Here is a 104,946-nt window from a genome sequence, read left to right as displayed (position 1 = left end):
GCTCATGTGTGAGACAATGCAAGAAAGGTGAAATGATTGGGTTATGAGAGCCTTATCCTAATCACTGTGTTAATCGGATAGGGATTAACTGAGTGGTAACTATAGGCACGTAGGGTGTGGTTGGAGGAGGTGGGTTCTTGGGAGTATGCCTTTGGGGTCTATATTTTGTCTTCGTTGAGCAGAGCTCTCTGCTTCCCCATCATCGTGTTCTGAGCTGCTTTCCTCTGCCACACACATACGCCATGATGTTCTGCCTCATCAGGCCCTGAGGAATGCAGTTGGCCATCTATGGACTGAGTCCTCTGAAACTGTGAGCCTCAGACTTTTCCTCTTCTAATTGTTCTTGTCGGGTCTTTTGGTCACAGTGCTAAAAACCTGACTCAGACAGAAGTCTATGAGGGTGGTGCTTGGATGTCACTGTTCACAGTAGGGAATACCTAAGTGTCAGATTGTACTGGGAAAAGGATTTTCCTACACTGTCTTGGTTGAGACTGGAGTTAAGTTCATCCTGGGAAGTTGAGTATCCTAGGAACCTTGGGGTGGGCTGGGGTTGCTCCCTAACTCAAGTTCACCTTTTCTAGAAATGACCACCCCATGCCCAGGCCTCAGTTGGAGCTTTAGTTATAAGACATAATCCCATATCCCTTACCACACTGGAGTGGACCAAGGGTGCCTGAGACCACTAGGGACTTTTGAGGATGATTCAGCAGACAGGAGTGTGAACTGAGGTGTCTCCGGGACAAGATGGGTATCGCAAGATAGTATACCCTCCTGTTCTCTACAGGCCTCCTGGCTCCAGTCCCTCCTGGGACCTACTGCATCTTCTATTTGGATCATTATTCTATCCAGGTTCACATTTCCCTTTTTGTTTTAGCTACTGAGTTGATGACTGTTAACAGTGACCAAAAGGGTCCTAGTTATTGGAATTGACATGTGGGTCCTTTTGGGTACAAAGTCGACTCCTGGTTTGGGGAACCAAGTGCAGGCTGGGATTGGTTTTCCATCTGGTTTTCCTCTCCTGTGATGGGGTCAGTGGTCAAGGAAGTGTCTGCAGTGAGGTCAGGGGTGGCAAGAGCCTCCAGGCTCAGTGCAAAAACATGGGGACCCAGGAGCTGAGCCACCTCCATCCTCCACTCTCAGCTGAGGACAGGGTGCTGTGTTCTGTGGTACTGCCCAGAGTCTCCTAGAGGCAGGAGGAGTGACTGGACTCCTGGAGGTTGGTGTGTACTTTGTGCTGAGGCAGCAGCAGCTTGGTGGCTGGGACTGGCCTCCAGAGCTCCCTGAGGGGGAGGGGAAGTGGGGACCCTGCAACAGAGTAGAATAAGGGTAGTAGTGTCTGGAGTGACCTTGAGCTATTGAGATGCCTGGAATGGTGGGTAGTCATAAAAAAAAAAAAAAAATGCTGTCACCAGAGTGATGTCACTTTGTAGCTAGGTAGATTGGAATGCCAGTCTTCATTGCCACTTACTAGTACAGTCATTTAACCTCCAGTAACCCCATTTAACCTCTCTGAACCCCACTGTCATCAAGAAAACACTTATCACAAGCCACATGTGATGGAACTTTCACGGGTGTAGTGCTCAGCACGGGGGCCCACCTCCTCTGTGCTGCGTGCTTGGTTAATGGTGGTGAGTATCATGACCAGGAAGGCCCCAGAAAACTGAGTGGGGCTGTCCCTGTAGCCCGAGGGAAATGCAGACCCTCAACCTTACTAAGAGATGCACATTGGACAAACTTCCCTGGAGCTGCCCAGGTATAAAGGGAGAGCCTAGGTGATGGTACTTAGAGACGCTGACTGGTGTCTAATGACCAGAGACTGTTCTAAGGGTGCTGCATGCATTAACTTCTTCACTACTCCCCACTCTGTAGTGGTAGATACTATTTCTAGCTCCATTTTACAGATGTGGAAACTGAGGCATAAAGTTACTTGACCCAGGGCACAGTCAACAAGGCACAGAACTAGACAAGTCTGTCCTGAGTCAAGGCAGGTAATAAACTGCAAAAGAACTTGTGTTTGGCTGTGACCAGTAGCAGCATGCGGGGCAGGTGTTGACATGTATTGCATACTGACGTGACAATGTGCTTCCAAAGCCATCAAGTCAGGGCTGACGAGAAGATCTTTTCTGTGCCCAGCCACATACTGTCAGTCCCCAAAGCTTGCTTTCTTCTTTTTTTTTTTTTTTTTCTGACCAAGGAATTGTTACAGGTCCCAAATTCAAACCAACTCTCAAAAGACATAATAAACAGATCTGGGGACTTCCCTGAAGCTCTTGAGGATTCCCCCTACCAAGACATTCAGTGGATGATATTTAAGGCCTGGGAGAATTTGGTGACTGCCCTAAAAATAGAACCGAGATCTCTCCTTTATACTTATATATATGAGCAACCTCTTGGCGGTCTCCTTGAAGATTTCCAAATCAAATATGGTCAGCAAATTCAGGATCCTATTCATTTTTCCCAGAAGGATCTGGACCTTCTGAGCTGTTGTGCCAGGATCCACCTCCAGGATTATTTTCTCCTTCATGTTACACAGTACCTCCGAGTTTATGAACTGTGGGATTCACAGAAGGCCAGGTATCAGTGCTGCCCCTGTGTTGTTCCCTGGGGTCTTGCCACCCACCTGGAACCTTCACCCTCGGGACTGATCTGTCCCCCCCAACCCTGCCACCTGCCTTTCTATTGCGTCACCAAACATACCCACTTGGCCTGTGCCCACGACCACATGGACCATGGTGATGTGGGCTGAAGCCACTTGTCAGCCCGACCCCAAACCAGAGAGGATCCAGCTCTTGTGCCCTGCGGGCCTTTCAGAGGCTGTGCTCCCCTGGGGCAGTGACTTCCGCCGCAGGCTCACTGGGGCTGTATCTGGTGCCCCAGCGAGGCACCTTCAATGTCAGTGTCTGCCTTGGTTTGTGGCTTGTAGAAGGCTGATGAAGAGACCGCCGGAGGGAGAAGAATAAAGGATGACACCCAATACGTTCTGTTTCTACGAGGTTTCTGGCTTATGAAATGTTTTCATGCGAAGTGTCTTACTTAAGCCATACAACAACCTGTCTCTGTAGAAGACAGTGGGCTCAGACAAGAAGCTAATGTCACCCAGGAAGTAGAGGTGGGTATAGAAGGGCGAGTTCTTTTTAGGGCCTCCTGGCTGCCCAACCTGGGCCCGGGCTCCGTCTCCTTCCTTCGCTCTAACGAGTTACATTTGTGCTGACGTGCTTTCTCTGCACTCCTCTGCTGGTGCAGCTCCCGAAGGGTACCCCGGCTCCCTGGGCCTGTTAGGCCTCCCAGTCTCCCCACCCATGCCAGACCTTTCTTGTTAGGCTGCCTTTCATGGCCCGCTTCCCTCAGGGAAACCCACCACCATTCCCTCTCCACGAATGCTCTCTCCAGTCCCAGGTGACCCCTCTTCAGTGGGTTGCTGCTGCGGCCCGCAGTGCTGGCCTCCTTTTTCTGGGGAAGGCTGCTCAAGGAAATCCAGGCTAGGCGAGGCTGTTGCGACATCATTACTTAGCCTGCAAAATGGTGGGCTCTGCCAGGAAGGGGACCCAAGGTGACCAGCTGGCCAGGCCTGCTTGGAACTCTCCCAGTTTTAGCACTCAAAGTCAAATGTCCTGGGAAACAACTTGGTCCTGGCAAATGGGTGACTGGTCACGCTAAACCACCACATTCCCTCCTCTCCGCTCAAATATTTGTGCAGCTTCACTGTGCCAGAGTCTGCTGTCGAGCTGCTTTTTCCATCTGCTTCACCTCCCAGGAGACATGTCTGTCTGTCTCTCCCTGGTGAAGGGACTTCTGTGAGCCTCCCCAGGGGATCTGTGACTAGAGCCTTCCATGTGGAATGGGGAAGGGGAGCTGGAGCAAGAACAGGATCTTGTCGAGGTCTCGCTGGGGCACTAAGGACCCCAAAGGGTCTCAAGAGCCCATCTTCTACAGTGGGAAGTCCAGGGGTCTGGAATCATCATTTGTGGAGGGTTTAATTATGTCCTCCCAAAAGATATGCCCAAGTCCTAATCCCCCACACCCACACCTGTGACTGTAACCTTATTTGGAAATAGGGTGGTTTCCTATTGTATCCTGAGTAATTAAGGATCTTGGGATGGGATTATCCTGGATTTAGGGAGGCCCCAATTTCAATGACTGGTATCACACAGGCACACAGAGGAAATGGAGGGTGAGGATGGAGTCAGAGGATGCAGCGCAGCAGTCACAGACGAACACCTGGAGCCACCAGCAGCTGGGGGAGCCACAAAAGGATCCTCCATCAAAGCCTTTGGATGGTGGTGACCCCACTGACATCCTGTCGGACTTTAGCCCCCAGAAGGGAGACACTAAACTTTGCGGTTTCAAGCCTCCCGATGGTTCCATTCCTTCAGCAGCTCTCGGAGATGAATATGCCATTGCTGCTCTCCTGGCCGGCCTGAGAGGGCGCTGCAGACTTCCAGGTGGCCGTTTGTTCTGGGACGAGTGTGTTGGGGGAGGAGAGAAGAGGACAGATCCCCCTTGTCTCTGGCCCTGCCATCTGACTGGGCTGCTGGGAGCATTGATGCCCACTGACATCTTGGTTTTTTGTCTGGCTCACAGTGAGTTCTTTGGGAAGTCACTTTCCTCCCTTCTCACCCATGGGGTGCTGGGAAATTACCAGAGATGCGTGCGTACACAGGTAAGCATCAGGTGAGTGAGGTGGCTGAGATTTTCTGCAGGTTGGTGTGATGCAGAGGTGACCCTGTGACCCAGGGCACAGCCAGGCCAAGCCAGCTGCAGCCGGTGTGCAGGTGGAGAAACCACCAAGCCCAGGGTGGGGGTGGTGGAGACCTTACCTTGAACCTGGTGCCCAGGTTTAAACGAAACTGCTTCTGTTCGTGGACGAAGCTGAAGACGATCTTGTCCTGGCTTCTTATTTGTACCTGGATGTAGCTGTTGATGTTCAAGGAGATGGACTGGAACGGGGGCATGTGGACGTGGACCTGCAGATTCCACCAGTTCCAGGCCTTCTGGCCTTTGCCCTTGGGGAAGTAGTAGCCCAGGTTGCTGCTCAGGCTTGACCTGGAGGGGAAGGTGCATCAGGAGCTGCAGCTGAGCCCTGCAGACTGGGGAAGGCCCCGCTGTGCGACAGCAGGGCCCTGCCCCTCTGCTCCCCTTTCTCCTGCCCCTTCCCTTTCTTCCTGGGCCACAGAAAGGCCCACGGGGTCTTGGCAGGTGGGAGAGGTTCCGACAGAGAAGGACCCGAGAACAGAAGCTGCCTTCAGCCCCTGCGTTCCCTCGCTCAGCCTTGCTTGGCGGCCCTTGCTCCCTGCCTTTGGACGATGGTGACCCCACTGACATATCTCCCACACCCCATGCACCCTTCACCTCCTTCCACGCCCTTCTCTCTGGAAAGCTCTCCCACCTTCCATGGCCCAGCTGGCACTGCCCATCCTTTAAGTCTCAGCTTCAGTGTCACCTTCTCAGAGGGACTGGCCCCTCCAGTTCTCTGCAGGACTCTCTGGGCCCAGCCCTTGTCATTTTGCTACGTAGAATTTACTTACCGTCGATTCTCATTGTTCATGGTAGTATGTTCTGTAAAGCCACTGACCTAGAACACACTGACCCCAAAGCCCCTAAGGAAGACTGCGCTGTACGCACAGTGCCCTGACTTATCCACGGGGGACACACGCTGAGACCCTGGTGGATGCCTGGAAATGCAGGTGCTCCAGAGCCCTGAGCACATGGTTTGTTTTCCTATACATATTTGCCTAGGATAAATTTTAATTTATAAATGAGGCATCGTAAGAGGTTAACGACAAAAACTAATAATAAAATAGCACAGGTATAACAACTTACTCTAGTAAGTTATGTGAATGTGCTCGCTCAGTCTCTGAAAATATCTTATTATACAATACCCACCCTTCCTCTCACCCATGGTTGACCGCAGATGACTGAAACTGCAGAAAGGAAAACTGCAGAGAAGGGGGGACATTCACAAAGAATGTAATGAAAATCCTAAAAACAACCCATCCTGCAGAGTTCTGTTTTCTTTATGTTACGAAGAGAAGAAACAAGGCCTGGAAGTGTCAAGTGACTTGTCTGAGGCCACTCTACTAACTGGTGCCAGAGTTGAGCCAAACCCAGGCCCTGGAGCTGGAGGTCCCTGGACTCTGCTGCCCTGCGCCCCACTGTGTCCTCTGGTCATCTCTGGGTGAGAGCTGAGACAAGGCGACAGAGTGCGCGCTGGCCCCCTCCCACCTCAGCTGAGAACGTGAATGTTTAGCAACTCGAATTTTCTGCAGCTCTGCACGTCCTTGACCATATGATATGTAGGCACATATCATCTTGAGGAACGAGGGGTCTATTGGCTAATTCAGTAATTCATGACTTTAGAGACCAAAACTGCCACGAATAGTAAATGTGACCTCCTGGAGGGTGGAGACGCTGCTGAATTCCCACTGCCAGCACCGTGCAAGCACACACATGGACAGGTGTCACATGAGTGGAGAGGGGGTGGTTCCCCTCGCCCATCCTTACTCTCTAGGGGCTCGCCTGCCTACCTTTCAAGCCATCCTTTCTTGACCTTTCAGCCTATCTCTCCCCCAATATTCCTCTGGTCCTGCCTTTTGCTTTTCAAACCCCACCAGGGCTGTCCCTGGAATCAGTGCCATTGGGGCTGCCATCTGTCTGAGGAGTGGAAGGAAGTGGAGAAGTGATGCTCCAGGTTAGAAGATAGGTTTTATGTAGAGACAGGGTCTCACTCAGTTGCATAGGGCCTTGCTAAGTTTTGAGGCTGCTTGAACTCGGGATCCTCCTGCCTCAGCCTCCTTAGTAGCCAGAATTACAGGCATGCCCCACTGCGCCCAGCAGAAGGTAGGGTTTGTGGAAACTGGATGATTCAGACAACCTACCAGGTCACATCTGGACTCTCCAGGGGCCATATGAGTTTGGCTCAGAGGAAGAGGCTGACTCAGAGGTCCACTTCAGGCTGCCTTAGTCACAACCAATAGGGAAGGTTTCTTGTCACTTCATCCCAGATCCTCCTGCTGCTTCCTACTGCCCATTGAACAGAGTGCAGACCCCTAAGTGCCTTCACGTTCGCACCCCAGCCAATCCCACCCCAGCCTATCCCACCCCAGCCTATCCCACTTCGTTCCTCTAAAAGGGCTGTACATACAGTGATGAAGTAAAACCGGGGCTCTGGAGCCAGACTTCATCAGTTCAATACCCAGCTCTGCCTTAGCAAGCAGCATGACCTTGGGGCACTACATAACCTCTCTGTGCCTCAACTGTAAAATGCAGATGATAATAGTTCTTTACTCATAGGGTCCTGTGAGGATTAAATACCTGTGCATAGCAATAACTCAGAGAATATTAGAATTCCCTTAGTATCAGGGATGGAGGGGAGGCAACAAGAACAATCTTATTTCAGATTGCAAGGATTGCAAGGAGCAGATTCCAGCTAGCCCTTTTTTTTTTTTTTTCCTTTCCTTTTTTTCTTTTTCTTTTCTTTTCTTCTTTTTTTTTTTTTTTTTTTGTACCAGGGATTGAACCCAGGGGCACTTAACCACTGAGCCACACCCTCAGCCCTTTTTTGTATTTTATTTAGAGACAGGGTCTTGCTGAGTTGCTTAGGGCCTTGCTAAGTTGCTGAGGCTGGCTTTGAACTTGGCAATACACCTGCCTCAGCCTCCTGAGCTGCTGGGATTACTGGTGTGCACTACCTACCATGCCCAGTGCCCTTCAATCTTTTAAGTGGCTCTCCAAAGCACCAGGGTTAGAGATCTCTCTTTCTGGAGCACCTGGCTTTGGGTTAAGACTTCCACATAGACAGATCTAGAACACCCAGGGACGGTCAGACTTTGGAGGCTCCTGGAGTGAAGGTCTTGCACTGTGGAGTAGGTAGACTGTCCACCAGGACCCTGAGTTTAGGCGGGTCCATCCCTCTGCTGTGTGGGACCCCTGAGGCCTGGTGGAAGCCTAGTAGAAGCCTCAAGGGGGCTGCATGGGATGGGGCTGGGTTTTAGTTTCCACACAACTGGCAAATGACAGCCATTTCTTCTACCCTCCTGAGGAAATGGAAATGATTCAAGAAGTACTCAGTCCTCAAAACAGTTCAGCTGTCAATCCTCCCCTTTGTCCAAGGTACCCCAAGAAGTTCCCTTCCAGTGTTAAGACTGTGGAGAGGGGCAGAAGTTCCTGGAGGAGAGGGTTGGGGTCCTGGGCCTGCAGCTTTGGGTTCCCAAATGAGTCAGAAGGTCTTGCTCAAAATCTCCTTGTGACCATGGGACACAGTCCTGCTGAGGAATTCCCCCAGGGACTAAACCTCCGGCTATGGGCCACATTTTTCTCTGGTGCAGATGTCCCTAGGAAAGAAACCAGCAGAGGATGGAGGGACCCATCTGGGAAGAGGGTATGACCCTGTGGTTTGGCCGTTTGGGGTGATGAGTGTGGTGGGGATACACAGTCTGCCTCAGGTCTGGAGGCCTGCCGAGGAGTTAGGCCTGCCAAGGGGCTTAGTGATCTGTCCACCACTAAGAAGAAGGGCAAGAACAATACCAGGAACACCACAGAGGGGCTTCTCCTCCACGAGAAAGAAAGGAGAGTCAGGAGCTGCAGGTGAGCAGGCAGAGGAACCAGGTGAGAGCCACAGCGCTGCGGAGTATCCTGGGCCCTGGATGGTGGTCCCTTGGACAGGACACTGCAAGTGCCATTTGCCAGCATGTGTGAAGCCGAGGCCTACTCAGACCAGTCAGCTTTGAATGCCAGGAAGCCTCCCAGGTCTTAGCTGCGCTATTTTCTCCTTTGAGGAGGAGCTGCTGGGATTTCTGTTCTTGACAGCGCTTGAGTGCTGGTTGGTCTGTTTTCAGAAGAATCTTCCAAGGGCAAACAGGAGCAGGTTCCAAGGAGGGAGACAGAAGATGAGACCTTAGGGATCACTGGGTGGTGGACTGTCCATGAGGCCAGGGCCTGAGACTTCGGGGCTGTTCTGGAGGAGTGACTTTAAGCCCCTGGCTACTGCTGTCCTCTCATGAAGTTGAGGCCTTGGCACCCACACCCGGCTAAGCCCCAGAATCACCTGGAAGCACTTAGTGCAGACTTCAAGGCCCCACTCTAGACCCACAGAACCAGAATCTTGGGAAGGGGACCCCTCCTCACCACAGCTCTCAGCGTCATCTATTGCCCTTGGGTTTTGGTGAAATTTGAGGTTCAGAGACAGAGACATGGTATCTCTTTTGTACCTTATTTGATGACTTTAAAATTTTCTTTCCTTGATGTATCTTTTCCTGGTTTGGGTATGAGGGTGATATTAGCTTCATAGAATGAGTTTGGTAGGGTACCCTCCTTTTCTATTTCCTGGAATTCTTTGAGAAGTATTGGAACGAGTTCTTCTTTGAAGGTCTTGTAGAACTGGGCTGAGAATCCGTCTGGTCCTGGGCTTTTCTTGGATGGTAGGTTTTTAATGGCTTCTTCTATTTCATTGCTTGATATTGATATGTTTAAATTGTGTATGTCCTCCTGGTTCAGTTTGGGTGGAGCACATGTCTCTAGAAATTTGTCAATGTCTTCAGTAGTTTCTATTTTGTTGGAATACAGATTTTCAAAGTAACTTCTCATTATGTTATGTATCTCAGTAGTGTCTGTCGTGATATTTCCTTTTTCATCACGAATTTTAGTAATTTGAGTTTTCTCTCTCCTCTTGGTTAGTATTGCTAAGGGTTTGTCTATTTTCTTTACTTTCTCAAAGAACCCAACTTTTTGTTTTGTCAATTTTTTGAATTGTTTCTTTTGTTTCAATTTCATTGATTTCAGCTCTGATTTTAATTATTTCCTGTCTTCTACTACTTTTGCTGTTATTCTGTTCTTCTTTTTCTAGGGCTTTGAGCTGTAATGTTAGTCCATTTAGTTGTTGACTTTTCATTCTTTTCTGGAATGCGTGCTATGCAATGAATTTTCCTCTTAGTACCACTTTCATAGTGTCCCAGAGATTTTGATATGTTGTATCATCATTCTCATTGACCTCTAAGAATTTTTTTATCTCCTCTCCTCCCTGATGTTTTCTGTTATCCATGTTTCATTCAATAGCATATTATTTTGTCTCCAGGTGTTGGAGTAATTTCTGTTTTTTATTTTGTCATTGATTTCTACTCTCAGTCCATTATGATCTGATAGAACACAAGGCAGTATCTCTATTTTTTTGCATTTCCTAAGGACTGCCTTGGGGCATAACATATTGTCTATTTTCGAGAAGGTTCCATGTGCTGCTGAGAAGAAAGTGAATCTGCTCGTTGATGGATGGAATATTCTATATATGTCTATTAAGTCTAGTTTATTGATTGTGTTATTGAGTTCTCTGGTTTCTTTGGTTGGTTTTTGTTTGGAAGATCTATCTAGTGGTGACAGCGGTGCGTTAAAGTCACCCAGAATTATTGTGTTGTGGTCTATGTGATTCCTAAAATTGAGAAGGATTTGTTTGATGTACAGGGATGCACCATTGTTCGGGGCATAAATATTTATTATTGTTATGTCTTCCTGATTTATGGTTCCCTTAAGCAGTATGAAATGTCCATCTTTATCCCTTCTGACTAACTTTGGCTTGAAGTCCACTTTATCTGATATAAAGATGGACACCCCCGCTTTTTTACTGAGTCCATGTGCGTGGTAGGTTTTTTCCCATCCTTTCACCTTTAGTCTGTGGATGTCTTTTTCTATGAGGTGAGTCTCTTGCAGGCAGCATATTGTTGGGTCTTTCTTTTTAATCCATTCTGCCGGTCTATATCTTTTGTTTTTTTTTTATGGAGAATACAAATACAAGCACTTTATTTTTAAAAGCATACACAAAAGATTGGTGTAAATCCAAAAGTGTTTAAATGCTTCCATTTTGAATAATTAAGAACCTATACAAGTTTGTTCCCAGAAGCTAATTTATTTTTGGTTTTTGACTTGGCTTGATTTCTCCTTTGGTTTTTCTCTAAGGTAGTTCCTGCCTTTGCTGACCTCCATTGTTGTTTTTCATTTCCTCCTCATGGAATATTTTGTTGAGAACATTCTGTAGCATAGGCTTTCTGTTTGTAAATTCTTGCTGGAGACTTGAAGCTCAATGTCAGGTACCTCTCATGCATCAGGCTACTAAACACTGGGAGATTTCATTACTATATGACTGTTATACTGTAGATTTTCTTTTTTATCATTGAAAAAATTTAAGTTTTTATTTCTTTACTTTTCTTGCTCTCTTTTCCTTTTGTTTACCTGTTCCCTCAGAGTCTCTTTCTCCCTTTTTTGCATGCTAACATCCAATTTCTTTTGATTATACTATCAACCTTTCTATTTTCTAGAACTTCTATATATTCTTTTCTTATCCCATTAACAGCCACATTCTACAGCCCTCTGCATCCTCTTTGTCCTCCATCAGAAACTGCAGACCTTATTGCAAATCTGTTTGCTTTACTGAAGATAATATTTGAACTCATTCTATTTATTATGACAATTTTGTTATAGTCCTCATAGGGGCTATTTGGTCTAGGATTGCATAGTGTCTGAATTGGGCACTGCTAATATTGATCTCCCCTTAAAGAAAAGGTTTTGGAAACCTATAGGGCCACTATAAACCTATGGGGAGAAATCTGCAATACCCCAGATCTGCACTGCTAGAGGGGAAGATACATGAACAACATGAAAAAACAAGGGAAGAAAATGATCCAAACAAATCTAGATTCTATATTAATAGAATCCAATGACAATGATTAATAGAATCCAATTAGGTATGATTTGGGATAAGTGACAGTATGTTAGAAGAAATGTCAGAAAAGGACTTCAGATTATACACGATTAAGATGATTCACGAAGCAAAGGATGAGATAAGAGAGAAAATGCAGGCAATGAATGATAATACCAATAAGCAGTTGAAAGAGCAACTCAGGAAGCAAAAGATCATTTCAACAGAGATAGAGATTCTCAAAAAAAAACTAAACAGAAATCCTTGAAATGAAGGAAACCAATTAAAAAACTCAATGGAAGCATCACCAAAAGACTAGACTACTTGAAAGACAGAACCTCAGACAATGAAGACAAAATATTTAATCTTGAAAATAAAGTTGCCCAAACACAGAAGATGGTAAGAAATCATGAACAGAATCTCCAAGAACTATGAGACATCATGAAAAGACCAAATTTAAGAATTATTGGGATTGAGGAAGGCACAGAGAGATACAAACCAAAGGGATGAACAACCTATTCAATGAAATAATATCAGAAAATTTCCCAAACCTGAAGAATGAAATGGAAAATCAAATACAAGAGGCTTACAGAACACCAAATGCACAAAATCACAACAGATGCACACCAAGGCACATTATAATGAAAATGCCTAACATTCAAAATAAAGATAGGATTTTGAAGGCCACGAGAGAAAAGCATCAGATTACATATAGGGGGAGATGAATACAGATAGCAGCCGACTTCTCAACCCAGATTCTAAAAGCTAGAAGGGCCTGGAACAACATATTTCAAGCTCTGAAAGAACATGGTTGCCAACCAAGAATCCTATACCCAGCAAAACTAACCTTCAGATTTGAAGATGAAATAAAATCCTTCCATGATGACTTTAAAAAATGCTTTTTTTTTTTTAGGCTGAGTCAAAATGCCATAAAATTTCTTGCCTATAGTTTTAGGTATGATTTGGGACAAGTGACTTACCATTTTCTGAACCTAAGTTTCTTCATTAATATAATGAGAGTAATTACAAGATTTCTCCAAGTGCTCTACTGGCCCTAAAAATGCATGCTCTTGGGGAGAAGAGGCCCTGCTGCACCTCACCAGCTATGACTAAAGATAATTCACCAAGTTCCTTGCCCCCGTCCCCTGTGCTTCTTGTACCTGGCATCTTTCAGGCAGCATTTTGTATATAAACAGCCCTCAGGGGAGATCAGATACCTCCTAGAACAAAGAAATCAAACAGGAAATGGTGTTTAAAAGACCCATATTGGAGAAAATAGTCTTAAAAACCAGACTTGGAGAATAAAAATATTTGTAGAATGAGAAAAAGAGAAATTTGGCTTTGACTATTGAGGACAAAGGGTAAGTTGATCCAAAATAATATATGAGTCCCATGCCATGACCACTTCATGATGAAAGGAGGCGACTTTCTGAGTGGAGATGCTCTGCTGGCCTCAGGGAGATGGAGAAACAGTGTGAAATGACCCAGTGACCTCAACTTGCAAAGAGGCAGTTTTCCACCATCACCAGTACTGGGCACTTAAGAACTATGTTGGATTCTAAGGAAATGTTTAGAAGTTGCCTTTTCACTGTGGATTCTGAATCCAACACAGTGTCTCCAAAGCTCTCACCGGCCTCCCACCCCTAGGCACCCCAGGTCATCAGAAGTGATTCACAGAAGGTTGGACTCTTAAGAGTTGTTTAGGAGAGGAAACCGAGTCTGTGATTGCTTTTACCCCACAGAGGCCATGATGCCACGAGGACCTTGCTCCTTCTCTGAGGGCAAGTCCTATTGTATTTGTCCCTCATAGTACCCTCCATCCTGTTCCCAATACTTGTGAGTTTAGGGACAGGGAGGTAGGAGGGCAGTGCAGACCTGGGATCAAACTTCTACCGCACTGTTTCCCGGTGGGCAGGGTGACATGTGACTCAAGCTTACCATATAAATCCTTTCTTATCGTAGAAGGTGGCATGACCAGAGTTATTGACGAGGGCCCGGACCCTAGCCTCTTCACTGTCTTCCAGAATGATGTATGTGAAGTTTTCACCACCTGTGCAGGAGATGAGCAGAGCGAGCCTTCCTGATGGGTAGCTGGGAGCTGGTTAAGGCACAAGCAGTCCCTTGCGACCCTCTGGCAAAGGCAGGGTCCTGCAGAGGACACAGTCCTCAAACCCTACCCCCAATCCCCCAATCAGACATTTTAGATGTCAGTATAGGTCAATATGAGCATGCCTCTGCTCCAGTGGATACCGTATCTGTCCTGTCCCATCAGGAAAAAGAACTTGGAAGACGTTCTCATTGGGGTAGAGAATTAATTTCCCGTCACCTCTGCGTACCTGGGGAAGAGAAGATGCCTGTGAAAAGCATGCAGATGTTGACTGTCCTGCTTCAGAGCTCCGCGAAGTCACTAGAGCACTCAGACCCTGCATCTGCTTGCTCTCTGCGTGACCACGCTGCCCCGACTGCATGCACACACACACGTGCACACCCACACAGGCTGAAACTCTTACCTCAATCACCCCAATACTTATTGGTCCTTTTAATTTCCTAGCAGTGTGGAACAAAGTACAGCCAAGTGGGCAGCTTGATACTAGAGAAATATATTCTCTCACCACTGTGGAGGCCAGAAGGGTGACATCACAGTGTCTACAGAGTTGCTTCCTCCTGGAGGCTGGGAGGAAGACCCTCTTTCCTGCCTCCCTTTGACTCTTGGGAATAGACGGCGACTTGACATTGTGTGGCTTGTCTGTACATCACCCCATCTCTGCCTCCATCTTCACTGCGTCTTCTCATGACATCTTCTAGAGAGGGCGCCAGTGGTATTGAAGTCGGGGTACACCCTACTCCAGCATGACCTCATTTAATGTAATTAATTACACCTGAAGAGATTCTGTTTCCTGATACAGTCACATTCTGAGGTGCTGGAGGTTAGGATTTCAACATGTCTTTTAGGGGTGGGGAAATGGGACAATTCAACCCATGACATTGGTCCATTAAGGTTTTTACAATGTTCTTCTTAGTCTTGGTAAATTATATATTTTAGGAAATCATTCATTTTATGCTAATTTTCAAGGTTTCGTCTCATAAAATTTTTGTCATATACTGTCATTAAAAAAATCCCCACTGCCTCTGTCATATCCCTTTCTTTATTCTTTATATTATTTATACTTTCTCTTTATTTTTTTCTGAATCAACCTTGTTGAGGACTTGACCTATTTTACAACTAATCTTTACAAAGAACTAGTTTCCTCTTCTTTCTTTTGCTTCCTGGATGCCATGAGGTGAGAAGATTTGCTCCACCATACACTCCCCACCATGATGTTTCACCTCTCCACAGGCCCAAAGTCAAGACCAAGTGACCATAGACTGTGAACCAAAATAAATCTTTCTTCTTTTTTAAGTTAGTGGTCTCAGGTATTTTGTCACATCAATGGAAAGCTGACTAATACTTATGGGTACCCAGAGTAATTCCCTATCCCTCTGTCACTTGCTCACAGTTGTTTTTGAGGTGAAGGTTTCAGGGTCTTTGCTGCTCTGTCTGGGACGCTCTTCCCCTCGGTATCTTCATGGCTCGTTCCCTCTTTTCATACATGCTTAGGTTCAAGTGGCACTTGGCTCAGTAGGTCTTCCCCAATTGCCCTCTAGGTATGGGAGCAACTCCTCTCTCAGCCCAACAACCAGAGAGTCCTCATGCTGCTTTCTCCTTGTAGCACCCAATAAAAGCTGCCACAGCATTGAATAGTATTTTTGCATACGGACTCTCTCTTTGACTGGAACATAAGCTCCAGAGCAAAGGCACAGTTTTGTCTGCCCCTGTGTCTCCAGGACCTGGTACATTATATGTTCTCAGGATATATTTACTGAAGGTACCAAGTCTATCACATCTTCAAATCCCTACTCTAATACTCTTTGGTCTTGATTATTAGCTCATGATCAATGATTCTAACATTTTGAGACTAGTTTCCACTTATGACTTCATAGCATCACTCTTTATACCACATGATTAGTTTTTAAAAACAAACTTCATGTTTTAGAGCAGGTAAGAGCAAAATTAAGTAAAAATACAGAGATTTCCATACACCCCCAATGTCCACCCCTTATCAACATCATCCACCCCTTATCAACATCATCCACCCGAGCGGCACATTTATAACCGATGGATGTAGTGACACACCATGATCACCCCAAGGCTGTAGTTTACATCAGGCTTCACTCTTGGTGTTGTACATTCTGTAGGTTTGGACAGATGTGTAATGACATGCATCTGCCATTGTAGTTTCCTGCAGAATAGTTTCACTGTCCTAAAAATCCTTTCTGCTCTGCCTGTTCCTCTCTTCATCCTGCCTAACACATAGCAGCAACTGATATTTGTTGTACTGTCCCCAGTTATTCACTTTTCACAGAATGTCATAGAGTTGGGATCATAGAATATGCAGCCTTTGTATATTAGCTTCTTTAACTTAGTAATATGCATTTAATTTTTTTCAGTGTCTTTTCACAACTTGATAGCTCATTTCTTTTTAGTGTTGAATAATGTTCCATTGTATGGATGTATCCATTCACCATGTAATTGATTTTTGATATAGATTCTAATTTATTAAGAGAGGGACCTATACTGTATATTTTCTTTATTCTTCTCCTTTACATCCAATTGCCTATTACAGGCCCAGCAGGCAGACAAATCTCAATAAATCCTAATAAAAACCCTGTCCAAGCTGCCAATAACCCACCCCGTCTGATGTACCTCCACATAGTGGACACATCTTTTGTTTGTGTTCATGTCGTGTGTTGCTCCTGCTGGTTGATGGTTAGTATGACTCACTTGAGCCAAAAAAACCAAAAACCAAAACCCAACCCCCCGAAAATCCCCAACAACAACAACTAAGCAAAGTGAGAGCATCAACACAGCACCATCGTTACCGTCATCTCCTGTATCCATTCTGTATCTAGTTCTACTTTCTTCTTATCAGGAACCTTTTTTTTGCCTGCTGGCTCAGACTCCTTCATCCTTGACAGAGTCGATAGATGAAATGTGAAAGTGGACGTCTCTCTCGCCCTTAGACCTGCCATTCAGGGAGTGAATGATGTTTGCATTCAGTCCAGTGACTGGATTAAGATTTTTTAGGAAAGAGAAAGGAAAGGGACATGCCCCTCTCAAGGTTCCAGGGAAGGTTGAGGAGTTTGGGGACTCATCCATTTTCCAAGTAAAGAAGGTGGCCAGGTCGTAGGAAGAGCAAGATTTTTGAAGCTAGGGAGGCTGGGGCTGAAATTGCAGCTCTTTTTTGTTTTTCAATCCTTCACTTAACACATATTTGTAAGGACTTAATGTGTGCCAGTCAAGGGCAGGATGGTGAACATGATGGTGAAGACCACCCAGTCCAGAAGTGGGGACTAGACAGGGAGACAGCCACATGCAAACTATGGAGCAATGAGTGACATCTGCTCCGACAAAAGTTGTGGCTGCTAAATGAAAAAAATAGGCTAAAGTGAGGGTCAGCAGGAAAGGGAAGCATTCCTTAAACATGTTATTTTAACTTAAAGCCTAAATGTATATGAACAGGTCATTTAAAATGTAGAGCAAAGTCTTTGCTTTGAGATCTGATCACTGGGGTTCTGTGATCATTTGTGTTCAAAACACACCCATCAGTTATTATTTATCATCTTCAGGTTTGGCAGTTTCTAAATAGGCTGAGTGCAGAATGGTAGAATCTTAAAAAAATAATTTCTACACATTCCCCAATTTTTTGTGTATGTTTGGTTCACAGTTAACCCAAAGCAGTTTTTCTTAAAGTATTTTCTTAAACTCTACTATAGAGCAATAGTAACAAAAACGGCATGATATTGGCACCAAAATAGACAGGTAGACCAATGGTACAGAATAGAAGACACAGAGACAAATCCATATAAGTACAATCACCTCATACTAGACAAGGGAGCCAAAAACATACAATGGAGAAAAGATAGCCTCTTCAACAAATGGTGCTGGGAAAACTGGAAATCCATATGCAGCAAAATGAAACTAAACCCCTATCTCACCCTGCACAAAACTCAACTCAAAATGGATCAAGGATTTAGGAATTAGACCTGAGACCCTTCACCAAACAGAAGAAAAAGTGGGCCCGAATTTCCATCATGTTGGCTTAGTACCAGACTTCCTTAACAAGACCCCCATAGCACAAGAAATAAAAGTAAAAATCAATAAATGGGATGGATTCAAACTAAAAAGCTTTTTCTCATCAAAGGAAACCATCATAATGTGAAAAGAGAGCCTATAGAGTGGGAGAAAATCTTTTCCACACACACTTCAGACAGAGCACTAATCTCCAAAATTTATAAAGAACTTCACAAAGTTTACACCAAAAATATAAAGAACCCAATCAATAAATGGGCTAAGGAACTGGGCAGGCACTTCACAGAAAAAAATATACATGTGATCAATAAATATATGAAAAAGTGCTCATCATCTCTAGTAATTAGAGAAATGCAAATTAAAACCAATCTTAAGATTTCAGCTAACTCCAATTAGAATGGCTATTATCAAAAACACAAGTAATAATAAGTGTTGGTGTGAATGTGGAGAAAAAGGCACACTCATACATTGCTGGCAGAGTTGCAAATTGGTGTAGCCACTCTGAAAAGCAGTGTGGAGATTCCTCAGAAAACTTGGAATGGTGCCACCATTTGACCAACTATCCCATTCCTTGGTTTATACCCAAAAGACTTAAAATCTTATTGAGCTTTTTAAAAAGCATCAACTAGTTTTCATAGCAACAAGTTTCTTTTTATGTTTATTTTTGTCCATTTTTATAACAATTGAATTTTGGAACTGAACTAGTCAGGACCAGTGAAGGACAAACCCTACTCCAAGCGCCTTCTGGAGGGTGTTGAACGAAAACCCAGAAGCTGCAGTGAGTGAAGGCCAGGAGAAGAGCTTCTCTCTGAGGTCTGGGCTGGGATGCTCTTGGAGTGAGGAGCATGGCTGTCTTGGCAACTGGGTTGGAAGAGCCGGTTAAGAGCCCTGGGGGTCCCACTATTGGGGCCAAAACAGGGTGCCATGAGACCTCACAGGAGGGAACCTAACCAGGCTATGAAGCTGAGGCAAATTTTGGTGGAGGGTAAGTCTCTGGCACGCAAGAGGGTGTCCTAGCATAGTACTGTGTGGTTAAAGGCTCCAGGGGAATGAACTAGGGGTTTATTCTGGAGAGGCAGACAGCGCTAGATCATTGGTTCATTGACTCACTTAATAAATGTTTATTGTGTACCTGTGTGACCAGAGCTGCCCTGGCTATCAGGGATGCTACAGTCCCTGGTAAATAAATGAACAGATAATAATGTAATGTGTCAGGTGCTATAAAGAAATATTAAATATGGCAGTCAGGATGGAAAGTGATGGTGTATGTGTGTGTGTGTGTGTGTGTGTGAGAGAGAGAGAGAGAGAGAGAGAGAGAGAGAGAGAGAGAGAGAGAGAGAGAGGAGGAGAGAGAGAGAGAGAGAGAGAGAGAGAGAGAGAGAGAGAGAGAGACACTGGTTTATCATTTTTTTTTTTTTTTTTTTTTTTTTAGATGTGATGTTGACCAGGCTGACCTCAAACTCCTGGACTCAAGTGATCCTTCTTGAGTAGCTGGGACCTTGGCACATGCCACCATGTGAGTACTGATTTGTAAAAGGTACCTGAGAAAAGTATTTCTGAGAAGGTAACATTTAAGCAGAGGCCTGACTGAAGTGAGGGAAAGAGTCATTCGGAACCAGGAGCATTCTATGCAGAAAGAGCAGTGAGAACAAAGTCCCTATGGCAAGGGACACTGGACCCATTTGATAAATGAGAAAAACAAAACAGTATGTTTTGTTCAGTATGTCTGAAGAGGAAAAGTCGAAAGCCTTGCAGGTCACATGAGGAATGTGGGCATTTTCTGGAGGCCATCAAGGACTAATGAAGAGTCTTCAAGATTATGCTGAAAGTACTGTGAAGAAAGTACAGACAAGAAAACAAGAAACAGGAGACTAGAATTCCAGGGGAGAGATGAAGCTATCTGAGCCCCTCATTCCTTAAAATGGGGTAATATCGCTACAACCTTAACTACCTGTGGGATCATTGTGAAGTAATGCACACACACAGTCTGCCATCTCCTAGGAGGTCACTTTGCCTGTGTCTTCTCAGAAAAGGGCTTTGCATTTTGATGGTTTATGGTACAAGCAATGTTCTGCTTCTTTTCACCAGACTGGATGGTTCTGAACAGGAAAGACTATATCAACTGAGGATCCCAGAGGGAAATGTTCTAAAGTTATTAAGAATTTCAGGGGAGTAACAGGAGAGATTTCACCAAACCACAGAGTCCCTCTCTGTGCAGAGCCCCGCATGACTGCATAGGAAGTTGGCCCTGCTTTGGCAACTGGAGTGTTCAGAGTCGTGGGCTGTGTACTGAGAATAAAGAAGAGCCAGGAACGGTGGCACGTGCCTGGAATCCCAGCAGCTCTGGAGGCTGAGGCAGGAGGATGCAAGTTCAAAGCCAGTCCCAGCAGCAAGGCCCTAAGAGAACCAGTGAGACCCTGTCTCTAAATAAAATATAAAAATATAAAATATAAAAATACAAAAAAGGACTGGAGAAGTGGCTCAGTGGTTAAGTGCCCCTGGGTTCAAGCCCTGGTCTCAAAATATAAAATCAAAAAAAAAAGTAAAGAATAACAGGCTGAACACTGGAAGTAAATGAGTTCGCCTCTCAAAGGCAGCTCTCTAGCTTCTGTGGGAGAATGAAGTGGGTGTCTTTTGTCAACTAGTGTTATGGTTTGGATATAAGGTGTCCCATGAAAGCTCAGGTGTGAAACAAGGCAGGAATTTTCAAAGGTGAACATTAGGATGAGATTGTAAGGGCTGTAACCTAATCAGTGGATTAATTCATCTGATGGATTAATAATTTGAAAGGCCTACTGTACTGGATGGTAACTGTGGGCGGGTATGGTGTGCATGGAGCAAGAAGGTCACAGAGAGCCTTTAGGGTTTGTATTTTGTCCCTAGCACCTCACTCTCTCTCTGCTTCTTTGCTGTTATGAGTTGAAGAGCTTTCCTCTACCAAGCCTTTCCACCATGATGTTCTGCCTCACCTCAGGCCCAGAGTAATGGAATTAGCCAACCACGGTTTCAGAGGACTGAACCTCTGAAATTGTGAGCCAAAATAAACTTTTTCTCCTCTAAGTTCTTCCTGTTGAGTCTTTTGGTCACAGTGATGAAAAACTGACTAACAATCACAAATACTACATTGGTGTATAAAAAGCTCACATCTTTTAGGTTTCAGTTATCTGAACAAGCAGGGAGTTGATGTCAGGAGGAATCTAATCATTTGCACTATATCAAACTCCATCCTCCAGTCAGAAGCCCTTCTCTAGACATAGGACAGTAGAGTCCCATGACTCTACTGAAAGGCTTTTATTCCCTCAAAGGAGAAAAAATTCATACACGCATTCAAGAAACATTTATTGAGTGCCTACTGTGTACTTGCTAAGGTACCAAGGAATTAAAGACATAAGTGCCTACAGCACAGTGTAAAAGAAACATAAGCAGCAGACAAATGTGAAACAGTAAGTGTAATAGATGCTTTCTCTGTTCCTGGCTACTGAGAAGCTGAACTCCTGTCCTTATTTTTGGGGTACTCCATTGTGTGACCCTTGGTGGGAGGCAGGTTTTCTCACTTCAGTAACGAAAGGTGACCATTTCCCTACCCTCTAACTCCAATGAGGACGTGAGACCTAGGCTTAGACAGTTCTTATCCCATTTTCTTCTCTAGATACACTGGCCTGAATTTGTCCAGGACATGAGTCCTGGGTTGGCCTGAGAGATCTTGAAAAAAATCAGTGTAGCTTTTCCATTCAATGACTGGTGCTCTTGGAAAAAATCACTCAATCCCTCTGAGTCTCAGTTTCTTAATCCTACTTCACGTGGTTACGAAGATAACTTCGAATCAGACATAGTACATGCAAGTACTTAGTGAATAGGGGTCATTCCTTAGGAATTGGGACACATGCTACTATTAGGGGATGGAGCACTCTCTTGAGAGGGAACGTGAGGCTGTGACCTGACCCAGGGGGAAAGAGGACCATGGCTAATTGGCTCCCATGGGTACTACCACCCTGTCTGTGTTACCTTCCTCTGGTTTTCTGAAAGATACTCCATATGGTGGTTTGGAGTTTCTCAATTAAGCAGTATGACCCAAACTTTGCATGATTAAATCCACAAAATTTGTAATCTCCATGATCAGCCAAATCTTAACAACTGGGCCCCACATGGAGCCCTTTCCCCCACATCTGGGTTAGACGCCCCTCCCTGTGCTCCACAGCATCACCTACCCTGTTCTCTGCCCCACTAGCTTGTCTGTCCCACCCCTCAATGAAGGGATCAGTCCATGGAGGTCCTAGACTGTGTCTGTCTTGCTTGATATTTTGTCCCTGGCAGCTAGGACTTTGCAAGCCCGGTAGGTACTTGAGTAAACAAGCATTTCTGCCTTCCTTACAAGGCAGATTGATGGACAGGAGACCAGACAGGGTGGAGACAGCTAGGGTGGTGCTTACCTTCATGTCTTTTCATAAGCCATAGGATTGGGTCTTCGAATGTTTCAAAATTTTCCTTCAACCTAAAAGGAACATGAAGCCTTTTAAAAACTGGGACTGAATTCATGCTTACACATCATGACACACATAGCCAGCAGAGCTAAAACCTGCGGAATCTTTTATATTAGGGTGGTTGGGGGCGGGGTAAATTGAGCCACTGACTCTGCTGTCTGGCCCAGCTTGCCGTCCGATCAATGCTCAGGACTAAAAGATGGCTCGTGGCATCCATTCTGTTCCTCCTGCCTGGCCACTTCCTGATTTTCAACCTGGGCGTATGGACTAACTCCCAAACCCTTGAGAAAGAATTCAACAAGGATCATCTTAAAGCCAAGCATGGTAGGGCACACCTATGATCTCAGCAGCATGGGAGGCTGAGGCAGGAGGATCATAAGTTCAAAGCCAGCCTCAGCAGCTTAGGGGGCCCTAAGCAACTTAGCAAGACTTTGTCTCTGAATAAAATATAAAAAAGGGTGGGGGATGTGGCTCAGTGGTTAAGCATTCCTGAGTTCAATCTCTGTACTCCCCCCCCAAAAAAAAAAAAAAGATCATCTTGAGGTCAGGGCTGGTCAGGGAGGCCCAGATGCAAGCGTGACTCTTTGACTTGAGCCAATGCAGCCTGGCTCTCTGTGGCTTGTCTGGATTCCAATGAGGGGTATGTCTGTTAGTGGCTTGGAAAAGTAGCCTTGTGGCTGAACTGGACAGAGCCATTTGAAACCCTTTTGTATTTAGCAGGAAACTTCCATGTAGGCTTGCTCAAAACGACTTACCTTGAAAGCACCCATAGGCACAGCCTTTCAAAGTGACCCAGCCCTTTACCAGCTCTCACAGTACACAAAGTGAGTCATCCTGGCATTGCAATGGCTTGGCTTGTTTTACTTCCAAATAAGGGTGGTCTCCAAGGTATATGGGTTTCCTGGGTTCTCAGATCTGAGTTTCTTTGAAAGGGAAGGGGGTCAGAAAGCGTGAGGTTCCCAGACTTAAACAGAGCTAAGAAGGAGGCCATGGACCTGACAGGTTTTAAGTTTTTAGTTCAGAGTCCCTGAAGAGAACACAACAATTTAGCCCAAAGCAACCTCAGGGAGTGAACATCCTTTGGTGGAAAGAGTCACACTATCTCACCTAGCAGAGAGCAGTGGATTGCTACTTGTACACAAGAAGCAATAGGGGAACAGAGAATGACATCTCTGTGGCCTGTTTGTACAGAATGCTATTGGTTGACCTGTAAGCTCTCTAATTGGAATCAAAGCAGTTACTGCCTACTGGCACCTGTGAACAAAATAAGGCCCACAGAGAGTGGGGTGGAGTGGAAAACCTGTGAGCAAGATGCCAAATGCAGACAAGAGTTGAACTCGTGAAGGGATCCAGCCAGAGGCACCATGACCCTTTCTGGAATGGCTGGATTTTCCTCCCTTGGCATTTTGCAAGTAAGTGGAATCCCCAGACATTTGAGGCTGTGGGATACACATTACTGTATTCCTAGAGCCTAGCTTAGCACACAGCAGGTGCTCAGAAATCTGTTGAGTACAATCAGGTTGAAATGAGCTTCTGTTATAGACTGAAATGGGAAGAAAGGAGAGGAGACGGAACCTAGATGGCAGGATGATTTACCCAGATGCTATCTGGTATTTGTTTTTGCTGATCTGAGAGCTTGGAAGAGCTTTATGTTTTGCTCTTGGGAGATCTTTGTGTTTTGCTCTGTCCTTTTGCTTTCCTCTTTCCTGGGGAAGCCTTGGGGATCTGTTGCCCATGACTACTGAGCCTGCAACAGAAGTTGCTGACAGTCAAAATCTTCCTGATTGGTCAATGCTGAAACTTGCTACAGTGATTATGGAGGGGACCTGTTTCCACAGCCTGTGCTTGGTACCACTGCTGGAGAGTCAGTCACAGATCCATGGGTCCTCCATCCCACATCCCCACCACACCTTTCTCTTCCAGATATTTGACAGTGGATGAGAGTAAACCCAGGTGTCCATGCTAAGAACACAGACTAGGTGTACTCATGAGGTTCTGGAATACTCATGAGCTGGGCCTTGTCAGCAAGAAAGACCTGGTACCAGTAACATGTTTGCAATAGCCAAATCATTCCCCATTTTATCGTCGGAGGCTCTGGCTGGGACCCCCAGTTCATGATGCTCATAGCTCTCCCTCCTTGAGGAAGCATGGAGAAGCACTGACCATCCTAGGATGAAGCCAGGGAATTTCTTGGGGAGACATTCAGGACCTTGACACTCTTGTCCCCTCTTTTGAAAGGAATCTGAGCCTCATTCCCTAGACTCTTGTACAAATCCATTTTCCTTCCAAGACCCTTCTAGCTCTGGATTTCCAACCTCTGCCACTGGCTTTCCTCCTACCCCGTGCCCCCGTGTTGGTGATTTCCTTGCTCTTGAGTTTTGACTTTGGTCTGGCAGCTGGATCATTGTGTCTCTCTGACCCCTGGGTCTCACCCTTGCTCTTGTACTTGGTCTGGGCCTGCTCCTATGCTCTCTCTCCTGGTGGTTCCACTTAGACTTTGCCTGCTGTCACCTCTGGTCTCCCTAAACCCATAGACCTCGAATCCCACCTCTCCAGTTACTCACAGCAGTCCCAGTTTCTTTCTGTTTTCAGTTTGCAGCAGCATATTCAGGGGGATGTTAAGATCTTCTTCCAGTTCATTGGCAGCAGACATTTCTCTGACAATTCTCTTAAATACTGCCTGATAGGATCTTCTAAAAAACTACAAGAGGATCACAAAATCAAATACTCACAAAATGAAAATTAATGATTAATTAGTTAATAATCCCTTTTTCTGACTCTCCATGGTGCCAGGTGAAATTTCAACATGTGATTCAAAAGACAAAAAAAGTGGGAGCAGTAGGGTGGCTAGCAAGAATTCTTTTACAGAATTCATTATACTCTGCTCTGTGCCTCCCCTACCTGATTCCCTTAAGAATTGTTTTTAATATCAGTATGCTAAGAACTCTTTTGAGAATATAATATCATCTTTTTCCAATTCTGGAAATGGCTATAAAATGTAACAGTGATTCCACGTTTTTTAAGAACGTAGCAGGTTCTCTGCATCCCCAAATAGTCGAGCCCCTAGGGTTGACTCGTTCATTCAATGGCAAGGCCGAGTCTTTGGGAGAAGCTGTGGAGCAGTGGAGCATCATTTTACTGGACAGCCTGGCACTGGGGGATTCTTCCCAAGTAAAGACTTTACAAAGTACGTGCCTTCGTACTGTGTAAATTTGATCCTCTGTCCCAGATCTCTGCTTCTTATCACAACTGATCCATAGATGGGTTCTTGCAATTTGAACTTGTGTGAACTTGTAGGTTCCCCAAAACAAGACTTTTCTGGTACCATGCAGCATTCATTCCATTCTTCCTTTCTTGCTCTGGTTCCACTTGTCTACAACTGTTGCCTACTAAGTTGTTTGGAGAAGAACTGCATTGCTAAGCCATATTATTGACTGCTATGGTTCAGATATTGAATGTCTTTCAAAGGCCCACCTGTTAAGGGCTTTGTTTCTGGGTGGCACTATTGGGAAATGACAGAACCTGTAAGAGGTGGGGCTAAGTGGGAGGTCCTTAGGTCACCCGAGGAGCACCCTCCCAGGGATTGTGTATATCTGATTTCCTCCTCTCCCTCTTCCTGTTTCCTGGCTCAAGATGTGACTGCTTGTTTTGATACATGCTCCTGCCAAGATGTGCTGCCCTTGCCAGAGGTCCAAACCCATGAGGGTTGCCTGATCTTGGACATGAAACTCTAGAACCATGAGCCAAACTCTTTACTTCACAAGTAACGGTATCAGGTATTGTGTTACAGTGATGTGGAGCTGACTAATACACTGTCTCTGGTGAGAAGGCTGGTGTCCATGCCCCCATCCTTGAGTGGTACAGACATCGGAGAGGAGTAGAGGGAAATGAGGGGAGGGAAGGGGGCAGGGGAATGAGACAGACATCATTACCCCAGGTACATGTAAGATTACATGAATGGTGTGACTCTACATGATGTACAACCAGAGAAATGAAAAGTTGTACCCCATTTGTGTACAATGAGTCAAAAGGCATTTTGCTGTCATGTATAACTAAATAGAACAAACAATAATAAAAAATATGAAATCAGAGAGGAAGTACTACACAAATTTGGTGCCATGTTTTGTCACTTGGACCCTAGAGCAGCATGGCTCATGTCGAGTTTTTCAGTGTCCTTCATGACTGGTTTCCACCTCTGACTGATCTTATACTCTTAACCATAGGGGCTTAGTCACAGTCTAAGGCATTTAGATAAGAAACAAGAGGTTGGACCACCCCCTCTCACTTTTTTTTTTTTTTTTCTGGATGCACCTCACTCATTAAAAACCCTTCTAACTGCAGACCAAAAGCTCATGTGGGAAAACAAAGTAACACTGACCTATTTTTATATGTTTTGGGGAGAGGAGGTACTGCCTATCTGTGACAGTAAAAATATAATGCCCTATAATCACCTCCATTTCCCAGGCTGCAAATATATGCTAAGAATTGTGTTATGGGTTGAATTGTTCCTCACCCCCGACCCATTCATATAGTGAAGTTCTATTCCTAGTAACTTGGACAGTGACCTTGTTTGGAGACAGGGTCTTCACAGAGGTTATCAAATTAAAATGGGGTCACTGGGGTGGGCCCTAACCCACTGTGACCTGTGTCCTTATAAAAAGGGGAAATTTGGACACCGAGACATACATAGAGGTAAGGCAACATGAAGTGATATGTGGGGGAAGATGTCATCTACAATCCAAGGAGAAAGACCTGGACCAGATTTTTCCCTCACAGTCCTCAGGGGGAACCAAGCCTACCAGCATCATGATTTTGGACTACTAGCCTCCAGAACTGGAAGTCAATACACTTCTATTGTTTAAGCCACTTTGACGGTGATACTTTGTTATAGTGGTCTTAGCAAACTAATACAGATTCCAAATCAAAACCTTTAGTCAGGAATAGTCTCCTAGAACTTAGGTTGACTACTTCTCGCTTTCAATTTGGATGTATTACAGGTACTTAAAACTCTGTGGCCAAATGGAGCTTTCTACCTCCCCCTACAGATATGCCTGCCCTTTTACTCCTCTTCAGCTTCCCAGTCCACAGAGTGTATGTTCAATGTCATGGCAGGTGATTGGACATGGCCCTACACAACAAGATTTTATCATTTGTTCATCCGTACTGATATTGTAGAATTACACTTCTTCCTGTCTTCAGTCTCCCCACTCCAATCCACAAAGCCACAGACTGGTCTTTAAAAATGCAAAAGTGATCCTGTCAGTCATGACAGAACTCAATCACTATTGTTGGAACTTTGGCCAGATCCCCTATGCCATACTGTTTTCCCCAAATACATTCTAGATTATATTTTTAAAATAATTCTTTAGAAAGTTAAAAAAATCATATTTTTTGAGAGCCAGAAGACCTTTCTAAACCTAAAACAATACTCAGTGGTCATAAGAGAAAAAAAAAAACTGATCAATGAACTTACCTATACATAAAAATTGACCATGTCATGGAAAATACCATGAAGAAACCTGGAATATGAAAAACTGAAAAAAACATTTACAACCTTGATGTCAGAAAAAGGATTGAGCTCTTTAATATATAAAGAGTTCTTACAAATCAGAAGTAACACAAGAGAAGAGTAGACCAGACACACAAGGGTCAGTTCACAGAAAGGGACTCACATGACCCACAAATGTGAAATATGCCCTACATCTCTCATATTGAAAGATAGGCTCAGGCAACAAGGAGACATTATTTTCTCCTTGTCAGATGGACCAAATGATGCCCCCTGGTGGGTGAGGGTGTGATGAAGAAGGGTGGCACCACTGACTTCTTAGGGCTTTTTGGGTTTTTGGTGGGGGTACCAGGAATTGAACTCAGGGGCACTCAACCATTGAGCCCCATCTCCAGCCCTATTTTGTATTTTTTATTTAGAGACAGGGTCTCACTGAGTTGCTTAGCACCTTGCTTTTTGCTGAGGCTGGCTTTGAACTAGCCATCCTCCTGCCTCAGCCCTCTGAGCCGCTGGGGTTGCAGGCCTGTGTCACCATGTCTGGCCTTAGGAAAAGGAAAGTAGCACGATATATGTGGACAGAAATTAGTCAGTGCTGTTGGAGTCAAGGATGCAGGAAACGCTGGATTTGGCATTCAACTGCAAGAGATTAATTCTTTAGATATTCTTGCATAGGTGATAACATATGGATATTTGTTACCACCTGCAGCAACAATTTTGTGGGTGTTTATCGGAGGTGGACTGGAAATAAACTGCTTCTCCTATATTCACTAAATTATAGAGGAAGAGAGACTTTGCTTAAAGGAAGAGAGACTGCTTTTAGAGGAAGTTTTTAGAGAAAGAGAGGCTTACTATGCTTATCAGAGATCTATTTCTTCTTAGAGTTCTGCTGCTTCTTCTTAGAGGTGTGTCCTGCATCCTGTGAACTAGGTGCTATCTATCTGTGATCTATGACCTAGAGGTGTGTTCTCAGTTCTCCGCTCTATGATCTGCCTTCTGCCGCTGCCTGCTGCTTACTGCTTGCTGCTTCTTTTCTCTGCTAGCTGTTGCTTCTTGCCTTCTGCCTACTGCCCACTTATATTCCCTCCAGGAGGCGAAGGGCGGGGCCACACCAGCTGAGATCAGGCGAGGAGCCAGCTGCCCTATCACGGCAAAGGTCAAAACGAGCAGGCACGAGCAGGAGCACTCGGGAACACCTGTGCACGCGTTGTGTGCATGGACTTAATTGAATACGGCCAATGATAAATCACCTGGGTATGTTTATATCAATCAACCTCCTCACTGCCGATGTGATCAAAATAACCTCCGGCTGGCCGCCAGGCGCCATCCTGGCACAGTCCACATGGCACAGCCCCCAACAATATTTAATTTTTTTCTTCTCTATATATGTACATATTACTGGAAATAAACATCTATTGGTAGGGTGCTAGTTAAATTATGGTATTAGATATAATGGAATATCACAGATATTCCCCTATGAAGGAGGAAGCAAGCTATAGGATAGAATGTATATCATTATCCAATTTATGGATATGTATGATTTATATTTTTATGTGCATTAAAATTTTCAGAGGGTTACATAAAGAGCAATACACAGTAGCTATATCTTGGAGGTAGGGACTTGAAACACTTACTTTATAGCTTCTTTACGATTTCAGTATTTAAAAATCATGCACACATGATTCGCGATTCAAAAGCTAGGTTGAATTAAAATACCTAAGCAAAAAAATAAAAAATAAAAAAACAAATCTGGTAGTGCAACATCCCTGCCCAATGTCCTGTAGCATCAAAGTCCTGAGATGTCAAGGTGCTTGCAAGTGGAGTTAGCTTGCTCAGTCCCCTTGCCTCATGGAACATTGTGGAAGGCTGCCAAATGTGCCCTGCTCTTCCAGAGAGAGGCTGGTGCAGCCATGCAGAGGATGTACCCAGTCTGTGAGTGTCAGCAGTTCTGATAGTTGGAGGAAGGTGGGTCTCAAATCGTCAACCAACTTACATTGTCACTGAAGTTCTGAACTTCCTTGTCCATAGCTTCATCTACTATGCTGTTCCATGATTCCAAGGCTTTCAATTTGGAAGGCACATCGAAAGGAAGGGCAATGGAAGGGAAACCAAAAAAAGAAAGAAATGGATTTACGACATTTACTCTTGTCCTTTGAAAATATGCATAAGTCATCAATGAGACTAAATCAATCCATCGATTTACCTAAAATCCAACTTGGGAGTACTCATAAAATAGGAATAAAAAGGTCAGTTTTGGTGGCCGACTTAAGGAAGCAAGTGTGTGTTTCCTGTCTTGTGAATGTCACTCAGATAAAGCCAGGTTTCAGGGAGTCCTGGATGAAGTCAGGCCGGGAGCAGGCAGATTGTCACAAGGGGCACAGTCTACCTGGAGCAGAGCATGAAGGAGGGCAGCAGGTGAGGTTGGCGAGCAGACAGAGGGGCAGGGCCAGCCCTCAGAAGGCTTTGAAGGCTGTGGGAGGAACTAAAGGGAGATGTATTCTGAGCGTGACTTCTTTTTTCTCAGAAATCCCACAGAATGTATCTGTCTCCCATCAGTTTAGTCTTCCATTGCCTATTTCTGGAATGGCCTGTGATTCACAATTGCTGGTCAAAGCAGAAGAGAGGAATCTCCAGGCTAGTGAGTTAAAGACATTCTACCAGAAATAGTCAATGTCCTTGATCCTCAAGGTCAGCTGTGGCTTGTGGCTTCCTGGGCCAGGATTGCTGCTCCAGCCTCCAGGCCAGCGGGGTGCAAATTGAATTGTACAATTGATAATTACAACTTGAATCTCCCTCCCCTACTCCCAGGAAGGTGTGGCTTCTGAGGCGAGGGCCTGGGGAAAGTGGCTCTCACAAGATAATTGGGCCCCCAGGGAATTGACAGTGGACTACTGCCTCAGCTTCAGGATGACACCTTCAAGGTGGGCCACCCAAAGAGCCTTGAGAACCCACCAGGTTGGCACAGGGCTGACTTACTTCATTTGAAATTGCATCCTCATTATGCCTTTGTGGGCAGAGAGGGGACATTCTCTGTGACCCCCACTCTCATTAATTTTTCCCTGCTTCCCTGTTTGGTTCCGTAATAGAAGCCCTGACTCCTTTGGGTCTCTAATGGGATGGGATGAAGAGCTCAGCTGAGTGTGACCCACGCAGGGCCCAGGGGCCACTGTCTGCAGACCTCCCACTGAAACCTTGGTTTGCACTGGACAGAAATTTGCCACGTCTGAGAATTCCCCGTGGCCATACTCTTCTGTCATTTTCCACAGGGCACACACGCCTCCACCAGGAGGGGACTCAATGTGACAGTGGCAAGGGGTTCTTTCAGCTCAAATCCCAAAACACTGTGTATTCGCAGACTCTCTGCCTTGGAGATGAGCTTGGGAAGTTTTGGAAAGCCATTTAGGAAAACCGCACAGGAATTCAAGCAAGCACTGGGGAAGTTCCTTGTGGGTGGCACCAGAGCAGTGACATGAAGGAACAGAAAGAACAGGGGTCTAAGAGACCCAGGTGCAAGCCACAGGTGTGAGACGCTCTGAGCAGCAAGGGCAGCTGCCTTCCGTAGGACGCCCCAGAGTGACCCTGGCCTTCACCGCTCAGCAGAGCCCCGTCATTTGCGAGTGCTGTGTTTTAATAGGCTTTATTGAATAATGCATAGTTAATTTGAGGCAGGAAAAGTAGGTGTTTATCCAGGAAGAAGGCCAAATTGGCATTTCTGAATACTGAACACTGGTGCTCAGAAGCGTTCGATTCAGTGTAATAATTAAGCTTATTAACATCAATGGGCTTTGTCAACATGTCAAGGTAAGCATGGTAAATAAACAGTAGCATAGCTATACCTGGGACTGAATGAGAAGAAAAGCTTTACTTCTAATTAACTGTCCCTTTGGGGATCCCCTCCACTCCCCACCACCAACCTCTACTTTTGCTCTGGTGAGATCATTATCTTCCTGGAGCATGGGGAGGCCAGGCGGAAATGTCTGACCAGGTTCCTGTGGTAGCCCTGTCTTACGAGACCTGAGCCACCTCTGACATACCACACATCCTTCTTGCACGCTAGCTCCTCATCTGTGCAATGGGCACAGTAAGACTCGGTCTTTAAGGTATCCCAGAGTACCAGTGCTAACGTAGGTCCCTGAATGAAGAGTGTCTTTCCTGGTTTGATTGTGAACAAATCTTAATTTTTCCTCACTCCAAGAGCCTCTTTACTAAGATTTTACTTAACACAATGGCACTTTTAGAATTTGGAATAAATGTTTGAGCCATCTGTATTTGCCTTGCAAAAATGATAACAATAGTCCCCACGTTACAGTGACAAAATTTCTTTGCTTGACTAAAGACTCCTGAGTCTTCTCCTAGGCCCATCTGTGTACTTCCTTGTAAAATCCAGTTTTAGAAAGAACCCTGTTAAATCACTTTAGAAGGAATCCCCTACCCTCAAGATCTGATTATTCTAGGTCTCTGATTATGATCCTCAGCCTTTTCCAGCTTCCAAGTGATGTCTGATTACTTTGGCCTGTCTTAAGCAAGAATCCTGTGAGGTCTGCTTAGCTAGAATGCCCCTGACCGCTGATGTTTCCTCTTACTCATTGACATCTACTGGTCTCTGCCCTGCTCTTTGTGGTCAATCCCACTTGCACTTGCCCATGCTGTGTTTGCAGCAGTCTCTCTTGCCTACTGCAAAAATCACTGCCATGATCCCTATACTTACTGTGATGGTCCTGAACAAAGTCAGCCTTGCCATGCTTTAACAAGTGCCATTAAATGCTTTTCTCTTTGACAACAGATGAAGGAAAAGAGGAGAGAAGTACAGTGACTATCCCAGGGACCAGCTCTGAGAAATGAGCAATCTATACAGCAGGTGCACAGATTAGCAAGCACCCAGATAAAACTCAGTCCTGTTTTCACCCCGTCCATCCTTCGTGTGGTCTTGTTGACCTAGGCAGGTGGGACACTGGTGGGCTGCCTGTTGCTACATGCACAAATCTTTAAGTTGTTCTAAAGTCTGGCTACCCCAAACGTGATTGGTGAATCAGCAACAGCTTCTGGGAGCTGCTTAGAAAGGCAGAATCTCAGACCTACGACTCAGAATCTGCATTCAAACAAGATCCCCAGGGTACGGCACTGTGCATTAACAATTTAGCAGCACCACTTGACAACACCCTTGGAAATGGAATAAGAAGGTGAAAACTGTATCTAGCAGTACCTTTCTGGGGTTGCAGAGATGTGGGTAGCATGCATAGTCCAGAATTGAGTCTATTTGATAAGCCCCAGGGGCAGGGGTAAAAGATGGGGGTAGAAGGGTGTGTGTGTGTGTGTGTGTGTGTGTGTGTGTGTGTAAGAATACCGTAACCCTCATGCTCCAGTACAAAAGACCACTGTTCTTGTTTCCTTATGAGGCTGGGTCTGGTTCATTGTGAGCTTTTGTTTTGTGAAGAGGTTCTGTGCAAGGTGGAATTCTGCACCACAAGGATTCTCCCCTGTCTTTCCCTCTCATAGACGTCAACTAATCCCTCTGTAATAATATTTAATGATTTTTTTTTTTTTTTTTGCGGTGCTAGGGATTGAACTCAGGACCTTGTAGTTGCACGGCAAGCACTCTACCAACTGAGCTATCTCCCCAACCCACATTTAATGATTTTTAATAAAGTTTTAGGATCTTTAAGTTATTTGCTACCAAAGTGCCACTGGATGAGTCTATCTGAGGGTGCACATACCCCAGTCAAGTCCTGCTTGCCCTCAGGGTTCCCAACAATAGCCTGGACCCTCTTTAAAGGTAGAGGTTCTTATACCAGAGCTTTCAGGTAGGAAGATGAGCTTCTAGGCCCATCCCAGGTCATTCTGTCTCTGCTATTTCTTGTTTTATCCTCCTTCTCAGGAGGTTCTGAGGCTGTGTGCTCAGAAGGTCCCCAGGTCCCCTCCAGGACCTAGTACAAGCAGGACAGCAGGACAGCAAGGGACCCATTCACCTGGGACACTTTCCGTCCCCCCTCCCCACCAGGATGCTCTGCAGGAAGCAGAGAGCTTTGAATAGATTTGGATGGACACCTACCAGTTGTATCCTCTTGCTGCAATTCAGCGGCAACATTCACTGAAAAAGAATAGGAAAAATTATTAATAGGATGTATGATTAATAGGATGTATGTAGGTGAACTAATCTGGATCTTTAATTCCCAAGAGCATCAATTTTAAAATCACCTCCTGAATAGCTGGGGGGACAGAGTGGAGATCACATGTTTTGGGATAAGAGACTTGATCTTGAGCAGTTCGAGGCCTGTGGCCTATGCTCACTGAATAGTGATGTCTCTCCCTTTGTCCCTATTTCATCTTGACCACTAGAGTTTAAATTCTGACAGTGTGAGATGATTTTTTTCCATCTTTATATCCTGCCCATTATGGAGTAGGTGTACAGTTAATGTCATTGGATGAACTGCATGTGGGTAATTCATTATTTTTCCTCCTAACTCCAGTCATAAATATTGTTTCCTTCCTTTTCAAAAGGCCATAGCACTTGCCTCTTTGGTTCAATGTCTTATCTGAGCCTTGACCTTGACACTAAGTTCCAATGACAGTGCCTTGGCCATTGGCCTTGATTAAGGCTGCCTCAGTCTGACATGCTCAGGCAGGTTCTGTCTGGCTGGGAGCATGCTAACTCTGTGCTTCTTACCTTCTTGCAGATGGACAGGTAACTTCTACAGGTCATTTAAAACCATTATAAATTATACCTTCTGAATGAGAGCTCCTGGATTGCTCTGGGGTTTCTTCATCTGGTTTTAATTCTGTCATCCAGGGTAAAACTGATTAAAAAAAAAAAACAGAAGAAGGTGGGCATTACACTTTTAATCATACTTTCCTATGGGATTCATGTTGGACATTCATGATCTAAAGTTCTCTCCAGGCTCATCAAGGAAGGGGAAGAACCAAGGCTAAAGGGTTCTGTGGGCGTGGGTTGGGCCCTCCCTCTGCTCCTCTTTGGCTCTGGTAACAAGGACTGCAATCAATCAGTGATCCTCCTCTCTGGCTTTCCCTCTGGTCACTAAGGGGCTAGTCTGGGTCCCCAGGGTATATAGGATGGCTGGGATTGAGGGAAACCTTAAAAATATCCCTCCTGCTATAGAGTCAGGTGGCACCAAGGCTATGGGGACACAGTAGTGTATGACCTATCATCCTATCATTGTAGCAAGTGGGCATCTCTGGTATTGTTTTCCAAGAGCTCCCTCAGAGGTGCATAATGGGGGCTGGCCGGGAAAGGTGGCGGTGGGGGCTGACTGATATCAATCTGTTGAGTTAGCCATGGGAGGCTACTGTATTTTTTGTTTTGTTTTGTTTTGTTTTAGAGTTTTTATAAGTTCTTGGTTACCCTTGTTCTGTGTCCTCTGTAATTCTGTGATGCTAACTCCTTTTGTCCTCCTCTCCATCCCATCTTCTTCCCACTTCTAAACACATGTGGTTACATGGGTATACACACACACACACACACACACACACACACACCCTACATTTCATTCTTAGGAGCAGTAGAGAAGCAGTCCTCAACAAAAAACTGAAAACAATCTGCTGCACTTGTGAATGGGAGTGTCCATGTTTGCATCTGGCCTGCAGTGCTGGGCGAGAGTCCCCTGGACATTTGCTCTATTGGTGCATTGTGGTTCTTCAGGGGGAGACTGAGCACCTCTGCAGTCAAGGAACACTCCAATTTCAAGAAAGCTCATTCCACCGTGGCATGGTTGCAACTGTTAAGAATAATCTTCTTTGTCTTAAAATGCTTCCCCAAGGTTCCTTAAGTGGGCCTGTTCTAGCCCTTCCCTTCCGGGCACCAGAAAAAGAGGCAGGTCTGTTCTGGGTCACACATCATCATCAACATTTATAGACAGCTAGCATATCTTCCAGAGTTAATATCTGCTTCGCTTCAACAGTACTTTGCGTAACATAGCCATTGGTTCCGCCTCACCCCTGGCTTTTCTTCAAGCTCCAGCCAACCTACTTCCTGCCCTGTAAAGCATGGTATCCCCTGACTGTTCATGTCCTCCGGAGCAGGAGAGCAGTTCTAGTCTCCCTTCTGCATAACCCCTTGGGGCTATGTGCTGTTTCTGTTGTATTGTTGACTTATTGGGCTTGTGGTTCAGAGAGGAACCTTACAACAAACAGGACTTCCCCACTTTGAACTTCTCCATCTTGCTTTGGGAGACCCAATAGAACAGGATCTAATGCAAATTACCAATACATTTTATCTAGCTGACTCTGGTCCCGTGTTGAAATCTTTTAGGATCTGATTATATTAATTCCTTCGTCCAACGGCATCAGATTACCCACAAATGTAAATATTCCTTCTACATCTGCATAGAAGTCTATATAAAACTTTGTATTGTGTGGTTCTCCACTGGAAACCAGGTTGACTCTGATCTATTAGACAGCGTCTCCGGGTGGTGTCCAATTAATCATTGTTCCATCATCTTCCATTAGTGTCCACCTCAGTTTGCTCTGTCTTATCCAGAACGTCAGGAGGTCTTCGGAAATGAAATACCTTGTGGAATTTGGCTCTATGGGGTTACCACAGTTGCCTGATCTAATAACCTTTTCAAAAAGTGACCTAAAGGCCAGTAGCATATGATTTGTCCTTGTTCATATTCTGGTTTCTTGTGGTTATTTTGCTGTCAACATTTACTACAGATTGGTCACAGACTCATTTGCCTAATTTCTTCTAATTCCTCAAAATCCAGAAATATGATTTAATTATTCTCACTCTATAATCTGCAGTATATTTTATCTAGGTCAGAAGACAGCAGTTACTATTTTCTTCTGATTTTCCCAGCAATCCTTGGTTTCTGTTACTTCCTACCTAATTTTGTTGCACTCTTTCCAATCTGATGATAATTTACTTTCACAGTGAAGTCAAAATTAAACAGCAATTGAACAACTTGACTTTCTCTGTATCACTCATCAACGCTGTGTTAATGGCAGTTCTGTCTGCCTCAACCTTTTTGTCCCACTCGTGTTTTCAAAGGGCCTTTCATTGCCACCTGTATTATTCATTAGTATTATGATCATTATTTTTGGTAAGAATGTTTATCCTGGGATTCAGTTTTCCTGACACTAAAAGTTCAGAATCATTTTTCTACATTCATTGTGGGGAACATCCTATTCATTGTTAACTTCTGCACTTGATCTTTCAAAATCCAAGTTCACTAAAGGAAAAAATCTGTGCTAAAACCACTGTTTGCACTTTGGGGAGCTGTCCAATCCTCTTCTCTCTCTTACCAGGTGGCTTGAAGGATCACTTGCCACCCCCTTTCATTTAGGCTCACCCACTTTTCTATACATATAGTGTCTCTGTCTACAGCCCCTTTCCTACCAAGACCATTTCTATGGAGTAGGATATACCGTTTTATCACCATTATCTAATCTTGAATCAGGAAGAGTTCAACAACAATTTCAAAAGTATTTAACAAATATTTATAGGTGCTTCCTATGAGCTAGGCACTGGCTTGAGGATTTCTGCAAGCATGGATATAATGCTGGGTGTTAGAATTTCTGGTCTCCTTTGTTTATGATCCTGCTTTGTGTCTAGATAGATGGACACACAGGACCATAAATAGTCCTTCTGGTCCTCCCAAATGCCTCCTCATATGGATCACAAGGTATTTCCTGTACCTTTTAGCATTCTTTCCCTGTCAGACCTGCCACCCTCTGAAGTAATAGCCTTCAAGGATTTATCTGGGTAGATTTGCTCCATATTGAGTTCAGAGTTCTGTTGTGCCATGTAAAATACTGTTTTTGACCCACTGGGGTTGAGCCATCCCATAATGAAAAATGTTGACACCCATAAAATTCTTCCCTAAGCTAGAGGTTCTCGGTTCTCCATTATTTAGGTTCCCCGGAATTCTCTGGAGATCTTGTTAAGAGTAAAGATTTCAAGCCATTGCAGGCAGGGATTCTGATAAAGGCTGGAACTGGCATTTTTGCAAGCATCCAGGGGTGGGATTGAGCACGCCCAGGCCTCCTGGAGCAGCTGTCTCAAGCCTAGTCTCTGCTCGTTCCTGCTACTGTGGCCCTGCACTACCAGATCCTTGGGTTGCTGTGTTTTTCCAACAAGTGCATGGGTGGCTTCTGTCCTGGGCTTAATTCCTTTTTGCTTCTGCCACTCTTAGGAATCCTTAGCATGCTGATTACAGGCATGTCTTTCCACACAGTGTTTTCCTGTGTCCTTTCGCTCTCCCTCCTCTTGACTTTGAGCCCCTCTACCTTCCTGGGACCCTGAGCTTCCTGGCTGCATCCCACACCCTTCCTATACCACCTTGTGTAGAAGTCTCATGCTTCTTCATCTCTTCTCCAGCCTCCAGTGTACCACTTGCTGGAAGGTGGATGCTCCTCCTTAGTGCTCCTTGGATATGTACTCTGATGGAGGTGAGACCTGGAACCACCTTGAAATTGGAATGCAGGACATCTTGGCAGGAAGCACAGCTGGCTGACTTGCCTGCTGCCTTCTCTGTCTCTCAGCCTGGATCACAGGGTCTGGGTTCCCTGACCCAGGAGGCTGGAGATGGTCTTCTCCTTCCCATGGCTTTCTTCAACTGGCTTGGCTTGCTAGCCTATAAACTCCTGCCATTGAGGCTCTGAGAGCTGCTAAATATACCCGTGCCTTGTCACTCTGTCATCCTGGTTCCATTCCACAGACTAGACACAATCATGATCCTATTACCACCAAAACTCCCCAGAAAGATAAATTATAAGCCACAGGCAGGAAGGGAAAGAAACTTCCATGAGTTTTAGGAACTTGCTTTTCCTTGTGCTTTGATTTCTGTTGTAAATCACAGGGGCAAAAGGAAAGGCTTTCCCTCACCCTCTGAAGGTTCACATTAATGAAGCGACTACAGACAGACTTAAATAGAAGAGACCCAAACTTTTCATGCAGAGTTGATCACAACATATAACCACCAGCCCATGATTCAGAAGCTTGTGTACTGCTTTCCCTTAGAAGGGTAAATGGGGAATGTAGACAGCTTGGAAGGGAATAGTAAATTATTTCTAGGGGTACCCAGTGGGCTTGGAGCAGCACAGTGGCCTGAGATAAAGTCCTTGGGGTCTGTGGAATAGACAATGGATTCTAAATGGTTCTCTTTGAAATGTCGAATGGGACCAAAATTGAAGACAATGGTGTATGACAAAAGTCTGCCCAGGTGGGTTGACAGACTTCTGCCTCTCTTCTGCAGAGTTTAGCTAATGAAAGCTCAGGGAAGGGACCAGAGGGAATTGTTCTCTTCTTTGGAGGGTCTGAACTCAAGGCTAATATGGAGGTATCAGAGACAAGCCTCTACCGGTACCTGCTGCTCTCTAAGCTCATGTAGCTTAAAAGAATCAGTATACCAAGGAGCTACATGTTAGGGTGACCTTCCCTGCACTCCTTCATGACCATCCCCACAAGCAACTGCAGGAACTTGGGTGTGTTGTTGAACCCAGTTCGAAGGTTCCAACACTGTCCACACCTTTGCTTCAGGCTGTCGATGTCCTGGTATCAGTAGACATTGATGTTGGCAGGCCTGAATTTACTAGACACTCAACATGGGTTGGCTTTAAGGGACTCAGTTTTGGAAGGACAGATAACTGTGAACAGACCTATCCAGAACAAATATGTGTGGTACTTAGAATCTAAATGAAATACAGACACAATAAGCTATACAAATTAGGCTTAAATACAAAAGGATCACAGCACATAAAGCAAGGGTCTCAGCAGGGTCTCTCTGGGGTGGGTCCACAGTGGCAGGTACAGACCCGAGTCTTTCCTTCCCACATCCAGTCTCTTCCTATCTCCTCTCTCCTCTCTCACATCCTTTCAAGCTTAGCATTGGCACTTTATAGGCAATTACTCAGGAAATGACTTTCAGAGTCCTGCTTATGAATTTCTAGATGAATGCTCAGACTTCCCCCAGCTGTCATGCTTCCTGATTTTGAAGTGGTTCCAGTTCTTGGGCTCCATGGGGACACACATGCTGACACAAGTTCCAACTGAACCCATTTAGCCTGTGAAATGCTCCTGGTCATGCACCGGTTCATTTGGGCCTGTCCTCTGCCTCTCTCTTCTTCCTTACAGGGCTTCTGGCTCCTAATTTCATTTACCCATATTTGAGCTACAAAATTTAGCAGGCACAGTTGGGGGCAGGGAGGTGAGGTGACCAGGGAATCTAATTTATTGCTGCCATGACTACAGATGTGAAATAAATCTGTGAATCAGTGATGGATCGATCCCACTAAGGCCAGACTTAAATGATTAATAATGGTGAGAAATGCTGTTTGGTCTTCCATCCCCAGGACCCTAGAGTGGAAGGCCTTTGGGCTTAATTGGGTAGAGAATTAAGACCCTCAGTGCAATCTTGCTGAACCCTCTCCTGTGTGTCTCCCAGTTATAGCCATGGAAGTTCACGGAAGTATAGATGGTTTTGCCTGTTCAGAGGCAGGGCTGGCCTTGACTGCATGCTGAGAGAGAGTCTGAGGTGGCTTCAGTCGCTTTTGGTGTTCTCATTATTATCTGGATATGGCCTATCGCCCCAGGGAACCTGTCTCTAATCTGGGAAGGAAATGGCCTGTGTCCCAGAGGGAAAGATTTCCTGTGTTCATGTAGAACATGGACAGGAAGACTGATGAGCAACAAGGGAGGAGGCTGAGGGAGGCATCTGTTTCAGCACTTGGCTGTTCTGCCATCCCTGAGGAGGTCTGGAACAGGAGGAAGGGGTGGCAGTGCTCATGGAGAAGTTAACACAGATGACAAGAGATGATCAGGGAGTCGGTATTGAACTACTAGAATGGGAGGTAGTCCTCCAGGCACAGGAGACACTGTGAGCCCGTTCCTCCCCCAGTCTCAGGGAGCCTGGCCACGGGACCCCCGCAGGCTGCAGCCCTCCTTACCCGACTTGCTCTCGTAGGCCCATTTCGTCTGACTGGCCTGGTGTTTTATGGAATACGAGTCGGTGCTCCGATCAGTGATGCTACGTGGGGCGCCAAATAAAGTGGTCCCCTGAGAGGTGCTGGCAATTGGGCTCCTGTCAGAGGGGAGCACAGAGGTGGTCAGTTTCCAGACAGAAGCCAGATTAGGAACCAGGTCTGTGGCATGCTGGGAGACTGGGGAAGAGATGGCTGCTTTCCAGGTCCTGCAGACTTCTGCCAGTCACAGATGACGGAGGCCATGGGATTAGACAGGACTGGTTTGCGGATCATGGATTATGGACCTACGTGCCACAGGGCCAACTTCTGCTTTACTACAAAATGAAAGGCTCTCTGGATACCTTCAAATGCCACTAGGCTGGGCTGCCATCACTGACAGCAGAATATTCTAGAACATTCCCCCTCCTTCCTGGCTTACAACCCTGCTCGTTCCACTTGCCCTTTCGGTTTCCCTATTGCTTTAGGCAGAGTGGAAAACCACGAAGATGTTGCAGCAGTTTAAATCAAGAACCGAGGCCTGTCCTTGCAGTGGGCCCACCATGGACACCATCACCATCAGGAGAATTTCTGAAGGGCCTGAGGGTGGGGTATTGCTCTCTGGAAGCTTAGGATCAAGACAGACAACCCTAACACACTGATCCACACTCTGTCCTTTCGCAGGAATCTCTGGCTTTTAACTGGGACCAAGAACTATAATTCTAAGAAATTGAGAGGAGTCTTTGGGAGTAGTTTGATGCTGAAATCATTTCATGTGTTACTGGCCCAGGTGGCAGAAACAGGCCCATGGCAAAACGTCCTGACTATGAATGGTGGAGAAAACAGAGGTGGTGTCAGATGACCTGAGTTTACATGTTGGCTTTTGCACGCTAGTGGAGTAACTCGTAAGTCACGTATCCACTGTTGTTCTTATAGAGGAAGTCAGGTGGGACCATTCCCGATCTGGGTCAGATTTCCAGGTTCAGAGAGGTGGGTGAGGGCTGGACTTTGAGGCTTGGGGTGAGAGGAGGAGGCTGCTTGTCCTAGTGGTGGGCACTGGGGATGGTGGTTTTCCCTCCTATGTGTGTAGCAGGTACAGGTAAGTCATTCAGGCTCCTGCTCAGGAACCAGTAGGAGGGCCTTGACCTGTGGCAACAGAACCATTAAGTTTGCAGGGCAAGCTATTGGAAAGGCTCCCTGGGTTTAGGGACAAGATGCTTGGATCCTATGTCAAGTGGCCACAGAGGTCAAGAACAAGCAGACACAGGTGAGGTCCTTAGGCAAGTGTCACCTGTTGCCTGGCTCCAAGCCTCAAGGCCAGGTCAGGTCACTCCTCCAGGTCTCCAGAGCTTTTTCTTAACATTTGTAGCAAGATAATGCCTGTCCTGCCTCACTCGCCATTGGGACCCAAAGAGGTAATGCAATTCCTCAAGAAAGGACTTTGAAAAGCTGTTGAACAAACAGAGTGGGTTATGCTTGCAGTGAGGTAGGCAACTCTGGTCATTTCCATCTTGGTGGACATTTCCTCAACACACTCTCTGCACAATTGCCTGGGCTGGTACGTGGTAGGGCTTCTGAGGTACCTGCCAGGGCTCTGCTGCAGCCTCAGTTCTCAGGAAGCAGAATCATGATCCCAGCCTACTTGGACTGAACAGAGCTCCATGAACAGAGCTCCTCTCTAGAAGGGAGAGTTCAAGGAGTAGTCCTCATATTCTAGATCCTGGGGAGCTTAGACTGTTCAAGGCCTGCTTCCTTAGCTGCTATAGAGCAGGAAATGGGTCTGCATGTGCCTGGGGGAGATTGAGCAATTGTGGGGAATTGAGATGGGGAGCTCCTTCAGGCCTGGGCTGGCAGGGGGCCTTCCTGTGTGTAAGGAATGCTTTCTCTGCAGCTGCTCCCCTTCCCAATGCCTGCCTTAACACACATGTGCACACACAGCACTTCTTGCCTGCATGGGTTTGGGGAGTATTCAGTCTCTCAGCTGTCTTGTGTGAGGAAAGTCCAGGACACCACTCCCAGAGACTCAAACCAAAGAGCATGTGGACACCAGGAAGGTCTCTCAGGGCTTCTCTGATCCTCAGAGCTCTTGGGAACAGAAAATGATCCCCCCTGAGATATGAATAAAGGACTGGATAGGTGCGTGTGCTAGGGATACAACTGAATTGGAACCATGTTCATGTTCTAGGCGTACTAAGTTTCTACCTGGTGGCTTGAGGCAAGTGCAGGAGCAGAACGGAGGATAACAATGGCCCCTAGCACTGGCTGAGGCTGTCCTGTGTGCTGGCCACTCTTCCGAGTGCTTCACAAGTTACAGCTCCTCCTCCTCCATTATACAGGTGGAGAAACAGGTAGAAGGAGATGAAATGGCCACCCTGTAGTGCACGGCTGACTGTACAGAGGAGCCAAGACTCACACCCAGGCAGTGTGGCTCCAGAGTCCCTGTTCTCAGACACCGTGCAGCAATCACTTTACTGTTAGGCCCTTCCACCCCTAATCACTGAACTTGCTTTGTGCACCAGTAAGTGAGGTGAAGGGGTCTCCAAAAGCCATTCCCTTACATGTGGAAGGCCTTTGGTGGGTGTGGGGGGATCGTTAGCATCAATCAGATCCGCACTCTGCAGTGTGGACCAGAGGGGTGGTGCAGAGCAGGCGGGCAGTGGTGCCACCTTGCCAGGCCAACAGGAGGCCCAGTGCTCTCAAGCTGTCCTTGTGGCGTTCCTACTATGATGCTCAGCCTTGTTTTATCTGTCACTTTTATCATGTGTTACTTGGCAACACAAATAAAAGATCCCATTAAATTATATTAAAGGTGATTTTTTTAAGATTGAAAAAAAGTTGGGACTTTATTCCTACTTCTCACCCAAACCAAACTGGCCTTATGCACTTTTAGATCTTACATCAACCCAGTTCATCAGTGGAGCCTGGTGACCGCCTACCTCTGCCACCACGAAGGTCCTTTGGGGAGCTATTGTAGGGAATCAGACACAAGGACCAGGACTGTGGATCAGAAGGCTTGGGGACCCTTCTACACTGGTTTCTCCAGAGCTGGGCACATAGAAAGGATTTATTCACTTCTTCCATAATGACTGTCTAGGGTGTGCCAAGTCCTGTCACAGGATTTTAATCATTATTCACTGAATGATAGTTGACTTGGAAACAATTCCAGCCATTTCCTTTCCCTGGACAGACCGCACCCTCTCTTTGGCTGTCTGTCTGCTCACCAACGACACTGCCCATGCGCCCGCTGCTGTCTACCTCTTCCTCGGGGCACCTGCTCCCAAACCCCACCACATCCCTCCCCATCTTTGGTCCTCCAAAGGCCCAAACAATTCCTGAGTGTGAGTTTTCACCTGACTTATCCCCCACAAAGACTATTACCTTGCATCAAGATGAGATGAGATCAATGATGAATAAGCTGCTTGGAATTCTATTGGAAAAAAAAGAACAGAAAAACGATATTGGCAGGAGTTGAAAAAAAGCAAAAACATTTTTCTTTGTATTTAAAAATGTTTTTTCTTAACGTTCCTAATACTGAAATTGAGGCTTGATTAGCAGTTTTCTAGTTTTACTTTACCTCTGTCTTGTACATGATGAGATTAAACTTTATATAACTAGAGAGAATTCAAGAAGATAATTTTCAAGAAACTGTGGATTTTGGAAATTGCAGTTTCTTTTGCTAATCTCTTAGGTGTTCACAAATTGCTCCCTCTGTCAGGGATAAAAGATATCTGGCCATCAGAGGTGACCGAGATGCAGAGGATATGAATATTTTAAGAATTATTTTTAATTTTAAAGAAATTGCTTGTCTCATTTAACCAGTTGATTGATTGCCTTAATGATATGACATCATGTACATTGGGATAAAATATATTATCAATTCAAGTAATAGAGAATGGTAAAGTGGAAGCGGTCAGGGAATGAGAATAAAAACAGTTCAACTTGAAACTTGAATGTTTAACACACTTATCCAGAGTTTACCCATGGGACAGAATGTGATTTAGGAAATGACTTGCCTATTAAAGTGATCACTACAAAAAATAAGCAACATGGGCAAATGGTGAGAGGACAATACTCAGTTATAAAAGTAGAGTACAAACTGTGTATATAGCATGTTTAAGACGATATAAATAAGACACCACCACAAAAGGAGAACCATCGCTGTCACATAAGCAGATGATAAGGGTAGGGGACAGAGCACAAGCCACTAAAATGTGAATTTGCTTTACCTGTGTTTGGGTGTTAGTAGGTAGGGTGAGGTAGTTCTACATTTTTCAAATTTCCCATTTTTAAAAGGGATGAGCAAGAATAGATTATGTCTTTGAAAATTAAGGTATGCATGTAACTTATGAAATAGAAGCAAAGGATGAAAGGAGGGTGGAAGGGAGAAGAGAAAGAGAAGCGATTAGGAGAGAAGAGAGCTTGGGAACCTGTCTTGGCTCTTGTTTTTTCCTGTGATCTTGGACTAGTCACATGCCATCTGACTCCAGGTCCTCTTTTGCAAAGTGGGGGAGAACTAAAGGAGGTGGAATCTGTAAAACGTACCATACACACCCTGTGCCATTGGATTGTGCTCCCTGCCCTTCCTTGGGATGGGACACGTGCTGAATACACAGCAGGATGCTGTTTGTAGAAAGCATGGTGGAGGCTGGACCTGCCCAGCCCTGGGCCACAGCATCCCCCTCACTAGTCACCTACTCCAAGCTACAAATGGGAAGCCTTTCTGCATAAGAACTCACCTGGCCCTCCCCCTCCGGCTTTATGATTATTTCTTGCACCTTTCTTACATAGTTAGATTCCCTCTTGGGAATAGTAGTCTGGACACTAATGCTCAACTGGATTGGCAATCCTGTCATAGCATTTAGGTCAAATAGCAGTTGGAGTCTCCAAGGAGGAGCTAGCAAAGGTAAAGAAAATCAAATCCAGCATATTTTGTGTTTCAAAATATTATTAGGCAAAATCTTCATGATCAAACTCAATATACTGTGAGGTGTCTATAGCATTATTTGCCAGGGAACAGATTCATCATTAGAAAGTTCTCGGGTTAAAAAAAATGTGGGGGGTCCTCATCATGGAGTCCTTCCTCTCTACAGCATGTTCTCTGGTAGCATCTAGGTTGTACTCCTTCCTTCTGGCATCTTCCTTCTTGTAAGATCAGAAGAGTATTCTTACATCTTACAATTTATGGGGTGTGGGAGAGATTCAGATATATTTTTCAGATATATTCAGATATTTTCAGATATATTATTTTATTTAGTCATGCTGATTACCCTGTGAAGAAAGGCGGTTTTTTTTTTTTTTTTTTTTTTTTTTTTTTTTTTTTTTTTGCATAGGGAAACTGAACCCTGGGAAAGGAAGGGACATGCCCAGGTCATGGACCCCACCATGTGCTGGGTCTTCTGATGCTGGTTCCACAGGGCTTACACTCATGTGCCATGTTCAGTATTTGCAACCTCTCTGGGATGTCAGATAGATGTGACTATCGATGATTCAGTGGCAATTGATGCTGCATTTATATTCAAGTTGCACATCTAATTTTATTGAATTAGAAATCATGCATTTAGGGAGGAAACAGGTGGGGGTTGTTAGTTTGACAACTTGATTTGTTCAGGGTAATGGAATGACTGAAGTTGACCTGCCAGAGAGGAGGGGGCAGAGGGTGCAGATCCCTCTCATACCCCTCCACACTGTTTCTTGTCGTCTTTTGGATATGTCCATTTCACCGATTAGGGAAATGTTGCCAGAGAGTGTGGCCATTCACAAGTCAATGGCAGGGCAATAGGACTAATAATAGCTAACATTTACATAGGCTTAAAATGCTAAGTACCTGGCATAGCTCAAATTGCTTTAGATAACTTGACCCTGTTATCTAAACTCACCTGCATCCAATAAGGTAGGTCTATTGCTGTTCCTAATTTCAGTGAAAAAAACCAAGATACAGAGAGAATAAGTGACTTGTCCAAGTTCATGCAACTAGAAGGTGGGAGAAAGCAGGCATTCAAACCTAGGCAGTTGAACTCCAGAGAGAGAAAGAAAAATGTGTTCACATGGCAGACTCCCAACTGCCACTAAGTAAAGAAGTAAATGCAATGATGCTCCCCCTTCACTGACTGATCTGGTGGCAGACATTGCTAGTCAAGCACAGCACTCTATCCTGCTGAGCCCAGATGGAGTCTCACAATCCTTTTCAACATAGTGATCCACCACTAATATCTGGAAATTAACCCATCAGAATAAGGGATAGGAGTGTAGGGAACATACTGTAAATGTCAATTAATTTATGCAGGATTTTTTTTTCTTTTTTGCAGTATGGGGCAATGAATCCAGGACCTTGTACATCTGCATAAGTATCTACCATTGAGCTACATCCCCAGCCTTTTTATTTTGAGACAGGGTCTTGCTAAATTGCCTGTGTTAGCCTTGAACTTGCAATCATTCTACTTCAGCCACAGAGTAACTGGGATTATGGGCATGCACCATTGTGCCCAACCATAAAGTTTTTTTAAATAAATATCTCTGTGTGTACACATATGCCTTTATAAAATGAATTTGATCGTTTGATTCAATTTACATGTACTGAGCATCTGCTAAGGGTCAGAAAGATGTTCTTGTTGGGCACTAAGATGCAAAACAAGGGGAAAACAAAGTTATGTCTTAAGGATATTAGGAGAATATTCTACATAAAGAAAACTATATAAATTCTTTCAAAGAGTGAATTCTCTTGTAAGTCCCTTCTTAACCTGTTTTGTATAATCTGGCTTGGTGCTTTGGGTTTGTATAGACCAAGGCATTCTTCCATGTGACTTTAAATTCATTTTAGCATTCCCCTACAGTTTTTTCAGTGCCTTTCCAATTTTTGCTAGCAGGTCATTTATTTTCAAAGCTTTTGCTTTATACACAGTTCCATTCACTTGACAGCATTGTATTTGTCCTACTCTAGTGGGTAATATATTTACAAAGATTCAGCACATAGAGAGGACATGTTAAGAATGCTTGATTCATACGGTGCAAGAGAAAAACCCTGGATGCTATTTTTCAGTTTTAGAATTGCACTTGGTACTTGAACAGCAGGGATATTAGGATCCCAAGAGGGATCTTAGTGGTAGAGGCACACAGAAAAGAATTTCCCAGCAATAGACCAATTACCTATCCAATGCAACGACTAAACTTTCATGAAGATTGTAGGAAAGGAGAATGATACATATGATTAGATGAAAAAGGATAAAAGTAAAATACCTAGGTTACTGCTGAGAACACACAGCTTTTTTGTGTGTGGAATCAGATTTTTAGGACTTTAACTATTCAAGCTGCCTGGGTTGTTTGCAGTGGGTAGCAGAACTGATGCAGAAGAATAGTTTAGTTTTACTTCTAGTTCGACTTAAGATGATGCCAATGATCTGGAACCTAAAGTTTCTGTACCTTGTTGGATATGGCCATGTAGTCACATCAAGGTGAGACACCACGTGGACTTATATAAATTACGTTAACCACTGCTGGTGAACAGCCCTAGGAGGAGGTTGCCAAATGATGAGATCCCACTCAAGGAAATATTACCAATTGCAGAGACAGTATTGAGAAAGTGTCAGCCCTGGGATGAGAAGCATCACTCCAAAGTCAAATATTCAGCTGCACAGACAGACTATTCCTTTTGGGGTTTGAAAGGGCATACTGGGAAGCTTGTAGGAATTCTATGATCAGATTGCAGGAATGTAATCTAGGAAATAATTAGAGACCATTGTAAAAACTTAGCTATATGTTTGTTCACCAGAATGCTGTTTTAAAAGAGTAATAATAAGATCAGAAACAATGAATGATCAATAATAGGGTATCAATTGGAAATACTGTGACTTAACCTGGAAAGGAAGTGGGGGAGAAGAGGTGGAGATAGGAAGGTTAATGGGCACAGGGGTGCCTTTGGATAGGAGGAATAAATTTTAATGTTCCATACCACAGTAGGGTAACTATGTTTGACAACAATTCATTGAATATTTAAAAGTAATTAATAGAAAGGATTCTGAATGCTTTCAACACAAAGATAGTATAAGTTCAGAGTTGATAGATTTACCAATCACCTTGAACTGATCACTACACATTGAATATATGCATTGAAATGTCTCACTGTACTCCATAAATATGGACAATTATTGAGTAAATTAAAAATGAAAATTAACAAAAGAAAAGTAAGTTAAATAACACTAAAATTTTAAAATATGTTATATTCATATAAGTACATAATATTTATATATGACCACAGTGTATTGATATATGAACAAGTGAATCTTTAGGTTAAAACAGTATAATAAAGTCTGATCCAGATGGGCTTGGTGGAGCATACCTGCAATCCTAGCAGCTCAGGAGGCTGAGGCAGGACAACATTGAGTTCATAGCCAGCCTTAGCAACTTAGCAAAGCCCTGTCTCAAAATAATACAATAAAAGGACTGAGAATGTGACTCAGTAGTTGAGTGCCCCTGGGTTTAATACCTGGTACAAAAAAAAATCTTATCCATATATATACATATGCATATGTATATATATCTCCACCTTTATCAACCTGGAAACCAAGAAAGGAATAAAATCTTACTATTCAGTAAATTATACTGGGGACATATAACCAAAGTGTGAAAAGTGATTATCATCTCTAAGAGGTGGTAATTTTTTTCTTTCTTTCTTTCCTTTCTTTTAAAATTTATACTGTACATAGTTTCTAAAACACCCACAATGAATGGGTCCAATAAGGAAAAGATAGAAATTATGTGTTTTTTATGTTCATGAAGTCTCTCTGTCTGCTCTTTGGGCACAGTGCTTTGGGGTGTTGTTGTTGAAGTTCTGAGAACTTTGCCAATCAAGGGTCTCCCTACCTGTCAGCAGCATGGATAGAGTTAATCATTTGGGCTTGGTTGACTCTGGGGCTTGTTCTTTCTTCCAGGGGTGAACTAGAGCTACCACGCTTTGGGAAGTCTTCCTCCAGATACTTACCCTCTTCCAGATGCTCTTCTTTTTTCTTTTTTTTCCATTTTTCTAAAAACGGGGTACAACTTTCATTTCTCTGGTTGTACATGAAATAGTCACACCCTTTGTGTAATCATACATGTATTTAGGGTAATGATGTTTGACTCATTCTACTATCTTTCCTTCCCCCCGCCCCCTCCCCACCCCTCATTTTCCTCTCAGATGCTCTTCTTTATAAAGATACTGTTAGATACTGTTTCCCTTCTAGACATTTTTCCTCCTCTAGATATTCTTTCCTGAATGGATACTCACCCTTTTCCAGATAATTTTCAAGCTGATGTGCTTTACCTCTTGGATACGTTTCCCTCTCCAGATACTTTCCTTTAAATATGTACTCTCTCATTTTCAGATACTTTTCCTCCTGTAGATACTCATCCTCTTCCAGATACCCTGCCTCCCCTGGATACTGATCCTCCTCCTCCAGATTTTCATTCTCCAGATTGTCTTCCTCATCCGGATACTCTTCCCTTCCTGCATAATAATATTCCCCTTTCAGAGACTCTTCCAGTTTAGTAAATTTATCCCACAGACTCTCCCTTTCTAGCTGTACTTGGGTATCTTCTCTCTCTGAAGGTAAGTTCTGTGTGGGAAATTCAGAAGTTGTGATAGGGGGAGGAGGTAAGTCGCTTGATGATGAATTATTTTCAGCAGACATGTTGGAGAAGCAGCAGATGAAGTTACTCTACCATCCTGGTAACCAAGAAAGGAATAGAATCTCATTAGTTAGTAATAACTAACTATTTAATTTAATCCACTTGTTCTCTCATTTCATTTGGGAGTCTTTAAGTATTGTGACCTGTGAGAAGGCACAAAAATAGAGAGAACAGAGGCTTTACCCTCAAGGAACTGACGGGGAGACCACACTCAAAGGCAAAGACTTTGCAATTACTGCACCATAAGTAAACAAGGAAGGCGGGAAAGTGAAGAAATAATCGGCACTTCAGTGTTTAGCAGTGTGATCATTAGAGAACATGTGTACTTATTAGCCATGAAATATTTATTGTCCCCATGAATAAGACAGGCTCTCAGGAACTCGACTCTTGAGAGGAAAGAGTCATGCAAACAGGTGTCTAAACACAAAGTGACAGGCACAGTGGAAAAGGTACATCACACAGGCTGGCGTAGACACCGTGGGGGGTGGAGGGGCCCTGGTCACTTAGGTCTCTGTGGTTGGAGTTCAGCGAGGTTCATTTACATAGCTCCCACATGTGCTGCTGAAAGCAGCCTCTCCTGTCTCTCTGGGTAAACACTTGACTCCTCCAGGGAGCCTTCTGGGCTCCACCCTATGCCCATCCACCTGGGCCTTCTTTATTGAAGTAATCATTTTGTTATATTTAATTATTTGCATGTTCTGGTTTTTCAACAGTGAGAACTCCTCAAAAGCAGGAAGGGTTGATTCTTTTTCAAAAAAGTGTTTTGAATTCCTCCCTACCTCCCCATTTCCACTGTGACTCTCCACGGTGAACATGGCATGTCTAGTCCGAACTTCCTGAGACCACCTGCCACCGCCTTGTTAGTTGTTCTCCACAGAAAGTGTTGTAAAAATATAAATCACCCCAAGCCTTCCTTTGCTTAGCCCTCCAGCCACACCCTCCCCGCAGGGGCTCTCTGTTGTGCTTAGGATATAATGTAAACCCATTCCACATCTCTCAGGGCCTCCTGTCTCTCTGACCTCATGTCTGCCATATCTTCCTCCCTTCCCTGTCCTGGATTCTCTCCTCAGCACTTACCACTATGTCTGATTATGTATCTTTTCTGTATTGACTTGTTCAATCTCTCTTTTGCTAGGCATGCATCTCAGTGATAGTGAACTTGTATAACTTGTTCTCATTCTACTTCCACTGGTTAACCTGGAGCCTGGGGTCTAATATGAAGCCTAGTAACTCTATGGCCCGTGACTGAAGGAGAGGCCATCATGTGGATCCAGAGCAGTGCCCCACACAGTTTTAAAAATAACATTTATTTTTTCACAGTGGGATAAGCTGAAAAGTCTGTTCATTGTGGAAGCAACCAGCCCAGAGTCCTTCAGTTTGTTCTGGAGACTGAAGAGACAGGTATCTTGGCCTACCTTTTCTGGCCAGTTGGGAAGTTCTATTCTAGGGAATCGTTCATGGATCACCAGGATCACTTCGAGCATAAGCAGTGTGATGTTCAAGATGAGGATGTGATGGGCAAGGGCACTTATAGGGCCAATGGGCACGTGTGTCCACCCACAGTGCTGTTAGAGCCCTTGGACATCGGATTCCAATAGGACCCGCTGGCGTGGTGAACATGAAGGTGCTCCACTCAGACTTCTTTTCAAAGAAGGATTTGCTGCCCAGCTGTGGGGAGCAGGGTCAATTGACATCTCCTGCAGAGTTTGTCTTGGCTGCAGAGTCTCCTGCCAGTAGACCTGTCCCTCTTGGGATGGCCCGTCTTGCCTCATGACTGAGGAGGGCGGATATAAAAGCCCAGTCAGCCCAGGTGGGATGCCTGAGAGGTGGTACTCACTTAGCGCTGGCATAAGCCTGTCAAGTCTGCACCACAAGTACCATCCCTCGGCCCAGTCCTGCTTCTGCTTCCTTTCTCAGGGGGTTGAGCCCGAGAAATATTTTGCATCTCAACAGGTTACATCTCCCCAGTTTGCACCTTCCAGTCTATATCCAAAGAACTTGCCCTGTGTCAAGCACCTCTAGAACCTTTTCCACTTTAAGGGAAGGTTCTCTAACCTTATTTTCACTTAGAACTTAAACACACCATCTATCATTGCCATTCATGTCTAACTTACCCTTGCTTTCCAAACCTTCCCCCTACGCCAGCGCTGGGGTGATGAGAGCAGTTGGAAAGGGTGACAAGGACTCTTTTCTTTCCCTTTTTTTGCAGCCTGAGTGTTTTTAAAAATTTATTTATTTTGATTCATTGTACACAAATGGGATACAACTGTTGTTTCTCTGGTTGTACACGAAGTAGAGTCACACCATTTGTGTAATCATACATGTACATAGGGTAATGATGTTTGTCTCATTCTGTTATTTTTCCTTCCCCTCATCCCCTCCCCACCTTTCTCCTTCCTCTTTACAATCCGTCCTTCCTCCATTCTTGCCTTCCTCCCACCCCACTTTATGTACTGCCATCCGCTTATCAGAGAGATCATTCGGCCTTTCATTTTTTGGATTGGCTTATCTCACTTAGCATGATATTCTCCAACTGCATCCATTTACCTGCAAATGCCATAATTTTCTTCTTCCTTATGACTGAGTAATATTCCATTGTGTATATATACCACAGTTTCTTTGTCCATTCATCAATTGAAGGGCATCTAGGTTGGTTCCACAATCTAGTTATTGTGAATTGAGCAGCTATGAATATTGAAGTGGCTGCATCACTGTAGTATGCTGATTTTAAGTCCTTTGGGTATAGGCTGAGGAGTGGGATAGCTGGGTCAAATGGTGTTTCCATTCCTATTTTTCTAAGGAATCTCCACACTGCTTTCAAGAGTGGCTGCACCAATTTGCAACCTCACCAGCAATGTATGAGTATACCTTTTTCCCTATCCTCACCAACACTTATTGTTGCTTGTATTCTTGATAATAGACATTCTAATTGGGGGAAGATGGAATCTTAGGATAGTTTTGATTTGCATTTCTCTTATTACTAGAGATGTTGAACATTTTTTCATATATCTGTTGATGGCTTATAGATCTTCTGTGAAGTGTCCACTCATTCTGCATAAATACAGTTTTCTCATACTAGACAAAGGTGCTAAAAACATACAATGGAGAAAAGACAGCCTCTTCAACAAATGGTGCTGGGAAAACTGGAAATCCATAGGCAGCAAAATGAAACTAAACCCCTATCTCTCACCCTGCACAAAACTCAACTCAAAATGGATCAAGGACCTTGGAATCAGACCAGAGACCCTGCACCAAATAAAAGAAAAAGTAGGTCCAAATCTTCATCATGTCGGCTTTGGATCAGACTTCCTTAACATGACTCCCAAAGCACAAGAAATAAAAACGGGAATCAATAATTGGGATAGATTCAAACTAAAAAGTTTTTTTCTCAGCAAAGGAAACCAATGAACAATGTGAAGAGAGAGCCTACAGAGTGGGAGAAAATCTTTGTCACACACACATTTCAGATAAAATACTAATCTCTAGACTCTATAAAGAACTCAAAAAACTTTACACAAAGAATACAAATAACCCAATCAATAAATGGGCTAAGCACTCTTTTCTTGACAAACTTTTATCAGATTCCTGAACCTTCTCTCAGGCCCATCTGGGTACTTCCTTATAAAATCCACTTGTAGCAAGAACTCCACCCCTCCTCATCCATATTCAATCACCCTCGATGATAATCTGAGCAGGTTCCTCATTTCCCACCATCCCCCAGGCGATGTCTGATCTCCCTGGCTTGTCTTCAACAAGAATGCTGTTAGAACTGGGTGCAGTGGCACACAGTAGTAATCCAAGCTACTTGGGAGGCTGAGGCAGGAGGATGGCAAATTCGAGGTCAGCCTGGGTAATTTAGGGAGACGCTCAAAATAAAAATCTAAAAAGGGTTGGGATATAGCTCTGTGGTAAAACAGTCATGGGTTCAATCCCTGGTATCATTTAAAAAAAAAAAAAGAAGGAAAGAAAGAAAAATGCTGTCAGGTTAAGTTTAACTAGAATTCCCTCTCTTGATGTTCTTTGTTCATTTTCCATCCATTCTCGTGGCATTTTGACATTAATTTTCTATTCAGGGATCCTACTCTGCTCCTTGGCTATACATTCCCACTCACCCTTACCGCATTTAGAACTGAGTCCAGTTCTACACTGAGGTCGCCTTTCTTCTACCTCAAAGGTCCTGAATGAACTTTCACGGCTTTATTGGCTGTTCAGTTTGGTTTTCTTTGATGGCCACACCCTGGGACGGGAGAGGATCACACACAGGCAGCTCCATTCCATCAAAGGCTTACACTTCAGGGCTTCCCACGTGTCAGAGAGTTTAGTCGACTGAGAGTTCAACATCAGCTGTTCTACCAGATAGCCCAGACTGCACTATCAGCAGCATACCGTCATTTCTTTCCATATTCTCTTACGCCTTGTAACAGAGTCAGCTTCATTCTCATTTCAAATATCAGAAAACAAACTACCTTCCTGTAGGGAACATTCCTTAAGCTTATCTGACAGCAGTCGCTGACACCATGGTCTAAGTAAGCCAAACAGTCTGGACAGGGAAACTGAGGTAATGGTAAAGACTTGCCAGGGAATGAAGGTCTTTGCAGTTGCTGAGGCTGAGTTAGGAGCTGAGGGGAGGCCTCGTTGTCATGCATCCCAGCAAGCCATGATGTGAGCTCGCCCGCGCTGCCTTGCCTCATTCTGTGTGCTGAAGCTTGCTGTCCCCCTAGTCCTTTGTCTCACACCTGTTGCTGGGCAGAATTGCTTAGGCATGCTTGGTTTGTTTGTACTACCTGAACCCTCGAGTTATAGTTCACCTATAGGCTGACTCTTATACTTTAACAAGTGCGTTAACCTGTTTGGATAATGTGCCTATATATGTCCTGTGCAACCCTAAATAAAATTAGATCCGTGCCTTCAGAGCTCGATCTCTGATGCCTCAGAAAGCACACTGGGTAAGGCTAAGAAGGGTAGGCATCGTTCATCCTCACCCTCAGCAAACCCATCTTCTGAACATCTACACCTTTCCTTTAACTCTCCTAGAAATTTCTACCAAAAGCTGGTGTCTGAAGCAAACCTCATGCTCTGACTTGTGATTCAGATCTTGATCCATTTTGTTCATAGTTTCTGACAGATTGCAGATTAATTTCTATGGTTGCAACAGGAAAAGCAACTTTACGTTGGATAATTGCAGCTCACTTATTTTTTGACTAGTTTCCCAAGATGGCTGCCTCCATCCAGTCAGGCTGGCAGACATTTTTATTCGGTCTAAATAGTGTTTTTCTGAAAATTGGAACAAATATTTACAATTGGAAGCATTTGCAAAGTACTGAGGGTTGTGGCTTCTCTTGGAGATAGGTGTCAACCCTGGGCTAAGTTTCTCATAGGGACACACAGAAGCTGAAGGAAGGCTGAGTTCTTTGAATGGGATTCTCTCTTTCCCTTCTGCCTCTGTCCCTGCCGTGGCCTTGGTTGGTCAGTTAGCAGGCAGGCTTATTATCCTGTTGTGTTTCTTATGGTAGAGTAATAGTTCTCTGTTCCCAAGTCTCTATCAAAAGTGAGGAAACAGAAGACAGATGAAGAGCTTGGATTCTTTTTTCCCTTTACTTGCTCATGCATTGGCTTCTTTTCCTGGCCCCTGTAGGGAGGTGGGATTTTGCTCTAGGCTGTTCGTTTGGTAGTGGCAAGTGTCATGTTCATATAGCTTACCACCTAATCCTAACCATGGTGGCAGTGAGACACGAGGATCTGTAGGTTCTTGTGAATTTAAAGAATGAGATCCATGGACACGAAGGGCAAGAACAAAGTAACAGGATTTATTAAAGTGACAGATAGAAAGCAGGTTGCCCACGGTGGGAGGGGTCCCAAAACAGGGTTGTGACTGGGTGTCTATTGTCTAGGGGTTTATGTGACAATGTTGGGCAGGGACTTAGGTGGCCTTGAAGACCACAGGCCTAGAGACTTTAAAGAAGTGGGTCTTTGAGTCCAGTCACACCAGGGTACCTATTTATGCACTCCCTGTCCAATTAGGATGTCGATTTCATGCAGCTTCCTCAGGGTTTTAGTGCATACATTCAGGCTCCAATGGAATCACTGGACATGAGCTGTCTACTCCATTTGTGGTCAACGGCAGAAAGCAAAATACAGCCTAAGGAGGGGCCCTTAACCCTGTCTACCTAACACATTCCTGTCTCCTGCTCTCAGTAGTATAGTGCTGGGTATGAAGCAGGTACTCACTAAAATCTGCCAAGAGAATAAATGAACAAATAAAGAAAACATTAGTCATGTGCTTTGGGCTTTGCCAAGCTTATTTACAGAGTATGTGTATACACTGATTAAGTGAAGTGGGTAAAGCTTTCTGTCAAGGTCAACATACTTGCAGAAACCTTCCACATTGCACAGTAAATGAGAGGCTGACAGATTTCCGCAAGGTGAGGTTTATTTCTAGATCTCATTTTTTATTCTAAGGTGAACATTCTTAGTTCAAATAAATGAGGAAGTAACTGATAAGCAAACAAACAAAACAGAATACTCCCTCTGCAAATGAAAAGAGGAAGAATAATGGGTTCCAGCTGAATGACCTAAAGAAGGACTCCATGTTCTGTCTGTGGTTTTTAAGGCAAAGGAGTTACCAGGGTCTGTCTCTCCTCTGGTTCCTGTGAATGCCCCCAGTGCTGTCCTGAGTTCTTTGTATCTCCCAGGAGCTATGGCCCTACTGAAAGGCCTCCGTGCTTCAGAAACCAATTGAGGCTGGGTGAGAACAAAGTCCTTGGGGTGAAGGAAAGAGGCAAGAAAGCAGACTATACCCTAAGGACAAGAAGGTTTCCTTAGAGCAACTCATGTGCTCCCCAGGTGCTGGTCCTGGGATGTGGCTCGCTGGCCTGGTCAACATAGCTGTCCTGCTCTCCTGCCTCCCCTGGGGTCTCTTCTACCTTCCTGACCACCAGAACTGATGTTCTTCTGGGGAAGCAGCCCAAGGGCTTCATTTGACCTCTGGTGTCCTGGAACAAAAAGGCAGCTCCTTGTCACTACCATGCTCTGTCTTTGCTCTGCCTCTCCCCTGGGCCGTTACCCCAGATCTCTGCCTGACTCACTTCCTCACTTCCTTCATGCTACCATCTCAAGGAAAGGACATCTTGGTGTCCTGTTCCCTGTCACCTGCTCTACTGAGCACATCCGATCCTCCTTAGCCTGTCTCCTCATTAAAAGCTAAGCTCCCTGAGGGCAGGGATCTTTGTTTCAGTCACTGATGTGACCCAAGGGCCTGGAACCCTTCCCAGCAGGGGGCGGGTAATAATATTTATTGAGTGAATGTGTGGGTTGTGGTTTGTCCCTTTCACAGTTCCTCTACTATTCAGTAGATGGTGGGCTTTCTAAGGCCTTCCCCTATTTTGGCTGCCCTCTGGGGGCACCATGTTGGACCAAGGGTTTCCTAACATATGTGGCCTGGACCAGAACAAAAGCCCGTACCCAGGCCACTGTGCAGAGACGAGGGCGCTGTGCTGTGTTCCACACCCTGTGGTCTCCGGGAAGAGTGGACCCTGCCAACTTAGTTACTGAGCTCACAGTGCCCACTCCAAAAGGGCAGTTGGGTTCCTTTCCCCCCCGATTGATGAATTTCATTTTCTCCAACTTGTCCAAATAACTTCTTTGGACTGCCAGTCATTTTCTGCCCTTCAGTCTTCAGCTCATCTGTGTCCTCATCCAAATATTTCATCAACATCAGACCCTGGCTCTAGACCCCCAAGTTGCTGACTGTCCTCAGTCAGGAGAGACTGTGGGAAAGGTCTGAACTTTCCCTGGCGGTGGGTCACAGTGTGGGCCCTTTAACCTTCACAACAAGTCCTGATGTGGGCTATTTATTCCTACTTCACAGATGGGAAATGGAGATTGGGAAGGCGACAGGATAATTACAACCTTTATTTACAGGTGTCAAAAAAGTCGTTTGAAGAAAAATATTGATTTCTTTCTGAGACTCAAAAATGAACCAAAGTGGGTAGGAAGAGGATTTTACGACAAATACTTTGTGCTTAAAAAGAGCAACAACAACAACAAAAGGTCTTGACCAACACAGGTCTAAGATCAACTGGCTGAACCAAGTTTTTTGCCCCCCTCCCCTGACCCCTTTACCCTCTGAGGCCCCACCCTCTGGACCCCTGAGGTTCCTCCCCTGGAATCTCTTAGACTCCTCCCTCTGCAACCTCCAAGGCTCCCCTGATTGTTTAGGCTCTTCCCAGAATCTCAACCCTTTGAACCCTTCCTCTTGGATCCCAGAGGCCTCTCCCATTCTGCTCCTGAAGACTCCTGCCCTTCAAGTTTTCCCTTTTCTTTAAGAGGTGGTGAGAGAGATCCAGTCCCAATTGACCTACTGTCCAGAAATCCCTGCCGTTACCTTTCTCAATTCCTCCCAGGCCACACACTAAAATGTCCTGGAATTCTGTCCAGCATCACTATCTAACTGACTGGGCTCTGATGTTTCTGGATTCCGGCTCTGCTGCTGTGCTCACCGAGCTGCAAGCATTTGTATGGTGTTCCCAGTGGCTGGGCTTTCACAGGCCCTCTCTTCATCATGGTGGCCTTGTGGAGGAAACACTGTCATCTCTATTTTACAGTGACAGAGCAATAAGATTCAGAAAAGTCAAATGAGCCCTCCAAGGACAGACAAGTCACAAGTGGCCCCACTAGGATGAGGACTCAGGTCTGCTCTCATGGAGGCCGAGAGAGGTGGAGGAGAACATCTAGGAATCGTCTTTAGGGTTCATCCTGGTTGCTGGCTTTTGTTGTACATACTCTAGCTAAACAATAATTCTCCTTGATGACGAAAGTACAGGGGATAAGAAGAGAAGAGGAGGGAGCAGTTGAGGTTTTGTCCTTTACTAAGCACTTTCTATGTACCTAGAACAGAATAAAGTATTTTGATCTTTTGTGTTCCTTTTTATTTAGATAAATGATTATCCTATTAAAATGATTATCCTGATAAAATGATTATCCTATTAGCCAACTAAGAAAACCAGGGCTCACTGAAGTTAGGTAACTGGCCTTAGGCCATAGCTACTAAGCACCATAGTTGGGATTTCAAACTACAGTATATCTGATTAGTCTAAATCAACCACTTTGCAAGAGGAGATAAGCAAACTATATCTTCTTTCTAATCTTTACAATTCAACTTCTTAGAGACTTTTTCAAATATTTAGAGGCTTTAGTGGCAATTATTTAAAAGAACATAGAAATAATAGAGTTCCTACTTGCTAAAAGGAAATTCATTTAGATGAAAGACGTCTTCAGTTAGAAGTTTGCAGCACTAATTTTCAAGGTTCTATAGAGAGCTTTTTAATTAACCTCCTTCAAATATTCAAATTTATTATCAACAAGGCAGGGTATTGATAATTATTAAAACAGCATATTCAGTTTTAGACAGCTTGATTTCCAATCTCAGTTAGAAGGGATTTCGGGAGTGTACCCCATCCACAACACCAGTGGGCTAAATGTTGGTGTTGAAATCCGTGCAAGTAGATGTATAGGCCACCTCATGGGAATGGGGGGTCAGCCATGGCAGAGGAAATCACCCTGTCTTGGCTGAGCTCCAGACCAAGTACATGGTTTTGATCACATTTCCTGCTTTTCCATAGAAATCTATAGGTTTCTTTTCTCATTTATAATATAATAGATTGACTTAGAAGATCTCCAGGTTCCTTCTCGCCCTAGGTTTCTAAGACTAACTTTACTCAAAACCCTTGGGGCTAGTTGTGCTGTGAAATTCTGATACGTCAGATGTATGGTTGATATAGAACAACCCTAGAAAGATCCAGAAAAACATCCCATGGTGAATATTCGTAGTATTTATGCAGCAAACTTGTAAAATATCAGAATAAATGGAATAAAGAAAAACTTCCAATAGTCCCTTGTGGGTTTAGGTTGGTTGAAATCCTGTGATGGCTTCCACTTCATTTTGAAAATCCTCTAGGGATCACCCACACTGGCTCTCTTCCCTCTACGACCCTTCCAGTTGAGGTCTGGGTCAGGTTTTAGGGTCGAGTAAGTTTGCCACCAATTTATCAGAGACTTTCAGCCTTCAGACCCTTTTGGATTTCAGGACTTGCAGAGCAGGGCTTAGAATCCTGTATGAACATTCCCTGGCTGCCTGTTGGGGGTAGCATGCGGGAGTTACCCAGTGGCGCATACTCGAAGGGAAACATGATGCCTTTAAAATGCTTTTTCTGCAGGAAAATAAAATCTACTTCACGGAGATGCATTCTGACACTGCTGCCTCTGGGATCATAGTGTGACTCTCAGGAAGGACAATTTAAGAATTATTTGAGATCATTACACCTTGTTATTTGGTTTCAGTACTTACAATGTCAGGGAGTGAACTGAGTCCAAGTCAAGAGATTTCTCAAGAACAACAGCTGAAAGAAAAATTTTTTTCTGGTTAGTTGTCCAAAAAATTAGACAGAGAACACTGTACTTTGTAATAATATTGGATAATAGATACTTTTTCTATACTATCATTGGATACGATTTATTTTTGTAATTCCTATGCTTCCTTAACCCCTTAGTCAGTAGCTCTCCTTGAATGTCCAACAAGCAAATCAAATCTAAGCAGCCCTCTTAGATTTGCAGTATCTCCCTTGCCAATCCCCCTTCCCAGCACTAAACAGTGTGACCAATCTGTGCACCAAGTTTCCCTATGGAGAACTCATAAGGGTGCCATGATATATTTTAAATCTTTGAGGGAAATGAAACATATGCAACATTTGTTGCACTAACTTGAAGTTATGCTATATTCTTTTTGATGATGGCATATTTTGCAAAGCTGAGTCTTTGGAAGTTGTTGAGATCAAAAGCCAAGTATGTGCAAAAATTGGTGAGGAAGAGGAAACAAGGCTGGTCATGACCCATGTGATTCCAAGGTCCTAGAAACCGCACATTGCTCAGAGGGCACAAGTGCTCCATTATAAGTCGTTATGGCTGTTTAAGATTGAAATAAAACCATTAATTCTTCCTTCATTTTCTCTGTATTATGTTGGGTTATAAATATGTGACACACGGCAAGGTATGGTGGCTCAGGGCAATAATCCCAGTGACTTGGGAGACTGAGGCAGGAGGATTGCAAGTTCAAGGCCAAGCCTGGGTGACTTAGTGAGACCTTGCCTCAAAATAAAAAAATAAAAAGGGCTGGAGATGTAGCTCAGTGGTAGGGCACTCCCTGGTACTGCAAAAAAAAAAAAAAAAAAAAAAAGTGACATAGGATGAGACACAAATATTTATTAAGTTTTTTGAGTATAACTATTTAGGAAATGGAATGGTTAGGGATTTCCTTTGGCCTTCCAGCACCTTGGAAAAAAATCAGACACTGAGGATACCAAGAACTGAGAAAGTTTGGGATCATATAATTCTCCCAGGGCTTAAATGAAGAAACCTGGAGCCATCTTATACTCTTCTCTTTCATCCTCTTGAAACACTCATCCAAACACTCTTGAGTAAGTAAGTCCTCTTGTCCATCTCCTCCAAAGTGCCCTGAATTCATTTTTCTTTCCACCACCACGTGATCACCCTTGTCTAAGAACCACCATTTTCTATGATGGTCTCCCTCCTTCCGCTCTTGTGCTCCAACAATCCATTCTTCAGAGTGAGCTTGTGAAAACATCAAACAGATCATGTTGCTCTCTTGCTTAAACTCCCCTCCTCACTCCACCTTGAAAGACCTCCAAGGTCACCCACCCTGGCCCTGCATCCTCCCCTTGCTATGGCCTCTCTGCACCTGAGGGCTCTTCTATTAGCCTTTCCCATTGTCTGGAAAGGTCTCCATCTGCTTGAATATCTTCAAACACTTGACTCCTGCTCCTGAAGTCCCAGCTCGAATGTCACCTGCCCCTCGAGGCCTCCCCTGAGCAGTTGATCTGAAATTGCCCCCTCTCCAGTTGGCCACCATATATCTTGTCGGGGTGCCCGGGACCCCTGGTCCTAGGTAAGGCTAAGATGGCGCCTGGCAGTGAGCCAGAGCAGTTAACTTTTGCACAAACAACTGACATTATTTTGAGGAAGTTCCAGGGATTGGTTGAGTTCCCTCGTGGACAGTGCATGATCACTGCATGTCTGCATTTACTGCCTGTATCTGTTCATGCTCTCCCCTCGTGCTCAAAAGCTGATTGGTTAGAGTAATATATATATTGGAGTGTAAGTTCCTCTAAGAGGAAGAAGGAGAACAAAGGGAGAACAAAGAAAGAGGAGAACAAAGAAAGAACTGAGAGGATGGGGGTGCGCGCAATAAAAAGGCTGAAAAGAACCAGGTGTCATGTCTCTCTGCGGGCAGGGAGCGCGATAGGTGGTGCCGAAAGACCCGGGAGCCTTACAGGTAAAGTAAGAGTAAGTTTTTTTTTCTTTCATTCAAGACGTAAATAGTCCGAGAGTAAGTTTTCATTCAAGACATAAATAGTCCGAGAGTAAGTTTTCATTCAAGACGTAAATAGTCCGAGAGTAAGTTTTTCAATTCAAGACATAAATAGTCCGAGGATAAGATAGTGAGACAGTCTCGACGTTCGCAGCATTGCGACAAGCTGAAGTAATTAAAAGGTAAATCTAAGCAGTGATATTCATTTTAAGACCTTGAGTCCGAGCGGTGATATTCATTTTAAGACCTTGAGTCCATCAGTGCAGGGATCCAGTATAAAGTAAAAGGGAAGTTCCAGGCAAGGGAACAGTTCATAATGTTCATATTAAGACCTTGAGTCCGAGCAGTGATCAGAGCTGTGTGTGTGGTGTGTTATTTTTGTGTTTGTTGTGTGGCTTGTTTGTGTGCTTGGAGCTCTTAGTGCTGTAAGATTTAATCATAGGAACAGAACTGTCTAAAATTAGATAATTGTTTCATGATTTTCTGCATTCAAACCTAACCTAATTTCTCAACCAGGAAAAAAAGGGTTAAAAAGTCCTGGGTGATCCTCCCTCCCCCCTGCCTGGCCTTGTCAAAGCCTGCAATGGAATGTAAATTACAGCAGTCTCAGCGGGAAGGAGGAGGGGTAACCTGAAGAAAAGAAAAAAAAAAAAAAAAAAAAGGTGTCCGTTTTAAACTTAACTAACTTATTTTCTAGGATTCTTCGTTTGTTTTGTTTTTCTTTAATGTTGTATTTTTGAGCTCATAATTTTGATCCTACATACCTAGGTTAATGATTTTTTTCTTTTTGATCAGTTCTATTTTTTATTCAACTGAAGTTTTTAAACATCTGTTTCATTGCAATGAACATTTACCTATAAAGTTACAAGGCCTTTGATTTTGTGTTATGTGTTATGTCGTGCTGTCTAATGTCATGTTTTGTCAAAACTGAGCGCTCTTAAAATAAAAATTTAAATATGGATCCAAATACTTTTATTCACGTGATTTAAAAAGGTTCAATTTAAATTGGGTAAACTAATAAAAGTAAAATATCTTTAAAAATAACTTGCAAGTCTCCAGGTGGTCAAACTAATGAAATGTTAATGTTAAACAATGTCTAATATCAATTGCTTCTAGGACTTTTCTTCAGCAGGAAAGAGGCAACAGATCCTGTTCAGGACACTTGTCTGATATCTTGGTTTTTATAAAATAAATAAATTGGAGTTAACATGTATGGGATTACTCAAATGTGTTTGTAGAGACGTCTGGTTAATTTACAAAGTTAAAATGCTAATTGTTAAATAACATCAAGTACTTTTAACTTCTTAAATTACATGGGGTAACATACTTAAACATTATTGGTGTTTTCATAGGTTGGTAAATAAAAAGGGTTTAAACTTGCTTTGTGTCATCACTAAACTAAAAACAAGGTTATTAGAAGTTATGTCCTAACAAGTGGAATTCTATATATAAAGGGTCCCAAAAGTTTCAACTGTGTTTCAATTAAGAGTACTATAAACAACAAAATATTTAATCTTATTAAAATAGAGTGATTTATCTAAATTCAAAAATTTCATAAGAGTTGTTTCAGAATGTGAACAAAAAGGGGTCAACAAATAGGAAAGAGAAAATAAAAGGTTTTGGGTATGGAAATATATTTAGTAAAAGGAAAAAGGAAATGTTTCTGGGTAAGAAAGTCTGTGTGTAAATAAAGGGCAAGTTTCAACAAGTCTGTGTGTAACTAAGTTGGTTGTATGTATGTAAAACAGCTAAAGCTATTTAAGGTTTTTCCTAAGGTGAAATACTAATGTTCTAATATAAGCCAAAGTTTAATCTATATGGTAAAGTGACATGGTAAAATGGCAAGGATTTCTTAGAAACACTAATTTACTCTTAACTTTGTGTCTCTTAAGTTTTATTCTTTAGAACAATTAGTCTTAAAAATTGGGGTGTATACAATTATGGTTAAACAACTGTTAAAGTATTGTACTGTGTTACAGAGTCTAAATTTTTCTTTAAAAACTAAATTTGGTAAGAAAAAAGGTGTCAAGGTAATTGTGAAATGGTTTCTAGTTGTATATTAAATGTGTTCATATTTTCCAGGTATACAAGTTTTTAAAGCAGGAAATTTATCAAGCTGCTATTCTCCAGATTAAACTTGTCTGTAATGGTAATCTTAAACTTATAAAGAGTAAATTTTAATTGGGAATTTATTTCTATCATTTAATGTTCTATTATGGGACATATTATCAGTAAGGTATATGTAAAATGGGTTACTTATTTCACTGAGATAAAAACTTAAATGTAAATATATATCTAAGAGTTAGTGACAGCCTGATTTGTTTAAAGGTTCATATTGTAAAAGGTGAAAACATTTTGCTACACAAAAGAAAAGTTAAAAGCTCTCTCAGCCTTTCTTTGATTGATTACTGTTTTGGATATAATGTTAGACTGTGTTAACTAATGTTCATATGGACTCAGAAATCAATATATATAAACTTCTTAATTGACATTTAAGAAAGAGTATAATGCATTATAGCAAAAATGGGACAACAATGACTGAGATTGGGGTCCCTGACTTCATGACTGTAGCATGCCTGGTGCCTGGAAGTGTTCCTGTGTAGGAGCACAAGATGCCTAACTGCTGTGGCAGTAACCTCCCTGGGGAGGCTCTGTACAGGAGTCCTATCAGCTCTTACATTGATATCAGGCACACAGCTCTTGGGCAGAAAGAAATTGTTTTGCTAGGTAACCAGTGTTTCATCAGTTCCCTTCTCTAGTTCCTGCCCACCTTACAGTAACTTTGGAGAGTGGACTTCTTTGAGAGCTACACAGAGTTCCTAACATTGTACTTTGCAGTTGTGGGAAAAAGTTGCATAGATGGTCTAGTCTCTATAACTCTCCTAAAAACAAAGAATAATGCTTACATAGTCTCTAAAATAATAAGACATGTATAAAGATTGCTAACATAACTCTTTAGGTCTGCATTTCCATCAGAGAATAGAGCTCCATCTGATCTCAGCTTAATCTTCAAAATCTGTGTTTATAAACCTTTATTTTCTAATACTCCTTTGACCCTCACTGAACTTGAAAATTTGGTCATGCTGGTCATGGCAAAAGGGGCAAAAATTAGTTGTAGGATTAGAACACTTAAGATCTATAAAGAGTCACGCCTTACCTGAGATAAGGCTCTGCCTCCCACCTTACTGCATGTTAGAGTGACTCCAAAATAAGTCAGACTTCAGCTTATTTAAAGTTATAATCAAAAGATTGGTTTTTTGTTGTAAAATTACTATGATCTCAAATAGGAAATATAATGTGGTTCTCAGTCAAAATTCAAGATAGCTATTATACAAGCAGGATATATTTTTACTCTTGCTAATTTCATTTTGTAAAACTGTTACCTGTTAATGTTTTGCAGAAGTAGCTGCTTCAAGAACACGCAACCTAGGTAACTTATGATAATAAGCCATCACCTATAGAACAGATAGTGGTAACTTCCAGAACTAATGCAGACTCCAGTTAGATAAAAGGGTAAATAACTGTAAAGTTATGGACATTAAAGTTAAAGCCCAGTACTCTTACTTTATGACTGGTGAAACTGGCTTGCTGGATGATTAAGATCAAACTTAGAGATTGGAATTAAATACAGAAGGCAATATAGGCCAGTATTTGGATCTTTTGTCCTCAGTCAGCCTGAACCCACGAACAAGAGAACTTCTCTAAGGAGCTTTGCAACTCTGTGTCACACAACCTCCTGATCAAGGAGATTGTTGAGACTAGAGGATGAGAATCGCTCAGTGCATCTGCTGCAGAGGAGGGTCATGGAAAAGGGAGACATCCCTTAATGCTTCCAAAGGAAGTCACCTCATCAAGGAGACCCTGCCTAACCAATGGTACTGGAGGAGCTAAGAAGCTGCTCTTCAATTCTCTACAAGTGGCCCCTGTGGGAACTCAGCTGACTCTTTAACAAGACAGGAACCAGGTCAATTTGACCAGCTTGATCTTAGACACCCAGCAAAACAGTGAAAACCAAAATATAGCCATTCTTGGGCATTTAAGAGAAATAATAATTAAATGTAACTTAAGATGTACACTTATGTTAGTCCACTAGAATAAAGACTGGAAGCTACAAATGAAAGAAAGATTCTTCAGCAAATGTGCCTGATAACTATCAAGAGAAACTGCCAGAGTCAGAAGTTTTTAGTCAGTTTAAGGCCTGCAGATCTTCCTAAGCTACACAGGTAGACTTAATCTATGTTTGCTCGTATGATTACCTAGCCCTAAGTAACAGAAGTATAGAAACACAGGTTATACCAATAAAGGAATATTTTCCAAAATCAGATGACTTAAGTAGCTTAACTATATTTTTTGGGATATCTATGACATTAAGAGTTAAATGTTGTGTTTACATTCCTGATAACCTGGACAATGTTAAAGTTCCCAAATAAAGGCCTTGTCCTTTCCAGCCTTTGCTAGGTCTAGTTATGGGAACAATTTCTCAGTTCTTCCACCTCCTGGTGAGAGATTGACTTCTGTCATTTTCATGATACTCAGTGGCATGCTCCAGATGCTGCAACATTTACTTTGTACTAATTTCATTTCAGTACTCATATCTTTTTGTTCTTCTATCATAGAAGCACCCACCCCCAGATGACTTTACAACCTGCTCCTCCCCAACCAGACTTCTACCTCGGACCCCTCGATTGACCCGATTTTTAAAAAAGGAACTCCAAACTGCTTGCCCCTCACTGCCCCCTTTCAGCTTCGAAGCAGCCAGAACGACCGACGCCCCCTTTTCCTTAAAGCAGTTGGGAGTTCCTATAGCTAAAGTGGGGAATGAAGTCAGAATTAAGGACAGGTAGTTAGTGTAGAAATAGGGAATCGGGTCAATTCGAGGAAATGAAGCCATGAAGCCATCTGCCTTTGCAAATGTCAAACTCTGGGTAATAAGGGTAACCCGGTGCTTTACTGGAGCTGCGGCTCAGTTTGTGTGTTTCCGCGGAATAAACTAACTTACAACCTCTTTTTAGTCTCTTAGGAGGAACAGTTCAACTATGTAACAAAACAACTGCTTCTCTCAATTGTACTTCAGATTTGTGCTATCTCTCAATGTTAAAATGCTTCTAGGGTTCCTGCTGGCAGACTTAATGTGTGTTCCTACCTTCCTACCAGTCCCAGTCTCTGTTACAGATGCAGAATTGCCAGTGTTACTATCAAGAAACAGGAGAGAATTTGACATCACAGTGGCTATGGTCACTGCAATAGTGGTTTCTGCAACAGCAGCACTAGCAACTGCCATACCTACAACAACAGCAGTCAATCACTTGGCCGAAAATACAGCTGCAGCCTTACAGACTAAAGAAACTCTAAACCAACATCTAACAGCAGGCATACTCCTTATAAATCAAAGAGTGGACTTACTTCAAGAACAAATGGACATTTTACAGGAACTGTTAAACGTGGGATGTATTTATCATCTGACGGGACTGTGCGTTACATCTGTAGCTTACCATAACTTCAGCTATGCAGCAAACTTGTCTAGAATCTTATCTGTTCAGCTTCGTACCAACTGGTCTTATGAATTTGATAATCTTACTGCTATTCTTAGATCTCAAATTGTTAGCCTTAACGCTACTAGAGTCGATATAGCGCCAATGTCTGAAGTGCTAAGTTGGATATCCTCTTCTTTCAGCTTTGTAAAGCAATGGGCAGGAATGGGAGCTTTATTTATCCTCATGGTTATTACTGTTATCTTCCTCACGCGCTTTATCATGCGCATGCGCCAAGATTATGCTAGAGATCGCATCATCTTTCATCAGGCCATGACTGCCCTAGAGGCCGGCAGTTCCCCACAAGTATGGCTCACGATGCTGGACCGGTAGTCATACGGGTAAGAAAGGAGGTGACCCCGTACCGACCTAAGACAGGAGCTGTAGCATGCTCTACAGTCATCCAATGACGGGTAAGGACGGTGGTTGACCACTCCGCCTAAGACAGGCACGGTCCCGAGCCTTAATTTTATAATAAAAAAGGGGGAACTGTCGGGGTGCCCGGGACCCCTGGCCCTAGGTAAGGCTAAGATGGCGCCTGGCAGTGAGCCAGAGCAGTTAACTTTTGCACAAACAACTGACATTATTTTGAGGAAGTTCCAGGGATTGGTTGAGTTCCCTCGTGGACAGTGCATGATCACTGCATGTCTGCATTTACTGCCTGTATCTGTTCATGCTCTCCCCTCGTGCTCAAAAGCTGATTGGTTACAGTAATATATATATTGGAGTGTAAGTTCCTCTAAGAGGAAGAAGGAGAACAAAGGGAGAACAAAGAAAGAGGAGAACAAAGAAAGAACTGAGAGGATGGGGGTGCGCGCAATAAAAAGGCTGAAAAGAACCAGGTGTCGTGTCTCTCTGCGGGCGGGGAGCGCGATAATATCTCTTGACATTGTTTTACTTTCCTCCTGACTTGTCACTCCTTAATGCATTACGTCCATGGTTCTGTATATTTAGGAATAGAAACTTTGCTTTCTTGTTCACCACTGTATTCACGCTACCTAGAATAGTTCCTGGCACATAGTAGGAGCTCCATAAATATTTGTCGAAAAGAATGAACGAGTAACAATCTTGTGTGGTTGGGTGTTTGGATCATTTGTGGATGGTTCCAAATGGAGAAGATCCAAAAGCATGTAAGTATGTTGGGAGTGAGGGAACCAGTAATTTCATTTGAATTCATACACACACACACACACACACACACACACACACACATTTATATACAAGATATATTTTACAAACTAGGTAATCTAGTCAAGGACAGGGGTCTCCTGTATTCTTTGGGAAGACACCGTTGATCATTACCCTATGCAGACTCCATTTTTCTGAGCAATACTGATAGTTATCATGAATAATCATATTGAGTTGGATAGTTAATGAATCGACTTCCTTATATCATTTATTATTCTTCGTAACACTTTTGCCCTTTACTTTTCTTTCTTTTTCCTTAAGAAATTGAGATAAAGACTTAAACACCACCATATACACTACTGTCACTACAGCCTTAAGCCAAAGGCGAGATTCCCATTATCCAGTGGTAGGAACAGGTGCAGAATTATTCAACATCTCTGGTAAACAGCACTAAGGATTAAAAAGTTTTCTTTAATAAGATTAATTCTGAAATATGGAGAGCAGTTTGGCATATCCCCAAAGATACAAGGCATTTCTATCTATATGAGACTGAAAGAGCTTTCACACAAAGCAGTTTGATTTTTCAATCTCAAAGAGATGCATCAGGGGGGTTGGTAGGAGGGACATGGCAACAGATGCTGGGGGAGCGGGAAAGTCAGATCCTCAGCCAGGAATTGCATCTGTGGCTTTCACTACCCAGGATGTAGAGGGTAGAGGGCGTTTGTTCCTAGAATCTCAAGATTATGCAAAGAGGGCAGTCATGGGTGGGTTAGGGATCAGAGGAATAACCTTGAATTTCCAGGGATAGGAGCTCAGTGCTGTCTGAGGAAGACAGTCGGCCAGCAAAAACAAACAATAAATAATGACCATGCCGCTGGTAATAGTAGTGATAATAAGATCACAGCTGCAATTTCTGTGTGTCAGGCACTGTATTTAGCACATAACAAATGATAAGGACTTCTACTATTATCTTCTTCCCTTGGGCTTCAGCCAGGCTTCCTGGGTCTGTTCTTTGGAGTTATTCACAACAGATTTGTTCCACAGTGAGTTGCAAATATTTGAAGGCAGCTTTTGTGTGTCCTTTATGTGTTTTTTTCTTTCTGGGCTAAACTTATGTTTACTTTTTTGAACCTAACACAGGTATTTACATGGGTTGTCACTGCATTTCATAGTGCTGGTTTTGCCTTACACTCCAAGGCCTCACAAATATTTGTGAACCCTGATTTTATCATTCAGTGTATTAACATAAAAGTGCTCCTGAAAATTATAAGCCTTTTATTCTTTCTCCTTTTCTTCTTTTCTCTTTGCTTCCACAGACATTTCTTGCAGACATTTTTATGTGCCAGATGCTATGTCAGGCACTGGGCAGCAGTTTGCATAAGGCATACCTAAGGGTTTTAGGAAAGTTTCTTGCTTAAGTAGAGAGGATTGAAAATGCAGTAGAGTGTGATGATGTAATGAATGAAAAAAGAGGAGAGTTTTTAACATGAGTTGGAAGAGTGATTATCTATAAGAGGAGAAGATGGGGGACCAGTAGGAAACCAGTGCTACCCCAGCTCCTGGAGCACGGAGCCTGTGAGGGGGCCAGGCAGTCCCCACTTAATTCAAAGCTAGCCAGAGGTGGTTCCAGTGGAGCTTATGTAAGGAAAGAGGCTCTGCTGTTCCTGCCCAATGCCACAACCTTTTCGTCTCCCTCCTACAGTACTACAGTCAGCTGTTCCTCTACCTGCCCACCTCCCTAAACAATTAAGGGCAGCAGCATTGGCTAGAGGGTCCAAGTTTCCATACAAGGGACTTGAGCACAGAATCAAAAGATGAGGAGAGGAAGGCATCTTTTCTGACCTGAAAATGCCCACATGGTGGTTGGGAAGGCTGTAGGATCAAGTACAAGGGCGCATTTTTGGGATTATGACTGCCTGTAACCAGACCAGGCAACTACCCAAGCATAATTACCCAGATCAATTAGAAGTCATCCTCAACGTGAAGACTGGAATCCTCAGAAGTCCAGGTGAGACGGTTCATTTGCACATGACATAGGGCCCAGGATGGTGTTTGAAGCCTGCAGGTTTCCAGAAGTTAGGAATTTTGCAGAATAGAGAATGGGTGGCCTTGCTAGACCTATTATCCCATGGTGACCCATATCCTTGTTCATTGAGGGACAACCTTGTGGCCATGAGTCCTTTCTAAAGAAACAAATATCTGCAGCCTAGAGGCTCCAGAGTTCTGGGATCTAGTGGTTTATGGACCAGTGCCTTATGTCACCAGGTGCTGTCCCTGAACCTCTCCCTAGTTCTTCCTAGGATCCCTGAGACTCTATGGAAAACTGTTTTCACAGACTGATTTGATGAGGGCTGCTGAGCTCCACCTGTTTTCAGGAGTTCAGAAAAGTGTGCGCTCTGCCCTGGGTGGGAAGGACTGGTGTTTATTTCCTCAGGTTGTGTCCATGAACACGTTCAGGCTTAGTTCCTGGGCAATGAGTTCCTAGGAATGGGAGTGGGTGCAGACACACACACTTCAGCTCGCTCTGAAAGCATGGCTAGAAGCTTCGAACCAGCATAAAGCCAAAATGTGTCACAACCACCATCAAATCAGGACTGAAAATCTCATCCTGGAGTTGAGAACAGCTCAGGACGTGGGGTAGGCTGTCTCGCATCCCTTTCTCCGAAAAGGCTAAGGTATCAGTATAGAGGGACACAGATTCTTGGTTCCACATTTTGAGTGTACTGGATGTATGCATTAGTCCAAAGAAACCTAGTCAATAAATATATAATCCTAAGAGGGGATTTATCAGATTGGCTCAAACAATCAGAGGTTTAATAGTCCCATAATGACCATCTGCAGGCTGGAGAATCAGGAAAACCAGTAGTTGGCTCAGTCCAAGAAGCTGGAGCCTCAGGATGAGAAAGGGGATGTGGAGGGAGAGAGACTGTACATTCCTGGCTGATTCAGTGGGAGGCTGAAGGCCCAAAACTCCCTGGAGCTTTTGTCGGCTGGACAAGTCACGTTAAGGCTGAAGAACCCGGAGTCTGATGTCCATGGGCATCAGCTGCAGGAGAGCACACCTTCGTAAAGGGAGAACAGGAGCAAAACCAGTTTCTCTTCTGCCTTCTCATTCCAGGCCTCTAACTGATAGGATGGTGCCACCCAGTTGGGACAGGAGGTCTTCCCCACCCAGCTCACTGACCCACATGCCAGTCTTCTCTGGAAACATCCTCATAGACACAACGCCTTTACCAATGCAGTTTTCTAGGTATCCCAGAATCCAGTCAAGATGACTACCCAACTTAACCACCCCAGTGGTTAAAACCAGAGAAAATTTCATTATTAATCTAGCCTCTCTCCTTTTGGGGGAACAGGAAGAACATTGGCAGATGCTTCTAGACTGAGAGATTCTGAGTTGTACATCCTGAGAGCAAAGAGGCCTAAGAAACCAGCAAGATCAAGGAGGAGATCAGCAGGGGTGGGTTGAGGACACAGGAATGCAGATCACAGGCTGAGGTCTGGGGAGGGTGGGGGGTCTTCAGCTCAGGCCTCTTCTTAACAGGAGACATGGACTCTATCTACAGTAGGAGAAATGGCAGGGCTTCACCCTGTCTCATGGTGCAGGAGAAACCTCTAGCCGTGGTGGAGAGTTGTGGAGGAACTTCCAAGAGGAGACTGGAGAGATTTGGTTCTAGGACAGGTCAGTTTATTCAAAACTTTATGTGTATCTTTCATGTAAAGTCTTTTTTTTTTTTTTTTTTTTTTTTGGTACTGGGGATTTTACCCAGGGGCACTTAACCACTGAGCCACATCCCCAGCCCTTTTTTATATTTTATTTAGGGACAGGGTCTTGCTGAATTGCTTAGGGACTTGCTAAGTTGCTGAGGCTGGCTTTAAACTTTCAATCCTTCTGCCTCAGCCTCCCCAGCTGCTGGGATTACAGGCGTGCACACACTTCATGTCAATTCTTTTTTTTTTTTTTTTTATTTTTACAGATTGCATTTTGATTCTTTGTACACAAATGGGGTCCATTGTTTCTATGGTTGTGCACAATGTACAGTCATACAGATTCGTGTAATTATATACATATATAGGGTAATGATGTCTGTCATTCCACCATTTTTCATATCCCCCTCCCTCTCATTTCCCTCTATGTAATCTAAAGTTCCTCCATTCTTTTCTCACCCCCACTACCTCCACCCCCATTTTATATCATCATCCACTTATCAGGGAAAAAAATTCAGCCTTTGGTTTTTTGGGATTGGCTTATTTCACTTAGCATGATATTCTCCAATTCCATCCATTTATCTGCAAATGCCATATTATTCTTCTTGTGTATATATATACCACATTTTCTTTATCCAGTCATCTGTTGATCATGTCATCATGTCAATTCTTGATATGCCTAGTAACAATGTCACATTTTTTAATAGTAAGAGTCAGCCTAGAAAGAGGCCAGGCCCTTGGGCTGGTCCTGCATTAGCTTGGATGGTATGGGTGCTGTCTCTCTGGAGGCAGGAGTCCTCCTGCCTGCACATCCTTAACACTGGGGTTTCTAGGCTCTCGTTTTTCTGCTCCAAAATATTCACCATCTTGCTTTGTGTTCTGGAGGATGCAGTATGTGTTTCTGCTGAGTCTTCCCCAGTGGGATTTCTTTTGCAGTCCCAGCCTTGCTTTTGAATTTCCTATCACTTTAAAGCAACTCTATTTATTCTTCAAAACTCAAGTCAAATTCACTTCCTCTGGGGACATGCAGGGTCTTGCAGAAAAGCTCTGTCTCCTCCTCAGCTCTCTCTGCACTGCCACTGCTCCCTTCAATTGCTTGTGTGTCTGCCTCACCCATGAGATGGTACCCGGGGCACAGCGCCTGGCACATGGGGATTTCCGGATGTGGACTGAATGGATGATCCAAGGAGACTGACTGCAAATCAGATTTCTGCCTTGATTATTTCAGGTCCCATCTGTTTAGCCTACCCTCCTCCATCAGGAAAACCCACGGGATGAGTGCTGGGTGGTCTGACAGCCAAGAGGAGCTGGAGAAGAGAACAGGATGGGTCATGGGGCTCTTGGGTGTCCCTGGGGTTCTGCCAGCAGATGTTGCAAATCCTAGTTGGAGCAAGGGAAGAAGTCTCATTTCTGTAAAAGATTCCAGGACACCCTGCAGTGTTCTGCAACACGTGGCAAGCTTGTCCCCTTATCTTCCATAGCTGTTACTAAACCTTTTAATTTCCTGGCAGAATTCTCTATGAAAGCAGCTGCTTTCCCTCGAGGGGAACGAGGATGACCTACTTGTGTAAGTTCCACTGTGCCACGTCTGGGTGGATCCGGATCCACATTAAAACGTCGTGTGGGGACAAACGGGGAAGTCAAAAAGTTCTGTTGAACTTCCTTGGACCAATCGCTGCAGTTTTTAGTAGTACCCAGTGCAACGGAGAAAACATAATTTCCTAGGGCCTTTCTTATAAATAGAATTTCAAATGTATTCAGGTTTGCACTTTCAAGCAGGGCGACTTGGGGTCCACACGTGGCACAGAATACTTGTAAAACACCAACGCTGGTCACTGCTCACCGTTTCCCTGAAAGACTAGTTAAGACCACTGTTTTATAGAGGTTGGGGAGGAAGGGAATCAAGGGAAACTGAGCGACTTGCCTTGGGTAACGAGTAGGACGGGCAAGTCTGGATTTCAAAATCTGGGGCTTTTCCCCTGGTTGAGCCAGGGGACTATGCAGCCGTGGGGAAGGGGCACCGCCTGCATCCACACTTTTCTTTGCAACTCAGGGGTCAGTTTTCTGGAGTGCAAGGGACCGGGTCCTCCTTTAGTTGTACAAGTGCCAAACCTGAACACCACCTTTCATAAAGGGGAGAGTTGGGGCGAAAGTAGGAAACAGAAAGGGCAAAGGCGGAGGAGCGCAGAGCCGGGGAGAAACAAAGGAGTCTGCCGAGTTGACGCTTCTTTGTTCCCCTGACCCTCCCTCCAAAGCTCCCTCCCTCCTCCTGCCAGATCGGCCAAGGCTAGCAGGCTGAAAGGCACCTGGCGCGTCTCCCCAGGAACGCAGGGAGCGGAAGTCCGCAGCCCTTACCCGAGCCAGGCGCGCGCTGCTCCACCGCACTCTCCCGCGCTGCGTTTGTTAGAGCTCTGTTACCATGGGGACAGCGCGCCCCGCCCCGCCCCGCAACCGCGCCTTCACCGCATCTGCGCGCTGGCGGGGGTTCTGAGACTCTGCGCCTGCCCTTGATCTCCTTTTCCCAGCCTGTCTCCTCGCGGGGGGGAAAGTTTGGGCCAGGCGTCAGGGAGGCGAGGAAGTTTTCTCTATTGTCTGCGTCAGGTGGAAGTTACAGCCCCGTGGAGTGTTTCCCCGAATGGGGACTGTACACGTCGGGCTTCCAGTACTACATCTTTCCAGAGTCTTGAGGTCCAGAGCTGAGTGTGTGGGTGGCTGCTAAGTTGAAGAATTGGGACACGTGGCTCCCAGGGCACCCTGAGCAAACTCATCTATGCTGGTCCCCAGGACAAAGATCCCTGAGCTACCTGGGTGACCTCCCCTTCACCCTCTTGAGTACTGTTCCAGGTGGGCAAGGAACTGCCCTGAAGGGGACAGAGTTCCTGCGTGTGGGTCAGGGGCTGCGTGTGGGGTGAAGTTCACATGCTCCGACCACCGTGAATGAACTTGTTGAAGTTGCAGAGTGGCCCTCGGTGGGTTGGGGAGCCAGCCTGCCAGCCATTTCTGTATAGCCATTTCTGGCCAGTTGTCAGAGAATTCAGAAGAAAAGGAGCTGGATCTTTGAAGTGCCTGTAATTTGCTGTGATTTCCCATTCTAAATAAATAATCACGTTTGCACCTAAATTTCTAATTACAATTCTTTATACGTTTGAAGAGGTTCTACCAAAGCTCCAGGTTTAACCACAAAACTTAAAGAATCATGCGTACCCCAGGTGTACCATGTGTGTTACTGGATTTTTCATATTGTCCCTTGGTGGCCTGTGCTGGCTCTTGGGAATGGGGTGGGAATGACAAAACAGAGAAGCCCAGTGGGACAGAGATGAGACACAGAACCCAAGGGTGCTCTGTCTGGTGGTCTCATGAGATCAGCAAATGGATAATGACCAGATGACTATTTCTGCCCCTCAGTCTTACATGGAGAAAAACAGAAGAGAGGGAAATTCAAACCAGCATCATGGGTGCAGGGCGGAGTGTAGGAGCAACAGGAAGATGCTGTGACGTGTCCAGAGAACTCCTTGGACCATATCCCAAGGGTCCCTTGAAGCATAAAGTAAGAATGCAAGGTTAGGTGATTACGAACTACTGCAGCATGGGAGGGGCACTGATTTAAAGACTTCTTCTAAGGTGGACACTTCTCAATTCTACTCTGTGGCAGTGCCAAGGATTGACTGGGGGGAATTTAACATAGTCCCCTACAATCTCCATGGACTTCACCCAAATCTAAGCCAAACTTGGTACTTGTATACAGACACAGTTTCAGGACAAGTTTTTTGGCCTACCACTTCCAGTAGTCCCTGGCCTTTTAGTACCTTGTCACATAAGTAAGTTCCAGTGTCCACTCCCAGCCTGGTGACTGGAATCTGGGTTTTTGGCGTGGTAAGGCCTTCCACAAGATGGCGCTCACAGGTTTTGTTTTTTTAGATTTTTGCGTGGATTCATTCCTCTGCTGATGTTTTATTGAACACCTAATATATGCTAATCTTTTTCTAGGAGATGTTGGAGATACAGACTTAGCAAGACAGACTAAATCCCTGGTTTCAAGTTATGTTAAAAGGTTGTGATTTTTACACTCTCAGAGGCAAAACCAAACACTGATATGTTTCCCAGTGTATGTTGCTAATACATACTCTTGATAATTCTGTTACATGTCTGACAATTGCACACCTCCTTTTTCCTTTAGACTGCTATGGTTTGGACTATTTAATTACTGTCTGGGGAAGAAATGAACTTACATCTGTCTATGCAAATCACTGGCTGAGATTCTATCTTTTGCCAGAAAAGATTTACCCAATCTGGATAATTCCAGATTGTTGCCAAGCACTTTTTCATTTGGTTGGGTTTTCAATTTCGGATTCATCTGCCCATTTGTGTAAGTTCATGGATCTTTTTAAACAAAAATGATTCTAAGTCTTTCGGGTATCCCAGTGGCCAGTCTTCAAGAAAGGGTGAAAAAGGCTTTGATCTGGATGAGAATTTATCAGACTCTTTTCCTTTCATAGCAAAATGTCAGCTCTGCTGCCTGACCATCTACCCCAGAGAATAAGTCCAATCAAAGTGCTCACTCTTGCCTAAGGCAAACTTGAAATCATATTGAGGAGAAGCAGGCCGAGATCTGCATGAACTGCCCGTTCCTCTGGGTTCAGTGCACGCTGTCCTTAAGTTATGTTCTGAAGGCAGCATCTTAGGACAGTTGCTACACTACTTGGATGCCTCCGGAAAGGACTTCCCTTAGCTATGGTTGAAGAATATCCCTTGATTTTTATTGCAGGCTGTTAGGAGAATGACTATAAAACAAATGTTTTAGTTGGGCATGGTGGTGCATGTCTATAACGTGGAGGCTGAGGCAGGAGGATGGTGAATTCAAAGCCAGCCTCAGCAACTTAGCGAGACCTTAAGCAACTTAGACCCTGACTTTAAATAAAATATAAAAAGGACTGGGGATCTGACTCGGTGGTTAAGCGCTCTTGGGTTCAATCCCTGGTACAAAACAAAACAACCAAAAACCAAAACAAATGTTTCTGTACTTCTGGCATAAGCATCTTTTAAAGCCAGTGTCCACTTTACCATTCCATGTCCTTTTCGTAAGGAGTCATAAGAACCCCAGAGTCCTATCTGACTCCTTGCTCGCCTTGACATTTCTGTGCATGTCCAAGAGGCATGTCCCATCTGACGTGGCTCAAACCAAACTCCTGCTCTTTCCCCACGGTTGCTCCTCTCTCTCTCTCTCTGTCATTTCCGTGAACAGTTGCTCAACTGCTCAGATCAAGCACCCAGGACCTGACCATTGCTCCTCAGTTTCTCTTGCTCGAATAATTTCACAGGGTCCTTAACTGGTCTCCCAACCTCTGTCCTTGGTTCCTCTGCATCTGTTCTCAGCAGAGCAACCGGAACAAAGCTTTGAAACACATCAGGCCATGCTACTTCTCCAAGAAAAAAAATCTTGCTGTGGTTTTCCGTCTTTCAGGAGGAAAAACCCGGAAGATCTCAACTTGTGTCCCTCCCTGCCTCACTCCTGACTCAATGTCCTCACCATCTGCCCCGATTGTGTCTCTGGAGCCATTCTGGTCTGATGTGTGAATTCCCCTGCTTTTTTTCTCCATCTGGAAGACTCTTCCCAAAAAATCCCCATGAATGCTCCCTCTTCACATCTCTCCTCAAATGTCACCTTCTCAGTGGGAGACTTCCTGTCCATCCTATCAACACTGCAGCCCTTCCCAAGCTCTCTCTGGTTTGGCTACAGCTTCGTTTTTCTCCATCCTGCTTACCACTATCTGGCACATTCTGTATTTATTGTTCGTCTCACTCCACTGGGATGTAAGCTCCCTGCGGGCAGAGGTTTTTTTTTTTTTTTTAAAACTTTATTTATTCATTTATTTTTATTTTGTATTTGTTTTAATTAGCCCTTTGATAGTGTCATATATAATAAATGCATCATATATAATTTCTCGTTCTTCAGGCGGGGATTTTGGTCTCTTTGCCCTGTTTTAATATCCTGATACACAGAACAATACCTCGTACAGAGTGGGTACTCAATACATATTTAATAAATACATGATTGAATTCTCTAGGATTTCGTGTCAAAGTTGCATATCCTCAGGCAACATGATCAGTATTATACATTGTGTAATTTGCTTTTTGGTTTCACTGCCAGAAGTTTAAAGGCAGATATAGAAGAAGTTCCAATTACTGTCTCATCCATTGTTTCTAATCCAATAATTTTCCACTTCTGGATGGTTTCATTGCCTTTTAAACTTTTATTTGAACAAGTTTGTGCATATGTATATCCTCAGGTGACATTCAGGGAAACTTTCAAAGTCTAGAAATTATTTGTCAGGTGAATGCCTTGTATACAATTTTAATTCCTTTTGGAGGTAAATGGAATATGAATAATGAATTATTAATTATCTTCAGAGCAGTAGAAAAGTCATAGGCTAGGGAAGGCAGAAGGATTATTGAGAGATAGGAAATCGGTGGGGATAGAAGCTTTATATATCGTCCATGGCTGGGGTAAGCATATGATTTGTCACCAGCCTGGGTCCCTGAGGCAGGTAGAGGAGAGATAGGAATGATTTTGCTCAGATAAGAGGCCTGAAGTAGAACCTTCCCTGGTAAACCAGGAAAAATATTCACTTTAGCAATGGTTAACATTCATCAAAAATTGTAAAAATGCGTTATCACTTTTGATCCAGAGTCCAGTCTGTTTAGCTTCTCACGCAAACCTTGTTCAGGATTTGTTAGCAACTCAAAACGATTTTAAAAAATCACGAATTAGACTCAAGTTCAGAAAAGTGATCATAATTGTAAAATGGATTTCATGACCTGGATGAACAAAAGCCCCCATGAGCCGCCACCAGCACTGAATGCAGATCATTTCCTCTACATTAGACAAGGAGACTGACTTGTTTCTTCTATTGTCAGCATTGACTGTGGCAGAGCAGTGTTAAAACCCGAGAGTGGAAGGGGATGAACCTACGACGCCAAATAGAGTTACAAATTCTGCTTTTGCTCCAGGCAGCACCTTGAATTTCCCAGCACTTTGAACCTGGTCACTGTTTGTGTGGCCCTAAAGCAGGACAGAGTGAGTGGACCTCGCTTTTCCCCTCACTTCTGTGCCCCTTTCTTTCCCAAACAGGGCTTTCTGTTCTTTGTTGGCCCCGCACATCACTCATTTAAAGGCCAATTCTTTAGGTTACTGGTGGCAATAAGAGAACCCAGAGCCTAACAGAAGTCTCCAGAGATAACATCTATTGCTTTCCAGCACCTGCCTGTCACTCCAGCATAGGGCCAAATGAGGTGAAGCTGATAAGTTTGTTTTCATAAAACCTCCTGGTGGCTTCTTTTTACTGCATATTGTTCCAGGTGACTGTAAATGGACTCAGGGAGAATCCATTTTAACATCTTTAAAAGATTATAGTTTGACAGCTTTCTGCAATTGCCAGGGGTGCCCTTTCTCTTTACAAAGCTGAGTCACCACCTCTGTCCTCCTTCTGGATCCTGCGAGGGGCTTTGCTTTAACCCTTGCCCGGGTCTTACTCATTACTGGCTTCTGTGCATCGAGTTCTGTCTAGAGCTTCTTGATTCTTATTCTCATCTGGATTTCTGCCTTCCTATTCCAAGGGCATCTGGTCCTGCTGATCAAGACTCAGAAGACTTTTTCCTAAAGGAAGACAGGAGTTAAAAAAATTAAGGAAGATCTTGCCTTTTCATGTATTCAGCTTTTCCTTCTCCTTTGGTTCTGAAACTGAAGACTAGAAGAACACCTTTGACCCTGAGTGGTGTGTTTGCGCCTTATCTAGTTCTTGACCCTGCCTGGGACATAAGGAATTGTGCTCCAGGGTAAAGAGGCCAGGCATGATCTGTAGGCCCAGAAATATAGGAAGAACAAACAGATTGGCATATTGCAGACTTGGCTGTCATGTAGAGAGCCCTGAGCCACATTTGAGGATGTCATAAGAAAAAAAAGTCATCGCTTGAAAATAATTAAGAGAGAGAGAGAAAGGAAGAAAGAAAAAAAAGGGAGGTGAGAGTCTCTCACTGTGATACTGCTAGGGGACAGACAGATGAGGATGGTGGGAACCTGAGGTTAAGAGAATAATTCTGTAAAATGGGCCCACTGTGCTGACTCTCACATGCTTTCTTTGCCAAGAAGCAATTTACCTGCACACTGCCTGGCCTCAGTGGACAGGCTATGTCACATTCCTCAGCAAACTTCCTGTTCACTGCAGGAGAACTATAGGCCCAAGATAATGTTAATGGGAGGAACCCAGGAGACTTTCGTGACCAGATGCTGAAACTCTGAGAGATAACCATAAAATCTGTAAGAATGTATGGTTAAGAATTCAATTAGAACCAGTCAGCATGGCCCAAGGTGACCTAAAGTGGTCATGGCAGTGGGAATCTAAAAGTCTGATGTCATCTTGCTGTCAGTCAAAAGTGAAGAGGCGGACCTGGGCAGGGATCTCTGGAAACTTCTTTGGGATCCCCAGTAAAACTGGTGTTATGGTTTGGATGTGAGGTGTCCCTCAAAAGCTCACATGTGAGACAATGCAGGAAGGTTCAGAGGAGAAATGATTGGGTTGTAAGAGTCTTAACCAATCAGTGAATTAATCCCTGATGGGATTAATTGAAGTGATTGGGTGTGGCTGGAGGAGGTGGGAATTGGGGTGTGGCTATGGGGTAAATATTTTTATATGAAGATTGGTGTCTTTCTCTGCTTCCTGATGATCTGAGTTACTTCCCTCTGCTACACTCTTTAGCCATGATGTTCTGCCTCACTTCCAGCCCTGAGGAATGGTGCTGACCTTCTATGGACTAAGACCTCTGAAACCATGAGCCCTCAAATAAATGTTTCCTCCTCTGTAGTTGTACTGGTCAGATCATCTGGTCACAGCGGTGAAATAGCTGACTAAAACAGCTGGAGTGCAGGAGAGGACATTGTCCCTCTCCTCTCTGAGAGGATCCACTCTCCCCCTTGAGAGTGTCCCCTTTCCCTTTTCCTTTCTCTTCAATAAACCCAATCCTGTTACTCTGAGCAACATGTCTGAAATCTTTCTGACTTGGTTGTGAGAATCAGGGTTTGAAGTGGTGGGGGAGGAAGTCTCCGTGTTGCCTCAGTTTCTCGGAAGACCCCAGCTCTGTAACAAAAGCACAGCTCTGTTAACTTGAGAACAGGTCATTGCTGAGTGTGAGCTTGGATCCGAGGGTGGTGCTCTCGAGGTAGGGATACATGGAAGGTTCCAGGCACCTTGGATGCATTGTCTGCCCGCATGTTCGCTTGGTTCACCTGGTGGACTACGAGCCTCAGTGTCAAATGAGGAGTCATTATTTGAATTATTATCTCAAAATGTGAACAGTTTTTATAACCTGTTCTAGGGGATGATGAACTCATAAGGGGAGAAGTTGCCCGGCTTTGAGAGAGTGGGGCTGTGATTGGGCGCCTGTGCTCCAGTGATTTATAGTTCCTTTTAATGCAGCTGGGATTGGGAGCGAAGGTCAGAGTGGGTATTTTAGCAGATGTATGAGAGTGGATTTTAGATATAAATTATGCAACACTTGAAGTTCAACACGGATACAAATCGAGCAGCTCTTTCATAGTGTTTAGGGAATTATGACTGATTTGTGGTCTGCTTATGAATGGGAACCAGTCACCCTTCAGTTATGAAAGTGTTTTTCACATTAGGACACCCATAATTAATTAAGGGTTCATGTGGAAGGGTCATGAATGGGAATGCCTGGTGTTTGGGCCCCCTAAATCTATGTTCCTGACCACAAAGGCCTCAATGATAGATTTCTTTCATAGTTCACGATGGAATCATTAGATCTTCTGAGTACTGCTCACAACCCTTCAGTGATGCTACTAAAGTCAGAGTTATTTCTGTTACAGTCCGGAAGCTGATATTTCCTAAGATAAATCATAGCTTATATTTTGTTTCAAGCCAAGGTTTAACTTCAAGACTTCTGGGCTTTGTTTGCTAAAGATTTGGGGTGGCAGTGATTTAACTTTTCCATTAGGAGGTTATAAAGAACTCTAAATGACTCAGCTTTTACCCAGCCATGCTAATTAAATGAAGGAAAACGTGAAGCTGTATAGCAGCCAGGAGTGATTTAGCTCTGAGTTTACTAATCTGCGTCCTCTTCTGATGGTAGCTTGGGTGCCCTGAAGCTATGGCTTGGGTTGTTTCTGAGGGAGTAGAAGCCCCAGGAGTCAAGGTCATTATTTTTGCATGAGATATTTAATGCTAAACATAAATACTGAGTGTGCTGGGATCCTGGGCAAGCCACGACTTCATTTTGAAGCCCCAGGGACTGGCTTCTTATCTTGTTAGAAAGATGGCAGCTTAAGATGGTGAAAGACTGGGGAGACCACTGCAGAGGACTCTGTATGAAGACTTGTTTCTGCTCCACACCTGTTTGAATCTGGTGCTGTTTCATCTTAGAGAACCTTTATTTTGCTGGGTGAGGAGGCACATGCCTGTAATCCCAGCAATTCTGGAGGCTGAGGCAGGAGGACTGCAAGTTTGAGGTCAGCCTGGACAACTTAGTGAGGCCCTAAGTTACATAGGGAGACCCTGTCTCAAAATAAAATTTAAAAAGAGCTGGAGATGTAGAGTTGTAGAAAGGCCTGAGTTCAATTCCCAGTTCCTAAAAACAAAACCAAACAAACAGAGATCACTTAAGTGCCCCAGAGTGGTCTGAAAGCATACCAGGACACAGTTACGCAGCTGCATAGTGGACTTCTCTGCACTTCAGAGTTTGCTATTAAGGTTTCAGGTTCACTATGATCTAAAGCATATACATCAGCATCACACACTCCGTACGTGAGCCACGTTGTGTTCCAGGGAATGCCGCAGGATTTTTCCCCTCTCCTCCGTATCAGGGAGGGGCGTTTCTCTATTCCTTCTTTCTAGCCCATCCTTCACCCTGCCTGCTTCCTTTTCTTGTTCCATACTCTCCTTCACTGGCTCATGACTCTTTGAACACTTATCCATCCTCTTTTATCCGGTGGAAATGGGCAAGGTGGGGGAGGGGAGAGCGAAGGATGGAACCAGAATAAGAAATCTTATTGACTGGGTCCCTTTAGGTGCGTGGCACTGTTCTAAGCACTTTCGATGCATTTCATCCCTCAAATCTGATGAGCACAACCAGCCTCCAATTCAACCAGGCACTTGGGAGCACTGGAGAGTGACGCCTCAGAGAGTGTGCTGGCAGAAGTAAGGCCATCAGCTACCTTGGTGTCCTCCACTATGTCAAGCTGGGGAGCCCATCAGGTCCTAGCATAGTCCTTATGTGGGCAAGAATATTAAAGTAGGAAAGGAGTGTATATTTATTGAGGGCTTCCTCTGTGCTGAGTGAGATTTTTTCTCTTTTGTGATCTCATTTACTCTTTCTGGTAAGAAATTCAAAAAGTTAAGTAAGTTGTTCATGGCTAAGCTGAGATGACATTTGCACTGAGAGCTCTAATGCCGCTTTCTAGGTCACATGGGCCCGTCCTCCTTCTGGACAGGGTCCCCGGGAAGTTGGGATTGTCATTTTGTTAGTCTTATGTGAAAGTCTACTCTGGGCAGGTGGAAAATGTTGGTTCCCAAACCATTCCCAGGCTCTGACTCCTAATCCTCTCCTGCTTCCTATCTTCTGTACCTACCCGACAGTGGCTTCCCATAGGCAGAGAGCTGTTTAGAGGCAGAACTATTTCTTGCTGTGTGGGATGGATGGATCCAAAGGAGGAGTTCCATTGGTGGGAACACACAGCAGGGGATGTGTAGCTTGACCTTTGCTTCATTGTCCACTTAGATGGCCTCCACCTTTTGTAATTAACCTACAAGAAAAGAGTCTAGGGTTTTCTGGGCATGTGGTGAGTGTGCTGCATCCTGCCTTCCTTCCGTTTCCATCTCTAGCTCCTCTGTCTCTTCTGATGAGGCAGGTTTGCAGCTGTGAGCGAGGCCTCAGCTGGTGACCACAGAACTCCATAGCCCAATTTTGACTGGAGCAACATCTCAGGACAATCATTTAATGAACAGGAGGGAATAGGAATCCTGGTGTGTGAAACTCTGTTGACATTTTCTGAAAAAAAATTTTTTTTGAAGAAATGGTGACATCAAAGCTTATAGAACAGGGATGAGAGACTGGGATGAGACTCTTGGAGATAAAATGGAGCACTCTCCTAAGAACTCTCTCCATGGTAGAGATCAAAACATAATATTATAACTCTGAATTGAAGAGTACTGTAGGACTCCATGTGAAGAAGCTTTAAAAGTACCCTACCCAATATATTGTGTTCAATTCTCCCTGTGATTAATGCACAAGAGTAAAATATGATAAATTTTTTTTTTGTTTTTCATGAGAACATTTAGTAAATAGATCATCTGAGCATTCTAAAGGACTAAAAGTTTAGTAAACTTTCACGTGAAAAAAATTAACATAAACAGGATCCTTTGATAATATTTCAGATATTTTAACCATACTGATATTTTTTATGCGTTCATTTTAGATATACATGACAGTAGAGTGTATTCTGACAAATCATACAGATATGTAGTATAACTTCCCATTCTTATGGTTGTACGTGATGTGGAGTTTCACTGGCTGTGTATCCATGTATGAACATGGGAAAGTTATGTCTGATTCATTCCACTGTCTTTCCTATGCCCATCCCCCCTCCCTTCCCTTCATTCCCCTTTGTCTAATCCAGTGAACTTCTATTCCTCTCTCCTGCCCCTTTATTGTGAGTTAGCATCCACATATCAGAGAGAACATTCCGCCTTTGGTCTGGGGGATTGGCTTATTTCACTTAGCATGATGTCTCTGATTTACCAGCAAATTCCATAATTTCATTCCTATGAGAAAAATCTTTTGTCTAACTAAGCCTGAAAAACCTCTTTCAATAATGATAAAATAAAGCTTTAAGTTATAAGAAAGCAGTAGGTTACAAACTGAATTGAAGTGTTTTTGCTTTCCTAGTGGTAAACCAAATGATGGTCCATCTTATAATAAATGGAATCTCAGATCTAGGGAAATATGGTTTGACTTCATGTGGAAGGAAAGATATTTTGCAAGTATGCAATGCTGGGGAAAATATATAATGCACATCTGAAGAGGGTATCTGAACAAAGAAAAAGAAAACCCAAAAGTCAGAATGGAAGCATGGGAGAGAAGGAAGAAAGAAAAAAGTATTAGCAGTGAATGTTTTAGTGTGCGGTTAGGGAAACACCTCTCCTGGTGACAGATAAACAGGGAGCCTTTGGAGGTTCATCATGGAGGAGGCTCATTTCTTGCTCTTGTGAAGCCCCAGTGCTGTGGTGGTGGGAGGGCATGCTGTTCCAACAGGGCCTGGGCTATGGAGTCTCTGTCATCTTCAATTTCTCTCTCCCCAGATTGCCTGTGGTATCCGGTCAGCAGACAGAGAAAGGGGAGGAGTCCAGAAACTGGACACCTTGCAAAGTTGGAAAAGCAATCTGTTTCTAGACTTTTTGATAAACTTTGAACAACTACTTATCATTAAAATTCAATCCCTTGGGAATGGTTAGACGAAGGGACTGACTTTTCCACTAACTACTTCAGAAATGTCGACAGAGAGACATGGAGGCCAATGGCTTTGGAAAATAAGAGGAAGTTCAGGGAATAGAATTAGGGTATCCACTAGTAATTTTCCCAAATCCAGAACTGAACCTCCCTATTTCTGCCAAGCAGGTCCCCATAACCTCTGTGGTCTGTTACTATGTAACTCCTGTTGCTTTCTTTATTTACTAAGGAGTTTTAATTGGGGTTATTCTATTATGTTATTGGGGTTATTTATTATTTCTATTGAGAACGTTCCAGATGGGATCTGCATGTGTTTGGGGGGGGGGGCAGTTACCTTGTCTTTTAATTTAAGTCACTGCCACTCAGAGTCTTGGTCACTCCTGCCAGACAGGGCTGAGCATCAGCAGGGGAATTTTTGAATTTAGAGCTGGATTCAATAACTAGGTGACTTTGGGCTGCATTTCTTGAAGAGCTGTTGAGTGTCACTTGTTTAAATGGACATTGGATGACCAGAATTTGTTCACTCAATCTATTTCCATTTTTTTTTTTTCCCCTGAGGATATAGCAAAGGTACTTCTCTCCACTTTCTTTGTAGATTGGTGGAGGCATGTGAGTGAGTTCTGGTCACTGGAATATAGGTGGAAGGAATAGAAGGCCCTCTCAGGCTGGCCCATCTGTCTCTTCCTTTAGCTACCAGTCACAAGCTGGCACTCAGGGAGACTTGGAAGTCAACTGTGAAAGGGTTCCTGTCAGCCTAGGTTTCTGGGTGCCTGCATAGAGCACAGCCTCCTGCCTCAGACTTCATTTTGAGTCTGTGTGAAGTAAGCTTATGCTCACTTAGGTTTCCTAGATTTCCAGGTTTGTCTGTTATAGCAGTTGGTATTACCTTACTTACTATATTGTTGAAAATTCTTGAAGAGTGCTTGATTGGGGGTGTGTTATACAAATATTGAGTGAGCAGTCTTGAAAAACAAAGAGAGATATTGCAAAGAAAATTCTAATAATTTTCTGAAAAAAAATGTGCTAAATCATCCCACAAAAATCTAGAAATTGGAATGAGAACAGGAAGAGGTAGTAAGGGTTTTACACAATGCCTTTACACAGAACACTCAGTCCTGTGGTATTTATTAAAAACACACTTAAGAAGATAAGTCAAAAATAAAGGAAATATTACTCAGTCATAAAGAAGAATGAAATTATGGTATTTGCTGGTAAATGGATGGAACTGGAGACTATCATGCTAAGTGGGATAAGCCAATCCCCCAAACCAAAAGCCGAATGTTCTCTCTGATATGTGGATGCTAATGCACAACAAGGGAGGAAGGGAAGAATAGAAGTTTATTGGATTAGACAAAGGGGAATGAAGGGAAGGGAGGAGGGTAGGAATATGAAAGACAATAGAATGAATTCGTCATAACTCTCTTACATTCTTATATGAGAATACACACCCAGTGTAACTCCATGTCATGCACAACCACAAGAATGGGAAGTTATACTCCAGGTATTTATTATATGTTAAAATACATATAATATGTCATGTATAACTAAGAAGAACACATTTAAAAAATAAAGGAATAGGTAAAGAGAGAGAACACAGAGGCCAACAAAGAGGTGTGACAATTTTAGCCCAAGTAGAATTTAAGGTTAAAGCATTAAGCAGGATACATAGGGGCTTTTTGCAATGAGTGAAGCCTCAATTTTTACACTAGAAATCATAACACCAAAAATAATATAGCAGCTACTTAGTACAATCTATTAGAAGTTCAGGAAGAGCAAGTAGAGCAGGAATTGTATTTTTACATTTCTTTTAAATATCAGTGGATAGACACAGTAGATAAATATGAATAAGGAAATTGAGGAATCGAATGATATAATCAACATAATTATTTTAATAGATTTATCTGGAACCCTCTACATCTCAAGAAGCAAATATACAGTTTTGTTGGTCTGTGGGGAAAAAAAAATCAATCCTGTATTTGACTATAAAGAAACCCTTCCAAATTGAAGAAAGTAGATATATTAAAGATCACAATCCAATAACATTAACATGTACATATAACAAAATGCCACTTTCCCCAAAATGTAACTACTTGGAAATCAAGACTTTTCTAGATAATTTTGAAATAAGGAAGAAATCAAAATCATTTTGTCTTCTGGAAATCAAATGTTCTAAAAGAAAAAAGAAAGAACAGAGTGTACCTTTATGATGAAAGAAGACAGATATAGGATTTTAGTTTCATCTTAAGAATTTTTTTTTTTAAAAAAGCAATAACAAAGCAATCTAGAATACAGAGAGAGAGAGTGGAAGTTAATGAAATGGAATACCTCCAAGTGTGACGGGTAGATAAAACTGGTTCTATGAAACAATCAATAAAAACCTGGGGGTGGGAAAATCCTGCTGTGGCTCCAAACTTGTCAAATTTTAAGTCACTAAAATTAACTAGGGAGGTTGAAAACTTGATTAGACCTGTTAATGATCATGGTTGGAATTGGGGAAAGCACCAGAATAAGTTTACTGGTGACTTCTATTTAATTCTTAAAGACCAGGTAAGTTCGATATTATGTAATTTCCAATCAATGGGCAAGGTGGAAAAATCCTCACTTTGTTTTGTGAACCCAATATAATTTTAATATTAAAAATGAATGACGATACACAGAGAAAACTGCAGACTACTTTTACTCAATATATATGCAAACATTCTAAGTATACATCACCAAATGTCATCCAACAGTGAAAAAAAAATAACTAATAAGTATGTCCAAGTCAGGTTTAGTTAAAGTGCACAAAGAGAGTAAACTATAGGAAAATTGATCAATGTAAACCTACAGGATCATATCCAATAACGTTGAAAAGTCCCTTGATAGATTTAGCAGCTCATTCTGGGTTAAAATGAAGTATAATTGGTTGAGAATGTCTGGCGGATACTGGAGGTCGATTAATGCTAACTCATTTCTAATCTCTTTTGCCCTTGACTGCTTCCATTACTGAGACTGGAAAAGTTAAATAACTGCTTTCTGGCAGTTGGGGTTTGTCATGTGACTCATGCTATCTGGAATCTGCTGTGGGTTTTCTGACAAAGCTATTACTAATCTGATAAAAAGGGATCAGTATAGTTGGTGTTGTCTTTTTCTCCCTTCTTCTACCTTGATGGTGGCTGTGATGACTGGAGTTGGTACGGCCGTTCTATAACCGTGAGGCAACAAGTAGGAGGGATAGAAAACCCGCTCACAAATATTTCATTTCCAACCTTGCTGAGCTGCTAAATGAACACCTGTAATTCTTGTTTAACTCGACATTTCTTGTTTCAATTTCAATCAAGTTTTCTGTTACTCTCAGTCAAACACATTCTTGACTTAAATCAGAAAGAACTTATTTTAAAGCGAAGCAGACCAATAACTAATAACAATCAGAAAACGTTATTCTAAGTAATAAAACACAAAAGCTATTTGAATTAAAACCAAGCAAGAATTATATGGGGATGCACCCTCCTGTCATTATTATTCAACAATTTTCTTGAAGGCTCTAGGGAATGCAAAAAGACAAATTGAAATAGCAAACAAACAAAAATCCCCAAGCATACAAAACAGTGTAAAACAAGACAAAACTAGTAAAATTCCATCTAAATATAATAAACAAAGCCCCTCAAAATTCAACTGTGCAGAAGGTGGAGTTGAATTTTTGTAAGTTAATGAAAAGAGATCAGTTGTATAACCAACTGGGAATTTGGGATTCGGACTGTACTGTCTAAACGAATTCTGGTGCTACTTCCTCAGTAGAACTTGTCAGTTGCAGTTTAAAAACCGAAATCTGAGAATTTCTCAGTTATTTGGTTCCCATTTTGCTCGTGCAATTGGTCCAGGAAGAGAATGAGGATGTAGGGTCTGCCATTCATTTCTTATTCCCATTTGAGCTTAGGTGCCATTGTCTTATAGCAGAATTCACATTATCAGAGAGTACAATATTTTAATAATCAATATAAGAGAGAAAAAAATAACAGTGAAGCCTGCTATTGTGTATAATTATACTGCATCAGTTTAAAAATTTTGAAACACCTAAAAAAGTCTAGATTAAAAAAAGAGAGAGAGAAAGGATAAAACATTTTTTACTTATCCTGTGACTTTCTCAGAAATCTAAGTGTTTCTAGTTAAAAAAAAAAAAAAAAAAAAAAAAACTACTAGAACTATTAGATGATCTGCTACTGTGTTTGGTTATCACTAAATATAGCCTATCAATAGTTTTTCTCCATTTTAACAATACCAGAAAAGGCTGAAAATTTTCATAGATCATGGTTGTAAAGACTATAACATGTCTGTGAAAAAAATACACAGAAGATATGGCACCTATGAGAAAACAATTTTATTTGAACAAATGAAAAGCCAATTCCCTAAGTTAATATGAATTTAATGCAATTTCATTTAGAAACCTAAAATGTCATGTTGCTTTATTGATTGGTTTTGAATTGGGTAATATGATCTTCAGAATTATTTGGAAAAATAATTTTGTCTCAAGTTGCTAAAAAATACGAGAAACAACAGTGAGAAGATTTTTCCATTACTAAATTTCAGAACACACTCTAAAACCACAGTAATAAAACCCACCGGATATAAGCAGGATGTTATAGAGAAAGTGGAACAAAGAAGAGAACTGGAAATGGATTTTGCTTAGTAGGAAAAGTTTGATTTATTTAATCAAATATTTGTCAAAGGCACAACTGGAGGAAAATCAAGTTGGTTTCCAAATTTTATCATGATCTAGGATGATATTTATTCCAAATGGACTAAAAGTTGATATAAAAGAGAACAATCAAAAACAAATTAGGGGGAGCACTTGGGATTGAACCCAGAGACGCTTAGCTGCTGAGCCACATCCCCAGCCTTTTATATCTTTTATTTCCAGACAGAATCTCCCTAAATTGTTGAGGCTGGCTTTGGACTTGAGATCTTCCTGCCTCAGGCTCCCAAGTTGCTGGGATTACAGGCATCTGTGCCACCATGTCCGACAAAACAATAAAACTTATAAAAGGAATTTAAGGAACTCTAAATACAAACCAGGATTTGGGGTGAAACTTTCTCAGTTAAGATTGAGAACCCAGAATGTGTAAAAGGAAAGGAGTATGTTTGATATATAGAGCAGAGAGAATATAGATTAAAAATGCATTTGACAACGCGTTCAAAACTATATGTACAATGATCTCTTACAAATTTGACAAAAGCATAAAGAAACAAAGAAAGAAGCCCAGAATAAAAAATAGGCTAAAGATATAAGAAGGTATTTCAGAGGAGAGAATACTAATATTCAGAAACATAAAAATGTGCTTAAATTCACTAACAGGGAAAGGAGTTGCGGGCACACAAGATCCCACTTTAGATACTATTTTTAATCCTACATAGAGTGACAAAAAATGAAAAATAATAATAATTTCCTTGCAGGTCTGCAAGGAAATCTGAATTGCTACTAGAAATATGAATTGTTATTGCCTTTTTAGAAAGCGTTCTAATAAAACACACGCTGTCTGAACCTGTCCTCTTCAAACTTCAATCACATAGGAACGTACTACATACAGATGAAGGGTTTAAGTTGAAGATGTTTATGGTTGCATGTTTATAGTGCAAAAATGTGACGGCAAAATGAATACACATTGGTACAGGAAGGGTTGAATTTACCAGTGTATCAGTCAGGATTTAGCACAGGAAATAGAAAGCACTCCATGTATTTTAAGCAGGAGGGGATTTAATACAAGCAAACATGAATTCACGCAATCATGGAAGGGCTGAGACAGTTGAATTTGAAAGGCTTTGTTTATTATATTATAGTGGGGTTTTACTAGTTTTGTCTTGCTTTACACTGTTTTGTATGCGTGGGGATTTTTAGTTTGTTTGCTATTTCCAATTTGTCTTTTTGCATTCCCTAGAGCCTTCCATAAAATTGTTGAATAATAATGGCAGGAGGGTGCATTCCTGTGTCATTCTTGTTTGATTTTAATTGGAATAGCTTTTGTGTTTCATTACTTGGAATTATGTTTGCTGTTGGTTTTTAGTTATTGGTCTGCCTTGTTTTAAAATAAGTTCTTTCTGATTTAAGTCAATAATGTGTTTGGCTGAAAGTGATGGAAAACTTGATTGAAATTGAAACAAGTTAAACAAGGATTACAGGTGTTCACTTAGCAGCTCAGCAACACCAGGAAGGACCCATCAGGGAAGGAGCCTGATGCGAGCCCATCCCTGAGGTGACACGGAGATCAAGCACCCACCAGTACTGTCATTGCTGTGATCGTCTTTGGACACCAGGAAGGTCGAGATAACTCACAGCTGCCATCCAGCACATGGTTTCTACTGTCCCACTGTGAATGCTTCCTGAGACCTGGGAGGCTGGATAAGGGACACCAGTGTGCTCCAAAAGGAGAAGCATTTGCATGACCTTGTTTGACATTCTGGCAAAGGGTCAGGAAAATGGGCTGCACTTTGTCTTTACCTTTCTAACCTGATGTGAATTGGGGGAATCCATTTGCACCAAGAACCCTGGGACCAAGGAAACAAAGACTTGCTTTTCCACTTCTCTTACCAGGAGGAGAGCGGAATGCAGAATGAACTCGTAGAATGACGGGCCATTCCATAGTACCTGTCATGAGTAATCCTCATGAAGAGTAAATTGGAGCCACACTGGCTGATTCCGAAATATTTTTGAGATATTTTGAGTATTAAGAAAAGGAAAAAAAAAAAAAAAGCAAAATGTGAAAATGTGAAGAAGTATGTATAAAATGATTCTAAACTAACCATATCCTTCCCCTAGATGTGCATGTGTGTGGTGTGTTTGGGGTGTTAGGAGGGAGAAAGAAGTAGAAGGTGAGCAAAGGGAGATGTATTAGCTTTCCATTACTGTTAAAAATAATCAGTTTACAAGAAGAAAAGGTATATTTTGGCCCATGACTTCGGAGGTTTCAGTCCATGACTAGTTGGTTCTGTTGCTTTTGGGTCTGTGCAAGGCAGCACCTTGGCAGAGGATGCATGGCAGAGCAAAGCAGCTCACCTCATGGCCTGGGACACAAGAGAGTGGCAGGGGCTGGAGTCCTTATATCCCCCAATGCACACTTCCTTCCATTAGGCCCCACTGATGCAGCCCCATCAAAAAGATCCTTGCGGATGAAGCTTCTCCAAAGAACCCACGGTAAGGTAATTGCAACATATAAGCTTCTCTCTTAGTCAACAAGATATTAACAAAGAATGTTCGTAGGATTTCCACAGAGAGCTCATTGGGTTTGCAGCTTCCTCTTATAAGTGCCAGGTTTGCAGACAAAAGGTATGATAGACTCTTTCAAGAGAGCTTGCTGTGCAAAAGTTACTTTCTGTTTTCTTGGTGAAAACTTGTGAAACCTTTGTCTGAACTAAGAATATGGGACAGAGAGTAACTGATATGTATCTCCCACTGCCATGTAATCACCCCACGGAATATAAATCTAAAAGAATTTCCAGACCTGAGGTCCACAGAATTTTAGGCATTAGCCCCTCTGGATTACTGCAGCTTAAATAGACCTGCTTCCTGAAGATTCCCCGAGTGTCCAGCCTCTTCTGTCCTGCATTAGCACCTCTTAAAGATTCTGTCACTTCCCAACAGTGCCATAGGCCGAGGACCAAGACTCTGGAAGATATTCTGTATCCAAATTATAGAAGAGTGTTTAAAAAAAATGCTTAAAAAAATATTGACTTTAAAAAAAAATCCTAAAACTCAAGCATATATGTGATCCCACTGATGTAAAATTATGTATCTGTGTGCATATACATGTGACCTTGATTAAAGAAATTAGAATAAAAAGTAGAATTAGATCTACATCTAATGATTGTATCTATAGGGACTGACTGGGAGGGCGGAAGAGATTTGCTATAGTGATGGCCTTTAAGGTGACCATCTCTCCGTTCCTAGGCCTGGTCATGTGATTAGCTTTGGCCAGTGGGACAAATATGATCCAAGCAGAGACTTGCATCTGGGCACTGGTCTTGCCCTGTTGTAATGTTGCCCTCTGAAGAGACCAGCAGAAGAGCTGTCCAGCTGAACCCTGCTCAAATTACTAACCTACAGAATCATGAGGAAATAAATGATTTCCCTGATTGGCAAACGTTTTCTTAAAGGAAAACGCACATCTTTCAGGTTGTGGCCATACAGTTTCTATTGGAAACTTACTTCTCTGTTGTAGGGCAGAGGCAGCAACAGACAATAAAGAAATGATTGATGTGGCTATGCTCCAAAGAGTTTGTTTATTTATTTACTTATTTACCGGAACTAGGAATTGAACCGAAGGGCACTTTACTGATGAACTGCATTCCCATCTTTTAAAAAAAAAATTTTTTTTTTTAAAATTTTGAGACAGAGTCTCCTTAAGTTGCTTAGCTTCTCTAATTTGCTGAGACTGGCCTGGAACTTGTGGTCCACCTGCCTCAGCCTCCTGAGTCACTGGGATTATATGCACCCCACATTTTGCAAGATTTTTATTTGCAAAGATAGGTAGCAGGTTCACAGACTGTACTTTGGAACCCCACATTTAAGTTATGCTGCATTTGTTCACTGATGCACGGGGATATCCATGATATCATCAAGTGAAAAAGTCAAGTTACAGAATAATGTGTAGGGTGGTTTATTTTGGTGAAAAACCTGTACAAAACCCAGAAAACCTCTGTTTATGTGTGGGGCTGCATGAGCACATGTGCATGAGGAAGAAGAAAGTTCAAGAAGAATATTTACCCGCCTGTTGACTCTGGATTTCTGAGAGTAGTGGATCACTGTGCGTAGGCATGGTGGAACAGGGGTAAGACAAGATGGGGTTGGTTTTCATGCTTTACAAGGAGATCATGATTTCTGAACTTTGAAAAACTAAGGAAAGAAAAATTAAAAATTGAATTCCTCGACATTTCTGTTCAGTGTGACTTAAGACCCCAAAAGTGAACGATACCGTCCAGGAAAGGCATTCAAAATACTCTCCTAACTCCATCCCCAGTCACCACCAGAGGGTGCTGGGTAGGTGGTCCAGGGCAGGAGTGACAGACTGGTGGTGACAGACAGGATGTGAATAATAAGAAAGATCAATTTTAAATTTGGGTCTTTTTTTCCTAGGCTGGGGTTTTCTGAAGACAGAACAGAGGCCTGAAGATCACAGTCATTGCCTGGTGGCCTGGGTATCTAAAGTACATGGAGGTCATCCACTCCGATTGCTCTGACTAAATGTCTTTGGATGGAGCCTCTGCCCTTGGAGATGGCGGCTTAGCCATCACAGTTGGGTGTCGCAGAGAGCTCTGGCAGCCATTATCCACGGTCTGCGTGGGAGTCTCTGTTGAAATTTGTGAGAACCTGTCCTCACTGGAATGTGAAATTTCTTCTTTTCTTGGCAGAAAACCTCTCTTGATTGATCATTCTAGTTGTTGGGAGAAGGAAATCATTTGCAAGAAGGATCACTGAATAGCAGAACAATTCTAAAAAAAAGTGCTTAAGAGCTTCCTCCAGCAATTCCCTACTGAGTCAGTAAGTATGAGCAGCGAATGTGAGATGAGCCCAAGTGGAATGTTCTGGAGAATCTTTGGCCCTTTGATAATTAGCTATCCACTCCCATAAAGGCCAGGAGAACCAATCTGAAAGAAATTGCTCTCAACCCCAGGCAACTCAGAATTTAAACATATGAAATTATGACAAATATACAAATGTGTATATGTATCATACATATTTTGTTATCTCACACACACACACACACACACACACCCCTTGTCCTTATCCTGTACAATGTTTTAGCAGTTTGGTATCTATTATCTCATTGGAATCAGCATATAGACTCACCAATAGTGATTTCAGTGAGGTACTAGAGATTTTACCCAGGGGTGCTTTACTACTGAGCCACATCCCAGCCCTTTTTATTTTTTAATTTTGAGACAGGGTCTTGCTAAGTTTCTTAGGGCCTTTTTGCTAAGTTACTGAGGCTGACTTCGAACTTGTGATCCTCCTGCCTCAGCCTTCCAAGTCACTGAGATTACAGACGTGTGCCACTGCGCCCAGCTCACTGATAATGATTTAAGTCAGTTTTTGATTTGGTATTAGTTTATACGTAAAAATAGTTTTATCGATTAATGATGACATATGAATGTGACAGTACATTCTGGAAAAGTTACTTAAGCCTAAACAGTTAACCTGATATCTATCGATTTCTTGTTGGTATGGTAAGAACGAACAGCCAGGTGCCAGTCTGTGGAGTGCAAACAAAGTGCTCATTTGCAGATGCCAGCTCCATAGCCACCGTGGTGGGGAAGGTGGGCACAGACCCTCTGTCTGCCTTCTGAGAACCAAAGGTAACAATCAGGAATGAAATGCACACGGGAAGAAAGAGCCACCTAACCTAGCCACACTTTAAGGATGTGGAAGAGTGACCCTTTAAAGACTTATTTATTTTTAGCTTTTATTTTTCACAGAAAACAACAACAACAACAACAACAACAACAACACAACCAAATAGAATTCGACCCAACAAAACCAAATTACAAGATTTGGTTTCAGAGAAGTTATCCCACCATGTAGCAGAGGTTTGGAATAAGTAGTTCTGAGTTCTGAGGAGAATTTATTTGAGTGTGGATTTATAAGACCATCATGTCAACTAGGCATGGTGTAACTAATGTCAACCAAGCACCAGAATCCCCTGGGCCTGGCGACCTGGTATAACATCTCAACTGAGCTGCAGCTGGGCTATCAGAGTGGTTTATGTGCATCCATGGTAATCCAAGAGGAACTCTGGTTCTGGAAATTTGGAGAGAGAGCTCCAGAACTTACCTTGTCTCATTTACAGCGGGGTTGAACTTCCTTCACCATGCGCTTCTAGGATGAGTGACAGCACAGTGGCTCAAGTTGGGAGAACGACATCTTTGGTGTGAGAGCACCTGCAGGAAAGGCCACTTGGATGTGGCAGTGTAGGGGATGGCAGAGGAAGGAAAAGGTTGACCACCAGAGACAAGAAGATGTGTTTCCAAGGGCACTTGCTGTGGCCTTTGTCCTCTGTTCCCTTCTGCCAGCATGTGAGGCGGAGGGTCCTGAGAGGGCAGAAAGAAGGCTTAATGAGCTCATAAGGCTTCATAATGGGTGCGTCCCCTGTAGAATCTCAGCGTGGCCGTCTGCCTTGACATTGCTGCCTACAGAGAGTGGGTTCCGGGAGGGGGGTCCCTTGCCCACAGGCAGGGGCGGCTCAGCATAGAAGTGAAGCACACGGAGTCTGGAATCACGCCACCAGCAGCTGCACTACCCTGGGCAACCATTAACCACCCAGGTCTGGCTTTCTTCATCCATTCAGATGAGAGTGACCAATAGTGATGTCCTTATAGGGGGGTTGTTGTAATGAATAAATTATATTTTGATAATGAAAATAGATCCCAGCACAAACACACACACACACACACACACACACACACACACAAAAGAAAGGAAAGGAAAAAACCTATAAGGACACAGAATAAATAAATATATAAATAAAGATTAAAAAATCATGTGGGCACATAATAATCAAAGTACTTAATAAATCATTTCACACATTTATTGTTTCTTGCCAAACATTGTTGATGTCCTTATGGGCAGATAGAGTAAGATCAATATTGACTCTTGCCCCAAAGAATTCCTAGACCTGAGGTCTTAGTTTCTTCTTGAAATATCTGGGAGAATTCAATGGAGGTGTGCTCCCAATTAAATTGTTTGGATGAATCAAAAATAAGTCTGATCATGGGGAAGAAGAAGGTGGGAGTCCCTGAGGACCAGGCAGGGGACAGAAGCAACTAAGAGCCGCATCTTGTTACCTAAACGCTGCTCTTGAGGGACCTTCCATCAATGAGTCCGCTCTCTCTGTTAGCAAGACTTGTACTTTCCGCACGAAGGTGCCACTCGTCCATAACATTTATTTCACCATTATCCAGTCATACAGCGCTGATGACAGTCCTTCATTAGTCCCCTGAGAGAATTTTCCTCTGGCTCTAACCGCAGAGCAGAGAACGGGAACCAGACTGCTGATTGGGGAGGGCAGACACATAATCAGTCAGCTTGCATTAGCGCAGAGCGGGGAAAGTGACAAGTCTGCAGTTCATGTTCTCAGGGAGATGATGAGCTGTCTCAAACCAGCAATTTGGCTAAAAAAGAGTCTGCAAGACTCCAAGTGAATTTGTCACTTTATGTTCCCCTCCTTTTTCCTAAGTGTTGATGCAAAGTTTTCAGTTGAATTTCAGATACTCTGAAATTGCATTTCCTGGCATTCACTGAAGTTACATGCTGGAAGCAAGATGCTAAGTTACATTATATATTTCTTTTGTACTCAAGTGAGTCTTGGAACTACCTATACATGTATTTTTTTCTATTATTTTTTTTGCTTTGGCTTTGCAGTCTCTTGATCCAGAAACCTTCTCATTCCATTTAGCTTTTGTCTTTTTTTTTGAACCCAGGACCCTGCTGCATGCCAGCCAGGTGCTCTACCATTGAGCTACATCCTCAACCCTAGTCCTTAAAATTTTTGGTAAGCCATTTTGATAAACCAATGTTATTACACGAATTTCCCCCAGGTTTTTAAATAGCAGGCAAATGTACTTTCTTTGAAACCAAGTGAATGATGTCTGATTTTAGGATGTGTCCTGGTGTTCTTTAGAGTCAGGAAAGACTTGGAAGAAAATATTTAAAACACAGGGAATGGAGAGAGAGTCAGAGGATATGATATTTTAAAAATTCAGTCTTAAAATTCCATGGGTTGCAAAGGGCACTATTTCAGATCAGGAGACATCAGAGCTGTTCAAAGAAGGAATCTGACTATGGACTTCTTTTTTTTTTTTTCGGTGCTGGGGATCAAACCCAGGGCTTTGTGCTTGCAAGGCAAGCACTCTACCGACTAAGCTATCTCCCCAGGCTGACTACGGACTTCTGACCAAGCTGGAAACAAGTGTCAGCCTTCAGATCAGAGAAAAGAGAGTAGCTACTGTCAGGAGGCAGAGTGACAAAGTAAAGGACTGGAGTCTGGGCATCTCCTTGAGAAAATGCAGACTTTGAGAAAAAGTAGTTTTAAAGGGTCATGAAAAGTCTGCACAGGTGATGGACATGGGCATCATTCATTTTTTCCAATATTAAGAATGGAATCTGATGCACACATGTCCTAATTGAGGGAAGGACTGTGTAGACTAGCTGGGTGAGTCCAGGTCCTGTACCACCTGCTGCCACTCTTCCCACAATCTACCAGTTTACACGGATGTACCGTTCTTTCATGGCAGTGGTGACGTGTGATTTTCAGTTTTCTCTGAACCTTTCTGCATCTGAGCACTTTTGTTTGTATTAGCGCTTTGGACTTTTGTTGGAACTGTGTGGTAATATGCCCCCGAGCAGAAGGAAACAATGGTGGGCGAGTGAGTGCATCAGCTGCTACGATCGCCTTTGGGGAGCAGAAGCAGGCACAGAGGACAAGGAATTATACCAGGAAAAGCCTACAATGGTTCCTCGCTGCCATCAATAATGGTAATTATAGTTACAGAGCACTGTCCCCTGAGGAGCTCAAAGCACTTTATAGATGCTGTCCCATTGATCCTCATAACGTGAGCGTAGCGGCCAAGGAGCAAGCATTCCCATCATTTTATAGACAGAGGACTTCACTAGGGAAGCAGGGATGACTTTTGATTCATGGGGAGCAGGGGATGGTGCGGGGGTTTTACGACTTCTGATGTGCCCTGCTGAAGGCCGCCACCCTCAGGTCTGCCTTTCTCAGTAAGGATGTCAGCGAAGTGACACCTCAGAGACTTTGGCTGCTCCAAAGTGGAAAGGCATTTAAAGATCATTTTGTTCTTTTTAAAAAACTGCAATTTTACCAAGAAGTTAGAGGGTACTTATTGTAAAAATTATATCCAAGGAGAGATGAAAGAACCAAGGCCAAATGCAGTGGCCAAATGCAGGGCATGGGATGGGGGGATGGAGGTAAGATAATGGTGGGCTAAAGCCAGTTGCTACAATTAAACATAACACTAGACTTTGAGATTTCTGGCAGCCAAGACTAAAAGGAAAGCATAATTGCTTGTGAAGGTCTCTATTTAATAAAATAAAAGACCAGAGGACTTGAAGTGTGTGAGCTCCAGTGGACACATTAGTCCAAGAATAAAGTTAACTTTGTGTTTTCTAAAGCCCAATCACGAAGAGTGGCTGCTCACTTCACACCCCTCCCCATACATACTCTTACATTCCTGTATGGAAGGTGATATGTAGTTAAAATTAGCATCAGGTGGGCTGGGGAGATAGCTCAGTCGATAGAGTGCTTGCCTTGCAAGCACAAGGCCCTGGGTTCGTATCCCCAGCACCCAAAAAAAAAAAACAAAAAAAAAAACAAAACAAATAAAATTAGCATCAGGGTGGCCTTGAAAGGCATAACAGGAATAGAACAATATTAATGGTCACTTGGCGCCTGGCAGGTGGAAGACTGAAGAGAATATTTTTGCCAGATCTTAGCTGCTCACCTGTGCAACATTAGATAATGAATTAGATTCCTCTTTCGTGGGCTGTCTCAATCTCCACCCTGACTTGCAGTTTGGTTGGGATGCTAGAATCCTCAACAGATCCTCTTTTGGTTATCTCAACCAAAACCCCAGTAGAAAGCTCTGATTCCCAAGTGATTGCCAAATTTCAGACGGGTTCTTTACTCTCTGCTGCAGAAAATAACAGGTCTCCCAACTTCCTGCAAATTGGGGTCTCTGCATAGCATTTGACAAAGATGCAGTTGAGTACCTCTGTCTTTCTTATTTATGTTCTTTACTCATAATTCTCTGTTTTTAGATGTTTAGCTTTTCCAGTTCTAGGAAATGAATGAGGACGTCACTACCTGTCCTAAACTTAAGCATTGTCCAGAATAAAGAAATTACCTTCCAAAAGTGGTCAGAGATCTTGAACATCTTCTAACACCATTTTTATGAGCAATGCCCGTTTCAGCTAAATTTTTCCCAAATATAATTTCATCCATGATGAGTATGTATGAGTGTGTGCGTGCCTAAGACATTTTGACAGCTAGGCGAGGCAGAAAAGGAAATGATTAACAAATGTTGCTTGATTGTATTTCTCAAGTCATTTGCAGGTTTTTTTGTTTGTTTGTTTGTTTGTTTGTTTGATTCTGGGGATTGAACCCAGGGGCAATTAACCACCAAACCTTTTTTATATTTTATTGAGAGACAGGGTCTCGCTGAATTGCTTAGGGCCTTGCTAAGTTGCTGAGGCTGACTTTGAACTCCTGATCCTCCTGCCTCACCCTCTCAAGCCACTGGGATTACAGGCATGCACCACCACGCCCGGCTCACTTGCTGCTTTTTTAACCAAGGATGGAATACAACTTGATTCCAGTAGCTATTGATATTATTTCTGGCTCTTAAAGACCTATGAAATGAAAACTAAGCTTTAAAAGTCTTGCAGTTAATTGCTGCTGAGTTAAGCGTGTTTTTTTTTTTTTTTAAACACCTTCATGCTGACACATAATTTAGAAAATCAATCAGGGAGATAAAGAATAAAAATATGGGTCTAAAATATGCTGGCTAATTACAGAATACTGTGGTAGACTCTGCTTGGCACAGAGCACCTTGGAGGGGCTGAGGCTAGTGTGGAAGGCTGCTGGACAGCTGGAGGGACATAGCATAATGGGGTGCCTCCTGGTCGGGGGGCAGGCAGAGGAAATGGCTTTGTCTGTTATGACAAAGGTGTCTCTGGTTAGTCAAAATCAGTCTGGTAGTAAGTTTCCTCAAGGGCAGACCCAATCAAACGGTGTGGAAAGGCAGTGGGTTTAGAAATTGCAGATGATGTTTTTGCCTTTTATTAACAAACAGGCACTGTGTCAGGAAATAAGGCTTCTGCTTTAGTTTGGAGGTGGCATGCCCTCCAATTTATGCTCTTTGGATTTGGTGGAACTTTGAAGAGGTGGGGCCTCGTGGGAGGTCTTCCAGTGACTGAAGGTGTGCCCTTGGAGGACACTGGGATTCCAGCCCCTCCTCTTCCTTTCTCTTTCACACGCTGGTCATGAGGTGAATGGTTTTTGCCATGTCCTGGCCCCATGATCTGCTGTCTCGCCACAGGCCCCCAAACAATGGGGTCCAGGAGACCATGGGCTTAAACCTCTGCAATTATGAACCAAAATGTTATGGTTTGTTATGAGGTGTTGGTATGAAAGCTCCTGTGTTAATGCAAGTGAAATGAGTAACATAGTGGACTAATTCATTTGATGGATTAATAATATGAAAGGAAACTGTAGGCAGGTGGAGTATGGCTGGAGGAGGTGGGTCACTGGGGACGTGCCCTTGGGGATTATATCTTGTCCCCTGGCTCCGCCTTTTATCTCTCTACTTCCTGGTTGCCATGAGGTGAGCAGGTTTCCTCTGCTGCTGTCCTTCCGCCATGGTGTTCTGCTTCACTTTGGGCCCAGAGTGATGGAGTTGGCCAACCATGGACTGAACCTCTGAAGTCATGAGGCCAAAATAAACTTTTTCTCCTCTAAATTGGTCTTGTCAGGTATTTTGACCATAGCAAGGTAAAACTGACTAACACCCAAAGAACTTTTTCTCCTAATAAGTTGTTTATTTCATGGAAACCTGACTAACACAACATCACCTGGAGTCTGGTCTTTGAGAATAAAAAAAAAATTAAATTGGTCTTGGGTCTCCCTGCTTCTTCTGCACTATTTTCTCCTAATTAGGTCCTTTTACCACTTACCAGGCTCTCAATTCTCCCTACTCAGTATGGCGTGCTACCAGTCACATCTTTTGTGTGAATTCAAGCTTGTGATTTCCCTCCCAAGGGGCAAAAAGTTGGTTCTTGAGAAGTCAAAAAACATCATTTTTATGTATAAATCATGGTGTCTGTGGTATTAAAATTTTAGAGTTGTGTGTGGGGCAATTAGGGGGGGAATGTCATAAAGGGCCTCTGGGAAGGTGGGGCAATAATGAAAATAAGGATGGAAAACACTTTTGTAGATGGAAGGGCTTTGGCCCAAGTCAAGGTAAGGGGTCATTTTTCAGATGGTCAAGTATTTGGTAAGATTTTTTGCCAGTCTTTCTTTTGGGAATAAGAAAGTTGAAGAAATTAACTGAACCCTAGGGACTTGCCTCAGTCAACCATGAGTTGGGAAGAGAGTTAAAGTGAGAATTTGTAGTGGAGTGAGTCCTTCCAGCCCAGAAATTAACAGTGTTCAGAATCATTCAAGAGGCATTAGGAAAAGGAAGGAGGAGGAAGAGGAGGTAAAAGAAGAGAGAAGATGAAGGAGCAGCTGCTTTGCTGGCATTTGCTTACCTGTGAGGATCATTTATCCCTATTTCTTGGTTTTTCTTGGTTGAATATATTTGACTGATAATTCTTTGGGATAAACTGGCACACTGTCTTGGGAATTAATTCAAGGGAGGTAAATGTTCGCCACATGAGGTCTGTGTTGCTGAAATCTGATCCTCCATTTCCCACTGACTGGCAAAGTTCAGCTCTGTGACCCTTTCAAGAGTAATGCATAGCTTTCTTCCCTGGCTTCAGCATTTTCTGGCTAGTTGGGTCCTTTATTTGTTCTCGGTCTTTGCTTTTGGCTGAATAAGCCTATGGTGCCTGATCTTGTATCTGACACAACGAGCCAGGGACATATTGACAGTTAGAGAGTTTTATAAGTCTTGTAGATGAACAAGCAGCTCACGAATTGCCATCAGGACATCCAAGCAATACAGTGTTCTTACAAGGATTAAATTAGCACCCAACTTTAAGAATCAAAGGAAGACGTGCACAGGAAATTACCAGGCCATAACTCTCATTCCCTACCTGGTAAATTGCTAAAACAATCAATAGCACAGGCAGTCTAGGAGCCCCCTTGGGAGGCTAAGGTGATAAATGTGTTGTAGTCCTATAATGGAGGGTACGGGGTGGGCAAATGGAGGCCCTTCTCAAGGGGGACACTCAGGGGCTGCCATGGTAACCTCAGCAATGCACTCCTTGTGTCTCTTGCCAGTAGGTCTGGAATGTATGGGGCTAATTGGTTGGAACAAGCAAAGGGCAGAGTTCATGGAGGGGTTGTCTGGGGTTTTCCTCTGGTGGGTCACATGGTTATGAATCCGAGTGTGTTCAGGAACATGAATTTTTCATTGATAACATGGTGAGTTGAGAGTCCCTGCTGGGCAAATGAGCATCACCCCTGATTCAAACATGAATCAGGTGCATTCAAGGCCTTGTTCCTATCTCCCTTTTGGTCGTTAATCCTTTTTAGTGTCCCAAGTTTATAGAATGCTTTTAGTAGCACTGAACATTGAGAGTTGGTTTGCATAATTAATGACATTGAACTTGGTT

The 104,946-nt window shown here is 43.4% G+C and overlaps 1 protein-coding gene across 1 annotated transcript; it reads right to left on the bottom strand.

Moving 5' to 3' along the window:
* Positions 1 to 4,143: 4,143 nt before the first annotated feature.
* Erich6b (glutamate rich 6B) lies at positions 4,144 to 75,517 on the bottom strand. Its single transcript, XM_047554300.1, has 15 exons — positions 75,468 to 75,517; positions 60,709 to 60,760; positions 49,963 to 50,400; positions 44,082 to 44,130; positions 40,692 to 40,825; positions 34,517 to 34,588; positions 33,844 to 33,882; positions 29,788 to 29,855; positions 24,856 to 24,992; positions 22,241 to 22,302; positions 16,601 to 16,743; positions 13,931 to 14,016; positions 13,619 to 13,771; positions 4,818 to 5,043; positions 4,144 to 4,455 (listed from the first exon to the last, which is right to left on the bottom strand). Exons 3-15 carry the CDS (start codon positions 50,363 to 50,365, stop codon positions 4,144 to 4,146), a joined length of 1,884 nt encoding a protein of 627 aa, XP_047410256.1. The 5' UTR covers positions 50,366 to 50,400; positions 60,709 to 60,760; positions 75,468 to 75,517.
* Between the last annotated feature and the right edge of the window lie 29,429 nt (positions 75,518 to 104,946).

The sequence above is a fragment of the Sciurus carolinensis genome, chromosome 5 (genome assembly GCF_902686445.1).
Source record: "Sciurus carolinensis chromosome 5, mSciCar1.2, whole genome shotgun sequence".
Lineage (NCBI taxonomy): Eukaryota > Metazoa > Chordata > Mammalia > Rodentia > Sciuridae > Sciurus > Sciurus carolinensis.
The sequence above is the reverse complement of the archived record's forward strand: the minus strand, read 5'-3'. Positions and strand labels throughout refer to the sequence as shown.

Excerpts from the sequence above, each read along its gene's own strand:
- Erich6b (XM_047554300.1), bottom strand. The coding sequence starts at position 50,365 with ATGTCTGCTGAAAATAATTCATCATCAAGCGACTTACCTCCTCCCCCT. Across the intron at positions 22,303-24,855 it reads AGAAAGAAACTGGGACTGCT|GTTGAAGGAAAATTTTGAAA; the intron begins GTGAGTAACTGG and ends TGTTCCTTTTAG. Across the intron at positions 4,456-4,817 it reads ACCTGGGCACCAGGTTCAAG|AACAAACGGCCACCTGGAAG; the intron begins GTAAGGTCTCCA and ends CACTCGTCCCAG.